This window comes from Ochotona princeps, chromosome 19 (assembly GCF_030435755.1).
Source record: "Ochotona princeps isolate mOchPri1 chromosome 19, mOchPri1.hap1, whole genome shotgun sequence".
NCBI lineage: Eukaryota > Metazoa > Chordata > Mammalia > Lagomorpha > Ochotonidae > Ochotona > Ochotona princeps.
The window spans coordinates 2737008-2838716 of record NC_080850.1 but is presented as its reverse complement, the minus strand read 5'-3'; the positions used below and the strand labels follow the sequence as shown (position 1 = coordinate 2838716).

The 101709-nt window shown below is 57.5% G+C and overlaps 5 protein-coding genes across 14 annotated transcripts; 2 read left to right on the top strand and 3 right to left on the bottom strand.

Moving 5' to 3' along the window:
• Positions 1 to 593: 593 nt before the first annotated feature.
• RNF44 (ring finger protein 44) lies at positions 594 to 11455 on the bottom strand. Of its 9 annotated transcripts, none has more exons than XM_058677389.1 (11): positions 11250 to 11455; positions 3242 to 3392; positions 2924 to 3143; positions 2604 to 2771; positions 2188 to 2367; positions 1949 to 2110; positions 1737 to 1861; positions 1454 to 1541; positions 1242 to 1363; positions 1053 to 1152; positions 594 to 871 (listed from the first exon to the last, which is right to left on the bottom strand). In XM_058677389.1, exons 2-11 carry the CDS (start codon positions 3346 to 3348, stop codon positions 809 to 811), a joined length of 1335 nt encoding a protein of 444 aa, XP_058533372.1. In that variant the 5' UTR covers positions 3349 to 3392; positions 11250 to 11455; the 3' UTR covers positions 594 to 808. The 9 variants fall into 9 exon arrangements, with proteins under 9 accessions (XP_058533372.1, XP_058533371.1, XP_058533370.1 ...); XM_058677388.1 differs by lacking the exon at positions 11250 to 11455 and adding an exon at positions 8815 to 8905; XM_058677387.1 differs by lacking the exon at positions 11250 to 11455 and adding an exon at positions 7411 to 7639.
• Positions 11456 to 25745: 14290 nt separating this feature from the next.
• On the top strand, positions 25746 to 47960 carry CDHR2 (cadherin related family member 2). The gene is made up of 31 exons (XM_058677410.1): positions 25746 to 25808; positions 26046 to 26114; positions 28249 to 28388; positions 28515 to 28568; positions 30158 to 30247; positions 32059 to 32148; positions 32692 to 32814; positions 32920 to 33066; positions 33160 to 33235; positions 33343 to 33458; positions 33550 to 33783; positions 35002 to 35157; positions 35249 to 35410; positions 35654 to 35715; positions 37108 to 37351; positions 37776 to 38015; positions 40975 to 41044; positions 41184 to 41786; positions 42727 to 42798; positions 43160 to 43209; positions 44384 to 44535; positions 44681 to 44789; positions 44886 to 44974; positions 45348 to 45416; positions 45535 to 45612; positions 45696 to 45756; positions 45836 to 45960; positions 46366 to 46479; positions 46561 to 46638; positions 46800 to 46857; positions 47778 to 47960. Exons 1-31 carry the CDS (start codon positions 25757 to 25759, stop codon positions 47913 to 47915), a joined length of 3921 nt encoding a protein of 1306 aa, XP_058533393.1. The 5' UTR covers positions 25746 to 25756; the 3' UTR covers positions 47916 to 47960.
• Positions 47961 to 48800: 840 nt separating this feature from the next.
• On the bottom strand, positions 48801 to 64102 carry GPRIN1 (G protein regulated inducer of neurite outgrowth 1). The gene is made up of 2 exons (XM_058677462.1): positions 63978 to 64102; positions 48801 to 51636 (listed from the first exon to the last, which is right to left on the bottom strand). The coding sequence occupies exon 2, from the start codon at positions 51591 to 51593 to the stop codon at positions 48930 to 48932; it is 2664 nt and encodes an 887-aa protein (XP_058533445.1). The 5' UTR covers positions 51594 to 51636; positions 63978 to 64102; the 3' UTR covers positions 48801 to 48929.
• A 9655-nt stretch (positions 64103 to 73757) lies between these two features.
• Positions 73758 to 81838, bottom strand: SNCB (synuclein beta). 2 transcript variants are annotated; one of them, XM_004587393.2, is made up of 6 exons: positions 81549 to 81838; positions 80841 to 80969; positions 78331 to 78372; positions 78030 to 78148; positions 74029 to 74106; positions 73758 to 73845 (listed from the first exon to the last, which is right to left on the bottom strand). In XM_004587393.2, exons 2-6 carry the CDS (start codon positions 80959 to 80961, stop codon positions 73813 to 73815), a joined length of 393 nt encoding a protein of 130 aa, XP_004587450.1. In that variant the 5' UTR covers positions 80962 to 80969; positions 81549 to 81838; the 3' UTR covers positions 73758 to 73812. The 2 variants fall into 2 exon arrangements, with proteins under 2 accessions (XP_004587450.1, XP_058533653.1); XM_058677670.1 differs by having other exon boundaries at positions 78343 to 78372.
• A 13491-nt stretch (positions 81839 to 95329) lies between these two features.
• On the top strand, positions 95330 to 100262 carry EIF4E1B (eukaryotic translation initiation factor 4E family member 1B). The gene is made up of 7 exons (XM_004587573.3): positions 95330 to 95341; positions 97857 to 98026; positions 98408 to 98503; positions 99006 to 99069; positions 99512 to 99625; positions 99731 to 99870; positions 100094 to 100262. Exons 1-7 carry the CDS (start codon positions 95330 to 95332, stop codon positions 100206 to 100208), a joined length of 711 nt encoding a protein of 236 aa, XP_004587630.2. The 3' UTR covers positions 100209 to 100262.
• The last annotated feature ends 1447 nt before the right edge of the window (positions 100263 to 101709 follow it).

The following is a 101709-nucleotide window of genomic DNA, read 5'->3' as shown; positions in this document are numbered from 1 at the left end:
ACCTACATGTGATTTTTTGGGCCAAATGAATAAACAAAAAAAACTGCAGCTCCTCACAGTCATGCAAAACAGAGAGGGGACATCAGGCACGGCCTCACTGCCAGGAGGGGCACCCCGGGATCGCAGGAGTGCGCTCTGCCTAGCCCAGGTCCTGTTGGGATACAGGGGCCCTGCCTGGAGGCAGCCTCCAGCCCACAGGTGGGGCTGGAACACTGTGCAGGGGGTGCAGGCCCCCCTTCACCAGTCACACCCACAGCAGCCTGTTACGGGCTGGGCTGCCTGAGGCCGCCTGGGGTCGAGGGCTGGCACATTCGGCACTGCCTAGGGCTCAGGAAATGGCCTCCTGCCAAGGCCTGCCCACATCCTGGGCAGTGCCATAGCCAGCGGTCAGTGCAAGAAACCACGTGCCCCAGGTTGGTGCCCTCTCTGTCCACCCTGGGGCCAAGGATCTCTTCCTTCCCAGATGCCCCCGTCTCACCACCCCTACCCCAACCCCCAGGGCCAGTAGACTCCCCCCAGCGCTCTGGGGAGGGATCCCTTAGGGCAGCTCTGCAAGGGTGTGGGCGGCCAGGCAGGTAGAGCGGGGAGGAGTCTTTGGAGCTTGGCAAATGCAGGGCTTATTGCAGGGGCTTTTGTGGGGCAGACCCTGGCACCAGCTCTGGAGATGCAGGTAGGGGTGCGAGCAGGGGGGAGGGTGACGGGGCAGGCTTCTGCCAACTCCCCTCTCGGGTCCTCCCCCCACCCGTCCCTGCCCACCCCCCGAGTTTCCAAGGCTTCAGGCAGGGTTCTCCTGGGCAGCCGTGGGGCCTCACTCGGCCTCCCGGGGCACCTCGGAGGCATCGGCCCGGCAGATGGGACACGTCCGGTTGGCCTGGGGGTGGGGGTGGGAGAGCAGGGGGTGCATGAGTCTTGGCGCTCACCTGTGTCTGCTGGGCTGCCTGGGAGGCTGGGGGTTACCTGGTCCCTGCACCCTTAAGATGTGCTCTTTCCCCATCACACAGGAAACCCCCAGGGGTGCCAGGGGGTGGTGGAGGTGGTAAGTCTAGCTGTACCTTTAACCATTTGTCGACACACTTGGTGTGGAACTCGTGGTTGCAAGGTAGGACACGGAGCAGCTGCCGGGCCTCAAAGTCACTGAAGCAGACCACGCACCTGGGCGGGAAGGGCACAGCAGCGCTGCTGAGCGGGGGAGAAGGCAGCCCGGTGAGGTGCGGGGGGCATGGGATGGGGTGGCCACTCACAGCGTCTGCTCAGACTGATGGCTATCAGGGTTGAAGCGGTAGGACGGGAGCTGCTCGATGTCCGCTTTGGTGAGGCCGCGGGGCTTGGCGTCACCCAGGCGCTCGGCCAGGTTCAGGAGGGCCTGCACGTGGGCAGGAGGAGGGGGCGGGTCAGCTGTGCACACAGGGGTGCTCCCCAATGCCACCCTCTCCAGCAGGGGCTCCCGTGGGACCTCATAGTTCTCCATCTCGACATCGTCCACGTCCAGATCCAGGCTGATGGAGGGGCCCATGGCTGTGGGCGACATCGGCAGCATCGAGCTAGACGGGAAGACAGGCATGGGCAGCGAGGGCAGAAGGCAGGCGGTGCGGAGATGCTCCCCGGGCTTCCCTCCAAGCAAACGCAGCCCCATCCTGCCTAGGGTAGGGGAGCTGCCCTTCGGCCCCCTGCTATGTATCTAGGTGGTGAGGGTTGAGTTTGGGTCTGCCCACAGGGCATCCTGTGCTGGTACTTACAGGAAGTAGGGCAGGAAGCTGGGGTAGTAAGGCGGTGGGGGCGGGGGCGGAGGTGGCGGGGGCAGCGGCTGTTGCAGGCGGTATCTCTGGGTGCCCAGCCTTCGAGGCATCATGTGGGAGTACGGCTGCAAGCAGAGGGCCAGGAGAGGGGTCAAGCCTTGCTCCTCCCAGGGCCCAACAGCCTGGGCTGGGGCGTCGGGGGGGGCACTCACCACGCCGAAGGACAGTTCCTGGTGCAGCGGCTCATGGGGCAGGTAGTGCAGGGGCACGGAAGGGGACAGGGTCGGGCCAGGGGCGGAGGTGGAGTAGGTGAAGCTCCCCAGGGGATGTTGGTCCCCGCGCAGGTCCACGTCGCTGTCGAGCCGCTGTAGGGGCTGAGGAGGTGTGGCATGGGGTGTCAGCCACAATCGGGGCTGAGAGAAACCCCCCCTGCACTGATCCCTGAACTCACCAGACGCGGGTGCTGGGTCTGCAGTGACACAAACTGCCCCAGCGGCGCCAGGTGGGCGGGCTGGGGGGGCGGGGCCGGCGGCGGTGGCGGGTGCAGGATGTAGTGGTCACTGGAGATGAGGTGGGGGTAGGCCTGGTAGGGCACAGGGACCTGCTGCATAGTGCATGCCTGGATCAGCTGCTGAGAGAGGGAGGTGGCGCTGGCGAAGGCTCCTCTGGGCTCGGGGCCGGACGGGAAGGCACACGGGCCCAGCTGCCACCCAGGGGCTGGCGCCGGGGAGGCCCTGCCCTCAGCCACCCAGGGGAAACACACCAGTGTGGGCCCACAGCCTCTGCTCCAGCAAGTGCAGAGCGACGAGGGACTCTGAGCGGGCCACCTGTCCCTGGGGAGGGGGAGTGCACGCCCTCCGCACTCACAGGGGGCGGGAGGCAGCAGAGCGGGTAGTGCTGCCCGCTGAACATCACGGAGCATGCTGGGAGCTGCTGGGCGCTGCAGCCGGGGACGTGGTGGCCCGCAGGCAGCGGGAGGCCTTGGGTCGTCACGGTGGTGACCGTGTAGGACAGAGGGACAGGTCCCTGATGCACCTGTGGGGAGGAAGCCTGGACATAAGGCCTCAGTTTACCCACCACTAAGAAGCAGGGGCGAGTTCCACCTGCCTTGACTCCAGAGAACAGAGCAGGCATTCTGCCCGTGCCCCCCTGGCACAACTGCCGCACTGGGGCCACACCGCACTCACCTGCTCGTGGAGATCGACCATGAACGGGCTCTGCTGGGTGGCCGGGTGCAGCATTCGGGGGCTCCCGCCGGCAGGAGCCGAGGCTCGGCGCTCCTCTACGGGGAGGTGTGGCGGCCGGGGCAGTGGCTGCTGGGAGGGGAAGCGCTCATCCTGGGCAAGCGGGCTGGCCAGGCGGCCCTGGTGGCCGGGGCTGCACCACAGAGAGGAGGCCCTGGTAGGACTGAGGGGGTGCCACTCATCACAGAGCAGGGAGAGAAAACCAGGGGACACAGCCCTGCCAGGGAGGGGGTGGGGTAGCTCAGGGATCTTCCTTCCTACCTTCCCCAGAGCTGGCCTGCAGTGCTGCGGGGTCCTGCAGAGATGCGTCGTGGAGCCACAGGGGTGGACGGGGGCCACCTAGTTGCTGCCAGAGCCCATGGTCGCATCAGAGGGATATGGGGGTGGAGGGGCTGGGCCGGGGCTCACAACCCTAGGAGGCAAGGAAGGGGAAACTGAGGCACGGAAAGCCTGCCCCCTTCTCTGGCCTGTGGTGTGAAGAGGCAGAGCAAGCACCTGTGGGGTGACTGACTGCAGAGCCCCTGTGCACGTTGGGGTAGACGGAGCAGGGACAGCCTCTGTAGGACTCAGCTGCCTGCTCGCTGGGATGGGATGAGTCTGAGGCCTGGCCAACAGCATCTGGGCCAGCTGGTTCTCACCTCAAGTGAGCCCGCCTCACCCCGGGAGCTGTCCCTGGGGCTCCAGCCATCCCTACTGCAACCCCCTGGGTTGTCTTGGGGGCTTGGGCCTGAGCCTGCCTCCTTTAGCAGGAGGGTCTAACCTAGTTCCTGCCCCTCCAAAGCGACATTTATGCCATCTTTTTTTCATTAGTGCCTACCCTCGTGTGACTTCATCTACCCTTCAAGGAAGGCCTGGTGAGCCCATTTCACAGAAGCGAAAGTGGAGGCTGAGCAAGAGGCTGTCAAGGGCAGCAGGGGGGCTTATCAGCCTTCGCTCTCTGCTGTGATAGCAGTCATGACGGGTGCCCTGGCCCAGGCCTTCTAGAAGATGAAGGCAGGTGGGCCGCTAGCTGCCCTGTGCAGCCAGAGTCCCCAGAGTGGCAGGGGGGCGAAAAAAGGGAAGCAAGAACCCCAGCAGCAAGCTGGGCACCCCACCCGGGTCGGGGGGATGGCGGGGCGCGCGGTGGGGGTGGGAGAGGAGACCTGTTCAGCTCCAGGTGTCTCCATTAACTCCTAAGACGGCCATGGAAAACTCTGGAAGCTGCCAGGCCCTATGTCAAACTGAGAGGAGGTGAACAAGCCCAGTCCTAGGCTGCTCCTGCTCCCCGCCCCTCATCCATCTCACAAAGCCCCAGGGCACCCGGAAGTGGCACAGCCAGGGAGCCCAGGGAAGGGGCAGCTGAGCACCTGCCTCCAGGCTTATTCACTAGCAACTGTTTCCACTCCTCACCACTTTCTAGAACAGCGCCCAGTCAGGCTGCAACCCACACTCCTCCTCCCCCGCCTCCTTGCTCTGTGTGCAGGAGAGCCCAGGTGCCCAGGCCACTTCTGGCAGCAGAGCTGACGATTAAATCATGAGGGGCTTACAAAGAGAAGGAAGAAAAACAAAACCAAACAAAAAAACCCTGCAGCCTTTTGTGGGAGGGGAAACAGGCGGTGAATCCTGTCCCACCCAGCAGGTGCTGCCCACAGTGGGTTTTCTTGCCCCTCTCTGGCCGTCCACCACAGGGGGTCCCGGGCTAGGAAGTAGGGCTGAGCATGCATCCTCCTGATCCCAGCTTATACCTCAGCTAAGCAGAACAGCAGCGAAGGGAAATCTGGAGAAATTCCCAAGCCCCTTCTGTGTCAGGATCTTTGGAGAGGTGCAGGCAGAGAGCAAAGTCAGAGATTTTTCTCCAAACCTCCCAGGGGTCTCTAAGGCACAGCCAGGTTCGGGACCCTCTGCTGCAGCTCAGAGGTGCCTGGGGAGCCCCAGAGGGCCTGACAGAGAAAACCAGAGCAAAGACAGGCCCCACATCCTGAGGCCATGCACAGCAGTGGACCCAGCAGCCTTGGGGCAAAAGGACCCCGGTGTGTCTGACAAGTTCACAGCCGGCCAGCTAGGACCATGCCGGCCCCCCTCTCCCCTGCACTCCGACCTAGCATGCTTGCATCCCACTCAGGCACCAGTTCCAGTCCTGACTGTTGCACTTCCCATCCAGCTCCCTGATCACAGCCTGGGAAAGCAGGCAAAGATGGTCAAGGCCTCGGGCTCCAGCACCTACACGGGAGACCAGGAAAAACCTCTTGGCTCCTGGCTTCAGACTGGTCCAGCTCTGGCTGTCAGGGTTATTTGGGGAGTGAACCAGCGGATGGAAGAACTCTCTTGCTCTCTCCTACGCTCTCCCTAAAACTCTGGCTCTCAGGTAGAATAAATAAATCCCAAATAGATAAATAAATAAAAAGAACCCTGCTGGCACATGACCCAGCAGTCTGACCACACAGGGGGACCCCCCAGAACAGCTACGGAGCCAATGCCAGGTTTGGGTCCCCTGCGCAGTGGCTCATTCTGCGGCAGCCCAACAAAGGAACCACGGCTTCACCACCACCACCACCTCCCAGGGCACAGGCAAGGCTTGCCCCCAACCCCTCCAGGCCAAGTGCGAGTCAAGGGAAGGAGCTGCGTGGGCTTGGAAAACCAGGGTGGGCGGCGGCAGAGAGGACACACCCACTTCACAGTGGAGACAACTGAGGCCCAAAGCCCAGGCTCAGCTTCCCTCACCCTCCAGCTCCCCAGGCTGGCCTCACGGCTCAGACCTGGAAGAAAGTACGGAAGTCCGTAAAGTATTTCCCACCACCCACCTCCTCAAGGTCAAACAGCAAGGGTGCCCTGGTGGCCCCCTCCCTACCTGCCCACACCTGCATGCTGTCCTGCGCCCCTAACCAAGTTTCACCTCGCCCGGGTAGGCGCTGCCCTGGGCATAACCCTGCTGGCAGCACGGCACCCCACAGGAGAGACACGCCCTCTCCCAGAGAAAGAGACGGGCAGCAACCCCATTCCCCTAGGCAAAGCTCCCCACCAAGTCCTCGGCCAACCAGACTCCCGGGGTGACCTTGGCCAAGGAAATGCCTTCCCTGCGTTGAACCTCTGCTGCCACCTCCGTACAAGGGGGTGCCGAGGTTTCGTCCCAAATAAAGCCAGAAGAGAACCCAGATGGTCCCGTTAGTGGGGGAGGGAGCCGCTGCATTCCCGTGGGGCACAGCCTCGGGTGGTGCTAATGGTGGGGAGAGCTTCCGCAGGCACCCGGCCCGGGCGTGGGGTCCCCCAGGGGTGCCTCCTCCCTCGAGCCCCTGCGCCCCACTAGGGGTGCCTCCTCTCTAGAGCCCCAGCGCCCCACTAGGGGTGCCTCCTTCGCGCCCCTGCGCCCCACTAGGGGTGCCTCCTCCCTCGAGCCCCTGCGCCCCACCGGGGGTGCCTCCTCCCTCGAGTCCCTGCTCCCAACCGGGGTGCCTCCTTCGCGCCCCTGCGTCCCACTCCCGCCTCTGGGAGCCGCAGGGGCGGGAGGCCAGCCTGCAGCGCCCGGGCCAGAGCGCTGTGACTTTAAGAGCCGAGGCTCCCGGACCATGTGCGCGGCGTGAGACAAAAGCAACAACAAAGGAAGTGGCGGCCGCAGGGGGAGGGGGCGGCTCCTTCCTCGCCAACCGCAGCTCAGCCCTGGGGAGCGGGGAGCCCCGCGACCTGGGCTTGGGGGTGCGCGGGACCCCCCCAGTCCGGGCCGCCTCGGATTAACTCCTGCGCAGCCCGTGGGGTCACGGGCCCCGTCCCAGCGCGGGAGGAGAGAAAACAGGACTTCGAGGGGTGCGCGACTGGGGGGACTCGGGGGCGCCCGACTCACCTCGGGCCGCACGTTGCCTCCTTTGTTCCCCCGTCTGGGCTGGCCAGGCCGGGCCGAGGGGGAACAATGCGCTCCCCACCCAGCCCCTGTCCGGGGGCAGCCCGGCGCCTTCCGGGGCCCTGGCTCTTTGTTGTGTCCGCCCGGCGAGGCCCGCGCGCGGCCCAGCTCCTCCTCGGCGCAGGACGCGGCTGGCCCTTTAAGAACTGTCCGCCGCGGCCGGGGAATGGAACGAATCCCACGTTTGATTCACAACATTCGGCGCGGCGGGGGCGCGCGCGCGGGCTGGCGGGGGAGCTCGCGGGAGCGCGCCCGCCGACGCGCGCCGGAGCCCCGCCCCACGCGGGCGCCGCCCGCCAATCACGCCCCGCGGCGGGGCACGTGACTCGAGCGCCGCCATCTTGACCACACAGAAAAAAAAAATTTAAACCTCCTCCTTCTCCTCGCCCCCACCTTCGCCCTTAAAGGGACCGCAGCCCTCGTGCAGGCGAGGGGCGGGGCCAGGCGCGCCGACAAAGATGGGGACCTCAGGGTGGGAAGGAGGCCTCGGCCGCTGCTCCCGCCTGGACGCGCACACCCGCCTCTCCCGCCGACCGAGCCGCAGCCAGCCCGGACTTACTGTGTCATGGTCCCCCCTCCTCGGGGGCCGGACGCGGCGAGCCTGACTTCCGCAGCCGGCCCCGGCGCTGGCCGCTGACCCTCCGAGCCCGGGCCCCGCAGGCGTCCCGGGGTGACGTCACCGCCCCGAGCCGCGGCCGCACGATGACCTCACGGCCCGCCTGCCCCACATCTCCTTGTTTATAACACGCGGCGTCTTTAAGGAGCCGAGACGGCCGGGGTCGCCCCACGGGCCAATGGCCGGCGGCCTATGCAAACGAGCTCGCGCCTGCCGCGCTGCGGGATTGGCTCCGGGCGCGCTGACGTCACAGACCCGGCGCGGGGGCGGGGCCCGGCCGGAGTTGGGGTGCAGGGCCGAGGCCGGGACGGCGGCTGGGGTGTCGGCCCCACGTGGGTCGGCAGCCGGACCCCGCGGGGCTGGGGCAAGCCTCGTAAAGAGTGGGCAGTGCATCCGTGTCATCAGCCCCTGGGCTCCTCGTTGCAGCCGCCAAGCGCTCAGCAAAGTAACAAGGCATTACGTGAACGTCGCTTAAGTCTGCATGGGGTCGGGAGTTGTTTCTGGAGCCACTTTCTTTATGTCAGGGTACAAACCGAGAGGCAGGAGTGTGGCCCAGCGGGTAAAGCCCCTTGCTCAGGACACCCACATTCCATATCAGGGTGCTGGGTTGGAGTCCCAGAGCCAGTGCAGCTTCCTGTGAACCTGCACCCTGGGACTCCTGGCTTTCTCCCGCCCAGACCTGGCTGTGGTGTTGGGGGAGTGAACCAGCAGATGGAAGAGCATGTCTGTCTGCCTTTAAAAATGGAAACCAAGTTGCGGAAAGGTTGCAAGGTGTAACAGTAGCCGGGTCCAGGAGTGGAGGGGAGAACTTGGGGATCTCTCTTAGCAACTCCTTGCCACAGTACAGCCAAACCGCAGGTATAACCAGTGCACGGAACAGGCAGGTGGGTTAACACGGCGATGCTTCTTTTTCCATCAACTCGTTTCCTCACCTCCTAGGTCTCTGTCAACCTCTAAAGAGGGGTCAAACTTGACCAAAAACATGCATGATGAGGAAAAGCTATGCATGGATCTCACCAACTTATACCAAACACACCATCGAATCCTAGCGTTCCCTGAAGTGTCCCGTGTTCGCCATCCTATGAAAGCAGCTACAAGGCTGTGCCCACAGCAGAGGGTTCTTGCACTGCGCACACGCGCACACACGTGCCTCTGGCAGTGGGTTACTGCAGCCAAGCAAGCACACTGCCCAGTGCCACTCTGGCCCCTTAAGCAAGCTCTCCCCGTCCACAGCTGTGGGGCTCGTTCCCAGCACCCCTTGCACAGTCAGGTGGGACCGCCTGGGCCTCTGCCCCCCCACTGCCGCCGTCCCCTCGCTCCCGAGCCTCTCCTACTGTGTCATGTCACCTCTTTCAGGAAGCTGTGATGTCTCCAGCTTGCATCCAACTTCTCCACCTCTGAACACAGGGCCAGGTGCACCCCCCCGCCCCCCCCCCCCGCTTCACCTCTTACTATTTCATGTGCCCACAGCCCTGTCACAATCACAGTATGTCTCACTCAACAATCCCCTCCCGCTGTAAGGGACCCAGGGCCTGGCCTTCCCAGAAGTCAGCCATCCGAGGGGTAACCCAAGCTCATGGCTCAGAGGAGGATCTCGGGTTCAAGGCCCTGGAGCCAGACCACCTCAGCCCTTCCCGCCACCACCAGCAAGAAACCTGCAGCCTCAACCCACCTGCACACTTCCAGCCCAGCTGTGTAACACTCCCTACTCACCCCTGCCTAGATCAGGGCCGGCCCAGCAGATCAGAGGCTGGCTCCATGTGTCCTAAACAGGCTCTTGGGTGAATGCCCAAGGGCAGGCTCTGGGTTTGTCCCTGACCCTCCGGAAGGCCCGGAAATCCCAGCTCTACATGGCCCACCGGCCTGGGGCTGGCCGTAGGAAGCCCCTCAGTAAATCCCCAGTCCCTGGGGGACTTCTCCCCAGGGCTTCGAGGCCAGGTGCACAAGGCAGCTTAGACACAGCCAAAAATAAACAAACAAAAAGTCACAGGTCTGATGGCGGTGGAGGGTCAGGACACAATATTGCCAGATTTCCTAATTTGCCAAGAGGTGCCAGAAATATGAATTTTTCTGTAAAATCCTGTGCATTGGGACCCCCCGGGTGGGAAGTGGCCTGGCCTCCTTGACAGGCAGGCACCGTTCGCTTGCATTTGACAGAAAATGGTTCTGAGCCTGGCAGCGAATCCCCTCCCTGCAGCATGACCACAGGCAGGGAAGGGGCTCAGCGGGTCCCACCCCGGAGTCTGCCCCACACGGTGGCGGGTGAGCAGACCCAGGTGAAAAGCAATGCCATCACCACCCAGTGGCACCCAGAGAAGGGGCCCAGCCTGCCGCCTCATCCTCCAGTTTGGTTCATGCCACGCCAACCACCTGCCACTCCCCCCTTAGAGAGGCTGTTCTGGCATCTAAACACAGGTGCCTGCCCCCTCCCCACTGCAAGCAGAAACCCAGCAGACCGGAGCCTCCTGGGCAGCTCCAGAACACACACTGGAGGAGCCGGTCGTTCCCCAAACAAGGGATCCCACATTCCAGAATCTACCCCCCTTCGTAGATGGGAGGGCCTAGGACAGGCCCCAGCAGGAAGAGGAGGGTGTGGTCACCGCTTCCTGCTGGGGCCCAGCCCAGCCCAGCAGGGGTTCCTGCCTGCCTGCCTTAGAGCCTGGCTGGGACAGCTGGCTGCCTTTCCTCCAGCGCCCCTCAAACCCCTCTCTTCCTAAGTAGGCCGTAGGAACACAGGATACTAATACGGGACACAGGCTGGGACCGCCGGTTTGGAACTCTGACATCCTAGACGCCCCCACACACCTGAGTCCCGCACACGTTGGCACCCACAGGGTGGGCTGGGGGGAACCCAATGCATTCGCGCGCGTGGGAGGGGGCGGCGGGACTGGGGTCGGCAAGTACCCTGCCTTCGGCTCTGAGAACCTGCCTAAGTTATGGGGCTCCTCTCCCCCTCTGTCCCTCCTCCGGGAGCGATGGTGTGTATGAAGCCCCCAGCTCACTGACCGCGCGGGCTGGCGAGGCGCAGTCCTTCAGAAGCCAGCTCTGCGACCTGGAAAAAAGTTGCTAGCCTGCCCTCCTCCCCCTCCCCGGGCGCTGTGAGCAGCCAGCCCAGGTGTAGGCGGGGCTGAGCCTACACCTGCCCGGCTGTCCGGGTGTGCATCTGGGTGTGAGCTCTGAGCCGCGGGGGTGGCGGGGTGCCCCTTTCTGATTCACACCCCTGCCTCTCTGCAGCTCCCACCAAGTGCAACAGCCCACAGGCACTGTGCCCTCCTCGGACACGAAAGTCGGGGGGCGCGGCAGATCCACGGAGATGAGTTCCAGTAAATCTCCCCTGTCTCCCCCCCACCTTACAGCGGCTCCCCTGGCCTCTCCCCTCTCCAGCCCTCACCACCAGCTGCTGTGTGACCCTTCCGGACCCCTGCACGCGCGACGGCCTGCATGCACTAACGGCGATATTGGGGTGCAGTGGTGGTACTGGGGTGCAGTGCACTTCCCGGACCCTCCCCAGCGGCTTGGCCCAGGGGGGCTCGGCCGCAGCCATGGGCACGCTGGGACTCCCCAGAGGCAGGCGCCTGGACCTGCGGGCGGGCAGCGCGGGTCTGGCTCCCGGACCGGGACCAGCGAGCTCAGGGCGGGGAGGCGGGCGGGCGGCAGGACGCACTCCGAGGCCTGGCTGGACGCCCCTGCGCTCCTCGGCCAGCGCGCGACCGCCCCCTATCGCTGTGCTCGCCAGCCCCGCGCCCGGGGCGCTCGGCGCAGGTTCGGAACCCCGGTGTTACCTGGGGCTGCGGCGGGGCTCCACCCCCACCCGGCGGCAGGCGCGTCGCTCCCGCTGCAGCCCGGGGTCCCGAGCGCCGCGCGACCCCCTCCCCGGGCCGGGCGCAGTGGAACTGTCCGTGGACTCCACCACCGGAGCGCGCGCGGGGGGGAGGCGGTGTGCAAGGCCGGCTGCGCGTCTCCAGGCCCGCCGATCCCGGCTCCCACGTAAATGGATCCGCCCGGACTGCACCACACACGCGCGATGGCAGGGGGGTGGGGCCGAGGAGGAGGAGCCGGGAGAGCGCGGCGAGTTTGGGCCACGCCCACTCTGCGTCGGGCGGCGAAAGGGCGCGCAAGGGCGTCGCGCTCGGGGCCTGCGGTCCCCGGGCTCCGCGCCGTGCCCCTGACTCCCTGCCGTCCCCGTGCCGTCCTCGGGGCTCCCCGTGCCGTCCCCGTGCCGTCCCCGTGCCGTCCCCGTGCCGTCCTCGGGGCTCCCCGCCGTCCCCGGGGCTCCCCGTGCCGTCCTCGGGGCTCCCCGCCGTGCCCCGGCCTTGGTCCCCACTGCGGCCTCTCCCCTTAGCCTGCTTCCTCGGCTGTGAAACGGGAGCGCAGGAGGAGGTGACCCTGGCGGCCGGCAGCGGGGACGGCCTGCCCGCACTCCCGCGGGCCGGTTCCGGGGAGCCGCCTCCGCCCTGGCCGCGAGGACCTCGGAAGGCGCCCCGCCTCGGCCCCGGAGGCTGGCCAGTTTTTCTGGCTTCCGTGGGTTGCTGGTAGAGCAGCCATCGGGAGGGGGCGCCGTGAGAGAACAGTTTTGCCCCGGAGAAGGGTTCCGGGTCCGGGAGTTGAAGTTGGTCTTTGTTCCCAAGGTCTTGTTGTCGCTGAGGCTGCTCCGTCGACTGTAAAACAGCAGCCAAAGGGACTTTGCACCTTGCAAAGTGCAGGAACCAGGAATGACCGAGACGTGGAGGGTTTGAACGCATACCCGCGCCAGTCACCCTCTAGAATCTCCAGGCTAGCTCAGGCGGCATCCTGCTGGGGATGGGGGGCTCCCGTGTTACCCCCATCACACAGTTCATTGGGAGCAAGCCAGTATTCCATATGAGCCCTGAGGATGCGCACAGCAGAGAGGCCGTGAAAATTTTTATTTATTTATTTTAAAATAAATAAATCTTTTTTTAAAAGATTTATTTTTATTACAAAGTCAGATATACAGAGAGGAGGAGAGACAGAGAGGAAGATCTTCCATCCGATGAGTCACTCCCCAAGTGAGCCGATCTGATGCTGGGAACCAGGAACCTCTTTCGGGTCTCCCATATGGGTGCAGGATCCCAAAGCTTTGGGCCGTCCTCGACTGCCTTCCCAGGCCACAAGCAGGGAGCTGGATGGGAAGTGGAGCTGCCGGGATTAGAACTGGCGCCCATATGGGATCCCGGGGCTTTCAAGGAGAGGACTTCAGCCGCTAGGCCATGCTGCCGGGCCCTATTTATTTTTTAAAAAGATTTTCTATTGGAAGGCAGATCTACAGAGAGAATTGTCTTCCCTGCTGTTTCAGTCCACCTAATGGCTGCAATGGCCACAACAGCTGGAGCTCAACTGATTGCAGCTGATCCGAAGCCAGGAGCCAGGAGTTTCTTCTGAATCTCACACATTGGTGCAGGGTCCCAAGGCTTTGGGCCGTCCTCGACTGCTTTCCCACAGCAAGCTGGATGGGATGAGGACCAGCCGGGGCACAAACTGGCACCCAGGCGCTCATATGGGATCCTAGCATGCAACTTGAGGACTTGGCCACTAAGCCATTATGCTGCCAGCAGCCCACCCTTAAAGATTAATTTATTCGAAAGGTAGAGTTAGAAGGAGAAACAGTACTTCCCTCATTGGTTCACTTTCCAGACAGATACAACTAGGCCAGAACTAGGTAGAAACCAGGAACCAGTGCTTCATCTCGGTCTCCCGTGTGGGTACAGGGGTCCAAGCACTGGGGTCATCTGCTGCTTTCCCAGGCGCATTAGCAGGGAACTAGAATGGAAGCGGAGCAGCCAGAACTCAAACCGGCACCCTTAGGGGATCCTGATGTCACAGGCAGGGGCTTACCCCACTCTGCCACAATGCTGGCAAGTGTTGGCTTTCCCCAGCGTGCCACTGTGCCTGCCCCAAGGTGTTCTGTATATATACACACACGTAAGGTGTTTTTGTTTGTTTTGAAAGAGCCGTAAAGGAAGAGCGTGCGCTCATTGGTTGATTTCCCAAATGCCTGCCAATGGCTTTGCTGTGCTAAGGCTGGGGACTGGATCGCTTAAACCGTCCCTGCTGCCTCCAGGATCTGCCAGAAGCTGGCGCTGCTGTGGAACCCAGGCACTCCGTTGCTGGGAGTGGTGAGCGCCTGCTCCCTGACTGTATTTTTAAAGTGCACACAGGTATCCCGGCACGGTAGCCTAGTGGCTATATCCTCACTGCGTGCACCAGGATCCATATGGGCCTCTCCTCTAACCCTAGATGGAAGATCGTTCTGTGTCTTTCTGTCTATAAATCTGATCTGCCTTTTTAATAGAAAAAAAAATTGAAGGAAGTGCACAGGGCAGGTGCTAGGAGGAGACCCTGGTGAATGAGGCTGGGGCTTAGCGCACACCCCTCTGCTGTGTGCTGTACTTAGCAGCTGCACACATCATGCTTACAAGGAACCTTTGCAGTGGAGCTGGTATGCCCTTTTTGCGCAGAGAGCCTTGAAGTTCAGGGTGATGGAGGTCCTTAGCCAAGGCCCCAACTGGCAAGTGGATGAGGAGACCACATCAGGGCCTGCCCAGCAGCCTGCCGCTCCCTGACACTGATCTTGAACCTGGACCTATTACTCAGATAGTGATCATGCTGGCACAGGGTCCACTGAGCTCTGCAGGCTCCCTTGGGGCTGGTGGACAGGTGCTCCTTGAGATGGGCAGGGCACTGCCTGCCTACACTAGCCTTGCCCGTGTGTCCAAGGGTGGAGGCTGGGCAGTAAGCAGCTCTTGACAGCCAGAGCAGGGACTCGGGGCTTTGGCCCTGGCTTGGGTCTAGGGCAGACAGACCAGGGCGAGTTGCTTAGTCTGAGGCAGCGTGGGAGCCTTGAGGCGGGGTACCTGTCTTCCCCCTGTTAAGTCACCAACGAAGATCAGTCTCTGCTTTCTATGGAAAACTGTCATGAGGGGCCTGGCCTGTCTAACCCTTCGCTCCGCTGTGCTGTCATCCAATATGGGTGCTGGTTCGTGTCCAGGCTGCTCCACTTTCCATCCAGCCTAGGAAAGCCACAGAGGATGACCCAAAGCCTTGGGGCTTCTGCAGTGATGTGGGACATCAGCTGAGCTGTGGCCTTGTGACCACTTTGGGAGTGAACTGCCTCTCCTGTAACTCTGCCTTTTCAGTAAAAATAACAACATCTTTAAAAAAAAGAGAGGGGAATCACGTGACTCCCTAAGTTAGGGGCAAGAACAGGTGTTCAGGTTTGTTTAAATCTTGCAGTCTGCCACCTGCTGACAACGTAGGACTTGGGTGGTGGTTCAGCAACCTCCCCAGCCATCATTGCGACACACTACAAGCTCACGTTGTCCTGAGGCCCTACTCTGCACGGGGTGTTGTCCCCAGGACGTGCTGTAAGTGACTTCTTGTCGTGTTCCCCACCTCTCGCAAGGCAGGCTGAGGGGTGTCGGGCAGCAGGCCCTGCCTGGGCTGAGCCCAGCGACCTGGACCCCGAGCCTGGCCTCTTAGTCACAGCATTTGTGGCGTTCCTATTAGCTCACCCTCAGAACCACTCAGAGCTCCCACGGCCGGCTGTGTGCAATGGATGCCGGACGTCACTGATCCTGCCCCCGCGTCTTACATTTATTTATTTTTAAATATTCATTGTGTTTATTTGAAAGGCAGAATCACAGAGAGAGGGAGAGCAGCAAAGAGAAAGAGATCTTTCATCCACTGGTTCACTTCCTGCCGCTGAAGCCAGGACCCAGGAGCTTCTTCCGGGTCTCCCACACGGGTGCAGGGTCCCAAGGCCTTGGGCCGTCCTCCACTGCTTTCCCAGGCCACAGGTAGGGAGCTGGATGGGAAGTGGAGCAGCTGGGACTTGAACCGGTGCCCGTAGGGGATGCTGGCACTGCACGTGGAAGTTAAGTACCAGCTATCAGACCACAGTGCTGGCTCGTGAATTCACAACTTTGTAAGAACTCATACCTACTGGGGGAGGGGGTTCTCTCCCGGGCAGGGGCAGCCTGAGCTATACACTGGGCTTATGTCAGGAGTGACTAAGGTCAGGCATGAACAAAATATGTGTTTACTCATTTATTGGACAAGCAGAGTAACAGAGGTTAATGCTCCCAAGTGGGTCTTCTAGTCAAATAGCAGGTCTGCCTCGAAGCTGAAGCTGGGAGCCAGAAACTCCATCCTGGTCTCCCATGTGGGTGGTGGGCATCTGAGTGCTTGGAGTCATCATCTGCCGCCTCCCAAGTATGTTAGCAGAGCGGAGTAAGAAGCTTAACCCACGGTGCTACAGCGCCCGCCCCTTTCATTAGGGCGTGTGTTCACGATTATCACATATGCTGCAAGTTTGAAAAGGTGTAAAGATCTGGGTGCAGGGAAAACCAGAGAGAAAAACCAGGAGAAGCTGGGCCTGAATGCAGTCCACACAGCATTCACCTTGAAGTTCTGGGTAAAAGAGATGGACCAGGATCCAGGAGCTGAGCGTCACAAGGGATAAAGCAGACAGCAAAACAGAACGCGATCAGCAGCTTGGTCCCAGTGTGGGAGAGGATGGCCCAAGTCCCTGTACCCGCATGGAAAACCTGGAGGACGGCCCAAGTGCCTGGGCCTGTACCTGTGTGGGAGACCTGGAGGAGGCTCCTGGCTCCTGGCTTCAGGTCGGCTCAGCTCCAGCTGTTGCAGCCATTTGGGGAGTGAAACAGCAGATAGAAGCTCTCTTTGATGGGTTTTGTCGATAAGCTCAATACCTCCTCCCTTTTCCCACATGACCCTCAGAGTATAAAGTCTGATGCCACTAATGAACTTCAGCTTTGACCATCAGTCAGAGTCCACACGTGTTATTATCGGATCCGTGCACCAAGTCCATTGCTGTGGGACAGTTACACAGCCCCAAATGCAAAGTGCCCTCATACGTAGGTGATATTTTGAGACTAGCTTTTTTTTTTCTGCCTCTTACTATAATTCTCTGGAGATTCATCTAAGCATTGAGTGTATCAATAGTTTCTTGCTTTCTATTGCTGAATGATGTTTCCCTGAGGATTCCACACTGTTTTGTTTACTCATTCCCAATTGATGGATGTCTGGCTTATTTCTGGGTTAGGGTGATTATTATAACGCTACGATAATAAACATTCAGGTGGAAAAAAAAAAGAAGCTCTCTTTGTCGCTCCTTCTTTCTGTAACTCTGTGTGTGTTTTAAAGTTGTGGATTCAGTGTTGTGGGCACTCAAGGGAGGGAGACGCAGAAATTCATGCTGTGTACCACACCCATGCCCAGATTGTTCGGTTCTGTAGAATTGGGCGTGCAGGGTCCTTGGATCTTCTGTGGACTGGCAAGCATGAGTGAGAACAGAGCATATAGCAGGTGCTCCGTTGACGTTGGCCCTGACTTCCCAGGATCAACAGATGGCCATGTCGCTCATTTTGCATGTCACGATTTCTGGATGGATCTGGGCTGAGGGGCTGCTGGTCCACCCTCCCAGGGTCCCAGCAGGTGCAGGAGGAAGCAACGACTCCCACCCCACTCAGTCCAGGCCACCTTCCTCAGGGAATGGCTCCTGGTCATGCCCTGGGGCCTGAGTCCCCTTTTCTCTTACATCAGCTTGGGTGGGCTTGCTGCTTGAGGGGAGGACAGTCACATCAGGACAGGGTAAAGCCAGCCTGGGGGTGGACGAAACGATGGAGGGGCTCCGTAAAGTGACAAGCAAAGTAGACCTGGGAGGTTCCAAGCTCAAGGTTGCCCTCCCTCCTCTGCATGAGAACCCAATAGGTCGCAGCATTTTCCCGGTTGCCCCCACTGACCTGCCCTTGCTGCTGTTAGCAGGGTGGGGACCTAAGGCTGTGATGTCACCCAGCTGCTTGCAGCCTGCCCGGCTCCAGGCTCCCGGGGGGAGCCAGCCCCAGCCCAGGAGGTGTGGCCTTTGGTGGGGTTAATAATTGCTCAGGGATGGTGAAGGCAGTGCTAAAGTCTGCCAGTTGCACACTGAGACGGGACCCACCTGAGGCCACAGGTGCCCATCTGCCGCCTCCACAGCCCCTTCCGGGGCACAGGTAGGGACCACCTGGTGCGGCTTGGGGAAGCCCCTGGCCGAGGTCAGGGTTGGGGGGTGATCAAGGGTCAGGACAAGCTGCAGGGTCTTTGGGAAGAGGGCTTGGGAAGAGGGAGCCAGCCCTGGTGCTGCCGCTGGTTGAGTTCCCTCTGGCTGCGTGGTCCCTGGGTTTTCTGTGCTGGGTGCATAATGGGATCCACCTGCTGGAGTTCCAGCAGCCTAGCCCTGCCCTTCTAAGTCCCTGGGTCCCCTGGACCCATTGAGTAATCTTCACAGGTTCTGTGGGAGACAGGGCCACCCCAGGGGGAAGTGGATCAACCTGCCTGGCCCTGAGGGAGTGAGTGTGGGGTGGCATAGCCCTGCACGTTGGCACTTGAAGAGAGAAAGCTGGACAGGGACCCTGACTGCTGGTTCAGGATCCCACCACACCCCAATTCAGCTGGCCTCAGTTTTCTGCCCAGCGGAATGGGGCAATGGCACTGGCAAGAACATGGAGCATCCCATCTACCCCACAGACTCATCCATCAGGCCAGACTGGCGGGATGGTCAGGCGGGATGGCCAGAGGGACTAATCCCGGCTGCCCCCCAGGCCTGGCTCATTCCAGGCCTTGACACCACACATCTAGCTGAAAACCAAGGCCAGACTTACATGCTACACAAGGAGTTGCAAGAGGCTGAAATACTAAGCTCAGAACCAGTCTCGCAGCGTCTGGACACCCCACTCGATGGACACTGGCTGGAGTCTTTTTGCCCTACTCACGGCAGGGAAACTGAGGCTCCGGGAAGGGGGAGGGATTGTTCTGAGACTGTCCCAGTAACATTGAAAGGCTGGGCTGCACCCAGGACCTCTGGCTTCCATGGCTGTCTGCTAGGTCAGGCAGCCTCAGTTTGAGGGGTGGGGGGTCTCTGCGACTGGGAGCTGGTGCCCTTGGGTGTCCATCCTTACACCAGGGCCCCCAGAGAGTGCATCTGTGGAATCCAATGGGGCCAGGTGGGTGGGCCAGGGAGTCCTGGATTTAAAGCCAGCTCAGCAGCTGACCCTGGGCCCTCTATCGGGGTATCCTTGAGAGTGACAGGGTGCTTCCTGGGGATCAGCTGGAGAAAGGAAATGAGAAAGTGGAAGTAAAAGTCAGCTGGGGTGCTGGGCCTGGCACCCCATCTCTCCTGCCAGTTAGGAGGGCACACGGCACTCTCCCTGGCTTTCCAGGAGGCCTCCACAAGATGTGGTTACAAGTTTTGGAAAGTTCTGGAGCGTCTGACTTTTAGGAGCTATCTCAGCCTCCTCACAGGGAAGTCAGTGCGCATCTTAAAAGGTGGGGGTCCACTCCCTCCACCCCCCAGATGCTCTCAGGCACCCCCAGGCTCTCTCAGCACTCCTAGGCTCTCTCCAGGGCCGGCAGGGCCGGCAGGGGCTACCTGCTTGGTGCGTCTGGGGGTGGACCCCGGTGGGTGCCAGCGGTCTGAGGACACCACAGGCATCAATTCTGCCTCCCTCAAGCCCCATTTTTGAAAATTATTAATTATTTTTTTATGATTTTTACATATTTGAGTAGGGTGATAAGGGCTACAGGAAGGTGGGTGACATTACCATCTCCACATTTTCTTTTTTTCCTTCCTTTATCTGCGGGGGGGGGGGGGAGATAAGGGGAGAAGCCACGCCCAGCCTCCCAGCCATCCCAGGATCCCCGATATGGGGCGTGCTCTGAGGGTTCTGCTCAAAAGGTTTCAATAGTTCAACAGTTCTGAATTACTGCCGATCTCGCCACTCCGAAAACGATGAAATCTCTCCAGAAACCACTGGCTGACATAGTCCACCTTAGAGTCTCCTTTTGCCCAAATATTCACTGCCAGCATTTGACTGGGGTGGTTGATCCATTTGTTCTGTCCTCTGTTGTGGTATCAGGTGTCCTCTACAGATTCCAATGTACTGCCTTATTATTTTTTTAAACAAGATTTTTATTCAAAAAGCAGAGAGAGAGAGAAGGAGAGACAGAAAGATCTTCTATCCACTGGTTCAATTCCCAAATGACTACAAGAGCCAGAGCTGGCCTGGTCTGAAGCCAGGTGCCAGGAGCTTTTTCTAGGTCTTCCACATGGGTGCAGGGGCCCAAGGACTTGGGCCATCCTCTGCTGCTTTCCCAGACCATCAGCAAGGAGCTGGACTGGAAGTGGAGCAGCCAGAATTAGAACCAGCACTCATAGGGGATGCTGGTGCTGCAGGTTGAGGCTTAGCCTGCCACACTATGTCACCAGCCGCAGGCCCCATTTTGTGTAGTGAAAAGGTCGCCTGTGTACCATTGGGATTCACTTTAGACCTGTGCTGAGGTCTGGGAGTGCCCAGCGAAAGGACTTGCCTGGACATCATCTAGTGCCTCCCCACCCACCTAGTCCCTGGCCACCGGCAGCTCCACTCATCTGCTTTGCATCTGTGCCTTCTACTGCCCTGTGCTGCTTGGATGCGACAACCTGGGGACCCAAGCAGGTGCATGGACGCTCAAAGAGGCAGAGGGTTTGCCCCATGTAGAAAGCAAGGCACCATATCCTGGCCAGTGGGGAGGGCTTAGGCAAACGGCCGAGGAAGGAAACGTGGGGTGTGGATTGTAAACAGGAACTGGCAGTGCCCATGGACCATAGGAGGGGGGAGAATGGCGCATGTGGCAGATAAGACGCAGGACCCACGCCTGGGGCACTGGGCCGGGGCAAGTGGGTCCTGCCACCAGCAGAGTCGTGGAAAGGTGTGACCTCGGGTGGGACCATGCCCAGGAAGCGGGCAGCTCATCCTCTGCCTTTGTACATCTCTACAAGTGATGAATGTTCAGCATGATGCTGTGTGTTAGGACTTTGACCCCGCTGCAATCAGATGAAGGTATTTATGTGAGGTCCTTGTGACCAAGAAGAGGCCAAAATGGCGGTGAGCCAGGGTCAGCCCTGAGCCTCAGCGGAGTGAGGAGAGTCAGGAGCGTGGCAAGCAGGACCACCACAAGAGGTGTTCCCCCTGAGACCTGGTCGTGAGGACCTTCAGGTGCTGTCCCCAGAGGCACGGGGCTGTTGTCACCACAGACGGAAGGGCCTGTGCCACATACAAGGTCTGTCCAGGCTGCTGTCCCTCCACCGTCTGGGAGAGAATCTGGTGGATCAGGAAGAAGAAACCAGATGAGAGACAGCTGGCTTGGGTGCAGTCGGGCCACGCCCCTCCACATCTGTACCGTGGCCTGATGAGCACCAAAGGAGCGCAGCTGTCAAGTACACACCCTGCACCCTTCCTTTCTGGCTGTCTCCTCAGGTCCTAAGGGCAGGAACCCCTGGGTTCATGAACCTGAGGTGAACTTTGTTGCTGTGACGAATGCACCAGTGTGCCTGTCAGCTGCACACCCAGGGATGAAGGTTCCTGTGGCTGCGCAGCTCGCAGACAAGGGCACTGGGTCCATGACAACAGCCCCACAGGGAGGCAGGTGCAGATGGTGCAGCAGGCGTGGCATGCCTGCATATGTAACCACAGTGGATGCCAGGAGTTAACCTCTGTGGCCTGTGCTCAGCTCCATACCAACCTCCACCACTCCACCACTACCAAAACCTCCACCACCTCCACCACCTCCACCACCTCCATCACCTCCATCACCCCAGCACCTCCAATACCTGACATTTCCACTACCTCCATCACTCCATCACCTCCACCACCTCCAACACTCCACCACCTTCATCACCTCCATCACCTCCATCCCACAGCTGTCACCTCCTCTACCTTTACTGTCACTGCTAATCCCCATGTGTTCGTACCCACCATATCCTCTCCACACCCTTGCTTTCGTACTTTCACCCAGCTGTTGTCCTCACTCCAAACAACATTTGCATCACCAGCCCCAGCATCAGCTGCTGGTGTTCTTAGCCCAACTCCATCCTGAGAGTCAGACTCACAGAGGGTAGAGATCCATCTTATCAACCACTGCTCAACTCCTCAAATGGCTGCAATGGAGGGGGCTTGGTCAGGCTGAAGTCAAGAGCCAGAAGTCTCCTACAGGTTTTTCACACGAGTGACAGGGGCCATGCACCTGAACCATCTTCCACTGTTTTCTCAGGCACATTAACAGGGAGTTGGGTTGGAAGCCAAGCAGCTGGGATTCAAACAGATGCCGACATGGGATGCCCGTGACACAGGCAGAGGCTTAGCCTACTACATCACGGTGCTGGCTTCCTTGCAAGGTATTGCTCATCTGTAGGGAGCAGTTAGGTGCCTGGCCTGAGGGGATGTTCCCAGAGCAACTGCTGTAAGTTCCACTTCTTTCTGGATCTTTGTGCTCCATATTTTGGTTTCGTCCATTTGTCCATGCTTGCGACTCAGCCCTCAGGATGAAGACCCTGTTGTAGAAAGAGGGTTCAGTTAGTCAACTGAGGAGAGCCAAAGGGGGCAACTGTTTAGGAGCGTTGGGGTCTATGCTGGTCTAGTTTTCTTTTTTCTAACTGGGGATAGGAGGGGTAGCCACTGACCAGTGTCAGAGAGATGCCAGGGCCTGCACTGGGGAAGCTGGCCATGTCTCAGACCCATGTCTAGCAGTGGGGTTGGCATACATTACTCCGATCTTCAGTGTTGTCACCCACTGTGAACACCAAACACTCTGGCTCTCCTCTGCACCCTGCTGCCACCCTTCCATGGACACACAGAGGCCAGGAAGATCTTTCTGGAAAGTAACCAAGTGCCTTACACCACCCCATTTGAAATGTAGAAGTGATCTGCTTTTCTTAGCATAACATCAACCATCCTCAGGGTCAGTGCTAGAGCACAGCAAGTTAAGCTGCTCCCTGCTATGCGCCTGGGAAAGCAGTGGAGGATGGCATCAGTGCTTGGGTCTTCTTCAGAAACACGGATGGAGTTCTAGTCTTCTGACTTAGTTTGGTCTGTTCTTGTCATCTGGGGAGGACCCCAGTAGATAGAAGTTCTCTCTCTTCCCCCCGCATAACTCTGCATTCAAATAACTATTTTAAAACCCCCAATGGGGATAAAACAATTTTCACTATATCTTACAGAGGCCTCCTGCATCCCCTGTCTTCCCTCTCCCCCCTTCTCCCATCTCTCTTCCTGACTGTGCTCCAGTCACCAGGACCCCCCTTCAGTTCCAGGATATTTCTTATATATATATATATTTTTAAGATTTATTTATTTTATTACAAAGTCAGATACACAGAGAGGAGGAGAGACAGAGAGGAAGATCTTCCGTCCAATGATTCACTCCCCAAGTGAGCCGCAATGGCCGGTGCTGCGCCAATCTGAAGCCGAGAACCAGGAACTTCTTCCCGGTCTCCCACACGGGTGCAGGGTGACAAAGCTCTGGGCCGTCCTCGACTGCCTTCCCAGGCCACAAGCAGGGAGCTGGATGGGAAGTGGAGCTGCCGGGATTAGAACCAGCGCCCATATGGGATCCCGGGCCTTCAAGGCGAGGACGTTAGCCACTAGGCCACGCCGCCACCAGGCCCGTCCAGGATATTTCATTTCAGACTGGGCTACAGCATATGCTGACAATGCACAAGACCTGGGGCTGAAAGTGTGCCTGGTAGTGGAGCTTTGGGGACTCCCTTTGGGGCTGCTGTTTTCACTGGTGGAGCATGAGAGCTGGGACTGGGGGCAGGCCAGGCTGTGTTAGGCAGCAATCTCTGGCTTGTGCTGGGATTGGGTGCAAGTCATGTCAGGTTGGACTGCAGTACCCTATGGCAGGTGCAAGACCCAGGGATGGGAGCAGGCTTGGTACGGGAGCTTTGGGGACTCCCTGCTACAGCTCCCACAGTGAGTATAAGAGCCAGGGCTGGTCAGGAGCAGGTCAGGTTGATCAAAGCAGCAGCACCCATTGGCATACGTGTATGTTGGTTCTGGGGGCAAGTCAGGCTGAGCTAAGCTTCAGCACCCATGGGTGTGCATTACAGTCAGATGGGATGTGAGACAGACCAGGCGAGGCCACAGCACATGCAGAGACTTGGGCTAGGAGTGGGTCTGGTGGGTGTTATTGGGGCCATCCTTATTAGACCACACCACCTACTGGTATGTGTGAAGACCAGGCCTGTGGTAGGCTGGGTTGGGCTAGGCTGGGTTACAGCACCCATCAGTTTGCGTGAGCAATGGGGCTGGGGGAAAAACTGACCAGGCAGCTGCATTTACCAGTATGTGTGCTGGCTGGTGCAGGTGATGGACTGAACCTGGCCCTGCACTGGCTGGCACACACACAGGAGTCAAGTCTGAGGTCACCCCAGGTGAGGTTTCTTGAGGACTTCCCAACTAGATGGCTAGACTTAAACCCTGGCCACAAGGAAATTACAATGTATGTGGTCCGACCTTGGAGTACATGTATTAGGACTGGGCCTCCTCAGTTACTGATGCCTGTTCAATGGGCTCTTCTGAATGAGCTTTGAGCAAGGATCTGGGTCTGCGGATACACTAAAGGCAGACTTGGTCAGCTAATAGGCCTTGGAAGGATTTTCTCAACCCTGGTGCAACAAAACCAACAATATCTCAGAACTATCAAAGCCATTCAAATAACACCCTTGGAACATTCTTCCCCACATCAGGGTCCCTAGGGCATCATCAAATGACTGTCCCCACCCCTGGGTGCTGATGTAGTTTGATAGCAAGGAGTGTTCCCCTTCCCACACAGCAGACACAAGAGAAAACAATTGAAATATTTGTCTCACCCTCCTTTCTCGGTACCTGACCCTCCCTACCCTCATCGGAGAGGGTGCTTCCCGCTCAGCTATTTAAGCAATAGATCAGAAAAAAAATTCAATAAAAATAGAATGAGTGGGATTTTCATTTAGCTTCATGGTTCAGATGCCAGTTATACATGTCCCTTGTAAGGGTTCCTTGGCCTGAGTCCCGGCCCTGGCTCCTGACCCCAGGTTCCTGCAAACACAGACCCTGGCAGGCAGTGGGCTTGGCTTAAATGGTTAGACTCCTGCCATCCATGCAGGAGACCTGGACTGAATTCCTGGCTCCTGGCCTCAGCCCAGCCCAGCCCTGACTGCTGTGGCCATTTGGGAGGACTGAACCAGCAGATGGCAGCTCTGCTTGTCTCTCTGACTCTAGAATGGCAAATAAAGAAATTAAATCAAAAAGGGACAGAGTCGGAGGTCATCAGACAGCAGGGTGGGCAAAGGCACTGCAGAAGACGGAAGTGTGAGGGCGGAGGCTGTGGGGCTGAGGGCAGAGGTGTTGTGTGGGACGGTTGCACATCAAGGAAGTGGGACGTCCTTGCAAAGCCTCTTAGGGAACTTCCGGCTCTGGCCATGGGGGCTTTTGATGGCTACTTAGCAAGACAGCGGCATCACTGGCTTGCATAGGGCTGGACAGGGTGGGTCAGAGACCCAGAGGGCTGAGGGTGGCGAGCCCTGGGTGAGGGTGGACTTGGAGACAAGTGAAGGAGGCCATCCTGAATAGGTGGCGTTGAGGGTGATGAGGGGGAAGAACCTCGGCCTTTGCTGTTATTTCACGGTCAAGGTTTGGGCAAGGCCAACTCCGGAAGTCGGTCTCTTTCTTTCCCCTCTTGTTGCCTCCTGGGCCACTGGCTGTGGTGATGCTGGGACAGGAGGCAGAGGGGCAAGGCAGGGTACGTGCCGCTGCAGGTGCTTGGCCGGGGCTCGTCCCGTTGCTGCCCTTGGAGTTCTGGTGGAGTTCATTCACAGACAGCGGTATGGAGGAGCCAGCACACAGGGTGATGACTGAGCAACAGGCATATAAACACACTTGGGGCAGGGAGCAAAGAACAAAACCCTGGGGGAGCCCAGTCTCCCACCACCCCTACCCCCAGTGTAATAACACCACTGTCTCTTGGGGCCAAAGAGCCTAGGCGATACAAATCAGAGACCCCCCTCTTCTTTTTGTAAACCAACAATAGCTTGTGACACAAGATGGCCAAGGCAGGGTTTTCTCAAGGGTGACTTCCCAGCTGCCCATTGAAAAATCCTTCCCAAACTTATCCAGCCAGGAAACCCTCTTGCTGGGGGGCGGGGGGCAGGGCTCCAGGGAACACTGCAACAGTGTCTGTCCCATGGGTCAGTGAGTGAGCAGTGGGCTCTTACCTACCCAGAATCCCTGGTCACAGCCCATCTCTGGACCCCTTGAGACTATCTGGAGTGTCAGGCAAGGTGGTCAGAGGGTGATGTGTCCCTGGGACGGGTTCAGGACTTGGCCCAGGTGCAGGTGGGAAGCTCTCCATGGAGGGAGGCGTGGGAACAGATACCACTCACTGACACCTCTTCTTGCAGGTCCCTCCAGACGTGATGGCCTGGCTGTGGCTCTCCTGCTTTCTGCTTTCTGCCCTCATGGCACCTGGTAGGTGGCTCCCCTCCCTGAGCAGAGGGTTGCTAAACTGGGGACCCGCCCCCCGCCCTCGGCAGGGACCCTTGGGAGGGGAGGGAGTGGTCCCTTCCCTGGCTGGCTCTGATATGGCTATCTTGGGGGAAGAATCCAGGCCTGGGCCGGGAGCTGGACAGAGGCTGGTGTCTGGGGGAGCAGGAAGGATCGGGCTCCGCGGGGGCGCCTGAGTATTCCAGCTCTGTGTTCTTGCAGGGGCAGCCAACACGGCCCCATCATTCCAGAACAGTCTTTTTATGGTGCTGCCTGAGGACCTGCCAGTGGGTGAGTAATGCTCCCTGTGCTACATGGTGCCCAGCTTTTACCCATTATAGCCATTATACCCATTATAGCAGGGGCTTCCACGCAGGCTTGTCCTTGTCCCCACAGCCCTGTGGGTCACCCTGGGGTCCAACAGACCAGAGGGGCTTGCCCAGTCCCCAAGCTTTGCTTTCTTCTTTTATTTATTTATTTAATTCATTTTGGGGTTATTTGTTTATTTGAAAGGCAAAGCTACAGAGAAGAAGGTTCAGAGGCAAAGAGAGAGATTTTTCATCTGCTGGTTCATTTCTCAAATGGTTGCAAAGACCTGGGTTAGGAAGCTAGGAGCCAGAAGCTTCTTCTGGGTCTCCCACGCGGGTGCAGGGTCCCAAGGCTCTGGGCCGTCCTCTGTTGCTTTCCCAGGCCACAAGCAGGGAGCTGGATGGAAAGTAGAGCAGCCAGGACTCAAACTGGCTCCCACAGGGGATGTCAGCACCACAGGTGGGGAAAGGCAGTTATGTAAAAGAGGAAACTGACTTGAAGAACTATCATTAACAACAAGGTCACGGTGGTGGTGCAGGTGTGAGGAAGATGAGGCTTCTGGTCCAGGGTGAAGCCAGAGGAGCTGGTTCTGATGACACAGGCCAGGGAGGCAGGAACTGTTTGTTGGGATCCCAAAGAACAGTGGCTAAACCCCAGGTTCTGCTTCCTTAGGCAGGATCCTGGCGCCAGGCACCTGCGGGCATCGGCCGTCTCCGGGCTCTGTCAGACTCTGCCAGCTCTGCCAGCTCTGTCACAATGCCAACCCCTATTATGTAGCCTGTGTTTTTTGTTTCACATACATTTTTTTCTGGCAGATATCTTGAATCACCATTCTTTCCACATACATGTCAATGGTCATGCGCAAATGTAGTCATCTCTTGCTATCCACAGGGGACTGCGTCAGGAACCCCTGCGGGTATCAAAACTCAGTTAGAGCCCTAGAAGAAGCTCCTGGCTCCTGGCGTTAGCCAGGCACAGCCCAAACTGCTGTGGTCATTTGGAGAGTGAACCAGCAAATGGACGATCTCTCTCTCTCTCTCACTGCCTTTCAAATAAATAAAATAATTTTTAAAAAATGACCCTCTTGAGATAAGGAAATGTGATGCAGGCATCGGTGGCTTCTTTTAAATTGAAGATTTATTTATTTATATTGGAAAAGCAGATATACAGAAAGAAGGAGAGACAGAAAGAAAGATCTTTTATTCACTGTTTCTTGCCCCAAATGGCTTCATTGGCCAGAGCTGAGCCAATCTGAAGCCAGGAGCCAGGAGCTTCTTCCGGGTCTCCCAAGCAGGTACAGGGTCCCAAAGTTTTTGGCCACTCTCTACTGCTTTCCCAGGCCACAAGCAGGGAGCTGGATGGGAAATGGAGCAGCCGGGATACAAACTGGTGCCCATATGGGATGCTGGGCATGCAAGGTTAGGACTTCAGTTACTAGACTGTTGTTCCGGGCCTTGACAGGGATGGCTCCTTAGCAGGATGCCGGAGTCGTGGGCTCCAGAGGTGGCCCCGCAGAGGCCGAGGGGCTGACTCTTGTGGGTCTGATGAACCTGTGAAATGGCCCTTTCGAGCTGGAGAGGGGATGGCCTTGTGTCAGTCAGTGCCCCTCCCCGCCGTGTTTCAGCTGCTCTCTGCCCAGGATTCTGCAAAAGCCTGGAACTCCAGGGAGAACAGCAGTACGTGCCGCTTTGGTTAACTGGAGTAGAGTTCTGGAAGGTTCCAGGCAAGCTCTTGAGGCAAAAGGAAGGGTAAAAAGAGGTTCTTAGCCCCTAACTGGAGGAAGCAGCTAGCAGGAAATCTGGAACTCATGAACTCCAGCCGGAATTAGTCTTGTCTCGACCAAGCCAGTGTTGTGATTCCAGGCAGGGCCTGGGCTTGGCCAGGGATTGGGGGAGGAGGGTACCCCACCGACAACATCCCGGGATACCTTCTCAAAATGAAACAAAACAACAACAACAAAACAAAACTCAAAATGCTGTAATCAAGAGGCTTCTGAGTAAACAGGTACCCCAAAGTCAGCAGTAATGGGCTGGGGACGCCCCAGATTTCCAGTGGTGCCCTGGCCAGCTAGGCAGCCAGCCTGGACGACCATGAGTTTGGGTGTTCTCTGTCCCAGGCAACAAGGCCTTCCAGCTGAATGCGACCGACCGGGATGGAGACACTCTGACCTATGGGGCCAGCGGTTTCTACGCCTACTTCTTCAATGTCAACTCATCCTCGGGGGAGATGACCCTGGCAAGCCCTCTGGACTATGAGGTAACGGGTACACCATGAGGTGGCGAGGGGGTGGCACTCCACAGCCAGCGACCCGGTGGTAGGCACCCCACCTCAGGTCCCACCCGAGTAGTGGCTCATGCCTTGTCCTTGTCCCTGGCCTCACAGACACAGAGCCGGTTCAGTATCACCATCTCCGTGAGTGACGGCTATAACAACCCGGTGAGTGGCGCACGTGACAGGGGAGGGCACGGTGGTCCCCAGCCTGGGGGTCCACCCGACCATGTCACCTTCCCCAGATGGGGTGGGGGAGAGTGCACCAGTTAACACAAGATCAAGACAGCACCTCTATCCTCTGCACCACACCAGCCTCATCGATGTTGATTCGTACCAAAATCCACTTGTCCACCTTTTTGTCACATTTTCATGAGTTCAGTATTATTCAATTCTATAAATAGATTGCTCATATTGCAACTAGAAAATTGATTCTATTAGTTCATGTTAATATAAATGGCTAGTTTCCATTGTTCTAAATATTGCTTGAAGGAAAAAGCAAGTGCATTGTGGCACAGCGGGTTAAGCCTCCACCTGAGATGCAGGAGATCAGTTTGGCTCTGACTCCCGTGCTTGCCATCCAGTTCCTCGCTGATGCGCGTGGGAGCCAGCAGATGACGAGTCAAGCACCAGGGCTCCTGCCAAGCACGTGGGAGACCTGGATGGAGCTGCTGGCTTCTGATTTCAACCTGGCTCAGCTCTGGCTGCTGAGGCCATGTGTAGAGTGAACCAGCTGATGGAAGACCTCTCTCTTTTCCTTTCAAATAAATACATGAATGAATGCTTGCCTGTCGGGGCAGGCATGTAACCCGTGCAGGTGAGGGGATCTGCGTGCCCCGCGGCGGAGTCCCTGGGCTCCATGCTCAGCCGCACGCCTGCAGACTCCAGCTGTTGGCGAGTGCGGATCCTGGGAGGCCGTGGTTAACATGGTCCTGCCGCCTACGTGGGAAGCCTGGACTGAGCTTCTGGCTCCTGGTTCCTTCAGTCCCTCCCCGGCCCGGCCTCGTGCACAGGTGCACTTGGGGAATGAGCCAGGGACAGGAGTGCACTTTCACACTCAAAACAAAAAAAGTGTCAATGATGTCTGACCCCAGGGCCTTCAAGGTGCTTGCCTTCAGTTTCTTTGGCTGAATGTGTTGCTATCTATGCTTGTATTTATTTCCTTTTTTGAAAAGATTTATTTATTTGAAAGTCAAAGAGGGGAAGGGAGAGAGAGAGAGCTCGCATCAGGTGGTCATCGCCCAGATGGTTGCAACAGCTGGGGCTGGGTCAGGCTGCAGTCAGGAGCCAAGAGCTTCTCCCAGGGCTCCCACGTGTCAAGGGTCAGCTGATCTGAAACCAGGAGCTTCTCCCGGGTCTCCCATGCAGGTGCAGGGTACCAGGGCTTTAGATCATCTTTGACTGCTTTCCCAGGCCACAAGCAGGGGGCTGGAAAGGAAGTGGGGCCACGGGGAGCGGAACTGGTGCTCATATGGGACACTGGCAGTTGAAGGAAGAAGATTAGCCAATTGAGTCATTGAGCCAGATCCAGCTGCAGTTTCTAAAGTGTGTCCAAAGAGTACGCATGTTTCTAGAACAGGGAAGGCACACTTGAGATTTCTAAGGGATTACCTAATGATGTCTGTAGCTCACCTTCAAGTGACTCAGAAAACAGAGAGAACATCATAGATCGGTCGGGAGAAGGGCACGGGGTGCTTGGCTCTTGTCTGACACTTCTGGCATTTTGAATCACCATTTTGGGGCTTTGTCACCTGCAGGTACAGAGGGAAATGATTGTGATCGTTGAGGACAGAAACGACAACGCGCCCATTTTCCAGAACACTGGATTCTCCACCAACATCAGTGAGGTGACATTTGCCTCCGTGGCGTGGGGAGACCCCAAAGCACTGCTCAGAACAGACCCAGCTGGGGGAGGGGGCACAAAGAACCAGGAAAATCCTGTCCTGTGGGAAGGGGTGGCTGCGGGAACCAAACCTAGGGCGAGTGGAAATCCGCCGGCCACTGCTGCACCTTGTGGCCATATTGGATCACAACACCTTCAGTTATAGAATCGACACTGACACAGAGGGGGTCATGTGACCTCTGGCTGAAGGCATGGTTACATCCGGGCTCTTGAGCCATGTCCCTAGGAAGATCCCTTTCTCCAGCCTCTTGCCCTGCACCCCTGGGTGCCTCCACCTCCGGGGACAGCCATCAGTTCTCCCTGGTAATTCCAGGCTCACATCCCACGGACTTTGCAGCTTCCACGGAAGCACTGTCCGTCTCTTTCTCAGAGGTCCTAGTCAACACGCCAGGCTGACCCTCATTGCTTAGCACTGTGTGGCCTGTGCCCACCCCTGAGCCAACATGGGATGGCAGAGGGTCCCCCATAGTCGCTGCCAACAGCCTAACACCCCATTGTGAGTCTTCATTACTCTATGCTGTGGAGAACTGAGGCCAGGATGAGGCTGGTGAGGTACTGTCCTAGGTACTGAAGTGGCCTGGCTCCCAGATGGCCCTGGTTGCTGCCTGCAGAGGCTCCCATTCTAGTGAAGGGCAGAGACAGAAACCAGCGAGACATAACAGGTTTATTGCAGTTGGTGTTACGCTCTTTGGAGATTATTTGGCGGGGAAGAGTGAAAGCAGCGAGTGCGCAGCGGGCCGCCTCTCTGGGCTGGTGACCTCTGAAGGGAACAGGAACTGGCCGTGACATCCTGTCGGGAAAGGATGCTTCCGGCAGGTGCACAGGTCCTGAGGTGGGAATGAGCTCGGCCAGCTCAGCTAGAGGAGAGTGAGGAAGCGGTGAGGTCCTAGAGAGGAGTTGGGGCAGCAGCCTGACCCAGAGGGACCCTGGAAGCAGTCTGGACCATATTCTGGACAGCACGTGGGGATGCTTGGAGAACTTCAGGCACAAGATGGGTGTGTTGTGATTCACAATTTCCAAAGGTTTCAGTGGCAAGGAAGGCAGCAGGTATTGCAGCACAATGGGGTAGCCTACTCCTGGGATGCTGGCATCCCACAATGGAGTGCCTGGTTTGAGTCCAATCCAGCATCCTTCCAGTATGTTCCAGGAGGCAGCAGGTGTTGGCTCAAATACTCAGAGCCCTGCCACCACCTGGGAGACCCGGGCGGAATTCTGGCTCCTGGCTTCAGCCTGGCCCAGCAGGCTTGTGCAGGTGTCTGGGGGAGCAAACTCATGGGAGGAAGCTCTCTCCCTCCTTCCCTCTACCTTTCAAATAGATGCAAAATAAATAAGCCCTAAGATAAGCAAACGATCTCCTTGGCCTCTGTAAGTAGGCAGCAAGGCTGTGGACAGGAGCCCAGGAGCAAAATTCTCCCCCAAAACGATAAGCTCTTACAGGACGCTGAAATCAAGGGTCATGGGTAATGGAGAGGTCAGAGGGATGTTTGAGGAGGCGAGTGGCCCAGCCAGGGTGAGTTCTAAAATGTTCCTTCATCCGGGTCCTGAGGGGTTCTTCAATCACAAGCCATCTCAGCTGGTGGTGAGTGGAGGGGAGTGAGGGGTCCTCTCCCAGCTGCTTCCACAGGCCTGGTCCCAGAGCCAACTTAGACCTGTTGGAAGGAAGAGGGAGCAGGGTCTCTGGGGTTGAAGCCCAGCCGCGGAGCTTGAAGCACCAGCGATGGGCCTGAGCCCCTGGGTGATCAATTCTTCTTGCAGACCCTGCCGGTTGGTTCCCTGGTGTACTCGGTGCTGGCCGAGGACAAAGACACCGGGAGTTCGGGGATCGTGGTGTACACCTTAAAGGAGGTGGGTGAGGGTCCTCGAGGGTGGGCATAGGGTCCTTGGTAGGTGGCCTGAGGCCTGCGCGCAGCCACCAGAGGGCAGCATCCGCACAGACAACCCACAGGGCCAGTCATGCGCTTTGGCGCTGGCCCCAGTCCTGGTCTCCCAGTGCTGCCCAGCTATGGGCGGAGGCTTCTCACTCTCCTGCTCAGAGCGCTGTCTGGGGCCTTGATGCAAACCCGCGTCTCTGCACCTGGAGGCTGATGCGGGAGAGGGGATGGAGGCTGGGGCTGGCTGCCCAGGTCACACAGCCAATAAGGGGAGGGTGAGCCCAGGCCTCAGGAGGGCCAGTTTGCTGATGGCAGCTGCATCTGTCCAGCACTAGCAACGTGTCCAGCCCCTCTCTTGTCCCAGGCCACTGAGGTCCTCTAGTCAGCCCCTTTCCTGGAAGTGGATGTCAAGGCTGGTCAGTTGGTGGCACGGTTGGGATTCTGTCCCACGTCTCTCAGAGCACAGTCAGAGCCAGGGCTGTCTGAGACAGCTTGTCTGTCCCGTGTTCTGCCACAGATCATCCCCAGCACTGCAGACAGGGACCTCTTCTACATCCTGGACAACGGCTCCATCATACTCAATGGCAGCCTCAGCTACAATAACAAGAGCGCCTTCTACCAGCTTGAATTGGTGGCCTGTGTGAGTTGCAGGTGGAAGTTGCGAGGGGAGGGGTGGTGGTGGCAGGAGTGTCCACACTGCACCCTGGCCCTGGCCTGGGCTCACACCAAGGCCATCTCCCTGCAGGACTCAGGTGGCTTGCTCCAAGACGTCAAAACCGTCCAGTGCTCCTCGCCTGTCTTCCTGTCCATCACGGTGATCGACCAGCCTGACCTTGACCCGCAGTTCATCAGGGACTTCTACTCGGCCTCTGTGGCTGAGGACACGGCCTTGGTGTGCTTGGGGGTCCTGGGTCTGGGGGGTTTGGAGGGAGGTGAACGGGGGGCACTGAGTGAGGGCTGCTGACCAGGGAGGCTCTCATGCCAGGGGACCTCGGTGCTGAGGGTGGAGGCTGTGGACAGTGACAAAGGCGTCAGTGACCTTGTGCTCTACAGCATCTCCAGTGAGTACTGCCATGTTCCCAGGGCGGGGCTGTGGCGAGGGGCTGGTGGACCTGGGTGGGGCTCTCCTGGGCGGTGGAGCCAGACGCTCTGCCTGCCTCCTCACCAGATTCCACAAAGGCTGGGTGGTTTGACATTGGAGCCGATGGGGTCATCAGGGTCAGTGGCCCCCTGGACCGGGAGCAGCTGCTGCAAGAGGATGAGGAGGTGCAACTGCAGGTCACGGTCAGTGAAGGTTCCACTGCCCCCTAGCGGCACCGCTGCTCCCGCCTCTGCTGGCCGCCTCAATCCTTCTGAATTTTGCTGTGCATGGCAGGCCACAGAGAAGAACCTCAATATCTACGGGCAGCAGGCTCAGGCGAGCATCTGGGTCACCCTGGTGGTGACCGATGTCAACGATCACACGCCTGAGTTCTACAGCTGCAACTTCTCAGACTGCACCTTCAGCCCCCAAGAGGTCCAGGTCAACTTCGTGGGTTACGTGGATGAGCACGCCTCCACGCGCATCCCCATCGACGACCTCACCATGGCAGCCTACGACCCAGACAAGGCAGGTGCACGCGGGCAGGGGCAGGAAGGGAGAGGACAGCCAACGACAGGTGCCTGGCAGGGAGGCCAGGGGTAGAGATCGGAAGGGTGAGTGTGGATGGCATTGAGTTGGTGGTTCGTGTTGGCCGTCGGGTTGAGTGGAGAGCGTGGTGATGGGGAGGGTTCTGGGGGTTTGGGAGAGCTGGGCGGTGTGGGGTATGGAGGGCGCCCTGGCAGAGGCTGTGGCGCTGGCTGGGAGATGTGGCTGCGAGTGGGCGGCGATCGGCAGTCCGCGGTCCCCCTGCATATCTGAGGCTTTGCCTTCTGTAACTCCAGTTAACCCAATCAACTGTGGTCTGAAAAGGGGAAGCAGAGAAGTCCAGACATGGTTTTTTTTTGTTTTCGAAAAGATTTAGCTTTTAAAAAATATTTATTTATTTGACAGACAGAATTGCAGAGAGAGGAGAGACAGAGAGAGGAATCCTCCATCTGCTAGTTCACCCCAAATGGACACAACAGCTAGAGCTGGGCCAATCCAGAACCAGAAGCCAGGACCTTCCTCTGGGTCTCTCATGTGGGTGCAGGGGCCCAGGCACTTGGACCATTTTTCGCTGTTTTATCAGGCACATTAGTAGGGAGCAGGATTGGAAGTGGAGCCGCCACTGCTTGAAACAGCTTCCATACGGGCTCCTAGTATCCCAGGCCAAATAACCCGCTACACCCAGTTATTACAATTTTTTTTTTCAAAGAAGAAAAAGAGAAACACACCTAGAGAAAGATGTTCCATTTGCAACAGCCAGATTTGGCGTAAACTGAAGTCAGGAGCCCTACGTTCCTTTTGGGCCTCCCACCCTCTCAAGTGGATGGCAGGGGCCAAAGCTCCTGGGCCGTCCTGTCTGCTTGCCTAGGACATTGGCAGGGGCTGGACTGGTAGCAGAGCAGCTGGGATTTAAAGCAGTGTTCTGATGCTGGTGATGTGACAAATCTCACTGCCTCAACGTGGTCCTGAATTCCTAAGCTGCCATGCTCAGGGCAGTCCCCATGAGATGAGCCCATAGGGGCAGAGTCCAGCCCAGCCTCCTGCTTCTGCTGCTCCAGTCTTTTCAGAGCCCCCCACCCCCAGTTTCCCCAGGCAAGACCCCTAGGCCAGCAAGGCAGGGTCAGCATAGCTCTGTAGCTCCGCTGAGCTCCGCAATGGTTCCTGACCGCTTAGCCGCCACCCCCACCCTGCTTCCCACAGGGCAGAAATGGCACCTTCCAGCTGACCCTGGCAGGGCAAGACGCCAAAGCCTTCAGTGTCTCCCCGGAGCGGGTGGCGGGCTCCGCGGAGGTGCAGCTGCTGGTGCGTGCACCGCAGATGGTAGACTATGAGAACCAGACGGTGATGCTGGTGCAGGTGAGCCGCGCCTGGGGCTGGGGAGGCGGGGACGTGCAGAGGGAGGCCAGGCAGGCTCAGGCCCCAGGGCTGCCTTTGTCTGCGCCCTCAGGTCGTGGCCACCGACTCCGCCAGCCAGAACTCTTCCACCGCACTGGTGACCATCCACATTAGGGACATCAATGACCACAGGCCCTCGTTTCCCCAGAGCTTGTACGTCCTCAGCCTACCTGAGCACAGTGAGGCTGGCTTTGTGGTTACCAGCGACATCCACGTGAGTGACAGTGCACGCAGCAGGGGCAGGCTGGGAGGGAGATCTGCAGTCTGGTGCCCTTCCCAAGTCGGTGGTCTCTGCCGGCACTGGGAGCCTTCCAGCCAGCGTGAGTGTGAGGGTGAGTGTGTGGGGTGGGTGTGGCCGCGCGTGAGGCTGAGCGAGGGGGGGTTCCCAGTGAGCTGTGAAATGCATGCGAGGCAGCTGCTGTAGCACCCACCACATCCCGCCATCTCTACCTCCCAGGCCACTGACCCTGACACGGGCGAGTGGGGCCACATCACCTACAGTCTGCTCCCAGGCAACGGGTAAGGTCTTGGTGGGTTGGGGTCGGGGAGGGTGGCTAAGGGCAGAGAGAATACAGGCTGTCTGGTTAAATTTCCCAGATCACCACAGCAGCCAGGGCTGGGGCAGGATGAAGCCAGGACCCTGGGTTTCCAAGCACATGGCTCACCTTCCCCTGTCCTCCCAGGCATCGGCGGGGAGGTGGGTTAGCCTGAACTGCGGCTCTGATGTGGGATGCTGGGATTGTAAATGTTTAACTTGCTGTGCTATACACTAGCCCCTAAAAAAATGATTTTACAAGTAATGAGTTAATTTGAAAGAGTGCCAAGGACACACACACACACACTTGTCCCTTTCATCCACTGATTCACTCCCCAAATTGTTGCAACAGTCAGGAGTGGGCCAGGCTGGAGCCAGGAGCCCCCTTCTCTGCCAGGTCTCCCACCTGTGTGTAGGGACCCAAGCCCTCGTGCCAGCCTCTGCTGCTTTCCCAGGCACATCAGCAGAAAGCTGGATTGGAAGCAGCGCAGCCAGGCCTCAAACGGGTGCTCTGATGGGACGTGTTTGTCCGGAGCAGCGCCTTAAACTTCTGCGTCACAACGACAGCCCGGTGTGCTCTCTATTGGAATGAACACGGGATTCCATTTTGTGTCACTGTCAGGACATGCCAGAGGCTGGGCAGTTTGCAAAGAAGTTTCTGTAACTCACGTTACTGGCGGTTCATCAGCGTCAGCTGGGGTCTGGCGAGGACTTCGTGACAGACAACCTCTCAGGGGAGGGCCGCAGTCCATGAGGGATCATGGACATTGGGAATCCAGAGAGGAGTCAGTCTTGTGACCACGCACTAGGCCCTGCCCCTTAAAGGTCCTGTAGATGTTGCTGCACTGTGGACCAAGCTTTGCATGGACGAAGCCTTGGGCTGGTGCAATGGCCCAACTGCCTAATCCCCTATCTTCAAGTGCTGGCATTCCATGTGGGCACTGGTTTGTGTCCCCGTTGCTCCACTTCACATGAAACTCCTTACTTGTGGCCTGGGAAAGCAGCAGAGGACAGTTCAAAGCCTTGGGACCCTGCACCCACATGGGAGACTTAGAAGAAGCTCCTGGCTTTGGATTGGCTCAGTGGCAGCCACTGAGGCCAGATGGAAGATCTTTCTCTCTGTGTCTCTCCTCCTCTTTATAAATCTGCCTTTCCAGTAAAAAAATAAAGAATTATAAAACAAATAAACAACCCCCCACAAAACCTGCTAAAACCATAGCAATCAGGATGCCGTACGACCAGGGGCCTTCAGGCAGCTCATGGGAAACATGTTCTCACTGACTTCCCACAAGCTTGTTGAAGAGCCCCACTTGACACGGGACGCGCACGGAGGGCATTCTGTAATCGTCTTTGCTACATCTGGCCACCCTGAGCAGGGTAGACCTCTTTGCAGTGGACGCAGCCTCGGGCACGGTGACGGTGAGGGACGGAGAGCCGCTGGACCGGGAAAGGCAGGCCGTGTACTACCTGACGCTGCAGGCCACGGACGGCGGCAACCTTTCGACTTCCACCTCACTGGAGATCAACGTGCTGGACATCAACGACCACACGCCCCAAGTCAGCGGCTCCTACAATGTCTTCGTGCAGGAGGAGGAGGAGGCGGTCTCCGTGATCATCCAGGTGCGAGACCACCTGCACCCTGGCCTGGCCCTTGCAAAGGCCTGTGGCACGGAAGAGGCTGCTGTGTTCTCGTGCGATGCACCCCAGAGGCCTATCATGACCACACACACACACACACTTTAGAACCATCCAGGCTTCCCACTGAGCTTCCCAACTTGCCTTGAATTCATGCATTTCTGAGGGGTGCTTCCACATGTCTTCCTTCCCACCAGCCTGCCAGTTCTGTGTGGATGATAACTCCCATTTTAAAGCAGGTCGGTTCCCAGCCAGATGCTGGGAGATGAAGCCAGCCCCCTGCTTGAATGGGACCTGAGGCACCTGTGTGGCGCCTCTCCCATGGGAGACCGTGCTCCCCCTGCTGGCTGGCTCCAGGTGCTGCGGCTGCTCAACTGATGTCCTCTGTCTGCTCTGCTCATTCACATAGGCTCAGGACAATGACGAGCCAGAAACCAACAACAGCCGCCTCCTCTACAGCCTGCAGCCTGGCCCCTACAGCCACAACTTCTCTCTGGACCCCGACACAGGGCTCCTCACGAGTGTGAGACCCCTGGACCGAGAGGAAATTGATCGCACCCTGGGGGGACGCATCGTGTTGACCGTACAGGTGGCTGACTGTGGCACGCCTAGTCTCAGTACCGAGGTCAACATCACCATCACGGTGGAGGTAAGGCCTGGCGGGGGTCCACAGCCAGGGCCACGCTGGGAGGCTCCCAAGCAGGTGTCTGCTCTTCCTCCTTCCACAGGAAGAGCCACATACCTGCCCCTTTGCAACAGGGGACTGGCGTGTGGTGGGTCAGGTCCCGAAAGCTAACTTCCTGAGCTGGACTCCTGGCTTGCTACTCCAAGCTGCACGTGGCTGGCAGCGTTGGACAGTGTGACCTCAGGGCAGTGGGTGACAGAAGCAGGATGAGGACTTGCAGGCTGTGCCTGGGGAGGGATGGGCCACCAAGGCTGTGCTATCCAAGGTTTGGTCCTGGCTGCCCAAGAGCTGCCAGTGGGGTTGCTGCCCCATCTTGCAGGTGAGCGCACTGAGGCTAACAGAGGCCGGAGCCACATAAGACAAGGCAGAGGGGTACAATCAACTGAGCTGTGCTCACAGCCCCTGAGATGGCGGCTGGTCAGGTGCGCGGAACCAGCGGTACCCCTCCTGGGGAATCACTACCAGAAATTCAGGGGCTGTTCAAACAAGTGCACCGTGACAGTGCTGGTATGTGGCTTCCAAATATTTTTTTTTTGCATCAAAATAAGCATATTTTAATTTCAGGTTCTACAAGCTTTTCTTTATAAGATTTACTTCTTTATTTGAAAGGCAGAGTTACCTAGAGAGAGAGGTCTTCTATTGTTTGTTCACTCCCCAAATGGCTTCACCAGGTAGGGCGGAGCCTTGCTCACTGAAATCAGGTACCAAGAGCTTCTTTGCGGTCACCCACTTGGGTACAGGAGTCTAAGCCCTTGGGCCATCTTCTGCTGTTTTCCCGGCCATAATCAGGGAGCCAAATGGGAAGTGGAGCAGCCGGAAGTGGAACTGGTGCGCATATGGGATGCTGGTACCGCAGGTGGTCACAGTGCTGGCCCCTAGTTTTAAAGATTTATCTTTTTTTTTTTTTTTTTTATTGCAAAGACAGATATATACAGAGAGCAAGAGAGACAGAGAGAAATATCTTCTGTCCGTTGATTCACTCCCCAAATGACCGCAACAGCTGGTGCTGTGCCGATCCGAAGCCAAGAGCCAGGAGCTTCTTCCGGGTCTCCCACATGGGTGCAGGGTCTCAAGGCTTTGGGCTGTCCTTGACTGCCTTCCCAGGGCACAAGCAGGGAGCTGGATGGGAAGTAGGGCTGCCAGGATTAGAACTGGCGCCCATATGGGATCCCAGTGCGTTCAAGGCGAGGACTTTAGCCATTAGGCCATGGTACCGAGCCCCCAATTCTCATTTATTAATGTCTGGAAAGGAGGTGAATCAGAGTCAGAGAAAGGCAGATGAACAAAGCTCCACCCCCTGGTTCACCCCCCAAATGCCCACAGCTGCCAGGGCTAGGCCAAGGCAAGGTCAAAATCGGGGAACTTAATCCAGGTCTCCCATGAGAGCGGCAGGAACCCAAAGACCTGAGCTGTCACTACTGCCTCTCAGCGGCCGTATTAGCCGGGATCTGGAACAGGCTCCATAGTGAGGACCCTCTGATATGGGACACAGGCTTCATATACATATACATATACATTTACATTTACATATACATATACATATACATTTACATATACATATACAGATACATATACGTGTGTATATATATATACACACACACATATAATTTTTATTGGAAAGTCAGATATACAGAGAGGAGGAGAGACAGAGAGGAAGATCTTCTGTCCGATGATTCACTCCCCAAGTGGCTGCAAAGGCCGGAGTTGCGCCAATCCAAAGCCAGGATCCCAGAGCCTCTTCTGGGTCTCCCACGTGGATGCAGGGTCCCAAGGCTTTGGGCCATCCGGACTTTAGCTGCTAGGCTATCACACAGGCCCATGGGGCGCAGGTTTCCTAAGCAGCGTGTTCTTTTAGAAGACCCCTTCCTCCATGTCGCTGAGAGGGAGACAGCTTTGTTCCCCAGCATGTCTGCTTCGTGGTTATGCAGAACATCTGTGACTTCACTTGCCCATAAGCACCAGCTTGCGAGCAGCCGGCTGGGCCAAGGGCACCCCGTCGCCAAGCAGACAGATGCAGGTGTTAGGAGAGAAAGCCCAAGGCACAGTGGGCTCCACCTGGGCTATGGTGGTGACCCAGGCTACAGTCGCGTGAGGGTAGCCAGCAAGGGGAGGCAGGAAACACGGGTGCCCTAGGGCAGGGCCCTGCAGCCTGGCTTGGCCAGCCGGCCGGAGCACAGACCTGGTGCCACAGGGTGAGCGGGTGGAAGAGGGGCTACGGGAAGGAAGCAACAGGGAGGGCCAGGGGAGAGGGGGCTTGTGGGCATGCAGTGGCATTGGTGCCACCACAGTAAGCCTGAGGGTGGGGGAGTGAGGCTGGCCCACACAAGGACACGGGCAGGGCCTGGAACTGTCCTTCTGAGAACCGGGATCTGAATTGCTCGGAGCTGTGATCCAACAGGAAGCAGGTGGCGCTTCTTAGTCTATAGTGGCTACCCAGTGGCCTTGGCTGCTTGGATCTGCACATGTGTAACTTGGGCTGGCTCTCTCCTTGCGTATGTGTGATCTAGAAAAAGGGAGAGACGGAGAACATCTTCCATCCACTGGGTCACTCGCCCAGATGGTTCCTACAGCCTGGGCTGAGCCAGGGAGGAGCCAGGAACCCCATTCTGGGCTCCCACCTGCGTGGGTCATGGGTACTTGATCCCCGTCGCTGTGCTCCCTGGCACATTCGCAGGGAGCTGGATGGGAAGTGGAGCAGCCGGGGCTCAAACTGGTGCTCAGCTACGGAGTGCACAGGTGTCCCAAGCAGGAGGTTCACCTGACAGTGCCAACCCCGGCTGCGCCTCCTCCTGAAGACCTGGAAAGTGGGCAGTGCTCTGTGCGGGGAGAGAGAGAGAACGAGAGAGTGAGCCCCAGGCCTCTGGGAGGTCAAACTCTGAGATTACCCAGAGTCCCGGGTGCTGAGGCCTGTCCCTGCCCACAGGACATCAACGACAACCCGCCTGTCTTCAACCAGTCTAGCTACACATTCTCCGTGATGGAGCAGGATCCAGGTAGTTGCTCATTCAGCCACTCAGCCTGGCCTCACCAGGGCTGCTCTTGAACCCTCCCCGGGCAGGCTCTCCTAAGAGGTGGGTTCCCAGCATGATGGGTAGGTGAGGGGCTCCTCCAAGCTGTGTCCCTGGCCCCCAGGAGCGCTGGTGGGTGTGGTGGAGGCTGAGGACAAGGACCAGACAGAAGTCAACAACCGCATCAGTTTCAGCCTGTCCGGGAGTGGGGTCAACAATTTCATCTTGCAAGGCTCCGTGCTGGGGTCTGGGGTGGCTGCGGGCTCCCTCTGGCTGCCATCCGACCAGAGCCTGGACCACGAGAGCCAGGCTGTCTTCCGTCTGACCGTGAGTGCCGAGAACCTGGGCTCCCAGGGCCTGACGGCCCAGGTGAACGTTACCATAATGGTGCTGGACATCAATGATGAGCCGCCCACGCTGGTGGAAGCCTCGCTCCAGGGCGTGCGTGTGGCCGAGAATAGCTCATTGGACGGCCAGGTGGCTCAGGTGCAGGCCCGGGATGTGGACTCTGATGCCTGGCTACAGATAGAGCTCTTGGCTGTCATCTGTACTAAGGCCGGGGTCGACGTGGGTGACCTGTGCCGTACTTGGTTCTCCATGGACAACGGCTCTGTGTTCGTCAGCCAGAGCAAGGCCATTGACTACGAGGCCTGTGACCTGGTCACGCTGGTGGTGCAGGCCTGCGACCTCAACACGGATCACCGCTTCTCAGCCTGCAGCGACAGAGGTGAGGTGCAGCCTGCGCGGGTGGGCAGCCTAGGTGTCCTGGGATGGAAGCCCAGGCTGGAACCCATGGGTCTGGGTTCAAATCCTGGCTCTAGCCCTTTGTAAGCTGTGGCACTGCCAAAGTCCCCAGCCCCTTCCTAGCTGCCTGGTGGGGTTAGGCAGTGGGTTGAGTGTGACAATGCAACGAGAGACCACACACGAATCATGCAGTGCCGAGCCTGACATATAACAGTAACCAGTAAATGCTGACGTTGTAAAGACACGTGCATGCTTCCAGGCCAAACACGCGTTGACATGTGAGCCAGTTGTGGTGGCAACCATGGTGACTGCTGGCACATACTGAGACCTTACAAGAACCACAAGCTATGCCAGGCACCTGCTGAGCCTGTCCTTATGTTCTTCCTACGCAGCCCAGGGGGGCAGGTGACCCCATCCAGACTTACAGATGGGGAAACTGAGGCAGAGTCTAGGCATTTGAGTGGGTTTTTTTTTTTTTTTTATTTCTATATGAAAGGCAGAGAGACAAACAGAAACAGATCTTCCATTTGCTGGTCCACTCTCCAAATGTCCATCATCCGAGTCTCCCGCTTGGGTAGCATGAGTCTCCTGCGTGGGGGGTCATTCCACATTGCCCTTCAGGATCTACATGAGCAGGAGGCTAGAGTAACACGTGGGGCTGGGACTTACATCCCACAGGCACATGGGCAAGCCCAGTGGTATCTTAGCTGCTGTGTCACATGCCCGCCCAGTGTACCCATGTCAGTATTGGGTTCACAGTCTTGGACCCCTCTCTGGCTCGGTGGCTTTGACAAGCTGCTTAGTTCCCAGAGGGGAAGGAGTGGGGAGGGTGTGGCATGGGGTCGCGTGTGGGAGGGAGGCTGTGGGGAGTGCTCTGGGGTCAGGCCTTCACAGAGCCACAGTCAGCTGCTCTTTGTCTATAGGAAGCCTCGCCATAACCATTGAGGATGTGAATGACAACGCACCTTACTTTGTGCCAGAGAATAAGACTTTCGGTAAGCTGCGGGCCTGGTGTTCAGCCTGCCACACACCTGTTCCCCCTGCCAGGCAGCCCCAGGCTCTCAAGGGACGCTGGAGGAGGAGGAAGCCCTTGACCGCCTCCCTCCAGCTATGCCCCGCTCCATGTTTAGACCTGGGCCAAGCCTCGCCAAGATCTCTGCTCTCAGTTTTGCCGCCTGTTTGTTGGGAGTTGGATGACTTGCTGCCTACCGGCTCAGGGGCGGCTGTAATGGGGTGGGGGGTCTATGCCAGAGAAGCTGAAGACAGGTGTGGTGGGAAAGGGGAAGATTGTGGGCAGCACTGGGCCAGGTGGGCTCTGCCCAAGCCCCCACTGACCCCTTCCTGTCTGACTTTTAGTGATCATCCCAGAACTCGTGTTACCCGGCCAGCAGGTGGCTTCAGTCCAGGTGAGTCCTTCTTTTTGGGAGTCTCGGAGTCATGGGAACCCCAGAGCACATGGGATCCAAGTCTTCAGGTCTTCCTGCTGTTACCCTGGAAGTGTTTGCGTGGAAGCGTTTGTTGGGCTGAGCCAGTAAGCTGCAGCCGCTTGCCTCATGGGTTCCTAGCTTGTGGATGAGTTTTGTATTCACAGAAATTTCGTGACCATCAGTTCCACTTGGCAGGTTCAGTTTCTCTCACTGCCTCAGTCTCCCTGGGTGTGACAGAGAAATCCTACAAAGTAAACGAGTTCCTCATCAGTATGCAGAGCACAATTGCAAAAACATTAGCCGTTTTTGATAGGGCTGCACGCAGGCGTGTTTACCGGAGGGTAAGGGCTGGGAGCCTCCTGCGTTGCCCTGAATCTGGGCCTGGCTGGATCTTACTCACCTGTTAAGCTGACTCACCTCTCAGGGACTCAGTTTACTTCCCCAGCAGGAAGCTGGAGTCATCCAGCAGGTGCTACTCCCCATGCTGTGGCAAGAACATAGGGTGAAGAGACAGATGGGTCTGACCTCTCCCAGCTGAGAGCTGAGTGTGTGGGAATCCCCCAGCCTCGGTCTCCTCTTGTTAGCGAAGCGTAGCCATTTCACCCCAGGAAGACCCATTCAGCTGTGTCGATCAACTCTGTAACTCAACTCCTTTTTGGAATTTGCACACTGGCTCTGGCTTCCCTGCACAGTGGGACTCATGGCCGTATGGATTGATTCTGCTTTTCTGTAAGAGGTGTTAGAATGAACAGAGGTGTGTGTGGCCCTTCCCCTGGCTCAGTTCATGGTCCCCCAGGGGACTCATGGTCACGTTAAGCAGCCCTGAAGGGAGGGACGTCAGGGCAGGTGCCCGGCACACACCATATGCTTAGAACTATGCATTGCCCCACTGAGCATTGTGCGTGGCAGGTACAGCACGATCAGTTGGGATTTGCTCATGGTGCACTGATTTGCAGAGTTGGGGCAGAGATGTGTCCAAATCTAGATTAACAGAACCACCATGCTGCTGATTGGGGAGGGTGGTGGGGTATGCTGGGAAGATTGGCAGGGGCTGGGAGGGGGCCACAGCAACCTCAGGCCTGTTGGAGCTAGGGAGAGAGAGAGGTGTCCAGCTTGGTGCAGCCCCCAGAAGTTGTCCATTCTTGCTCTCAAGGCCAGAGATGATGACTCAGGGACCAATGGGGCCATCAAGTTCAACATTCTGCATGTGAATTTCGTCTCTAACGATGGAACCACGCAGACTTTCCAGAACGTCTTCAGCATTGTTCCCTCCTCAGAGGGCACCGTGTTCACAGGCAGCATTGAGTAACCACGGGCATCGCCCCTCTGTGGAGGCTGGGCAGACTGGGGGATGGGGGCAGGGTAGAGAGGCTCCAAGGGTAGGGAGTGTCCCATTGGGACAGGTGCACACACCAACAGAGCAGCTCTGATGTCCTCCCCTCTTCCGCAGGTTGATGACCAACCTGGATTCCTCTCTACAAGGCACCTACCAAGTGACCGTCCAGGCCCAGGACACACCTTCTGTGGGTTCTGCCCTAGCAACTCAACTCACCCTGAACGTGAGTGCCAGACCCAGCCTCCAGCCCCAGTACCCCTGCCTGTCCCTGGGGCTTGGAATCTCATACCCCACTCCAACCCCTCCCCGCCTTCCACAGCTTTTCACCGTGGACCAGAGCTACCGTGTGAGGCTGCAGTTTTCCATGTACAAGGATGAGGTGGGCGCCAACCTGGAGGCGATTAAAGAGTAGGTCTGGGGGACCAGGAAGGGTGCTGGGGGAAAGAACAGGGCCCTAGAAGCTACTCCCTAAGATCTGAATAAATCATTTCTCAACCTTACCCATAACCTGCATTTGGTCTTGTCCATCTCTCACCCCCCCGTAGCTGTACCACCGTTTGGCGTATGCCCAGCCAAGGGTAGACAGAGGCCTAAGGAGGGCTGCCATGTGCCATTGTATAGGCTGTGCACCGCATAAGGGCATTCTGCTTGCAGCAGAGGGAGCGATTTCCTGTCCTAACTTGTGCAGAAGTGCTCGCTGCTGAGCTGTCCTGTCACTCACATGCAATTCCTAACTGCACTGGCAGAGCCCTGGACTCTGTGACACATGCTCCCTTTGCAGGGCACTGGCCCAAGCCACCAGGACCACTGTGTATGTTGTGCATGTCCAGGACCTGGAATCCATGGCCAGGTGAATGCATGCAAGCCTCCGAGGGTAGAGGGAAGGATGGGAGTGGCAAGCACCTGCTGGTCTAGAACAGGGCAAATGTGCTGTCCCCTCTCCTGGTCCCACCTCTGCTCCTTTCCAGGGCCCGGGCCAATTCCTACATGGATGCTTACTTTGTCTTCCCCAATGGGACGGCACTGATGCTGAACCAACTGAGTTCGTGAGTGGGGCTGTCCTGGGGCGCGGGAGGAGAGCCAGGTGCAGCGATGACCCTGGCTCTGAGCCAGGGTGCTCTCTGGCCAGGATGATCCGCAGTGATGAGGACGCGTTGACAGAGCTGCTGCGGCTGGGGCTCGTGGTGCTGGTGAGTGCAGGCAGGACTGAGGGGCTGTGGGAGCCCGGGACCCCTGCAGCAGCTCACCCTCACGCCCTCTCTCCTGCAGGGCTCCCAGGAGTCCCTGGACTCAGACCAGACGAAGCAGCTCATCATTGTCATCGTGGGACTGGGCGTGGCTCTGGCACTGACCGTTGTGATCGCAACTACGGTCTTCGTGTGTGTGCGGAAGAGGTGCTGTTGCGGGCGCCTGCTGTGGTTCTAGCCATCTCCCTAGATGCTCAGGCAAGGGTGGGGTACGAAGAACTCATCAGGAGGGTGTGTATTCAGTCCCCAGGGGCTTCTGAGATTTCTGTCACTGCCCCGCCCAACCTCAGCTTCTTCCTCTGCCCAGTGAGCATGGCACTCTACAACAGGTGTACAGAGCCACCTGTGGATGATTCCAGGCCTGGCCACTAACTGGCTGCGTGACCTTTGGGAAATCATTGCCCTGCCCTAGCTCTCAGGTCTACCCTCTTGTGGAAGGAGCTAACGCTCTCACTGGTCAAGGTCACGGTAAAGGCACACTCCACTGGGCACACAGTGAGTACACAGCCCAAGTGTGATCCCATCCTCTCTCTTGTCCCCGTTTGTCCATAGTCACCAGAGGAAGCTTCGGGCTATGAAGGCTGCCAAGGAGGCCCGGCAGACAGCAGCAGGGGTGATGTCCTTTGGCTCTGCCATCCCCGGCACTAACATATACAAGACCGAGAAGTGAGCAGGGGTCAAAGGGTGGGTTGGAGACCTGGGGAGATGGGCAGAGGCTGTGGCTGCTTGACTGGACTTTCTCTCCAGGGCTAACCCTATGCTGAACTTATCCGCCAATGACCTGGGTTTGGAGTACCTCTCCTCCAATGACCTAGACCACGTCAGGTAAGCCGTGGCCCTCACAGCCAGGCTGGTGGTGAGGGTGATGATGATGGTGATGACGGTGGAGGTAGGGACGATGGTGGAGATGGTGACGGCGGAAGTGGTCTTGGTCACAGACATGGAGAACCAAGCCTCTTGCCAGTCTGAGCTCTTCCCTCCCACAGCCTCAACTCCCTGGATGACAATTCTGTGGACCTGGACAAGGACAGCCAAGACAAGAAGGTAAGATGGGGGATGAGATGGTAGCCGGGGCTCCTGACTTGAGGTCCGTCTACCTCCAGGGTAGGTGCAGGCCAGGGCTCAGGACACCTGCTGCCTGGAGGCAGCCTCACGTCCCTGCTCCCAGTGCCATTTGGGGCTTTGGCATGGGGTCCAACCCCTGCTCCTCGGCTCCATTTCCCACTATTTACCAGGGACAAGTACAGCCCCAGGGTACAGACAGCCCTTAGGGCGCCCTGAAACAGGCAGTGTGTGTGGGGGGGTGGCTGTTCTTCAATGGGTACTGTGCTACCAGCCCATGGGAGGTCCTCCGTGTATGTGTGTGTGTGTGTGTGTGTGTGTTGGGGGGTGATCACAGAAGAAAAGGGACAGGAAGGGCAGGAGAGGGCCCTTGGTGAGTTTGCACTGTGACCGAGTGTGTGTGTGGGGTGGCCTGGCATGGATGAATTTCGCTCCATCTCATCCCCGAGGCTAACAGAACATGCCCACTTGCTTTAGAGCCAGCAAGAGTGACCCAAACCCTGCTCTGTCCCCAGCTTCCACACCTGTAAAGTGGGGGACAGGCTCCCTCCCGTGGGGCTTTTCAGATGCTGATATATCTTGTCTAGCAAAGCACCTGCTAAGGGGTGCAGGTGGTGGCACTGCACTGGACACACTCCTTGGCACGGGGAGTGCAGCCTGGTGTTCTGCAGATCTGGGCAGGACACCAAGGTGCTGCTGTGCCTGGGTGTTGGGGGGGGAGGACACAGCCAAAGTAGACCCCCCACGGCCACCCCTTCACCTGCGCTTGCCTGGGACCACCCCTGGCCCCAGCTGGGAGACTGAAGCCCCAGGAAGGCAGGCAGGATACCAGCCAGGGAGCCTTCTGGTCCTGGTTTGAGGTCCCGTCCCCTCCTCACACTCTCTCTCCTTCTTCCCCGTAGCAGGAGCTGCCACCGCCCAATCCCCAAGGGCCCTACACAGAGCCCCTGAGCATGCTCCTATCAGCAAGCCAGCCCACAGGAGGCCAGCAGCAGAACCTGTGCTTCACCAACGATGGCCTTGACACCACAGACCTGTGATGGTCGCCTCTCTCCAGGGCTACCTGGGAAGAGGCCTGATCACCGCCCCCCTCCCCCAACTACATCTAACCCTCCCTGGATATGCTAATACATCCTGTTATCAATCACACAGTCTTGGGGAAAGATTTTATTACCAATGTGTACTGTGACAGTTTGTAGCCAAAAATCAAGGCTGGAGGGGTGGGGACAGGGACACTGGTCACAAGGGACTTGTGGGGGCTCACAGCACGGGGGCGGGATGGGGGCAGTGGTACAAAGGGTTGGAGAGGGTGGCTACAGGATGGGGTCTCTACCTTGTCTCCAATACCAAGACCAGCTATCACCCAGGTGGCCAGCAACCCAAAACCTCCCATGTCACCCCTGGACCCCTCTGACTCTCCTCAGCTGAGCCCCCAGGTCACTTCCTGCAGCTGTTTTGGCCCCTTTGGGAATCGTGAGCAAGTGACCAGTGGGAGGTGACAGGGCTAAGGGACTAGACCGGGCAGGTTGGAGACAGGAGTTGGGGAAGGACCACCAACAGCATGCAAGACATGGCGGGACCACGGGGGCGTCGCTGTGGAGCTGCACATGCGTTCAGAACCTGCCACGTGCCCAGAGCTCTTCGCATTCAGCAACCTACACCTGCGCAGCAGAGGGCCCGCAGTCTCTCCGGGTTCTGGGGACCTAGCGCTCCGGAGACCTCAACAGGCCAGCCTGGCCGTCTCAGAAGCCTGCTGCAGTTCTGGGGAGGATGAAGGAGATGAGTGAGGGCGGTGCGCGGTCCCCCGTGCTCACCCGGTGTGACCAGGAAGTAGAGGTGAGGGCTGTGAGGGGCAAGAGGGCGCATGGGCATCGGGAACTTAGTAGAAAGGCTCACCTGCTAATTTTGGGAGGGGAGGGCCCGATAAGGTCCTAGAGGCTGCCCACTTTTCGGAGACCGGCCGCCAGCCACCGAGGGCAACCCTTCCAGGGGTCTGGGGTCAGGAAGGGAGCCTGAGAAGGTTGGACACCCGGGCATACAAAAAGGTGCGCGGATCACTCGGCCGTGGGTCCCGCCCGCGAGCAGCACCGCGGCCGGCGCACGCTCTGCAGCAGCGCGCGGAACAGGCCGGGCGGACGCTTAGCGGCGCCATCCTGGGACGCGGCTCTGACCGAGCCCGCTCGGCCAGGGCCAGCGCGGGAGGCTGCTGCAGCGGCCGCGGCAGGCGGCGGGGGCGCCCCTTGGCGGCCGTGTTCCTCGATCTGTCGCTCCAGATGCTTCTGGATAGCCATGCCCAGCACTTCCACTTCCATGGAGGCCCCGTATACCTCCCACGTCATGCCCTTCTCGTCCCAGCTGACGTCGCGCACGGGCTCTGCCGCCTCCTGCGGCGCCACAGCGGTCGCCAGCACGGATCCGGGCCTCACCCGCACTTCGGGGAAGGCGGGTGGCGCAGCGGGCAGCGGCCCGGCAGCCTGTGGTGTCATGGGCCCGGTGGCCACGGAGCGCGTCTCGGCGGCACCCAGTGACACCTGCAGGCCCGCGTCGCGGCGCGAGGGCGGCCCGGGAGACTGGCTGGGCGCGAGCGGCGCTGCCTGGAAGCTGAAGGCCGGGCCACCCGCGCCGTCCTGCGGAGACATGGGGCTCACGGCCACCGAGACGCAGGGCTGCGCTCCGGCCTGCGTGCCCGCGTCCTCGCGCGGTGGCAGAGCGCTCGCGTCCCACGACGGCGCCTTGGTGAAGTTGTCGCGAGTCCGCGGCCCCGCCGGGGGCGCAGTGGCCTCCATGGCCGCCAGGTCTTTGGGGCTCAGGCTGGAGACCTTGCCGCTGGCCGTCGCCGTCTCTGACTTTGTGCGACTCTCGCTGCTCCCTGCACCCCCGGCGCAAGGGACTGAACCGCAGGTTTTACGGTCTGATTTCTGCACCTGCTCCGCAGTCAGGGGTACCCCCTGCGCTGAAGGCAGGGGCTCTGCGTTTCCCGGAGACACGGACGCCTCTCCCTTTCCTGAGGATTTGGGATCCGCTTTCTCCGTGGCCAGGGCCCCCTCCTTTGGCAAAGATGCGGCAGCCCCCGGCCCGCGGCGCTGTGCCTCTGCCTTGTCTCCTGACTTCAGCTCTGTTTTTCCGAAGGCCCCGGGCTCTGCCTTGGTGCCAGGCACGGCACTGGCCTGCTCTAAAGGCAGAGGTCCTGCCTTGGGCCCCGGGCCAGCTTCTGCATTTCCCGGGGTCCCGCGGTCCACCTTCGCCAAGGACGAAGACACCGCCACCATCGAGCCTGTTTGTCCTGAGGCCGCAGGGGGCCCCGATTCTGAAGGCGCAGCCTTCCCAGGCGCACAGCGCTCAGCTTCCACTCTGGCCCCACTGGTGGCATCCATCTCGGCCGGGGCCGCAGGACCCTCCTTCTCCAGGGCCAGGGGCTCTCCTTTCCCCCGAGAAGATGGCGGATCCACCACCCTCCCCAAGGACGCGGGATCCCCGGGGTGGGAGGATGCCGATCCGGCCTTTCCAGAAGGCTCGGGATCCCCCTGTCCAGGAGGCGTCATTTTCCTGGTTTCTGCAATGGTGGGATCCGCCCCTTGGGACGGGGAGGGGCATATCTTGCCCTCAGACTTACACTCCACCTGTCCAGGAGACAAGGGTTCCGCGAGGTCCCACTTGCTGGAAGCCGGGCGGTCCCCAGGTTTCAGAGATGCAGTTTCCGGCTCTCCTGAGAGCAAAAGTTCCCCCTGGCCGGTGGACACCTCCATCTTGGCCATCCTCTCAGCGCCAGCACCTCCCTCTCCAGAGGGGGGAGGGTCCTCCTTTCTCAGGAGCCCAGGGTCCTGCTTTGCAGGGGTTACAGTTTCCATGCGTCCCCTGAGTGCAGGGTCCATCTCTCTGGAGGAGCCGAGCGCTGCAGCAGCTGTCCCAGAGGCTACAGGTCCGCTTGCTGACTCTGCAGAGTGCAAGGGCCCCAGCTTAGTCTGTTCCGTGGACGTATCTGCCTCTCTCGCAGGTGCCGCTTTGTCCCCAGAGGCCAGGTCCACCTGCCCAGAGGACATGGGATGATCATTTCTGGAACATGTGGGCTCCTCCTGTCTTGGCAACACGGGATCCACCTCTCTCGGGGACCCAGCACCCTCCTTCCTTGGGGACACCGGAACCCCCTTACTGGAGCACACGGCTTCTACCTTCTGCATGTGTGCTCCCCCTTCCTCTCCTGGGGCCGTGAGCGACGTTCCCCCAGGAGCCACAAGGCCGGCAGGCTCTGACTTTCCCGTGGGTGCAGAATCTGCCTGCTTTGCTGACTCGGAATCCATCTTCTCCAAGAACGTGGGGTTTGTGTTCTCTGAGGACCCAGGCTCGGACTGCCCACACGAGGAAGAGGTCGCTGTCCCTGAGGTCGGGGCTGCTCGTAAGGCCGCTGCCTCCTGGGTAGCCAACTCCTGAGGAGGACTGCAGCTTTGGGAAGATTGTCCCAGGCTCCCACCAGGGCCCTCAGAGCAAGTGGCCACTGCCCCAGCACCTGCAGGGCCACTGAGCCTGGAGTCCATGCTGGTGCTGTGGTCAGGGCTCTGCCTGGAGGGTGCGGGGCTGCCCTTCTGCTGGGAGGGGCCGCATTCTTTCATGGCCGGGCCCCCAACCTCCCGGCTCCCATCCTGTGGGCAGCAGAGAAGTCCCCGAGGGTGGGAGTCCTTCTGTGGCAGCTGGAGCCAGGTGGGTTCTTCAGCAGTGCCCATCTGCCTCCGTGGCCATGCTGGAGGTCAGGGCTGTCGTGTGGTTCTGAAGCAGAGAGAGAGAGCAGGTTCAGTGAGGGGGCCTCGGGCTCATCTTCCTGCCAGTCTCCAGCTCTGCCCACCTGCTCCCCCTGCTGGCCACAAGGCATGGGTTAAAAACAGCCCCAAGCATGTCACTTCCCTGTTCCACCGTGCCCCCTGGGCTAAGCCTTCTTGAAGTGGCACTGGACTTGGACACAGCCCAACTTTTCCACTTTGCCTACTGTAACTCATTACTTGTCAGCCCCATGCCCATACAATAGGCTCCCCCTAAAAGCTATGCACTGGTCCTCTAGGCCAGAAGTTGCAAATTGTGCTACCACCAAGGCCAGGGCTGGGGGGTGGACGACAAAGGGGGGCGGTGCATGCCCCTCCAGAGGGGAAGGCCTGGAAGAAGCCCACACTTCCTGCAGAGGTGGCAGCTGGCAGTACTCCTTCTGGGTGCCCGGAGAAGGGCATATCTAGGCTTCGATGTGCGCACCCCAGGTTCCTCTGGGCTGACGCAGCGAAGGGCTGGCCAGTCCCTCACTCCCTTTCATTCGTGGATTTCTGCAGGCTCTGTAGTGGGCCCTGAGCAGTCACCGTGGTCTGTCTAGGTCTAGGACAGAGACGGCACAGCAAGATCCAGGGAAAGTCGGGTGTGGGTGTGTCCACGCGGGAGGCTGGCTAGGGCTGTGGAAGAGGCAAGTTCTGTCCATGGTGCTGGGCAGCACCGGGAAGGGGCTCCTGCAGGCAGGCATGCCGACCGGCAGCTCAGGGCCATTGTGGACTCAGTGACCAAACAGGCAGAGCTCCTGCACATCCCCCTCCCGACCCCTGCCCAGGCCTGCTCCAGCACCATCTCCTCGTGTTCAGGCTCAACACCCTAGACCTATGGGGTCAAGTTGAACTTTTAAAATGTTTTAAAACATGCGTAGGCACCCCTGACTTTCTCACACACTCTGTGTCCCAGCCATCAGCAGAACATGTGGGTCTCCGTTCAAATTCCACCCAACATTGCGCTGCCTGCCCGGGGTAACCCCCAACCTCTCATTTTGAATCATCCGAGCTACACAGCTGCATACCCCAAGGCGACCCATCTTCCTCCCCGCCTCCCTCGTGAAGTCAAAGCAGCCTCCTTACTATACCACAAGGTCCCACCTCCTCCGGTTCATTCTGTCACATTCCTGAGCTTTGCTGATCCTCCCTGGCAGCCCCTTTCACTCTGGCCATTTCTTCTGCCCCTGGCACGCTTCCCCTCCAGGTAGCTGCACGGCCCACTCCCTTAAGCTTTCCTCTGCCATCGCCTACTACTCCTCACCCTCTGACGTATCACACGTGCTTGGTTTTGCTCAGTTTGTCTCTCTGGATAGAGGGAGGACACATCTGTTTTTATCAAGGTTCCCGCTGCACTGAGCTTTCCGGCCAGTGCACCTGCCTCCAGATGGTGCTCCACGGTCCCCAAAGGTGTGGCTGGCACGGAGGTGACAGCAGGAAATGTGGGACAAGCCCTCCAGGGGACACCACACGGCTACTCCAATGTGTGGCGTGATGAGCAAAGAGGCCCAGGATAGGGTGAATGAAAAAAGGTGCGACATGGCACCTGGGACCCCAGGCATGCAGCCCAGGAAGAGGCCATGCCAATGTGTGTGGGCTTCTTTCTCGGGAGAAACCTGGGGGAAATCCATACAATGCTACGTGCAGTGACTGCCTCTTGGTAGTGGGGTGGGGTTATGGGGGCCGAGGACCTGCCGTGTGCACCTGGATAACGTCAGAATTTGGGTCACATGTGGGCACTGTGGGTTGAGTCACTGGCCTGTGACACTAGCACCCCACATAGGGTGCCAGTTTGGTTTGTTTTTTAAAAAGATTTATTTATTTTTTATTACAAAGTCAGATATACAGAGAGGAGGAGAGACAGAGAGGAAGATCTTTCATTCAATGTTTCACTCCCCAAGTAACCGCAACGGCTGGTGCTGCGCCAATCTGAAGCCGGGAACCAGGAACCTCTTCCGGGTCTCCCACGTGGGTGCAGCGTCCCAAGGCTCTGGGCCGTCCTCGACTGCTTTCCCAGACCACAAGCAGGGAGCTGGATGGGAAGTGGAGCTGCCGGGACCAGAATCGGCACCCACATGGGATCCCGGCGCGTTCAAGGTGAGGATTTTAGCCGCTAGGCCACGCCGCTGGGCCCTAGGGTGCCAGTTTGAACCCCAGCTGCTCTGATTCGAGTCCAGCTCCCCGCTGATGTGCCTGGGAAGGCAGCAGAGGATGGCACACAGGCTTGGCCCCCCCACCCATGTGGGAATCTCCAATGGAGACCCTGGCTCCTCGCTTCAGCCTGGTTACCTGCTTCCAGCTACTGCAGCCACTCAGGGCGTGAATCAGCAGATGGGAGATCTTTCTTTTTTATTTTTGAAATTTATAGTACAATTCTGTATAGTTGGGGATTCCTCTCCACCCAATTTCCACCCCTGACTGATTTTTCCCATAATGTCACAACTCTTCTTAAGGAGGAGATGGCTTTTTTCTTTTCTGTCATTCTGTCTTTCAAATAAATACAAACCTTTTAAATGCAGAAGAAAATCAAGCCTTTAATGACTGCCTGCAACCTATGCGGCCAAGTTGAACTTTCAAAATGTTTTAAAGTAAACCGATTTCTTTTTATTTGAAAGTCAGAGTTAAAGAGACGGTGAGACAGCTTTTTCGTCTGCTGGTACACTCCCCAAATGGCCATAACGGTTAGTGCCTAGCCACTCCAAAGCCAGGAGCCAGGAGCCTCTTCGGGTCTCCCATGCAGGTGCAGTGTCCCAGGGCTTTGGGCCATCCTCCACTGCTTGCTTAGGGCACAAGTAGGGAGCTGGATGGGAAGTGGAACAGCAAGGACCTAACCCAGTGCCCATGTGGGATCTGGTGTCGTGGGCAGAGGTTTAGCCTGATACGACACAGTGCCAGCCACTTTAATGTGTTTCCTTTTTTTAAGATTTATTTTGATTGGAAAGTCAGATATACGGACGAGAGGAAGAACTGTCCAATGATTCACTCCCCAAGTGGCCGCAACTGAGCCAATTCAAACCCAGGAACCTCTTCCAGATCTCCCATGCAGGTGCAGAGTCTCAAGGGTTTGGGCCGTCCTCCACTGCTTTCCCAAGGCCACAAGCAGGGAGTTGGATGGGAAGCGGGGCCGCCAGGATTAGAACCAGCACCCATATGGGATCCTGGCGCATTGAAGGCGAGGACTTTAGCCACTAGGCCACCATGCCAGGACCCTGCTAGAGCAATCTTGCCCCCCCTCCTTGCTGGCCATCTCTCTCCAAATCTCCCATCACAGCGTACATGCCTCCTCCTCCAGGGAGCCCTCTTGGCCTTCTATTCCTCTGGGTTGCCATGGCTTCCTACTCCTCTCTCAAGCAGCCCAGAGGAGACATTTCCAGGTCTGGGCCGCTGAACAGGCCTCAGGCAGCTGGATTCCTAAGACTCACAGGTTAGGAGACAGGGACAGGAGAGGGAGGGGGAGGCTTTGCAGGGGACAGTGGGCATGGGAACTTCAGAAGTGAGCGGGGGAGCCGTGGGCCTCTTGAGGATGTCCAGGTGGCAGGTATGTGTGTAGTCCAGCTGAGTACTGCTGGAATTCACGGGGGTTGTGTGAACAAGGGCCGAGCTGCAAGGGCCCAGGGTTGGCAGGGGGCCAGGCGGGCACCTGAGCTGAGTGGTCTACTTTCATTTTCTACCTTTTGATATAATAAGTGTTTGCTATGGGCAGAGATAACTCTTTTTTTTCCCCTCCCATAAAGAAACAGGGTGGGGGGTGGTGAGTAGTGTAGTGTAGTAGGCTAATCCTCTACCTGTGGTGCCAGTGAGAAACATAAATGTTTTCTGCTTTTGTGATTTCTGCCTTGTTTGCTTGGCTGGGGGCTGTGTGAACTCCAGGCCTGATGGTCTCCATGACATCTGGCAGGACACCTGCAGGTCTTGTAGGCGGAGCATTCCTCAGGAAGGCGGACCCTGGTGTTAGGTAAGACTTGCTCACTACCCTATAGCCCACCAGTTTGTACTGCTGGCTTGCTTCAAACCCACCAACAGAAGCCTGCAACTTGCTCTTTTTAAAAGTGAACAGTTCAACTGACCAATCATGACTGTATAGGTGTGTGGAATTGGCCTGAAGTGTGTAAAAACCCTGTGCTATCCAACCTCGGGGCTGCCCAGTCCCAAACTACTGCGCGGGGGACGGCTGGGAGCCCAGGCCAGCCTGAATAAACCTCCCTTATGCGTTTGCATCGACTTCAGACTCCTGATGATGTCTGGGGATCTCAAAATCTGGGGTACAACACCAGCATCCCATATGGGCACCAGTTTGTGCTCTGGCTCTCTACTTTAGATCCAGCTCTCTGCTTATGGCCTGGGATAGCAGCAGAAGGTGGCTCAAGTCCTTTGGTCCCTGCACCCATGTGGGAGACCTGGAAGAAGCTCCTGGCTCCTGGCTTTGGATCACTTCAGCTCTGGCCGTTGCGGCCATGTGCAGAGTGGACCAGCGATCGATGATCTTTGTCTCTGTCTCTGCTTCTCTGTACACCAGCCTTTCCACTAAAACAAACAGGGGCTGACACTGAGGCTTTGTAGATTAGGCTTCTGCCTGCAGGGTTGGCATCCCGTATGGGTGCTCGTTCAAGTCTTGGCTGCTCCCCTTCTGATCCAGCTCCCTGCTAATCTGCCTGAGCCAGTAGTGGAGGATGGCCCAAGTCCTTGGGACCCTGCACCCATTTGGGAGACCCAGAAGAAGTTCTGGCTCCTGGCTCCCACCAGTTCAGCTCTGGCTCTTGCAGCCATTTGGACAGTGTCTCAGTGGATGAAAGGTTTACCCTCTGTCTCTTCTTCTCTTTCAATAAATTCGGTTTTCAAATAAGATCTGAAAAAAATAAATCTGAAAAAAAAATAGGGGCAAGTGTTGCGATGCTGCACTTTCAGTCTCTACCTTTGACATCAGCATCCCACATGAGCTCCAGTTCCAGCCCCGGCTGCATGGTTTCCGACCCAGCTCCCTGTTAATACACTTGGGAAAGTGGCAGAGGATGGCTCAAGTGCCTGGGCCCCTGCCACCCACAGGAAAGACCAGGGAGGCACAGCCTCAGCTGTCATGGCCATGAGAGGAGGGAACCAGCAGAGAGATCTGTTTCTATAACTCTGCCTTTTAAATAAATAAATTACATCTTCATTTCTAAAGCAGACCAAGACAGATGCCTGAAGGCTCCCGACATCCTCGGGGGAGACAAGAGGAAGTGGAGAGGCCTGTGGCACAGTGGAGGCGCAACTGCACGTCCTTCCACCTGCTTGGCATGTGTCAAGTGTGTGTGCAAGGCAGGGGATGCAGCCGACTGAGAGACGTGCCTGGGCCCGGTCCTTCAGGTGTGGACCGAAGGCGTGGAGGGATGGGGCAAGGGGAAATGAACAAGTCACAAACAAATGATGTAACCTTAAATCCCCCGTTGCTGTGAGGATCAAGGGGCAGGCAGTTGGTTTAGAGCTGTGGTCCTGGTCAAGAAAAGCCTCCCTTACAGAGGTCACCAGCTCAGCCAGCCATGCAAAGTTGGAGCTGGCAGCAGCCTGCTGGCTGCTGGTGGGTGCCAGGCCAGGAGTGTCTTCATGCTCAGAGCCCTGATTCCAGCCACCGCGTAAACGTGGTGAGCTGTTCCCTGGCGGCCAGTGCGCCAGTGCAGAGCCTGGTGCCTGCCCAGCTGTGGGCTCTGGGGTTTTGAGGCATTGAATTGCTGCTTCGGTAGCTCCATGTTGAGCCCACTGTGCTTCGGAGATGTGAATCAATCCTAAAGATTCCCAATGACTTAGTAACTTTTCCTTTGAAGGTAAGCGAGGGTAATGAGAGCTGGTAAGTTGGAGAAGAGGGACCAGATGATTTTTATGGATAAGACTGATATACCAGCCTCCTTTCAGTCCTGTGTAGAACTTGTAATCACTGAACAATGCTGACCACCGAACACCAGTCCATGCAAAAGCTAAGGCTTGGGGCTTGTCTAGCAGGATCATATCCTATTACCTGACATGATGATGGATCAGGAGACGGGTCACATCAGGCAGGGCCATGACATTCACTAGCACATGAGAGAACCATTTCTGGGGGTAGATTCTGTGGGCGATGTGTGGGCCAAACCCCGTGGAAATTCTAGCCCCACTGGTTAGCTCAAGAGTTGGGGTGGTGATGGATTTAGCTAGGTGTGACCAAGGAGCCTGCCATCAAGCACAGGTAAAGGAACCGACAACAGTCTGGACTGGTCAAGGCAGCAGCACCCGAATGTGCATCCTGAAATGGGTGTGGGATGGGCTGGGCTGCAACGTTCACCAGCTCATACAAGGCCAATAGGAAGGCCAGACTATACCAGACACTGGCCTAACATCCACAGGCATGTATGAGAACTGGGTCTGGGAGTGGGTCAAAGCTCCCACTGGTGAACACATGGTCCAGACCTGGGGGTGGGATAAGCTGAGCAAACAAGCTCCAGTGGCTGGCTAATGTGTGGGTTGGTAATGGAATGGAGTGGACCAGGCAGGACTGAGCAAACCTTAGCCCACAAGCAAAACTAGAAACCAGGATGGGGCCCGGCAGCGTGGCCTAGCAGCTAAAGTCCTCGCCTTGAACGCCCCAGGGTCCCATATGGGCGCCGGTTCTAATCCCGGCAGCTCCACTTCCCATCCAGCTCCCTGCCTGTGCCCTGGGAAAGCAGTCGAGGACGGCCCAAAGCTTTGGGACCCTGCACCCGCGTGGGAGACCCGGAAGAGGTTCCTGATTCCCGGCTTCGGATCGGCAAGCACCGGCTGTTGCGGCTCACTTGGGGAGTGAATCATCGGATGGAAGATCTTCCTCTCTGTCTCTCCTCCTCTCTGTATATCTGACTTTGTAATAAAAATAAATAAATTAAAAAAAAAAAAAAGAAAAAAAAAAGAAACCAGGATGGAGCACAGGTTATGCCAAGCTAGGCTCTTGCACCTACTGGTCTGCATGAGCCAGGGACAGTAAGCCACAGCATCTAAGACAGGGGCTGGGACAGGTGAGGGGCTGTGCAAAGCTGAGTCAGAGCAACCACTGGCATGCATGCGATCTAAAAAAAAAAAAAAAAAACTTTAAAAAGAGAAAATATAGCACCCACTTAAGGGGAAAACCCTCACAAGAACACCAAGATGGAACAGGCCTGGTTGGGGAGGCAAGGGGACACCCTAGCTGGGTTGAGGTTCCCACCAAGGAGCACATGGGTTGGAATGGGGGCTGCGTTCTGATCAGAATATGGTTGTAGTCTCCCTTGGCACAAGTGTGGACTGGGACTGGACGCACCAAGCCGGGTTAGACTCCAACACCATCTTGTGCTCTGGAGGACCAGGGTAAATGTGGGACGGACTAGGCCAGGTCTCAGTCCCTACCGAGCCACGTGTGAGCTGTATATGGGTATGGAAGAGCCTTGGCAGGGCTGAAACATCCAACAGTAAGAACCAGATTGGGTTGAAGGCCAGTCAGAAAAGGCTACTGTTCCTACTAGGACAGGAGGTGGACCGAGTAGGGCTAGCTCATGGACCTACGGTATGCGCAAAACCTGGCATTGGAGAGGTTCTGATGGAGGAGCCTGGGCAACTCCTCTAGCAGAACACAGTCCTTTCAGATAAGTGCAAGAAGCATTATAGGAAACAGCCCAGAACAGGTCATGGAAAGTTACCCACTGGTGTACATTTGGCATGGGTCGGGGGCAGACCAGGCTGAACCAGTTCACATCAGCTGCTGGTGAATCCGAGCACCAGAACAGAGTGTGGGTCGAGCCAGGTTTGGTTGCAACAAAAACCAATGCACATTACGAAATGCCAAGTTGAGGTGACTTGTACCGGATGTGGCCGTAGTGCCCAACAGCACACGTGAGAACCAGGGAGGGGGGGTGGAGCCCGGAGGGGGAATGTGGGGGGCTCCCCTGCTGGACAGCTACTCCCACTGGAGAGTGTGAGCTGGGATGGGGGCAGGGCTACAACACCTGTGGGCCTCATGTGCGCTAGATCAGGGAAAAGCCAGGCTAGACTGACTGTTCCTACTGCTGCAAGCATAAATTAGAGTGGATGACGGTTGTTTGGGCACTGCCGCAGCATCAGCTGGCAGAAGCTGGCATTGGGGGCTAATTCTGTCAAGTTAAACTGCAGAACCACCTGGAGAGTGCATAATCTGGGAGTGGGAGTGGCCTAGAAAGGAAATAGTGGGCTCCTCCCTCTTGGGTTACCACTCCCACTGGAGAGCATGAAAACCAGGACAGGGGCAGGGGTGGCTAGACAGAAGGGCACCTGCCAGTATGTGTGTGGGGGCTGGCTAGTGGAGCTGGTTAGGTTGAACTAGGCTTCAGTGCCCACTGACATGTATGAGAGCTGAATGGGATATGAGACAGACTGGACAAGTCTGCTGTACATACTGACAAGCGTGGGAACCAGAATAGGGACGGGCCTGGTGGGGATTATTGTGGTCGCCCCGACTAGGCTGCAGCTCCCACTGGTTTATGTGAGGGCCGAGTGTGTGCTGGGCAGAATCAGGCCGGACTGCAACACCCATTGGTTCCAGTGGAAGACAGGACTGGAAACAGAACCGACCCAGCAACTGCAACCACCAGCTGATTGGGGCGATGGACTGTTTCGGGTCCTATACTTGCAAGTACACACAAGAACCTGGTTTGGGTTCACCTCAGACAAAGTTTCTTTAGGGATACCCTCAATCGAACTGCCAGACTCAGATCCCTAACCAAGAAAAGAAAGAGGACAGAACAAATCAATCAACTACCCCAGCCACATGTTGGCAGTGAAAAACAGGGCAAACGGAGACTCTAAGGTGGACTATGTGGATTCTGCAGCGACTTCATTGTGCTTGGAATGGCGAGATTGGCAGCAATTCATAACTGTTGAACTAACAAAACCACTTGAGCAAGACCCTCGAAGCATGCCCCACATCGGGGACCTGGGCTGGTTAGGATACTGGGTGGGGGCTTCTCCCTTTACCTCCCCTTTTACTCTAGATATAGGGAAAAAATGTGGAAATGATAGTCTTACCCACTTTCCCGTAGCCCTTGAACCTCTGTGCCCTAATTAACTATGTAAAGATTGTCAAAAAAAAATAATAATAAAATAAAATAAAACAGTGAAAAAAAAAGCTGGAGCTGGAGCTGGAGGGGCTCCCTGGCGGCAGGAGGCGGGCAGTGCTGGTGGCCAACCCTCCCTGCAGTGGCTGTTCGTCCTAAGGGTACCAGAAAACCCTGGAGCGTCTTGGGCAGTAGACAGCACCCTGTGTGGCCAGCTCCTGTCATGCGTGGAGCACAGTTGGCTTTCCTCTATTGGAAAGGCTGGCATACTTTTAAAATCTCATGCAGACCGAGCCAAACACTTGCAGAGGCCAGCTCTGAGTCCTGGCTGCCTGCTTGTAGCCTCGGACCACTCTGGTTCTTGCACCTGTGGGAAAGTTTAGGTGGGTGGGCAGGCAGTTGCAAAAAGGGTCTGGGTTGCTACAAGGGCCACTCCTGCCTCAGTCTACTCCTGTGTGGCCGGCAGGTGTGCCAACCCTGGGTCCCTGCCACCCCTCATTTCCACCTTGGAATCCCCACACAGCAGCCCCCAGGGGCTCCTGCTTCCTGGGGGAGGAAGTCCTCCTCCTCCTCCCTGTGAGGCCCTCAGGACCACGCTTGCTGCTGCCTGCCTTCCCCCACTCCGCCCCTACCCCCGCCCCCACCGCCCCTATTCAGCAGAAGGGGGTGCTTGCATGGCTGAGCTTGGGGCTGGGTTGTTTTTATCTCCTCCGCCTGTCAGAGCCCAGCTGTGCTCCCAGGAGGAGGAAGGGTTGGGAAGGCCCCACAGCGCACAGCAGAACCTGGACCTGAGATCTGCTTGCTGGCGCTGGCCTCAGGGCACTACGTGCGAGTAGACGCCAGCTTTCCAAAGAAGCAATGAGCTGATCAACACTGAGGAATCAAGACCGCAGCTTCTGATCCAACTTGGAGTTTCCCTTGGAGAACTGAAATTTGGCAATGTGCTTCCTCAGTGGCCACAGTTAGCTGGAGCTGGGCAGGCTGCCTCCTGGGGTTTGGGACACAGAGAGCGGGGTGAGGGGACAGGGAGTTGCGATGCTCGCCAATCAGCCACAATCCCCACCTGCCCCGGTGCAGGGGGGGTCCTGGACATCGAGCTTGGCTGCCCTGTCTGTTGCATCCTAGGAAGTGAACCTTGATCTAGAAGTCCAGAAAGGTAGGGCGCGACCTTCCCCAAGTCAGGCCCTTACTGTCAGCCAGGGCCACCCCCTGTTTTCCAGAGGGGGACAGCAATGTTGAGCAAGGCAGGCCTGGCCCCACTGGTAACACTGTCTTTGACCAGGCCCCTGGAAGAGGTGGCTCCCGGTTCTCAGCCTCTCGGATGGGAAGAGGTGGGACAGAGGTGGAGAGCCCAGTCATGGACACAGAAGCAGGGGCTGGCTCTCTGACCTTCTCTGTGGCCCTGGGGGAGTGTGTCCACCCTCCCGGCCCAGTGTGCGAGGTGGGCAAGGGAACGGAGTTCGCTCTAGAAAAGCAGCCTACCAGAAGACTTCACCAGCCAGTTCCTTCCCAGCTCTCCAGTGAGCCTCAAGACCCTTCCCAAAGGCAGCTGGGACCTGGCTGCTCACCCTCTACCCTGCCACTGCACCTCCCAACTCCATCCCTCTGGCACAAGGTGCCTAGCCCTGGACCCAGCACTCCAGGCTCCTCTGCAACAATTTCACAAGATTAGCATCTGTCATCCCATTTCACAGATGAAGATGACATTGAAAGCAAAGGGAGAAGACCAAACCAGGGGCACACACCGAGCCGGGAGGGTGAGGCTGTGGTGCAGTGCCATCCGTGCCCGAGCTCCTGATGCCCTCTTGCTTTGGGGGTCAGCCCAAGCATCTCCTGCTGGCGGGGACCTCCTATGCCAAGGAAGGAAGAACACCTATGACCACATGAGCTGGCACACTCGGGTACAAACCGATGAGGGCAGTCAGTCCAACTGAGGCTGAAGGCTGAGAAGGTGCTGTTCACCCAGTGTGCAAAGGAATGAACAGAGCGCTAGTGGACATGTGTGCCAGCTCCAGAGAGCCTGGGGCCAGGACCTAGCTCCCGCCTTCTGCTCAGGAAAGGAGGGGTGTGCCTGTACCCACACCTGTGTGTGCTTGCGCCTTGGGGGCCGCCAGGATCCTGGGGTGTGCACACGCGGCCACACAGCCTCCCAGCCTCACCCATGTGAGAGCTGACCCTGATCACACACACGCACACACACACACCCCTACACCCCGCTGGTCCCTGGGGATGCCCATTCAGACCACAGAGAGCTGCTGGCCTGTCCCTTTCCCTACAGCATCTCCTCCAGGCCTCGCAGTCAGGAACCTGCAAACACCTCCCACGGTGACAAGGCGACAAAGGCTTATGGGGTCCCCCAGCCCCCTCCTCGCCTAATGCCTTCAGAGTAGCCAAAGCTCCACTGGGGGCAGCAGGGGGAGGAGGAGCTAGCAAAGACCTGTCTCCAGCCGCGGCGCCCAGGCCATGCCCCCTCCCTCCTCTATCTGTAAGAGGGCAGAATGAACCCTCAGGCATGTGCCAACTTGGGCTGGAGCAGTGTGAACAGTGTATGTGTGAGAGCTGACTGCAGGATCCACACGGGGAAACCCAGGAACCTCAAACGCAGGCACAGGCAGCCCAGCCCAGGGTGGCTGCCAGTGGGTAGCCGACAGGGAATCCTGTTGAATGGCACGAGTGCGTAGCTCTGCCGGATGCGTGTGGACACAGGCTCCGGCTCCCGTCACTGGGTGGATGCACAGGTGGCCGTGGGTGAGACGGATGGAACGAAAGGGGCCAGTGCGTGTGCAGAGAAGAGCCCCAAGGTAGATTTGGACCTGTGGCCTCGCCCAGGGAAGCAGGTGCCCGTGTGTGAACGCGGTGAGTGGCCCCGGCCCGGAGTGTGTGCCACGCCGGGCGTGTGACCGCCAGAGTGCTCGCGCCAGGAAAGAGATGAATCAATGCGGGCCGACCCCTCCCCCCAGTGGCGGGAAGCGCCCCCTCCCGCACACCAGCCTCGCCAAACAAAGCCAGCGACGGCGCGGAGGCCGGCGCGGAGACCCGGCTCCTTGCCCCCCGGGGGTGGCCTGGCGCGCAGGGGCCCCCTCGGGTCTCCGGACTCGCCTGCGGGACCCGCCCCGGCCCCAGCGCCGAGACCCGCCGCCGCCCCCGGCCGTGCGCACGAAGACTCCGGGTCCCAAGCCGCGCCCGAGCCCCGCGCCCTGGGGGCTTCGCGGACCCCGGCCGCCAGCCGCCGCCCCGAAGGGCGGGCAGGTGCGGGCGCGGTGCTTACCCCGCGGTGCCGCCGCCGCTCCGGCTCCCCGGCGCTCTGCGCTCCCGCCGCTCCAGCCGCCGCCGCCCGAGCGGCCTCGGGCTGCCTCCGGCCGGGCTGGCGGGCGGACCCGCCGACTCCGCGCCGCGTCCCCCGCGCCGGGCTCCGCGCTCCCGCCCCGCGCCCCGCCCCGAGCATGCGCGCTGTCGGAACCGGGAGGGGCGGTGCCGCCGGGGACAGCGGGGCCGGAGGGAGGGTGGGGGCACCCCTGGCCCAGCGCCCCTCACCGCGGCCTGTGGGCGCCTGCGTGCCCCGCCCTCCTCAACCACGTTCCCATTTCCCAGACTGGGAGACTGAGGGCGCAGAGGCAGCCAGGTGCGCGCTCGCCGACGCGGGGCGCGCCACTCCAGATTCGCTCAGCCCAGCCCCACGAACGCCGTCCCCTGGTTCCACCAAGAGAGTTGCGGTTCCGCTCTCGCCCGCCGACCTGCCGCACCTGCTTGGGGACCCACCCAGGCGGCTCGATCCCGCTGCGAGGAAATTCCCCGCCTCCCCCTCGGCCGCACTTCCGGCCTGCTCTCTCCTCCCCTGCCCCGCCCCCGGCCCTTTGTCTCGCTGCTGCCCACGCTCCGAGCATGGAGGGGTCCGTGGCATCGCGGGTGCGGGAGATGTACCTTGCATTTCCCCTGTGCGGGCCTCCAAAACCAAAGGGCCAACTCCTTGTCTATGTGTGCGGCGTTCTCCTCCTCCGTGGGGACCCACTTGAAGCCTCAGTTTATCCACCCATAAAATGGGATTACGCCGATCACTGCGCAGTGGTCTTGCCTGGAGCAAGAGTCCAGACGCTTCCAGTTGAATCTGAACTGGCAAGGATGAAAGACTCGGTGCCCTTTCCCTCCACATTCCCTAGCAGAGACAGGTCTCATTCAATGTCTAATCACTCAGGAGCAAGTTAATATTGGTGTGCTATGTCCCCATCTTTTAGATAAGAAAACAGATATGGGTAAGTGATTTGTTCATGGCCACAAGGCTAATTGGGAGTGGAGCAGTCCGGCTCTGAAACCTCATGCTTCACTCTTACATTTTGACCCTCTTCCTTAACTGATAAGCCACACATCACTATGACCTTTAGTTTTGTGAAAATCTAGGTGCAATTGAAGAAAATCCACGGAGCCCGTGTCTTGAGCCAGTACCCCAGGAGAGGAGAAAAGCGCCGCGTGCAGGACCTGTTTTCAGCACCGTGGCCAGCGCCTCCAGCGCTGTGGCGTTGGGCTGTGTTTTCCTTTCACCGCCTACAAATGTATGAACCCAAGTCCACAGCCGTCCAGGCGTTTAGTTCCCGCCTGCCCTGCCTGATAAATACCATTTGCTCCATGACAGGTGGACAGGTCACTAGATGCGCAAAGTGACAAGAAGCAACCAGAATGTGGCCAAATCACAGCGACTTTAGGTGAGCGAGGGAGGCAAGGAGGAAGCGTCTGCTCAAGGGTCTGCCACGGGGAGCCAGGTACAACAGAAACCTGAGGGGCTGTGGGGAAAAGAGGGGCTTGTGCGGGTGGCCCGACTGAGACAGGAGAGTCTGAAGAGACACACGAGGGAGCCAAGGGGGTCCATTGAGCAGGAGCGGGAGGAGGAGGTGACGGGAGAGGCGTTGGCATCTGAGGAAACAGGGAAAGTTTGCCCCAGCACCTCAGGAGGAGAGGTAGGGATCCAGGAAGGTAGAGAAACCCAAGAGTGTGGCATCTCAGAGGCCGGGGGGCATGTTCCAGGAAAGCAGTGCTGGGCACACGGGGAGAAGGATGGCTGGCATTGGAATAGGAGGCCATGGGAAACTTGAAAAGGACATCCAGTGGCACGGCGGTGGTGGTGGTGGGAGGTTGACTCGACTTGTGGGACGAGGAGAAGGAGCACATGACAATAAGAAAAGCAGGGTGAGCAAGGGGGGGATTTTTTATTGGAATTTTATTTTTATTGGAAAGTCAGATATACACAGAGGAGGAGACAGAGAGGAAGACTTTCTGTCCGATGTTTCACTCCCCAAGTGGCCGCAACAACCAGAGCCGAGCTGATCTGAAGCCAGGAGCCTCGAACCTCCTCCAGGTCTCCCGCATGGGTGCGGGGTCCCAAGGCTTTGGGCCATCCTCTCCTGCTTTCTCAGGCCACAGGCAGGGAGCTGGATGGGAAGTGGAGCTGCCGGGATTAGAACCGGCACCCATATGGGATCCTGGTGCGTTCAAGGCGAGGATTTTAGCCACTAGGCCACGCCGCTGGGCCCAAGGGGGCCAATCTTCTGTGAGAAATTGGAGCTTTGAGAGAGAAAGAAGAGAGGATGGCTGATACCTGTCATACAGAAGCCTAGACGGAGGTGATGTGATCAGACTAAGCTCCTGCTGAGACAGGCACAGCAGAAAGGGACCAATGCCAGTGTGCGATGCACCTGCCTCGGCCCAGATGCTCTGGGCAGCAAGGAGAAGATCCAGAGCCCTGGGGCGGCTCTCGCTCCCTGAGCTGTCGCCTGGAAGCTTGTGGCTCCTTTGTGAGTGCAAAGACACCAGCAGGAGAATGAGCAGGTGACCCAGTGAGGGACAGCTGCCAAGGAGGCGTCATTATTAAACCAGCTACCTCAGCGGGTGAGTGGAACTCCAGCCTGCCATGAAGGTTTCGGAATCTTGGCTCAGGCTCTGATGTGGTTTGTGTGTGGCTTGTCCCTTGCAAAGGTTTATGTACTGGGGATGGGCATGAGTCTGAGTGCCTGGCGAGGCCTATAGGTGTGTCATGGAGGGCGCTGCCCTGGCAAAGGGTGATGGTGACTCTCAGGGGACCCTGGACCCGTTCTCATGGGGATACAGTGGGCCTGAGCTCTGGACTGGCTTCCAGCTTCCTGTCCAGCAATGTGGCGTCTTGCTGCGTGCTCCTGCCATTGGGATACCATCCACCAGGCCCTCGCTGGAGCTGCTCAGTCTTCAGCCTTCAGGACTGCCAGCTAAATTGCTCTCCTTCACAGGCACCTGGATTCAGGTACTTGGTGATAGCAAAGAAGAAGAGACTAATAAAGAACACACGTTTCCAAATTCTGTCCCAGGGTTAGGGTGTTCATATGCCAGCACCGGGCAGGTGTTGGTTAAGGTCTGTCCCCAGGTGTGTTATAGGGGGCTGGGTGTTGATTCCTAGCATTTTGAAAGATTTTAAAAATGTATTCAAATTGGCACCATATGGGTTGCTGGCATTGCAAGCTACGGCTTAACCAGCGTCGGCCTCCCTGGCATTTCCTGTCCTCGGAAGTCTAAGAGTATCTGACAGAGGCAGGGACTCCTGTTGGGACACCTGCTGGTGAGCATTGAAATGGTCAGGGCATCCAAGGGGCTAGGCTTGGAGCTGTGCCATGCAGGCACCTGTAATGCTTCATCCTGTCTGTGGCCTCTGCTGTGCTCTCTGACCACTGCTGTTCTATGGGGACCTGCTACTTAAAATCTTTTAAAATGAAAATATCCAGGGCCAACATTGTGGTGTGTGGAAGGAGCCTACACCTGTGACACCAGCATTGCACGTGCGTGCCTGTTGAGTCCCGGCTGCTCCACTTCCGATCCAGCTCCCTGCTAGTGGCCTGGGAAAGCAGCGAAAGATGACCCAGTCACCACCCTGTGGAAGAGCTGAATGGAGCTTCAGACTCCGGACTTTGGCCTGGTCCAGCCATGGCTGGTGTGGCCATTTGGGGAGTGAGCCAGAGGACACTTTTAAATTCTGCCTTTTAAATAGGTAAATGAATCAACCTGTAAAAAGATCATCCAAAATGACAAATTTCCAGACCACAAAACACACAACACTTGATGGGACAGAGGCGGGGCTCAGGCAGGGGATGGAGGCCATGAGGGTGGGCTCAGCCCTGGCTGCACAGGCTTGGTGGAGCCCTCTTGAAAACTCCGCTTACAGCAATAAGTAGCACTGGAACTGTGGGGGTCCTTAGTGGGACCATCGTTGTGAGGCAGTGTGTCTGGGCCTGGGTCGGGGCTCGCCCTGGGATGACGGACAGGGTCACCCATAACCTATGGATGTGTGTGTGTACCTCCCGGGTTGCTCTGCGGCTGGGGAGCTACACACACTGGGATGTACGGGAGATAAACAAGCAGCAGCAACTCCTTGGCTGGCGCCCAGGCCGGGGGTGGAATAAACAATCAATGTGACTTTGTGAGAAACAGGCTTGTGTGGCGACAGGCGCCATGGAGACAGGCAGGCTGGAGCAGAGCAGAGCCAGCAGCCAAGCACTGAGGCTGCCCTCCCCAAGGCGCGTACACACACACACACACACACACACACACACACACACACACACACAGTCTCCCCATCACCCCCATTTCCCTGCCATGTTCACACTCATTCTGCGTATCACAGTCATAAGCTAGGCTTTCAAGCGCCCGGCATGCCTTCCCTGGGAGTCCATCCAGCTACCATCCTCCCAGCTTTGCTCGAGGGGAACTACTTCAGAGGTCTGAGATGAGGGCCATCCTCGTGGCGAAGCAGCTCACACCTGCAATGTATCCCATATGGGCACTGGTTCGAGTCCTGGCTGTTCTACTTTCTTTCTAGCTCTCTGTGCATACATCAGGGAGAGGAGTGGAGCATGACTCCAGTGCTCGGACCCCTGCACCCATGGGGGAGACCTGGATGAGATCCTCACTCCTGGCTTCGGCCTGGCTCAGCCTTGACCATGACAGATCTGTCTGTCTCCCGCTCTGCCTCCCTAACACTGCCTTTTAAATAAATTAAAAATCAGTTAAAAAAAAAAAAAAAGCAGAGAGACATTGCTAACACAAGGGCATCCCTGGTCTCTGACCCCTTTGCCCGGACATGGGTCCTGTTTAAGCTGAAGTTGCGCAAATCGCAGCCTCCTTATGCTCGAGAGGGGTGTGTGTGTGTGTGTGTGTGTGTGTGTGTGTGTGTGTGTAGGTGGGTGGTATCACGCAGCAGGCAGTGCCATAACATCTCAACTTTCCATACAGCTTTTGTGTTTTGTGCAGGCAAGCATACCCAACACACGCTCACGGACTCCTTCCTGCACCGCCCGCCTGAGCCTGGTACCTGTATCGACCCCCACCTTCGTGCGGGCAGCCCTGCTGTGACCCGAGCATGGTGCGTGCCCTTTGTCCACTTTCCAGGTGTGCTTCATGGTCACTGTCATGTTCTCCTTAATCCTTCGAAGAAGCCTCTGTGATGAACCTACTGTGATTCCCATTTCACAGGTGAAGCAGCTCAAGTGCAGAGATTCAGAGTAACTTCCTGGGATGTCCCAGCATGAAAGTGACAACAGTGGTCCCCCCCACCCATGCACACCCAGCCGCATGCACACTGTCTCCTCAGCCCAGCTGACAGACGCCACCCTCCCAGCCTGGCGCTCCCCTCCCGCGCCCCTCCCTGGGTTGCCTTGCTGTTGACCACACAGACAGGAGCCCCGCCCTCCCCCACCCCAGCCCAGCTCCACACCCACACTGGCACCTGCACCCGGGCAGCTGCAGGCCCCTGCCCCACAGGGGGCGGCTCCAGGACTTGCATGGGTGACTCAGGGTTCATCATGAGCCCAGCTGCTTGGGGGCAGCTCCTCCCCCCCCGCTCAGAAAGTCACAAGCAGAGATGGGGTGCAGTGGTGGGAGAGGGTGAGGAGGCTTCAGGGGGCCGGGGCCCCTGAGAAATGAGGCCTGGATGGGTGTGATGCTCTTGAGGCGTTCCCAGGCAGTGCCCACTGTGGCCCCACTTTCTGTGCAGACTGATCTCCCTCTGTTTCTAGCGCCCCTTTTGGCTCCTGCACCCTGCTCTGGGCCCTAACTAACTATACAAATGTCAGTGATTGTGGTTGATCACCCACATTTCATAGCACTTGCTCGTAGCAGTACACTGAATCCTCCTTTTGGTCCTATTGGAAGACGTTAGCCTCCTGGCTTTGCACCCCAGGAAACCAAGGCTCAGAGAGGTTGCACCAACTTCCCAAGCTCACACAGCTGCTATGACACCCACTGGGACGCAGCTCAGAGCTGAGCTGGAGGACTGGGGCAAGTCCAGCTGCAACTGAACCAGTGAGGGAGTGGTAGGGCCCCTGCAGCGAGCCCAGGGCGGAGGTGTGACCAGGATCTTGGTGTACAGCGCCGTGGTGGCCAGATGCCTGCGTCCACCCTGCTGCAATGCACGGCTGATGGCAGTGTGCGTTTTTAAGCCTGTCCCTATTTCAGACTAGTATCTGGAGGCCAGCAGAGCCGAGCGTGGAGCTCCTGCTGAGAGAGCTCTGGCTGAGGAACTGTCAGCTTGCTCATCTGACAAGAGAGGCAGCCTCCCATGCCACTCCCTGCCCCGGTCCAGGCAGGATGGGCTGCCGAGAGGCGCGAGGGTGAGTGGGCTCCGCCGTGTAGGGCTTCCCAGGGGCTGCGGCTGCTCACATTCTATTTCATCTTTCAAAACACAGCCGTGGGTGCAGGGCAGAGGCTGGAGTGGGCTTCTGGGAGCCTGGGGGTGGTGCTGCGAGGGGAATGGGTGGCAGTGTTCCCCCCCCCGCCTGGGCTAGGCCTGGCCTTCCTCCTCCCTCAGCCCAGAGCCAGTTTCTAGGCAACAGGATGGATGCAGGGATGGTTTGGAGGGGAGAGAGAGCTATAAATAGGGAAGAGAGAAAACAAAAATAAAGTTCCAGAGAAAGCCAGAGAGCCAGGGAACCGCAGTACCAGGAGGTGGGGGCGGGGAGACGGACAAACACCGGGGCTTCCGGGCCAGCTTCCCACCCCCACCCTGCCCCTTCTCAGGGAACAGGGCCATCTTGGCTGAGGTGCCCAGCCAGGGTCCTCAGTGCTGGCATGACCGGGAGGGCATCTGTGCATAGCTGAGCAGGTGGGTGGATGAGGAGGCCTGGCATCTGCTTGCATGAGTAGAGGAAGCTCAGGAGGGGGAAGATGGAGAGCTGTCCAGGTGGGAGAGCAAGCCGCTCAGAGCTGGCCAGGCTGGTCTCGCTGAGCAGGCCCCTGAGCACGCCAGGGTGGCCGCTGGCTCCTTTTTTGCTCTCTGCTCCCTCTGTCCTCAATGGGGTCTCGGGTCCAACCTCACCTCTGCTACAACGCCTGAGCTGCTCACCTTATTGTAACTTTGCTCATCACCCCTTTCCCATGGCCCCTTTGTTAAACTTACACCAGACTTGTTCTCCAGACTCGTTAATGACTGGGGGATGGCCCGTGGGTGGGGTGGGTCCTCCTCCAGGGCTGTGCCGGAAGCTACTCACTTCCAGGGGCAGAGCAGGTGTACCGCTCGCAATGCCGGGTCACATGGAAGACCCAGCGTAGGTATACACCTATGCACACGTGCCCACACACAACCTCCCCCAGCCTGGGAGACTGTCCAGTGCCTGTTAATTCCACTCAGCTGCCTCCTCATTTTCTTCTTGCTGGCGTTTTCTGCTTGTCTGTTCCCTGCTCACAGCCACCGCCATTCCCTTCCAGGAATTTAGAAGGCCTAGAGCCTTGGTGTCAGGCCTGCGGCTTGCTGAGGCCCAGCATCGTATCTCCAGGCCGGTCTCCTTCACCTCTATGCTCTATTCCAGCAGCTGGAGTTCATGACCAGGAAGCCTTGAGTGGAATTAATGCACAGAAATGCGGTAGCCAGGGCGGGCACCGTGCCACAGCCGCGGAAACCTTCATCTGTGGCACCCACATCGTATACGGCTACCGGTTCGAGACCCAGCTGCTCAACTTCTGATGCAGCTCTCTGCTTACGGCCTAGGAAAGCGATTGCAGAACGGCTCAAGTCCTTGAGCCCCTGAGCCTATGTGGGAGATCCCGGGGAAGCGCCCGGATCCTAGTTGTGGGCTAAACCAGCTCTGGCTGTTGGGTTATTTGGCAGTGAACCCCCAGACAGAAAACCTCTCTCCCCACCCACATCCTCCACTTCCTGTCTCTCTGTAACTGCCTTTCAAACAACAATAACAAGCAAACAGTGTTACAGGTGGGACTGGGCAGCCAACAAATGGCTCCAGCCTGCCCTGCCCTCTGGCCCAGGGCTACCTTCTTCCCCCAGGGGCCCCTTGACCTGCACCTGCAATGGGTTTAGAGCGAACAGAGCAGACACCCTTGGGTCTCAGGGCGGCCGGAAGGGGTGCGGGGCTTCTCAGAAGTTCCAGCGCCTCCTGCTGCCCCCGGGGAGCCGCGCGCCGCGCTCCCGCAGCGGCAGGCCTTGTGCAGGCTGCGCACCGCCTCCAGCCCGCCACCGCTCCAGACAGAAGCGCCAAAACAGGGGAGGGCGCAGAGAGCCCAGGGCACTGTGCGGGCTCCCGGGGGCTGCGGGCGCTAGGGAGGGCGAACTGGGGCGGGCACCCGCGGGGCGGGGCCTCCAGCTGGGGCGGGGCCTCTGCGGCATGAGGCGGGGCCTGGGCCGGGGGAGGGCGGGGCCTAGGGCGGGAAGGGTGGGGCCTCTGCGGCACGGGGCGGGGTTTGGGGCGGGAAGGGCTGGGCCTGGGGAGGGCATCCGCAGGGACGGGCCTCTGATGCAGGGCGGGGTCTTTGCCGCATAGGGGCGGAGCCTCGGTGAGGAAAAGACGACCTCTGCAGCGAGGGGCGGGGCCTGGGCCAGGGAAGGACGGGGCCTCTGCTACGCGGGGAGGGCGGAGCCTCTGCGGCAAGGGTGGGGTTTCTGAGGTAACACTGATCTAAGGCCGGCATCTGCAGGGCGGGGCCCTTGTGGTACGTGGGCGGTTCATGGGACGGGAAGGGCGGGGACTCTGAGCAGGCGGGGTGGGGCCTCTGCGGCACGGGGGCGGAGCCTGGGGAGGGAAGGGCGGGGCCTCTGAGTGGGCAGGGTGGGGCCTCCGTGTTAACGCTGAGCTAAGGCCCGCATCCGCAGGGCGGGACCTCTGCGGCATGGGGGCGGAGCTCGGCGCGGGAGGGCGGGGCTTGGCGCAGGCTCCGCCCTGCAGCGCTCCTCGCGGTTCCTGCTCCCAGGCGGCGGTGTCGGGAGCCCCCTGGTGCCTGTTCTGATCGGCTCAAAACTCCTGGGCAGTTTGCCGGCCGGGCGGCGGTGCTCCTGGGCTGGAGGCCGGATGCTAGCATCCCCGGATGCCAGCTTGTCCGCCAGCGTCCCCTCCCCTGGCGCTGGGCGTGCGGCTCGGCACGCGTGTCCGCGCAGGGTGGGCCGATCGCCTTGGGCCTCCCGGGCGGATGCGGGTTCCAGCCCGGGCCAGCCTTGTGCCAGACCCCCGACGAGCGCGGTGGACAGGCCGCGACCCCCGGGAGCTCCCCCCGCCCGGCCCTGCCCATGGGCGCTGGCTCCGGACAGATCGGCTTTATTCACGGACACGCTCACACGTGGAGGGGCGGGTGGGGACTCTCCAGTCACGGTCACGACACACGACGCCGGCTGGCTGAGGGAGAGGGGGCATGGCACGGCCTGGCTCCTGGTTTTTGGTCTTTTTTTTTTTTTTTTTTAACAAAAAGAAGAAGTTCTTGGGAGGAGAGAGGGGGTGCTGTGAGTGCGGGGCGGGAGCTGCTCGGGGTCCCCTGGGAGAGCCCCTGTCCGCGGGGTTGCGGGGTAAGGGCGGGAGGAGCCGTCGCTTTCCAATCTTGGTTGAAAAACATAGAGAACATGCGACTTCTGAGACACTGGACAGGAAGGGCAACGCCAGGCGGGCGAGGCTCGAGCCCCTGCCCCTGCCCGGGGCCCCAGGGGCTGGAAGGGCCGGGTGGGCGAACACTGGACAACAACACTAACACGGCCCCGAGGGGTTGCCCCGGGGCAGAAGGAAGAGCTCGTGTTTGGGGGGCACGGGCAGGAAGGGCTAGCCCTGGCTGTTGGAGGCGGGGCAGGGGTTGTGCTGCTGGTGGGTGGCCGTCCCGGCCCCTTACGCCTCTGGCTCGTACTCCTGATATTCCTCCTGCATGGGGGAAGGGGTGTGCAGGAGACAAGAGCAACAGGGAGGAGGGGTTGGAGACTCAGCTTCGGACACTGGTCCCAGAGCCCCCTCACCGTCCCTCCAGGCAGAACAGTGAGTAGGTGTGTCACACCAGGGACACCTGCCATCCTGCCCATCCCACCTGCCATCCCACGCAGCTCTCACCTGCGGTGGCTCTTCATAACTCTCCCCTTCTGGTTCCATCAGGGGTTCCTCAGCAGCTTCCTGGGCTACTTCCTCGGGCTGTGGGCAGACAAGGTCAGGGCTGGTCAGGGTTGCTGTAGTGCCCCCTTCATTCCCCCAGGGTTAAGCTTTGAACTGCTTGAAAGAAGGCTGGAGGGTGGGTGGGAGGAGGCTGGAGTGGGCTGGCGGCTCAAGGAGCATTTTTAATTAACTTGTTTATGGAAGTGTGAAGGGCGAAATCCTCCAAAGCAGGGCTCCAGGCTGGGAGTGGAGGGGGAGCTGGGCTCTCTCTACATCCCTCTTCCCCCCAGCATCTGGCCCTGTCCTGCACTTCCAACGTTGGGACTAGATTTGGGAAAAGCGAGCTCACCATCCATTTTCCCCTAACGCCTTCAAGTCAGGCTCCAGGCTCAGCATCAGGACCCCAGGGAGAACCCTGGATGCTCCTTTGGGAGCTGCTGGGAGATGGAGCTGCAGGGGGAGGGCTGGGTAGGAGCTCTGAGCCATTCCTCAGCCACTTCTACCCATCCCTCCCCCAGGGCCTGGGTGGCCTGGTTTCTCCGCTGTTGCTATTTTAAGCTAAGCTGGAAGCCACAGCTCATGGTGTTGCTTGGATGTGTGAGCTAAGATTCCCCCCTCCCCCTCCCCAGCATCTGCTGCCCAGACGGGCACAGACCAGTGTGTGTGGTGTGTGTACCACAGCTAGCCACCTGCAGGTGAACACATGTATGTGCACAAACACAGGACTGAGATGGCTGGCTGTGCAGACACAGCACCCTGGAGGATGGCCACAGCTACAGAAGGGCTGCCTGTGGCCAGACACGCCTGGGGACCCTGGGAACTGGCACTGACAAGTTGTCCTGGCCCTGTGCAGAGAACTTTAGCTCCTTTAGTGCCTGGCCACTTGAAGCCACTGCCTGGTGAGGTTGGCACTCCTTATCATTATCCCGCACCAGAGCGACCGTTGGAGTCCCAGCTGCTCCACTTCTGATCCAGCTCCTGGCTCCTGGCATTGAGCTCACCCAGCTCCAAACTTTACTGCCATTTGGGGAGTGAAATTAGCAGATGGAACATGTTTCTCCCTCCCCCCGACCTTTCTTTTAAATTCTCAACTTAAGGGGCTGGTATGGTGGCTTAGTAGGTTAAGCTGCAGCCCGAAGCACTGGCATCATACAGGGGTGCTGGGTTGAGTCCCAGTTGCTCCAGTTCCCACTAATGTCCCTGGGAATGAAGCAGAAGAATGCCCAAGTGCTCGGGCACCTGCACCCACATGGGAGACCTGGAGGAAACTTCTGACCCGCCCTGGCCATTTGGGGAGTGAACCAGTGGATGAAAGATCTCTCTCTTTCTCTCTTTTTCTGTAACTCTGCCTTTCACATAAATAAATAAATAAACCCAACATCTAAAAAAAAAAAAATATCCCGGCTTGAGCACACTGACTGGCAACAACCCCACGGTCCAACAGCAGTAGGATGGGCGTGTACAGCAGGGTCTGAGCACACAGTGGAACCCTATACAACAGGAACAGCAGTGGGCTTTTGGGAGCGTGAGGAGGTTAGACCCTGGCCAAGGTAAGGCAGTATGACAAAGCCATCCACGGAAACCATTCATGTCAGGTTAAAAACTCAGCTCATTTGTGGTGCTGAACACCAGGCAGCAGTTCTGGGACAGGAAGGTTGGGGGAGAGTGGGGGGATGGGGTGGGGGAGAGGGTAGGGAGGGCTGGGGCTGAGGTGAGGTGAAGTGAGATGCCCAGGCTGAGGTGTTAGGGACCATGCAAATGAGCCCTCCTTCCCAGAACGAGCGCTAAGACACTTTTGTTGTGTCACCCCAATCCTGGCTAGAGCAGAGGGAACTGGTGGGTGGGGAACCGTGAGATGGAGGAGGGGTGCTATGTGTTGGGCTGACGCTAGTCTTGTGGGGCTGCCTGGGTGAACAGGCAGGGAGCGTTGGGATTTCTGCCTGCCAGACGGCCTTCACTAAGAAGTCCCCTGGGGCCACTGCAGTCTGGCCGCTTGCCAGCTGCTTGCATCAGCGCTGTTTCCACGTCGGGTCGCAGCGGCTCGGATGGGGAGGGCAGGTGCTGTCTGCTCTGGGGTCTGCGGTGGAGAGACCATGATTTGCTGTCTGGGAAGCAAGGGTGGGCACGCTGAGATGAAGAACCTGGGCTCCCCTGGGTGCCCCGCTTACTGTGTGGACTCTCTTGAGATGGCGGCCCTGAGGTCCAGCAGGTGATCGGGGGGTCGTGCTGCTGCCCCAAGGCCCACCTCCAGTGGCCTGGAGATGGACGTGCAAGGCCCACACCTGCTGCTCATCCTGTGCCAGCACCAGGTGACACGGGGGGCCCCAGGCCTGAGCTGATGCTTCCAGCCACCGGACACAGGAGGCAGGCAGGGCCGGGGATCTGGTGCTAATCATTTTATCTGGGTGAGCCTCACTCCCTTCATCTATGAAATGGGTGGTGAAGCTTGCAGCCAAGGCCCAGGTGTCTGACAGGGGAAGATGTCAACTGCACCAAAGGTCTGGAGTGGGGGCAGTGTAGGGTCTCCCTCAGCCTCATGGACATACAGGCTCTGAATGCACACCTAGGCCCAATCAAGCCCACCATGCTCCTGGGCAGGCCCACAGAGGAACATCTGGACCCATGTGTGTGGGTCAGACACACTTGCACACACACCTGTGTGCTTGCAAATACAAACAGCTCGTACCACTCTCACACAGCCATACCACACTCACGCAGTCACACTGCACTCACGCAGCCACACCGCATTCACACGGCCACACCGCACTCATGCAGCCACACCGCATTCACACGGCCACACTGCATTCACACAGCTATACCACACTCATGCAGCCACACCACACTCACATGACCACATCACACTCATGCGGCCACATCACACACGGCCGTACCGCACTCACATGGCCACACCTCATTCACACAGCCACATCACACTCACACAGCCACACCGCACTGGCACGGCCACACCGCACTGGCACGGGCACCCTGTACCCTTACTGTGTTCTATCAGTGGCTCTCCAAGGGTGCTCCCAGGAACTGCGGGCTTAGCGTCACCTAGGGCCTTGCTAGGAACGCAGATTCTCGGGCCTCCACCCCTCCCCTTGCACCCAGAAGTTGCAGGAGAGGTGGCTTTAAGCTTCACCCCGGCCTCCTGGGGAATCTGAGGACTTGCATGTACTCTAGCTCCAGTCTGCCTAAGAACCCTCTTGTGCTCCTTATCCATCGCACAGGTGAAGCCATGAGGCTCAGAGACACTGCGAACCCCCCCCCCCAGATGCTCAGCCAGCGAGCGGTGCAGTTGGGATTCACACCCAGCCACGTGGGACTCCAGGGCTCACAGCAGCCTGCAATGCATCCCAGCAGAGGACTGTGTCTCTGTGCACACGCGGATGGCCATCACTTGCCTGGCACTACCTGCCTCAGGACCTTTGAGCTTGCCGGCTGCTTCTCTCTCATCCCTCAGTGTCAACTCAAATGCCACTGTCCCTGAGAAGCCCTTCCAGCTAAAGCAGCCTTCTCGCCCCTCGACTGTCACCTTCCTCGTGGCACTCGTCCCTGTCTGTAGCCATCTGGTTTACCAGCTTGCTGCTCCTACTGTCTGCTTCCACCGACTGTCATGTCAGCCACAGCCGCAAGAGACCCGCTCCCTGCACTCACCATTCTTCTCTGGTGTGGGTAGTTGTTGAGAAGAACTGAGTGGACCCAAGGTGACACGCAGACATGGCCAGACGTGGGACAAGCCCACTAGCAAACAGGATGCCCAGAGGCAGCCAGATTGGGGTCCCCGTTACTGAGAGACCACATCTGTACACACCTGCCTGTGGCGCCATCTGTGCCTGGCAGGAGTGGGGAGAGCAGGGCAGCCGGGGCAGGTTTGCTTGGGAGCCTGGTGTGTGTGCACGTGTGTGTGCATGGATGCATGGGTTTGCATGTGTGCGTGCGTGTCCTGGAGGCTTACTCACCTTCAGATCGGTGGGAAATTCCTCCTTTTTCACCAGGCCTGTGGCAGCAGCGATGTTCCCAGCCCCAGAGAACACGGCTCCTCCCAGATGGGATGCCTGCTCTTTGGTCTTCTCCGCCACTGGAGCAGGGAGGCACCGGGGTAGAGGAAAGGCATAGACGCCCCACGCCTTGCCCCATGCCATCCCAGGGCCTGGCCTCCCTCCAGGGAGCAGGACCTCCCCCCACCCCACACTCCATCCTGCTCCTGCCCTCACAGGCCCAGGGTGAGGCAAGGGGGCTGGGCCAAGGCAGAGTTGGTACCTGAAGCCACACCTTGAACCACTCCTTCTCGGGTCTTGCTTCCTGCAGGGGGGAAAAGGAGCCCATTTAAGAACACTGGGCCCAGAGGCTGGATCCATTGTGGGCAGCAGGCAGCAGGCAGGTACCACCTGTCCCCACCCTGCTGACCGACCCTCTTTCTGCTCAGCAGTCTGAACCCCTGCAGGCCTCTTTCCACTTGTCCCGCACTTGACCTCCCACACCGTTAAAACACTTGGCTGACCCAGTGGCTGCCAGTCCAGTCCCTCGCTCTGGGATCTGAGTGCTGCATGGTGCCTTTGTCACGTGGTGGGATGGAGTGGAGGGAGGGTCCCAGCTAGTAAGTGGCTGCAGGGACACCTAAGTGTGTGTGCCCACTCTGTGGGGGGTGGGAGCAAGGGATGGAACTGAGCCTTACTCCATAGCTCGTCCGTGTGCTGCCTCCTCCAAAGTCTTTGTCCAAGGGAACAAGCCCCTCCTTCTGGCAAAAGCGAGATGTCTTAGGAGCAGACCAGGTCCAAGGCTGGTGGGTACACGAGCGCCTAGCAGCCCTAGCCTTGGCTAACTGCTTGTTCACATCAAACATGAGAAAGGCATTGAGGGCTGATGTGGGGGAGACATGACCCTCTCCCCTCTTGCAAGGGTGTGGGGATGTCTGTTCTCCTGACCACGGCTGACAGATCTGGTCTGCACAGACTGAGGCCAATGCCAGCCAGCCAGAGCCCAGAGGCAGGAAGAGGCAATTGCAACCCTCTCCCATTCTTCCCTCCACAAAAAAGGTGTTGGCATTTCCTGTATGCCCATGGCTCAGGGTCTGAAGGGGGCAGGAAAAGAGAAGATTCATTCCCTGGATCTTAAGGCACTGAGAGCAGAGCCCCCATCCCGCAGCCTTCTGGGGCCTGTGAGCGAGGCAGGGGACATCTCTCCTTTGAGAAATGGGGAACAGGTGACCATTCAGACAGGAGACCAGAGAGGGTGGTGTGCGAGGCTCAGGGAGCCACGCAGATGCGCACAGACACGTGTGTGGTTGGGTCCACATGCCAGGAGCCACGGGTGTGTGAGAAAAGAAGCTGGAAGCTCAGACTGAGGCAGGACAGGAGGAGAAGCAGGGAAGGCACCGAGTCTTTTAACAGAGTGTCAGAGTGACTGGAGTGAAGGGCCTGGAGGCAGAAGGAAGCCAGAGCTGTGCAGGCGTGGGCTCTGGCCTTGTGCTGTCCACAGCCACCGTCCTTGCCCCAGCCACCCTTACCCAGCGGCCATACCCGCCCCCACCCTGCCAGGGACCGAAACTTGAAATCAGATCACAGCAGTCCCTTGCTGACCCTCTCTCTTGGCCAAGACCTAGAAGGCCCCCCCTTATGAATTGGCTGTTGCCCATCAGCCTCATTCCACTGCCTCCTGCCATTGGTGGGCTATCCAGCCCACCCGGGCGGAGGGGCTTGGCACCTGCCTTTTCTCTCTCTCCCTCCACAGCCCCCTTGCTGGAAGGTGGTGGGCATCCCTGCAGGCCACTTCCTGGGGATTCCCATTAACCGCACCCCCACCCCGAGGGCGGGTACTACTGTCTCCTGGTCACTGATCCAGCCCTTGCATTCACACAATGCCCAGCACATGGTAAGCAGTCACCAAATGGCTTTTAATTCACCACAACCCAAATCGGCCGTGACCTTGGGCAAGGTGTCTAGCCCTCTTGAGCTTGCACGGGCAGCGGGGTGGGGGGGGGGGGCGGAGGTGGAATAATTATGCTTGCTGCACACAGGCAAGCCCTGAGTCACTAAATGGGTCTCCAGCCTTCCACCCTTCATGGAAATGACCCTGCAGGTTCCGGCTCTGTCCACGCTTACGGTGGAAGAGTGTTAACCACGGGACTTCCTGAATCTGGCGCCAGCTGGCAGCTGCAAGGAGGGTGGATGTAGGGAGAACAGGCTGGAACAGAGCCACAGGCACTGGGAAGTGTGTGGGGGGCACCTGGATGAGGCTCACTCCTGGAAGAGGGGTGCTGGGGAGCAAGACAAGGGGGGAGCCCCAGAAATTGCAGGGTGGGCCACTAGGGAAGAGCGAGTATGTAAAACCAGGTGGAAATCTTGAACTTGAGGTTCCACTGGCTGTGTGACCTTGGGCAAGGGGACCCCTCCACCATGGGAACCCCAGTTTCTCTAGCTGTTGAATGGGCTGGTTGCATTAAATGAGGTAATGATGCTATAGCGAGCCCACTGCTTGAGCCGGAGAAAGGGCTCCAGGCTAGGTGGCTGTGAACTTGGAGCAGGAGGAAAGGAGGCCACTGCTTGAACCCCTTCCAGGACCCACCAACCCCACCCTCAGCACCTCCCTCCTGCTCCCCAGTGGACAGGGGACTCCATGGCCTACTCCGTCCCGGGTGACCCGGGCTGACCTAGCCCCAACTGCTGACTCATATTCTGCTGCCCACACGGCCCCCATCGGCACTGAGGACCCCCCTCCCCACTACCCACCGCGCACTCAGGGAGTTGGCCCTAGCCCTGCCCCTTGCCCACCGACGTAGAGGACGCCCTCCTTGGTCTTCTCTGCGGCCTCGGTGACCCCCTGTTTGGTCTTCTCAGCGGCAGCCACGACGCCCTCCTTGGCCATGGACAGGCCCTTCATGAACACGTCCATCCTGGAGCCTGGGGAGGGCAAACACTGTGGTCGCGGTGTGCTCCACCTGGCTCCGCCCGAGGGACGCGGGTGCCAGCTCTTCCTCCCTCTGGGGACCGGGAGTCTCCTCTGGCAACCCCCTCCCCAATGTGAGGCCTCAGGGCTGCGACGAGTCCGGGTGTCCTTGAAACCCGGGGACGCGGGAGGGGCCACCGGCTCGGTTATCCGGGGCCCTGCAATCTTCAGCCCAGAGCGCAGGGTTCGGTGCGAAGACTGCACACGCACGCGGCAGTTCCCCGGCCATCACACACAAACACACCACGGACACGCTCACGTGCACACACAGGACACACAGGCGTCCACACACGCACGGACGCCCTACACACACGGCACGAATGCATAACCACACGGCCGTACCAGCAGGTGCAGACCCTGGGCTGGGGTTGGGGTTGTCAAACATTGTGAAATGCGGGTGCACCCTGGCTCGCAGGCCCCTGTCCCCTCTCCAACTCCTTCCTATCTTCTTCCTCATCCCGTTGCAGTCCCCTGGGCCTCAACCACGGCATTCTCCGCACCCCGCGCCCAGCGTGCGCTCGGCTGCCTCTCACCTGGATGCGGGGCCGGGGCTGGCGACGGAGCTGCTGCGGCTGCGGTGGGTGGATGCTGGGGAGCTCGGCAAGGCCGGGCTGGGTGGGCTCGAAGTCGTTGGGCGATCAGGTGGGGCCAGGCACTCAGGTCGCAAGCCCTGAAGTGGGGCGCAGCAGTGCCCGGGCCTCGGGTGCGTCGTCAGCCGCCGCTTGCCGCCGGCACCCTGCTCGCTCGCGCGCTGCGCTCGACTTGGCTCCGGCTCCGGCTCGTGCGCTGCGGCAGCTCTGAGCTCAGCACCGCCCCGCTGGCAGCCGCACCGCCCCCTCGGCCTGACTGACAGGGGGCGGGGAGGGTGACTTCGTGGAGCCCACGAACCTCCAGGGGCGGGCCCCGACGCGCCGCGGTGGACCGGGGAGGGGGACGCCAGAGCCGCGGAGGCGGTTGCGGGTGGGGGAGCGGGAACACTGCGGCGCGCTCGCAGCCCGGAGGAAAGCTTGGAGGTTGTGGCGGGCGCAGATCTCTGCAGAGCCGTGGGACTTAGAGACGGGTTTTCTCTCCAGCAAAGCGCGGGCTAGTGAACGCTTTGGCAGGTGGCTGGGACGGGCGGAAAGGGAAGACACGGTTCCTGTGGAGTGCATTTGCAGAGAGGGGCGGTAGGACCGGCTAGTTGGTGAGGGAACCGAGTGACCAGAAGCGGGGTGGGGGTGAACAGAGACCACATAGGCAAGGCAACCGGGTTAGAGCAGAGACCTCAAAAAGGCTGCTCAGATGATGATTACAGAGGGTACTGCAAGCGCAAAGGAAGGGCTGGGTGGAGTGCCAGCTGCACTTCCCATCCAGCCTCCTGCTGGTGCGCCTGGGAAGTCGGCGGAGGACTGCCCAGGTCACCAAGGTGGGAGACACGGATGCAGTTCCAAGCCTTTGGCTTCACCCTAAGGCAACGCCTCTCCCTCCCACCCCGCCACACACCCCTTCAAGCACTCATAGTAGCCATCTTGGGAGCCAACCAATGGTCAGAAGATCTCTCTTTACCCCTGTCTGGCACTTTCAAGTAAACAGATAAGGGAGTAAAGAAAAAGAAGTGTAGTTGGAGAGACAGCGTGGAGGAGGAGAGGAGACTCTGTGTGTGTGTGTGTGTGTGTGTGTGTGTGTGTGTGTGTGTAGGGACAACCGCTTGGCCCAGTGGGCAGGCTGCTATGCCTGGGTATGGGCTCTGACTCCAGCTTCCTGCCAATGCAGACCCTGGGTAGGCAGTAGGTGACACCTCTGGTAATTGAGTCCCTGCTCCCCACATGGGAGAGCTGGGGGCAGTTCCTGGCTTACAGCCTCAGCCCAGGCCAGGAAACAGCAAGAAGGAGCTCTCCTCAGCAGGATTTGCCTCTCAAACAGATACATCAAACGAAGCACATTTGCAAGGGTGAGGTGTTTTTTTTAATGTATTTTTTATTATTATCATTTTAATACAGTTCCATATTCTCTTATCCCCTCCCCAATTCCCTCCCCCCACCTAGCTCCTCTATATCATTACTAAAGTATAGTTCTTCATACACAGTCATATGTCCATCATTGCGGGCCTGGACAATGGCAGAGAGTCCAGAATCCTATTGTCAGGATATAGTAAACAGTTTCATTCTAAGTCCATCTTTGTCTGGAAGCAGAAAAGCATACTACAGTGCATCCTCACATCTGGATGTTCATCTCCATTTCATAACTACTGTACATCCCCTTAAATGAAAAGTCATAATACAAAATCAACAATAGAAAGAAAAATAGAAATTTACAATGTCATGGAGTTAAATGACATGTTACCAGATATGACAGTCTCCATTACACAGCTGCTATACATCCCCTTAAATGAAGAGCCACAAAACAAAATCAACATCAGAGAGAAAAAAGAAATTAACAACACCAAGAAGTTAAATAACATGTTATTAAATGACTAATGTGTAGCTGAAGAAATGAAAATCAAGAATTCTTGAAGAAAATGATGCCAGTGCATGATCTACGAGTCATTGAATGATTTAATCAGAAGAAAGTGTTTTGAAGAGATGAAAACAACAGAAAACAACATAACCCATGTGATATAGTTTCCGCTGCTCTTTGTTGAAGTGTGTCTCCTCCAGACAATAAACTGATGGGTTTTATTTTTTAATCCAGTCTACTAATCTATGACGTTTGATTGAGTTTAAGCCATTTACATTCAGAGTTTAATATGTATGGATGGTATTTTAAGAATGGGTTGCTCATTGGTTTAGTCTTCTGTTGTCATTTTACTGGGATGTTCTTCCCATTTGCCTTTGGTTTTGTTGGGTGCTATTTCTCTTCTCTGTCAAGAGAACGTCTTGAAGTTTCATTGGTAGGGCAGGTTTGAAAGAGGCAAATTCTTTGAACTTTTCTTTACTGTGGAAGAATTTTATTTCATTTTCAAAGACAAAAGAAAGCTTTGCTGGATATGTTATCCTAGGCCAACATTTTTTTCTAGATTGGTTCTAACATGACAGGCACATGGTTGACCGGGGTAGAATTGATGCTCCAGAAACTGTGGGATCCTGGAGGAAAGGACCTCTGACAAATTCAGGGAGTCGTGGAAGATCAAAAAATGGAGATGGGGGGTGCAGGGAGAGGAAGGCTAGTGCTATGGCATAGTGTATTAAGCTGCTATCCGCAGTGCCGGCATCCATTTAAGTACATGTTCAAGTCCCAGCTGTTCCACTTCCATCCAGCTCCCTGCTTCTGGCCTGGGAAAGCAGAAGAGGATGGTTCAAGTGCTTGGGCCCCTGAGACCTGTGGGAGACCCAAAAGAAGCTCTGGCCCCTGGCTTGGCTTTGGCTGTTGGGGCCACAGAGGGAGTGAAATGGCGAATGGAAGATGTTTCTGATCTCCCTTTGTCTCTGTAATTCTACCTTTCAAATGGATAAAACCAATCTTTAAAAAAAAATGAAGAGGATGTGACAACTGAGGCTTGGAAGATTTCATCAGGCAGGCTTAGGCAGGAAGGCAGGCTTAGGCTGTGGGGTAGCATGAGCTAAGGCACTGTGGCCGGAAACACGGGGTATGTCAATGGCAGGTAATGAAGTAAGGGGAAGCAGGGAGCTGGATGGGAAATGGAGAAGCTGGGACTTGAACTGGTTCCTACATGGGATGCCAGCAGCGTAGGAGAGGATCAGCCTGCTATACCTACTGACCTGGTCACATGCTAGGATTTGGTGATAAAGGATGAGTTAGAACCCCTCACACTGGGCCCAGCACAATAGCCTAGTGGCTAAATCCTTGCCCTGCCCGCTGGGGATCTCATATAGGTGCCAGTTCGTATCCTGACTGCCCCACTGGGCAGTCAGCTCCCTGCTTGTGGCCTGGGAAAGCAGTTGAGGATGGCCCAAAGCCTTAGGACTCTGCACCCACATGGGAGACCCAGAAGAAGTTCCTGGCTCCTGGCTTAAGATCAGTTCAGCTCTGGCCTTTGTCTTCATTGGGGAGTGAACCAGCAGGTGTGAGATCTTTCTCTCTGTCTCATCTTCTCACTGTAAATCTGACATCCAAATAAAAATAATTATATATATATATATTGTTAAAGATTTATTTTTATTACAAAGTCAGATATACAGAGAGGAAGATCTTCCGTCCGATGATTCACTCCCCAAGTGAGCCGCAACAGGCCGGTGCTGCGCCGATCCGAAGCTGGGAACCAGGAACCTCTTCCGGGTCTCCCACGCGGGTGCAGGGTCCCAAGGCATTGGGCCGTCCACGACTGCTTTCCCAGGCCACAGCAGGGAGCTGGATGGGAAGTGGAGCTGCTGGGAATAGAACCGGCGCCCATATGGGATCCCGGGGTGTTCAAGGCGAGGACTTTAGCCGCTAGGCCATGCCGCTGGGCCCAAATAATTATATATTGTTAAAGAACACTTCACACTGACATGGTGTGATATCTAGCCATCACAGAGAGGCAGGTGCCAAAATGCAATGTGTGGAATGAACTGATTGCCTTCTTTTCCTTTTTTTTTTTTTTTAAAGATTTATGTTACTTACATTACAAAGTCAGATATACGAGAGGAGGAGAGACAGAGAGGAAGATCTTCCATCCAATGAATCACACCCCAAGTGGCCGCAACGGCTGGTGCTGCGCCGATCTTAAGCCAGGAGCCAGGAGTCATGAATTATTTCCTCTAGGTCTCCTACGCGGGTGCAGGGTTCCCAGGCTTTGGGCTGTCCTTGACTGCTTTCCCAGGCCACAAGCAGGGAGCTGGATGGGAATTGGAGTAGCCGGGATTGGAACTGGCACCCATATGGGATCCTGGCTCGTTCAAGGTGAAGACTTTAGCTGCTAGGCCTCTGCGCCAGGCCTACCTCTTTTCTTTTTAAAAAATTTTGGGGCCCGGCGGCGTGGCCTAGTGGCTAAAGTCCTCACCTTGAACGCACCGGGGTCCCATATAGGCGTCAGTTCTAATCCTGGCTGCTCCACTTCCCATCCAGCTCCCTGCTTGTAGCCTGGGAAAGCAGTCAAGGACAGCCCAAAGCTTTGGGACTCTGCATTTGTGTGGGAGACCTGGAGGAGGTTCCTGGTTCACTTGGGGAGTGAATCATCGGACAGAAGATCTTCCTCTCAGTCTCTGCTCCTCTCTGAATATCTGACTTTGTAATAAAAATAAATAAATCTTAGAAAAAATAAATTAAAAAAATTTTAAAATATTTATTTTATTTTTATTGGAAAGTCAGTTATGCAGAGAGGAGGAGAGACAGAGAGGAAGATCTGTCCACTGATTTATTCCCTAAGTGGCCACAATGGCTAGAGCTGTGCCAACCCAAAGCCAGAAGCCAGGAGCCTTCTTCCGGGTCTCCCACACACAGGTGCAGGGTCCCAAGGCTTTGGACCGTCCTCCACTGTTCTTCCAGGCCACAAGCAGGGAGCTGGATGGGAAGTGGGGCTGCTGGGACACAAACTGGTGCCCATATGGGATCCCGGCACGTGCAAGATGAAGACTTCAGCCACTAGGTTATCATGACGGGCCCATGAGTTGACTTTCTAAGAAAAAAAAGTTTGTTAATTATTTTGAAAGAGTTAGAGAGCAAAATGAGAGAGAGAAGGAGACAGACTGTTTATTCCCCCAATGAGACAACAGCCAGACCTGGGCCAGGGGAAGGCCAGGAGCTTCTTCTGGGTGGCCCATGTGGGTGCAGGGGCCTGAGTACTGGGGTCGTCTGCTCTTGCTTCCCCAGATGCATTGGCAGGGAGCCGGACCAGAATGGGGATCCAAGAATGAATCATTTTTCTAACTACCAGGAGGGACGCCTGCAATTACTTGTGGCCACTGGGTATTAGGATTGGCCCCTTTCCTGTTGGAAATCAGAAACCACTACCCCTGTACGTACCACGCACACTGGACACACACTGGACGTATGACTGAATGACTTGTGCGGTCCCACCCTCTGGAGCCCCAGCTGCAGTGCCTGGAGATTCAGTCTGCAGGAAGCCTGGGAAGGGAGGGAAGCCAGGGCTGAAGAGAGGCGGTGGCACATCGGGGGTGTCAGCCCCTGCCAGGGACCACAGGGAGCAGTGACGTTCATTCTGAAAGTTTCCACAACCACAGGTCAATCCTCAGAGTCCATGGGCAGCCTTAGCACTGGGAGCCTTCCTGGGCTTAGCAGTGGGATTATGGCAGGGCTGCAGACTGTTGAGTCTCCAGAGCCGACTTCCTGGGCCACCCCCTCACCTGCCGAAATATCTTTCTGGGGCATCCCTGGGGTTGCCCAGGCTGTGGTGAAGAGGAAGCTGGAGGAGAAGCGGAGGGAGGAAGCCGGGAAGGGAGCCTTGCACTCCAGGGCCTGGGTTGGAGGAGGCCAGGGGAGAGGGGGTGGGAGTGGAAAGACCAGGGAGGGGGCTAGGCCAGGATGTGCAGGATCACCCCCGAGGTGACTCGGTAGGTGCTGGGGAAGGGGGAGAAAGGCAGGTCTTGCAAGATTCACACAACCCTGGTTTGACCTTTGGGTGTGAGCGATGCTGACTCCAAATGAAACAGGCCTTGAGGGTGGAGCAGCCACAACGCCCAGAGCTTTGCTGATCTGAAGCCAGGAGCCAGGAGCCTCTTCTGGGTCTCCCATGCAGGTGCAGGGTCCCAAGGCTTTGGGCTGTACTCTATTGCTTACTCAAGCCACAAGCAGGGAGCGGGATGGGAAATGGAGCTGCCAGGACACAAACAGGTGCCCATGTGGGATCCTGGTATGTGTAAGGTGAAGATTTAGCCACTAGACTACTGCACCAGGCCATATCACCTTATTTTTTTTTAAAGATTTATGTATTTATGTATTTATGTATTTATGTATTTTTATTACAAAGTCAGACATTCAGAGAGGAGGAGGGACAGAGAGGAAGATCTTTCGTCTGATGATTCACTCCCCAAGTGACCACAACGGCTGGTGCTGTGCCAACCCGAAGCCAGGAGCCAGGAGCCTCCTCCAGGTCTCCCACGCAAGTGCAGGGTCCCAAGGCTTTCGGCTGTCCTCGACTGCTTTCCCAGGCCACAAGCAGGGAGCTGGATGGGAAGTGGAGCAGCCAGGATTAGAACTGACACCCATATGGGATCCCAGCTCACTCAAGGCGAGGACTTTAGTCACTCGGCCATTAATTCCTCAATCTTTAGCATTTCTTCTCACCTTCCATCTGCTGGTTCACTCCCCAAGTGGCTGCAACGGCTGGAGCTGAGCTGAACGGAAGCCAGGACCTAGGAACTTCTGACAGGTCTCCCACGTGGGTACAAGGGTCCAAGGACTTGGGCCATCTGTTGTTGCCTCCCAGGTGCATCAGCAGGGAGCTGGATCGGAAGCCTGGGACAGCTGGAGTTGAGCCAGACTTCAGTATGGGATGTGAGCATCCCAACCAGTAGTAGCTTGATCCACTGTGCCACAGTGCCCACACCGGTTGTTTAGCATTTGTTTTGTTTACCTTCTTCTGCTTGTCTTGTTCTCAGAAACAGGGGGCGTCAATACTGGGTGGCCACTTCTTTTTTTAAAAAAAAGATTGATTTGTTTTTATTGGAAAGTCAGATATACAGAGATGAGGAGAGACAGAGAGGAAGATCTTCCATCTAGTGGTTCACCCCCCAAGTGGCCGCAATGGCCAGAACTGAGCTGATCCAAAGCCAGGAGCCTCTTCCAGGTCTCCCACGCAGGTGCAGGGTCCCAAGGCTTTGGGCCATCCTCGACTGCTTTCCCAGGCCACAAGCAGAGAGTTAGATCGGAAGCTGGGCAACCGGGATTAGAACCAGCACCCAATTAGGATTCTGAATATGCAAGGTGAGGACTTTAGCCACCAGGCTTCTGCACCAGGCCCTACTTTTCTTTTTAAAGATGTATTTATTTATTTATTTTTTGAAAAGCATAGTTACAGAGAGAGAAGGAGAGCTAGAGAGGTTTTCTTTCCACTGGTTCATTCCCCACTTGTAACAGCCAGTGTTGGGCCAATCTGAAGCTCGGAGACAAGAACTTCCTCCAGGTCTCCTCAGTGGGTACAGGGGCCCCAGGACTTGAGCCATCCTCTATGCTTTCCCAGGCCACTAGCAGGGAGCTGGATGGGAAGTGGAGCAGCCAGGACACGAACTAGCATCCCTATGGGATGGTGGTGCCACAAATGGAGGATGAGGCCACCATGCCCTGGTGCAGGACCCTCGGGTGGCTGCTTTCTAATGCAGCAGTTTCTTTCCAAGCTGCCACATTCCCCTGAGCAGGGCATTGGACAGCACAGCCGCTGCCTCAGGTCCCTTGATGGCCAAGCCTTTCTCCTCCTCTCTGCCCTGCCCTGTTGTGCATGTGTACCAAGGAAAGGACTGTTGATGGTCCGATGCGATAGCATAGTGTTTAAGGTCCTCACCTTACATGCCCAGGATCCCATATGGGCGCCGGTTCTAGTCCTGGCAGCTCCACTTCCCATCCAGCTCCCTGCTTGTGGCCTGGGAAAGCAGTGGAGGATGGCCCAAAGCTTTGGGATCCTGCACCTGTGTGGGAGACCCGGAAGAGGCTCCTGGCTCCAGATCGGCACAGCACCAGCCGTTTCAGCCACTTGGGCATTGATTCACTTGGAGTGATTCATCGGACGGAAGATCTTCCTCTCTGTCTCTCCTCCTCTCTGCATAACTGACTTTCCAATAAAAATAAATAAACTTAAAAAAAAAAGGACTGTTGATGCTCTGGATTTGAAGCCTGTGGGATCACAGGGAATAGTTTTAGAGATGATCCCAACTGAGGGTGCAGTGTTCTCTGAGCAGGATCCTGGGGTCCCAGCTCTGCCTGGCTGCTTCAGAAACCCTGGCGTGCCTCTCCAAGATTGTGTGGAGCGGGCCAGTGGAGCTCCACAGTTATCCACATTCCTTCCCTCCCGAAGCTTCTGAGCTGGGTGCAGGTAGGCAGGCCAGCTCCCTGCAGGGCATCACGGCGGTGGCTGTGAACAGAAAAGGAGCTGGGTGACGTGCATTGAAGACCTACTGTATGCCTGGCATTCTATTATTCTCCGAAGCACCAAAACACAGGAGCAGGGAACATCAGCTCACATAGTCTTTTCGGCCCATCTTTCCTGAGTGCCCACTGTGTGCAGCCACCACTCTAGATCCAGGAGATATAGCAGCAAACAGGAAGTGGAGTCCTTGCTCTTCCAGAATGGAACATTTGAGGCAGATGGGACAACTGAGAAGGGATCCTGTGCCACATTGAGGTGCTTGAAGCCGTGTTACACCACCTCTTGCTGAAGCTCCATGCCCTGTCCTTGGGACCCTGGCCATGAGTCGGCTACTGTGCTAGGTGCTGGGAACACAGTGCTGAATGAAAGAGACCTTGGGCACCACAGGTTCTTGTGGAGGAAGACAAGAAAGCAAAGATGATTAGCAAAGTCGGTTAGTCCAATCTATGCGCTGCCAGGAGGTGACCGAGAGGTGCTGGAGAGGGGAGTGAGGAAGAGCAGCAGCAGTGGGCATGTTGGAGCGGGGCTGAAGCTTGGAACGATTCAGTTCAGTGGGCAGAAGGGGCTGGTGTCTGGCCTTGTGCCTAAGGCACTCATGTTCCCTGTTGGAGGGCCTGGGTTCAAGTCCCAGCCCTTGCCCTGGCTCCTGATTCCAGCTTCATGCTTATGTAGACCCCAGAAGACAGTAATTGAGTCCCTGCTAGTCACATGGGAGACCTGAATTGATTTCCTTGCACCCACCCATTCCTGGCTTCTGGGGACATCTGGAGGAATGAATCAGCTAGTGGAAGTTTGCTCTTACTCTCTCTCCTTCCCTCTCTCACTTGGCCTCTCAAATAAATAAACTCCTTAAAACGTTGCAGCAGGAGCCAGCTTAGGAAGCAAGGGCGCCAGCAGGAGTGGGCCTGGCACCTTGGAATGGGACCCTGCAGCTTTGGGTAGCCCACGTGGATGGAGCAGGGGAAGCGGGAGGTGTGGGGCCTGACAGACACCGGTGCTGTGAGCAGAGGGGCCATTTTTGGGATATGAAAGTCTGTACTTCTGACGGGCTCTGGTGTGGAGTGCAGACTGGGCTTGGGCAAGAGACAAAGCCAGGCCAATTCAGAGGTGATCACCATGCTGGCTAGGGTGGTGGTGACTGGGGCAGATTAACAGTTGGATTCCAGGTGTGACTTGCAAGATCATTCTAGAATTTTCGGCTGAGCAATTTGAAGAGTGGAGGAGCACAGGGGATGGGGGAGAGCAGGAATCAGACTTTGCCTGCAGTAAGTCTGGGAAGCATTTAGATTCTCAGATGGAGCTGTTGGGCAGGCAGCTGGCTCTGCTGTTCTGGGTGCCCGGTCAGGGCTGGAGATGGCCCTGTCCCTGTGAAGATGCTTAGTGTTGGGCCTGGTATGGTGGCCTAGTGGCTAAAGTCCTCACCTTGAATGCCCTGGGATTCCATATGGGCACTGATTCTCATCCCGGCAGCTCCCAGCTTCCCATTCAGCTCCCTGCTTGTAGCCTGGGAAAGCAGTCGAGGATGGCCCAAAGCCTTGGGACCCTGCATCTGCATGGGAGACCTGAAAGAAGCTCCTGACTCCTGGTTTTGGATTGGCACAGCACCGGCTGTTGAGGTCACTTGGGAAGTGAATCATCGGATGGAAAATCTTCCCCTCTGTCTCTCCTCCTCTCTGTATATCTGACTTTGTAATAAAAATAAATATATCTTTTAAAAAAAAAGATGCTTAGTGTCTATGGCTGGACTGGGACAGCAAGGAGGGAGTGTTGCCAGGTTCCAGAGGGTAGCCCTGGCCTTGGTCCTGGGCCTTCCCCCCTCCCCAGGCCACATTCTTCACAGCTGGGCTCTTCCTCAACAGATCTTACTGATTTAAAAGCCTCGCAGAGAGGAAGGGAGTGGGGAAGACAGAGACCTTCCATCCGTGCTGGAGGCCAGCTCCAGCTCAGTTCGGAGCTCAAGAAGCAGGTACGGAGTCGGCCAAAAAAGACGTGGACACAATATCTTGGTGCCCTCTTAGAACAGCTCCAGAAGCTGTCCTTTTTTATTAAGTCAGACATATTTCAAGCCTCTGCACAAATGTTTGATTGCTCTATTTTTAACTTCATGACTAAGTGAGTATGCACAGATGTTTGATTATTTCATGTTTTGCTTCATGGTCAACCAGGTGCTCTTAAAGATAATTCTGTAAGTTACCATCATCATTTTCTTCAAAGCAAGCCATTATGTATTCTTGAGTAGTAGCCACTGGGCGACAGCCAGGGCTCCGAGGCCAAGGCACATGCAATTACCTACTAATCAGTAATACATTCCTATCACATTTCTATTTCCACGACTTGCCCATCACTTAAAGGGAGAAATATGTCACAAGGGAAAAAAACATAAAGATCCAAGACAAAAGTTTCAAACATTAAATATCCCTACAACTGCAGACTCTACAACCTCATAAATAGTCAAGCTATAATTAAAAGCATATCTCTATAATATTAATAAAAGCACCCTGTAATTCCTTTAGCCAAAAAATCATAAAAGCGGCTTAAACGGATATATTTTCTATGCTCCAAAGAGTTGCAAACACAGGCTAGCCTTTAAGGTCACAGTAACTGTATTTACTGCCATAGCAGTTTCAGCTCATTCTCCCATCACTTCTTAATTTTTACGATACTTATACCTTTCCCAGAAGGTGTGCTACATGTCTGGGCCAGATTCCTGGGCAGTGGGTAGGCACACAATAAGGTGTCCAGAATGGCATGAGCTTAATTGTACTCCTGTGTGTAAATTGCTAAAGGTCCACTTGCTAAGACATGATTGGCAACATTAACTCCCAAGCTCACATCGGTTGCAAAAACTGTCTCACAGGGACAAATAACAATGCCTCAATAGATTGCAGAATTCTTAGTGGGGTGGTTGAGTGCTCATGCAAAAGGGGGTGAGACTGGGTCGAGGTGGTTGGAGAGACACACACCAGGCCCTGCCATACAACTAGAAGCTCCTCGTGGTCTTGCCAACAGGGGAGCTGTTCTCTGCACACCTTCATGTCATCCACACCCACTGCACAGACCCCAGCATATCCCCTGGTTCACACCCGCTAAATGGCTGCAAACAGCCAGGGCTGCGCCAGGCCAAAGCCAGGAGCCTAGAATTCTGTCAGGGTCTCCCACATGGATGGCAGGAACCCAAGCACATGGGTCATCTACTGCTGCCTCCTTAGGGAGCTGGATAGGAAATGGCGCAGCCAGGACTTGAACTGGTGGAATATAGAATGTCGCCACTGCAAGTGGAGCCTTAATCTACTACACCATGGTGCTGGGCCTCACCCCAAAGGTTCTTTTTTTATTACTTTAAAATTTTTATTTTAGTATTTATTTTAGACTCTTTATAGGCCTCTAATTAGGATGAAGAAGGCTGGGGTTGGGGGAGACTGGGGAGATAAATAATTCAGTATTCCCTCCTGTGTCTGCCAGGCGGTGGGGAGGAGTTACGTGAGGGACAGAAAGTGGGTCACTCTTTGCTGCCACACTACATCGGCACTCAGGGATGGGGATGGTCATTTGATGTTGCCTTTGAGGTGGTAACGTGGGAAGAAAAAAAAATAGAATAACCAACTATGCTGGCACACTGGTTTAGCTCACAGAGTCGGCATTAACCAGACCTTGAATGTCATCCAGCTATTGGCTACTTTTCTCCCAGCAGTGTAATGCTTGCCTTGGTACAAGGCAGTGGCCTGTAGCTGCGGGTTCCTAAGATTTTAAACAGAGGAGTTAAGGGGTCAAAATAATACTCCAGAGGGCCTGGCGGCGTGGCCTAGCGGCTAAAGTCCTCGCCTTGTACGCCCCGGGATCCCATATGGGCGCCGGTTCTAATCCCGGCTGCTCCACTTCCCATTCAGCTCCCTGCTTGTGGCCTGGGAAAGCAGTCGAGGACGGCCCAAAGCCTTGGGACCCTGCACCCGCATGGAAGACCTGGAAGAGGTTCCTGGTTCCCGGCTTCAGATCGGCGCAGCACCGGCCTGTTGCGGCTCACTTGGGGAGTGAATAATCGGATGGAAGATCTTCCTCTCTGTCTCTCCTCCTCTCTGTGTATATGACTTTGTAATAAAATAAATAAATCTTAAAAATAATAATACTCCAGATGATTCATGGGGACAATGCTCTATAGCAGGCAAGAGTGGAAGCAAGGGCCCAGGTGAGAGATGACAGGCAGGCTTGTCTGCGGTGACGTGGCCAGCAGGGAGGGAAAGGAAGGAGGGGAATCAGGCTTGAGAGGGACACAGGCAGGGGCCAGGACTTCAGCAGTATGCCCTGGGGGTTTGCATGTAGTGAACCCACTCCCAGACCCCTGCCACAGGCGTGCTGCCCCAGGCTGGAGACATGGACGAGGACCGGGCCTCAGATCTCTGGGGAATCTGTTTCTGGCCTCCCTTTTTCTCTGCAGTAAGTTGAGAGTCCTGGTCTCTGCCCCAGCCTGGGCCTCGTCTAGAGGCCATGGTTCTTGTGCACTCCTCCCATGGAGGAAAAGCCACCATGTCCCTATGTGGATCAGGACCCCAGAGCACCCATGGAGCACAATGTGCTTGTGGCAGAACCTGCCTTCAGTCCCAGGCCCTTGAAACCCAGCGGCCTCCACTTGGCCTTGGGGACCCAGCCGTGATGCTGGGAAGCAGCCAAGCAGCCCAGCCAGCTGCCACACCGCCCCCCGCCCCTCCAGGGCAGGGCAGTGTTCCTGTGTAGGCAATGGACACCTCTGGCCCCAAGCTGGCAGCCATCCCAGCAGAGGTTCCTCTGTGCCAGGTTTGGGGAGCTCTCCCGAGTGCTGTTGGAACTGTAGATAGCAAGTGGTCATGGTAGTCTCGAGCCGTGCAGCGTGAGGTGGTCCATTCTGCAGAGCCAGGGCCCTGGCATCTCTCCGAGGCACCAGATGCCACCGAGCTTTCTCCAGGAATACCTCTAGGTTCTGTCACCTGCTTCCCACCTATCCTGCCGTCCGACCTGTACCTAGACAGCTGTAGGCTCGTCCTCCCCGATGTCCTCCACTCAGCCTGGCTTCTGTCCAGAGAAGCTTGGGACCAGGCACATCTGGGTATTTCCCCAACCCCTCTGCGTTTGCTGCTGGCACTCAGTGGGCTCTTGCAGCTCTTAGGTTCAGCATTCCACTACACTTGATCTTAGCCAAAAGGCCGAGAAGCAATATTAGGTTCAGCACTTAACAACCCCTTTCTGCTGTATGCTCCTCTTGCCCCAGGGTCTCTGCATATACCATTTCCCCTTGAGATGCCCTCCTTAACACCCGATTGCCTCTTTAGAGAATTGCCTGTAGGCCAATGAGTCCCCACATTGGGGTTCCTGAACAGTATTGCCGACATGCAAGAATATGTAAGAAGTGCAGGCCTGAGCACAGACCTAAGGGGACAGGTGCGGCTGTGTGAACCCAACGAGCCCTGCAGGTGATTCTGACTCCAGCACGGGGTGGGTCATGGGCTTGGCCATCATCTCCTATCCCAGAGGACCTTTCCTGCAGAGGCGCTTTTATTTATTTATTTTTAAGAAATTTTTTAAAGATTGATTTATTTTTATTACAAAGACAGATATACGGAGAGGAGGAGAGACAGAGAGGAAGATCTTCCATCCAATGATTCACTCCCCAAGTGAGCCGCAACGGCCGGTGCTGTGCCGATCCGAAGCCAGGAACCTGGAACCTCTTCCGGGTCTCCCATATGGGTGCAGGGTCCCAAGGCATTGGGCCGTCCTCGACTGCTTTCCCAGGCAACAGGCAGGGAGCTGGATGGGAAGTGGAGCAGCTGGGAATAGAACCGGTGCCCATATGGGATCCCAGCGTGTTCAAGGCGAAGACTTTAGCCGCTAGGTCACGCCACCGGGCCCAAGAATTATTTTTGATTCGTAAGGCAGAATTACAGAAAGAAGGACAGAAAGAAGGACAGACAGACAGACACACACACACACACACACACACACACACATTGTCCATCCACTGGTTCATTCCCTAAATGCCTGCAACAGCCAGAGCTGATCTGATCTGAAGCCAGGAGTTCTTCCAGATCTCCCACATGAGTGTAGGATCCCAAGGATTTGACCCAATTTCTGCTGTTTCCTCAGGCCATAAGCAAAGGAGCTGGATTGGAAATGGAACAGCTGGGACAAGAACTGGCACCTGTATGGGATGGCAGTGCCATAGGGTCATAAAACTGGCCCCTGATTTTGATTTTTTAAAGTTTTTTATTTGAAGAAGAAAGCATGAAAGGCGAGAGAGAGAGAGGGAGAGAGAGAGAGATCTTTCATACACTGGTGCATTCTCCAAATGACTTCAATGCCAGGGGTTGGGCCATCTTCTGCTGCTCTCGTAGGTACATTAGCAGGGAGCTGGACCAGTAGTTCCAAGGGCAGGGCACGGCAGGACTTGACCCAGACTGTGTATCTATGGTCATTCCTTGCCAGTGTACTGCGTGGAGAATGCTCAGAAGGGGTTCCTTGGGGCTGGTGTAATCTTACATCCATCTGTAGGGTAGAAAGCCCACATCCTCCCAAATTCGCAGGAGAAAGCAAACTTGTGAAATTTCCCTGTTCCTAAATGCTAGCAAGTAATTACATTGTCAAAGCTCAAATGCTGGGCCTGGACAATGGCTCAATGGAAAATCCTTACCTTGTGTCCACCGGCATCCCTCATGGCAGTTGGTTCATGTCCCAGCTGCGCTACTTCCCATCCAGCTCCCTGCTTGTGGCCGGGGGAAGCAGCCAAGGACGGCCCAAAGCCTTGGGACCCTGCACCTCTGTGGGAGACCTGGAAGAAGCTCTGGCTCCTGGCTTCTTACGAGCTCAGCTCTGGCTATTGTAGCTATTTGGGGAGTGAACCAGAGGATGGAAGATCTTTTTTGTTTCTCTTTCTCTCTGTAAATCTGATCTATCTTTCCAATAAAAAGAAATAAATCTTTAAAAAAACAAAAACTCGGATGTGGGGCCAGCAGTGTGGCACAGTGAGGTAAGTCGGCCTGCGGTGTGAACATCCCATATGGGTGCAGTTGGTGTCCCGGCTGCTCCACTTCCCATCCGGTTCCCTGCCTGTGTCTGGGACAGCAGCAGGAAGAGCAGGGGCCTCCGCACCCCTGTGGGAAACCTTGAGAGAAGCTCCTGGCGTCCAGCTTTGGACTGGCCCACTTCTGGCCATTATGGTCACCTGGGGAGTGAACCAGTGGATGGAAGACTTCTCCCTGTTCTTTTCTCTCTGCAACGCTTCCTTCCAAATAAGAAATAAATCCTAAGAAAAAATAGTAAGGCTGAGATGCCAGGGAACCAGTTAATGGAAGATCTCCACCTCTCTACTGCTCTGCCTTTCAAATAAACAGAAAGAAAAACATTGAAAGATTGTAAGAAGCAACTCACATGACTTACATAGTGACACAAACGCTTGCCGCAGGCAACTCTCTGCAGCCAAGCTGGGGCTGTGAAGGAGCCAGAGACTGGGGAGCCACTTCGGGCAGACCTCACTTTCAATGAGGGCAGACCCCAAACGTCAACCCTTACCTCCTTGTCTTGGCCCACTCTGGCCTGGGTCGGCTTGGTCCTAGCTTTGGCTCCAGTTCTGGGTTTGCATGCAGAAGGTGCTCATTTAGTGCTTGTTGAGGGAAAGAAGCCACAAAACCTCTCCACCGCTGAGCCCCCTCCCTCTTCTCTGCCGCGGGCAGGTGGGACGGATCTCTGGTAGGTTAAAAGCTTGCAGCTGGGGGCTCTGAGATGCTGGGTCTCAGTGGAGCTTCAGCCACAGCATGGCTACAACGGGTTCTGTAGGTCCACCAGCCTAATTCCTGTTCGACCAAGAGACCAGAGGCAGCCGGGGACAGAACACCAGTCCATTACAACTCTTCTCTCTGGCCAGGTTTGTGAAGCAGAGAGCGAGGTGCAAGAGGAGGAGGCGGTGCTGGGAGCCTCTGCGGGAGATCAGGAGCTGGACTCGCCCAGGACTTCGGGAGCTCTGAGGAGCAAGGCCTGGGAGGAGGACCCCAGGGGAGCGCCCCCTGCAGAACAGTTGCACCCCCTGCAGAACAGGTGAGGGGTGCTGCGGGGCTGGGCGTAGAGCTCTCTGTCAGGCCAGCCTCTGAGCTCGCCAGCCTGGTGATCCCTTCTGCTCTTCGGCCCCAGGGTCTTGGTCCATGAGAGGCCAGGGGAAGGCTGCCTCTCTCCCCGCCCAAGACCTTAACCCTGCCAATTCCCTGTTGTTGCCTGGCCCTGAGGAGAACTGACTGTAATCACATGTGTGTGCATGCAGGGGGTGTCTCTGCCACAGATTCCATCTTTGTCCTTAATGAGCAGAGAGGCCCACCCCTTCCCTTCCCTCAGGTGCTGCTAGAGACAGACCTGGGCACAGTGGGTTGGTGGGGGGCACTCTACTTTCTCTGGGCTACCTCCCCCACTCCTGGTCCCCACCAGGTGGGCTCTGTGGTTCTTCAAGAACGACCGCAGCCGGGCCTGGCATGACAACCTGCAACTGGTCACCAAGGTGGACACTGTGGAGGACTTCTGGGCGTGAGTGTGTGCTCTGGGTGCCAGAGCCAGGGGACTCGCCCCTCTGGGTGGGGGTGGGGGTGGGTGGCCAGCTGGCCAGCCCTCCCCAAGGCCACTAAGCTTTGGCTGAGAGCCGGACTTGATGGGTCCTGGGCAGGGGCACTGGGACTACTCCCACCCCTGTGCCACCTGCAAGCCTACTGGCCACGCGGTAGGGGGAGAGGACAGAGACAGCCTTGACTTTGTCACTTTGGCTTTGTGTTGGAAAGGGGCTTGTCCCCTCTGCCATGCCCCCTAGAACCAGAGAGTGTTAGGCTGGTCAGTGTGCGTGGTGACCTCAGGACCAGACGGGGTAGGTCTGGAGGTGCAGCCCCTTCATTTGGTTGGATAGGGGGTCGGTTTGAATAGGTAGGGGGTGGATCTCCAGGTTGCGGGGCACTGGTAAGGACCTGGCAGGGCTGAGGCTGGCTGGAGCCAGGTCTGCAACACCTTGACTTTGAGTCTGGTGGGGGGTCTCTCCCAGGATGTACAGTCACATCCAGCTAGCCAGCAAGCTCTCCAGTGGCTGCGACTATGCACTGTTCAAGGTGAGTGGAGCCCCGCCCCCAGGGGATGGCAGCCGGGCTCCAGCAGGCTCCTCCCCTCTCCACCTCCAGGCCTGGGGGCGGGGCTGGGGTGAGACTGGGAACAGGGATGTGATTTTTGGATTGGAGGAAACACCTTGCAGAGGGCGGGGCCAAGCAGAAAAGGGGAGGCCACTGTCAGGGGCTCCTTCACATGACACAGCATTGAAACTACCTAAGGGCATCAGTGCCCAGGCCTGTCCAGGCGGCACTGTCCTCACTCAGGGATCCAAGATTGTCCAGGGAAGTGGGTCAGCCCAGAAGTTTCCTCCTGTGTGCTTCTGTCTCGGGGAATACACATCCACACCCCACCCCACTCCTCCCTCCACCAGGGAGGATCTGGGAACTGTGGGAGAGTGGATGAGTGCCAGGTTGAGAGGTTTCAAGTGTACCCCTGACGTGGCAGGATGGCATCGAGCCCATGTGGGAAGACAGCAGGAACAAGCGGGGTGGCCGCTGGCTCATGAGCCTGGCCAAGCAACAGCGCCACAGCGAGCTGGACAGACTGTGGCTGGAGACGGTGAATGGTGGGAAGGCCCCAGGAGGGCCTTGGAGTTGGGGGTGGTAGGGTGGTGGGGGTCTGCCTGTCCCCGGAGGGACTTGGGCTCACCTTTCCCCACACCAGCTGCTGTGTCTGATTGGGGAGAGCTTTGAGGAACACAGCAGGGAGGTGTGTGGGGCCGTACTTAACATCCGCACCAAAGGGGACAAGATTGCTGTGTGGACCCGGGAGGCCGAGAACCAGACAGGCGTGCTGCACATCGGGTAAGGGCAGGGTGCAAGACAGTGGGTGGGCGTGGCTTGGCCAGCAGGGGCAGCCCCCTCCTCCGGTCTCACTGGCCCGTGGGAAGTGGCTGCTTGTGCAGACTTCCAAGGAGCTTGGCAGGAGGAGCTGGGGCTGGAGCCACAGCCAGGTCGGAGCTGTCTGGGCCCAAGGCCCTCTGCTGACCACATGATACAGCTGTCTTCCCTCTGCACCTGCACACAGGCGGGTGTACAAAGAACGCCTGGGGCTCTCCGCTAAGACCATCATCGGCTACCAGGCGCATGCTGACACGGCCACGAAGAGCAACTCCCTGGCCAAGAACAAGTTCGTGGTGTGACAACATCTGGTGTGACCGCTTCCCCACTGTCATCCAGCTGGAGCAGCACCTCCACCCAAGCTTGTGCCAGCCTGGCAGGATGGGGTGGGGCAGGTGGTATGGGCCTTCCCTTTCCTGGAGTGAATATAAACAGTTTCATGTGGGATGAACATGGGTGCTGGACCTTGCTGAGTTCTCGGTGGAGCTGGGGTGGCTGGTTGTAGCGGGAGGAGGAGGAGGAGGAGGGGCCCTGTGGGTGGAGTGATCCCTTGGCCCAGGACTTAACTGGGTGTATTTGGGGAGGCAGCTCAAGGCTCCTGTTACCCTGAGATGTAGTGTTCATAAGCAGGAGTGGGTGGGGTGCTTCTTTTTGTGGCCCCTTTGGGCTTAACACGTGGAGTGGTTGTCCTTGGTCACAGCTGTAACTTCAGAGCACACCTGCAATTATCAGTGGGGGTCCCCTGCAGCAGCTGTCCTGTCTGCCCCCTGACCTGGGGGGTTGGATACCACCCTCACCTGCTTGGAGGGACAAACGGGAGAGTGGAGGCTGGAGAAGGCCCATCCTGTCGCCTGGAGGGTACAGATGGGAGCCCAGGCTACCTCAGCATCACTTAGGGGCAGGTTTCCTCCTAAACAAAATAGGACTTAAAACAATGTTGATTTGAAAGGCAGAGTTACACATGGAGAGATTTTCTGTTGGCTGGTTCACTCCCCTGTACCCCCAGAAGCAGGAAGCCAGGAGCTTCTTCCAGGTCTCCCACATGGGTGCAGGGACCCAAGGACTTGAGCTATCCCCTGCTGCTTTCTCAGGTCATAAGCAGGGAGCTGGATCAGCAATGGAGCAGCCATGGCTGGAATAGGCACCCATATGGTATGCCTGTTGGAATACCAGTCCACAAAGTTGGCACTTTTTAAAGCAGGGCTCTAAAATGCTGAGTAAGATTTGGGCTTCGCAAAGCCTCACTGACCCCCAAAAAGTAAGGAGCTCTCCAGTAGAGCCAGAATTGTTACAGCAGAGCCCGGTCTGGCTGGGAACCTCAACTTGAAGTGACTGACTGAGGGACTGGGGTAAGAGCAGCAGACATGACGCTCGCGGGTTAGGGTTAGCCTTGGTCCTCATTTGGCCTGAGTCTGAATCCCTCCGGATGGGGCTGAATTGCATCCGTTTTGACCTGACTGTACTTAAGCGTCCTGCATGTGTTAAAAACTCAGTTTGGGTTACAGACCATCTTTTCTGCAAGTACAGGCTCCGACAGCAGGCCTGGGTTGGAGCAGTCGCCCTGAACGCTTAGGGTCCCTCCTCCCGGCGCGGGCAGCAGGTGTCCACCCGCGACGCAAGGACACAGGGAGCTCGCCAGGGGCCCGCCTGTGCAGAGGGGGCGGGGCGGAGCTCCGACAGTGGGCGGGCAAAAGGGCGGGGCTACGACGGAGGGCGGGACTCCGAGGAGGCCGCCTGCACGGGGCGGGCCCGGAGCAGGGCGGGAGAGGGGGCGGGGCTCCGGCGGGGGGCGGGACTCCGAGG

Excerpts from the sequence above, each read along its gene's own strand:
- CDHR2 (XM_058677410.1), top strand. The coding sequence starts at position 25,757 with ATGGCCTGGCTGTGGCTCTCCTGCTTTCTGCTTTCTGCCCTCATGGCA. Across the intron at positions 37,352-37,775 it reads CGGTCTCCGTGATCATCCAG|GCTCAGGACAATGACGAGCC; the intron begins GTGCGAGACCAC and ends TCATTCACATAG. Across the intron at positions 46,858-47,777 it reads AGGACAGCCAAGACAAGAAG|CAGGAGCTGCCACCGCCCAA; the intron begins GTAAGATGGGGG and ends TCTTCCCCGTAG.
- RNF44 (XM_058677389.1), bottom strand. The coding sequence starts at position 3,348 with ATGCGACCATGGGCTCTGGCAGCAACTAGGTGGCCCCCGTCCACCCCT. Across the intron at positions 2,772-2,923 it reads TGGTCGATCTCCACGAGCAG|GTGCATCAGGGACCTGTCCC; the intron begins GTGAGTGCGGTG and ends TCCTCCCCACAG. Across the intron at positions 1,153-1,241 it reads CATCAGTCTGAGCAGACGCT|GTGCGTGGTCTGCTTCAGTG; the intron begins GTGAGTGGCCAC and ends CTTCCCGCCCAG.
- EIF4E1B (XM_004587573.3), top strand. Across the intron at positions 98,504-99,005 it reads ACTGTGGAGGACTTCTGGGC|GATGTACAGTCACATCCAGC; the intron begins GTGAGTGTGTGC and ends GGTCTCTCCCAG. Across the intron at positions 99,871-100,093 it reads ACAGGCGTGCTGCACATCGG|GCGGGTGTACAAAGAACGCC; the intron begins GTAAGGGCAGGG and ends ACCTGCACACAG.
- SNCB (XM_004587393.2), bottom strand. The coding sequence starts at position 80,961 with ATGGACGTGTTCATGAAGGGCCTGTCCATGGCCAAGGAGGGCGTCGTG. Across the intron at positions 78,373-80,840 it reads GGAGGGCGTCCTCTACGTCG|GAAGCAAGACCCGAGAAGGA; the intron begins GTGGGCAAGGGG and ends TCCCCCCTGCAG. Across the intron at positions 74,107-78,029 it reads AATTTCCCACCGATCTGAAG|CCCGAGGAAGTAGCCCAGGA; the intron begins GTGAGTAAGCCT and ends GTCTGCCCACAG.
- GPRIN1 (XM_058677462.1), bottom strand. The coding sequence starts at position 51,593 with ATGGGCACTGCTGAAGAACCCACCTGGCTCCAGCTGCCACAGAAGGAC.